Source organism: Mytilus galloprovincialis, chromosome 6, assembly GCF_965363235.1.
Source record: "Mytilus galloprovincialis chromosome 6, xbMytGall1.hap1.1, whole genome shotgun sequence".
In the NCBI taxonomy this organism is placed as follows: domain Eukaryota; kingdom Metazoa; phylum Mollusca; class Bivalvia; order Mytilida; family Mytilidae; genus Mytilus; species Mytilus galloprovincialis.
Genome location: NC_134843.1, coordinates 94,820,454 through 94,964,632, shown reverse-complemented (window position 1 = coordinate 94,964,632; position 144,179 = coordinate 94,820,454). Strand labels below are relative to the sequence as shown.

At 32.9% G+C, this 144,179-nt stretch overlaps 7 protein-coding genes across 10 annotated transcripts in view; 5 read left to right on the top strand and 2 right to left on the bottom strand.

Moving 5' to 3' along the window:
- Positions 1–2,202, top strand: part of LOC143080785 (uncharacterized) — a 3,405-nt gene extending 1,203 nt beyond the window's left edge. Inside the window, exon 2 of the mRNA XM_076256814.1 lies at positions 1–2,202. This exon is cut by the window's left edge and continues 338 nt beyond it. Coding sequence (XP_076112929.1) covers positions 1–1,224 — 1,224 coding nt within the window. The 3' untranslated portion in view covers positions 1,225–2,202.
- Positions 2,203–13,158: 10,956 nt separating this feature from the next.
- LOC143080784 (toll-like receptor 4) lies at positions 13,159–15,282 on the top strand. Its single transcript, XM_076256813.1, has one exon. It carries the CDS (start codon positions 13,163–13,165, stop codon positions 15,164–15,166), a length of 2,004 nt encoding a protein of 667 aa, XP_076112928.1. The 5' UTR covers positions 13,159–13,162; the 3' UTR covers positions 15,167–15,282.
- Positions 15,283–22,156: 6,874 nt separating this feature from the next.
- On the top strand, positions 22,157–35,016 carry LOC143080783 (NADH dehydrogenase [ubiquinone] iron-sulfur protein 3, mitochondrial-like). The gene is made up of 6 exons (XM_076256811.1): positions 22,157–22,269; positions 24,391–24,462; positions 30,490–30,737; positions 31,087–31,212; positions 31,680–31,799; positions 34,782–35,016. Exons 1-6 carry the CDS (start codon positions 22,206–22,208, stop codon positions 34,947–34,949), a joined length of 798 nt encoding a protein of 265 aa, XP_076112926.1. The 5' UTR covers positions 22,157–22,205; the 3' UTR covers positions 34,950–35,016.
- A 14,617-nt stretch (positions 35,017–49,633) lies between these two features.
- On the top strand, positions 49,634–64,414 carry LOC143080779 (docking protein 4-like). Of its 2 annotated transcripts, none has more exons than XM_076256807.1 (7): positions 49,634–49,840; positions 53,503–53,631; positions 54,581–54,809; positions 55,402–55,470; positions 56,246–56,441; positions 59,009–59,148; positions 60,189–64,414. In XM_076256807.1, exons 2-7 carry the CDS (start codon positions 53,554–53,556, stop codon positions 60,218–60,220), a joined length of 744 nt encoding a protein of 247 aa, XP_076112922.1. In that variant the 5' UTR covers positions 49,634–49,840; positions 53,503–53,553; the 3' UTR covers positions 60,221–64,414. The 2 variants fall into 2 exon arrangements, with proteins under 2 accessions (XP_076112922.1, XP_076112923.1); XM_076256808.1 differs by having other exon boundaries at positions 49,643–49,776.
- Positions 64,415–66,512: 2,098 nt separating this feature from the next.
- On the bottom strand, positions 66,513–79,468 carry LOC143080782 (E3 ubiquitin-protein ligase ZNRF2-like). 3 transcript variants are annotated; one of them, XR_012979796.1, is made up of 5 exons: positions 79,005–79,468; positions 73,788–73,883; positions 72,809–72,914; positions 70,454–71,531; positions 66,513–70,423 (listed from the first exon to the last, which is right to left on the bottom strand). XR_012979796.1 is itself a non-coding variant. In XM_076256810.1 (4 exons), the coding sequence occupies exons 1-4, from the start codon at positions 79,300–79,302 to the stop codon at positions 71,474–71,476; spliced, it is 558 nt and encodes a 185-aa protein (XP_076112925.1). In that variant the 5' UTR covers positions 79,303–79,468; the 3' UTR covers positions 66,513–71,473. The 3 variants fall into 3 exon arrangements, 1 of the variants encoding a protein (XP_076112925.1); XR_012979795.1 differs by having other exon boundaries at positions 66,513–70,476; positions 70,507–71,531; XM_076256810.1 differs by having other exon boundaries at positions 66,513–71,531.
- Positions 79,469–79,516: 48 nt separating this feature from the next.
- On the top strand, positions 79,517–106,338 carry LOC143080780 (uncharacterized). Its single transcript, XM_076256809.1, has 12 exons — positions 79,517–79,814; positions 84,970–85,019; positions 86,305–86,410; positions 86,983–87,103; positions 91,814–91,929; positions 92,497–92,566; positions 96,092–96,186; positions 100,817–100,863; positions 101,890–101,995; positions 103,101–103,236; positions 105,475–105,584; positions 106,122–106,338. The coding sequence occupies exons 1-12, from the start codon at positions 79,696–79,698 to the stop codon at positions 106,198–106,200; spliced, it is 1,155 nt and encodes a 384-aa protein (XP_076112924.1). The 5' UTR covers positions 79,517–79,695; the 3' UTR covers positions 106,201–106,338.
- A 6,307-nt stretch (positions 106,339–112,645) lies between these two features.
- LOC143080778 (sodium-coupled neutral amino acid transporter 7-like) lies at positions 112,646–137,196 on the bottom strand. The gene is made up of 9 exons (XM_076256806.1): positions 136,932–137,196; positions 134,311–134,432; positions 130,938–131,136; positions 129,627–129,768; positions 126,759–126,851; positions 119,713–119,770; positions 115,886–116,145; positions 115,004–115,203; positions 112,646–114,672 (listed from the first exon to the last, which is right to left on the bottom strand). The coding sequence occupies exons 1-9, from the start codon at positions 137,044–137,046 to the stop codon at positions 114,476–114,478; spliced, it is 1,386 nt and encodes a 461-aa protein (XP_076112921.1). The 5' UTR covers positions 137,047–137,196; the 3' UTR covers positions 112,646–114,475.
- Between the last annotated feature and the right edge of the window lie 6,983 nt (positions 137,197–144,179).

Below are 144,179 nucleotides of genomic sequence, written 5' to 3'. Positions count from 1 at the left end.
AATGAATTACCAAAACAAAACAAACCTGGTAAATACTATATCGAGATAATCTGCAATATCAACAACACTGTTTTAAACTTTCTTGATTTTCGTCGATTCACATCAAGAATACAAGAAAATATGTCATTCTCTGTTGACATAACGTGTGGCTATAATGGAAGCGTTTTCTTTCCATACCCTGGCAGAGCACGTCTGCTCCATTCATTACGAATATCAAACTGTGTTTTGAATGGATTTACATCCGAAGCAACATCTGATGTTATTGATACAATACCTGATAGTATGAAATATTTCACTTTGGTCAATTCAGTGATATATATGTCTCAATATGATTTTCAACAGTTTCAAGGAGCAAAACATTTGACTCAAGCTTTTCAGTGTGGTAATGTAAACGCAGTAAAGATAATTGAATACAACATATCTTGTTGGATTGGTAATATGAATAAACGTTCACGATTAGAAACCTTTCAAGCGCGACCTAATTTCCGTGAACGCACCTGTACCTATAAATATCTTCGACATTTGCAGAAAAGTTTTTCAATAATTCAACCATTCACTAGACGGATTGATAAATCTATGTATCCTAATATTGAAACCCTCAATTTTAGTGCCGCCAGTATAATAGAAACACCAAAACATGTTCAGGAATGGAGACTAGAATCAAAATATTTGAAATATTTAGATTTAAGTCACAACTTAATAGACGATTTATATCCTATAATTTGTCACGATAGCCACAACCGTTACGGTGATAGCCCCGAGGGATTTGTAGATTTACGTTATAATAACATATCGTCTCTCAGACTATTTGGATTCACGAAATTGATCAGTAGCATTTGTGATAAACTAACAGTTAATATTCGAAATAATCCATTTCGGTGTGATTGTGAAGTAAAGCATTTTCAAGACTTTTTACAAAAATACATTATAAATCGTACTGCATCTTCTTTTAGATATATGCATGGAGAGAAAACAATTTTAACTCGTTATAAATATCTGTATGATCTTAAATGCTACAATCCACCTTCACTACGGGGGAGAATTATATCTGAGCTATCACTTAGCGAAATCGGATGCAAGCCCAAACTACAAATTGTTTCATATGTTCCGACAGGGCCAATTATAGTAGTGATGCTTGTTAGTTTATTTCTTTGTGTGAGCCTTTTTGTTGGTTTCAGATATCGAGATCAAATGGCTGTTAGTTGTAGTAAATGGCTAAAGTAAGTTCTAACTGTCGATCGAGATACCATTTAACAGTTGCTAAGAATGCAAATGTGAATGATAAATTATCATATTTATAGACATGTTACGCAAAGATATAGTCAGTCAGGATCCTACTTCGTCAAAATTATCTCCCCATTACGCCAGTTCATTTTCACAATCGTAGAAACGGAAGCCATTGTAGGGATGACGCGCTACCAATTTTGCTCTTGGAAACCGATAAATTTATCCATATTGCACCATTACGATCCTTATATGTCAGTTGTATTTTTAAAGACAAATGTATCAACTAGCTAATGAGCATCAGTTAATAATCTTGTCTGCATTGATTCAACTTAAAACTATTGTCTGATCGGTTGTCAGGTGGAATTTTCGAAAATTCATAAACATTTAAAAAAATTCTAAATAAATATTTCGTGGAAGGGCAGACTAGATTTCTTTAGTGTATGAAGACTATAAACTCTAGTTATCACACACAAAAAATTGGAATTTTTCGAAGATATGCATTTTCATCATCCAACTTGAAAGACTGTCGTCAAGTATTTTCAGTAAAAAAATAGCTATTCGAACACACCTTCTCTGTTTTTGTGACTCATTAGATAGGTATTTCACTTGACCTATATATTTCATCTTTTAGTACTGTGATTTTTTTGTGTTATAACGTCAACCTGTAGCTTTAATGTATAAAAATGATAGAATTTGAAGCGAGACGATGTATGAAATATTCTTGCTTTGTACGATATCAAGACAAAATACTCAACTCAAACACGCCCTAACATAAAACGGTGCACTCGATTTTCTCTTTTCGATACAATTGTTACCCATTTTTGGAATTTTTTCTTCAGTCACACAATGGAAGGGCAGACACGAAAATTACTGAAGTAATAGATTGATATGGTTTCCGGCCGTGGTAATTTTTTTCAAAAAAATCGGAGGTTATGCATTTTTGTCATCCAACTTGAAAGATACCCATGTCGTCGACATGATATCTAATTGTTCTGCTAACTATGTACTAAATAAATTGAAAACTTATGCAAATGGTGTTTTTAAAATAAAACACCTCGTAATTGAGAAGAAAATTGCAATTTTGTTTGTTTCTATTAACTTTTAAAAAATTTGTCACTATAGTAAACAATACAGTAAACATTTATCGCCTTCTCTAACAAAGAGCTTCGATTCTTTTGTTCTATTTCAACCTGGTTTCCGACTGTAGTCACTACGCTGAGGTTGACAAATTACACTTTAAATATGGGGACTGTGTCGAAACACAAAAAGATTACCTGTGTATACATTGAATATTATTTAAAAACTGCATTTATCCTTTTAGAAGCAATTCCGTATGGAACGAATTTTCAATAACATTTGTACCGTAAGAAATAAATGTTAATAAAATCCATAATATTTTTAAGAAACTCTAATGCAAAAACCATGTGGGGGGGGGGGGGGGTCATGTAAATGCAGTAGATGAGTGTGTCAACGGAGACACGGAGTAAATAGATGTGTTAATTCTTCGGCGAACCTTCATAGACCTTGCAAATAATCTTAAGTATTATAATCTGTATTATACCTTCTCGTGAATATATATGTAATGGTCATTTTTATAAAGTTATGAAAAGCAAACAAAGGAGTGTATGTTTTTGGAATCAGTTATTTGCCACCTAAATTATTATCTACGGGGTCTTAAAACACCTAAATCACGATTTTATACAATTTCAACTTGAAAAACATAATGCATTATAGTTTTACTCCCGGTCATACAGCTTCAAAGGCATGTATTGTATTCCATTATTTCCTTCCTACTTTGTCTTAATTTTAAACAGTTTCAGCTCAATTTGTTTTTTTTTTCTTTATAAGGGGTTTGTGGTTGATTGGTCGTTGGTTTCTTAACATCCAGTGGCAAATATTCCATGCATGTTCAGAACAATAAGAGGTTTGTGAAACCATAAACATTATCGGAAATATTAGGCGTAATTCGACTTCCAATCAACAGTCTAATGATGGCATTTTTGTGTTTGAGAAGCTACCCTTGCTATGTATGCTATGTAATGCTGTCTTAAGTCTTTGACGTTTCTGTTTATGCTCTCAGTGCACCAATAAATGCCTTGATTCTCATTCTTTGGGAAATTATATATGCCCCGAATATATCTTGGCCATCCAAAGACAAATGGCGCCAACTACGCGATGGGTGGCATACATTATCACCAGCGTTAGCTGCAATCGATGGAACCTCTCATGCCATTTATACAGATCACAGACGGAGCCTCAAGAACAAATACTCCGGACACAGATACAGACATTGCATTCATATAAAAGTGATTGTGGACAACAGAAGCCATATAAGATTTATTCGAAGTGGTTTCCTAGGACACAAAAATGATGTCCAACAGAATAATATATTGCCTTTAATTGTACCAGAATTTTGTCATCGCCCGTCGGTACCCCCTACAGACGCCATCAACAAAGAGCTAAACCACGAACAGAAAGATAAAAATGTAGAAAAATGAATTTGCGTATATCAGAGTATTGGGTATAAGTCGAATACGTTATGAGGTTCTTAAAAACTTTCAGAGTCTTTGGAAGCTGATGGAGACACCCGAGAGACAAAACCAACCAGACTGTAGAGCTGTGTGGGGGATTAGTGGAGCGACAGATTGAATTTTTTCAGGAACTGTACCATAACAATAAAACTAATATCTAACTGCCTTACTATGTATTTATTATCAACCTAGAATCGAATGAACTTGTATAACTCTTAGCCCCCCTTTTTCTAGCCCACCCACTCCTGCACGCGTATACCTTTCATGTGTTGTGATGTTGCCAGGAATGATATCACAAAAGCAATTGTCATATAGGATGTTACATATTCTGTTCTAGATAAATGTTTACTGAATTTGTGCACATTTTTAGTTTGGAGCCAGCTCAAGCCCGCTACCGGTGCAGGATTTACTCGCTATGTTGAACACCCATTGTTGGCGTTGGGATGTTTTCTGTTTTTTGTTAGGGTTGTTCTCTTTGACACTTTCCCAATTCCATTCTCAATATTATATGTCAAAGGGTACTGATGAATATCATATGCAAATTTAGGACAATTGGCTGTCATTATTTTACTAGGCTAGCAGATTTTTATAAGCTAGTTCAATAGTTAACATGAAAAAATAACTTAGTATTTGTTTTTTTACAAAAACAATTTTATATATGAGAAGTCTCGCATCAGGCTTTGATCTTTGAACAAAAGGAGAACAAATCATATTTATTTTGACTAAAATCAATTTGGCTCCTTTAATTTTCATAATTTTTTCACAAAATATTTACTTAATGAAATATAAAAAGTCCAAAAATTTAACCACACACTTTAATGGAAAAATTTCATTGTACATCTAGAAAAGAGGGACGAAAGATACCAGGACAGTCAAACTCAAAAATCGAAAATAAACTGACAACGCCATGGATAAACAAGAGCCTTCTTTACTAATCATTGATATTATGTTGATAATCCTAAATATAAAGCTTTATTACAACTGTCACATAAACTTAACATTAACCCAGAAAACTAAACATTTATCAATGAACCATGAGGTCAAGGTCAGATGAACCATGTCAGGCAGACATGTACAGCTAACAATTCTTCCATACAACACATATAGTTGACCTATTGCTTATAGTTTAAGAAAAACAGACCAAAACATAAAAACTTAACACTGAGCAATGAACCATGAAAATGAGGTCAAAGTCAAATAAATCTGAGCGACTGAAATATAGATCATCAAATACTTCCATACACCAAAAATAGTTGTAGTATTGCAAATAGTGTTAGATAATAAGACCAAAACTCAAAAACTTAACTTTGACCACTGAAACCATGAAAATGAGGTCAAAGTTAGATGACACCTACCAGCTATACATGTACACCTTACAATAATTCCATACACCAAATATAGTAGACCTATTGCACACAATATATGATAAACAGACAAAAACACAAAATACTTAACTTTAACCACAGAACCATCAAAATGAGGTCAAGGTCAGATGACACCTGCCAGTTGGACTTGTACACCTTACAGCCCTTCTATACACCGAATATACTAGACCTATTGCTTAAAGTATCTGAGGTATGGACTTAACCAAAACTTAACCTTGTTCACTGATCCATGAAATGAGGTTGAGGTCAAGTTAAAACTGTCTGACGGGCATTAGGACCTTACAAGGTACGCACATACCATAAATAGGTATCCTATTACTTATAATTAGAGAAAATTTAACATTAAAAAAATCATAACTTTTTTTTAAGTAATCACTGAACCATGAAAATGAGGTCAAGGATATTGGACATGTGACTGACGGAAACTTTGTAACATGAGACATCTATAAACAAAGTATGAAGCATCCAGGTCTTCTACCTTCTAAAATATAAAGCTTTTAAGAAGTTAGCTAACACCCCCGCCGCCGCCGCCGTAGTCGCCTGATCACTATCCCTATGTCGAGCTTTCTGCAACAAAAGTTGCAGGCTAGACAAAACGAAAAAGACAAACAGACAAACAGACAAACAATAGTACATATGACATAATATAGAAAACTAAAGTATAAACAACACGAACCCCACCAAAAACTAGGGGTGATCGCAGGTGCTCCGGAAGGGTAAGCAGATCCTGTTCCACAAATAAGGATTTCTTGGAATTTAAGAAAACAGCAAAATTTATATTACATGAATGAGTATTTATTGATATTCAAGAAAAAATTCAAAAAATCATATCATTAATGGAAATATTGTAACTATGAATTAAAATGTATCAATACTAAAGTTAGTTGTTTCTAATATGGTGTATGGTCAACACATATCGGCTTCCAGCTCAGATAATCTCGGAGATTCCATACCCAGCAAGATGAACGTTCTGCTGCTTTTCCTGGCTGTATTACAGCTGTCTCCATAGCCTTTGGGACTATTCTCGTTGCCTGTAGCATCCTCCATACTGACTGTGCAGGGAATCCTCTACAGTCTACTTCTACATGGAACAGCCATGCTTTCCAACCTCTCTCTTGTCAAGTTGTCATCAGCGCATGGGTACTTTTCCTTCTTTAGCTGGTATGCCTCTTTGCCTCTCTCTTCCCAAGGAACTGTTAGACATATTGCTTTTATCATCTTTGACATCTGTGACTAAAATACAATGTCTGGTCGTAGGAATGTGTGTATGCATTTTGGAAACACAAGCTTCATGCCAATATCGGCCTTCATTTTCCATTAACTGCGCTTGTCCGAAATGAAGTGTTGTTACAACTTTGTTACATGACCAGTATATCCTTTCTGACTAATCTGACTTTGCATCTGTTGTGAATGGACTCTTCTTCTTTCACTCAGAACTAAGGAGCTACGCTTTATTACCTGTCTTGCCGCAATCGATAGTTTCCCCGTGTTAGTGCAACCTTACAAACTCTCTATGCTTGTGACGGCTTAGCTCAACTATTTTTGTCCTTCTTTTTCTTCTTTTACTTTCCTTATTTCTGACTGCACCATGCTGTTCTTTTCTTTATGTGTTGCCTAATGCTTTGGCCACTGTTGGAAATCTGTCATTCCTAAGCTCTGTCTACCAGTACAGGTGTTGCCCATTACGCCATGTGGTTAAGAATACTTTCTGTTTGATCTGCTGCAATTTTCGCTGACCATTTCTGCCCAGTATGTGTCTGGTTTCCAGCTTTACTGATCTTGTTTTCCTTTGTGTTTATAAGAGTCTGCTCTTTGCAAATTGATACTTTGTATAGCTCCAAAGCTGATGTTAAAGGTAGCTGGAGTTGTGATGATCTACTGTAAAATCCAATTGCTGTAAAACTTAATGGTGCTCCTAGTCAACTCCTGATGTGACTTTTAATCTTTCCTTCTATGGCTTCCACTGTTGTTGCTGTCATTTAATAGATCATGTGAAGCCATGTCAGTCTTGGTAGCAAACCAATTTGGTTTATCCAACAAGCCTTAAACTTCTCAGGCAATCAGCTCTTATCTACTTCAATACATTCTGCGACATGTCTTTGTACTATCTTCACATTGGTATAGTCTTTAAGGGTCTCATGAAACCATTTCCAAGGCACTTTATAGGGTTATCTACTATTGTTGGTATTTCGTCCCGTTGGATCTTAAGCTGGAACTTCTTTGTTATTGACCTTATCTCAGTATCTATCTCAGTATCATTGATCTTCACTTCTTTGGCTAAAATGTCATCACGGCCCAAGTGACTTCCTCTTTTAGTGCCAACAGTATCCATCTTGCTTGAATATGGGATGACGATGTTACTGCAAGGTTATCCATGAAACCTCTTGTTGCTGGAGAAAAAAAAACCGGAATCTGACCTTTTGTTTCTCTTTCTGCTGCCTTTCTGATGACGTTCATACTCATAATGAATAGTATCCTTGAGATGGTACAACACGTAAGTATTCCTTTCTCTTACTTCTGCGATGATGTTGTCTTGTTATCTACAGCAAATCGGAGCTGTATTCCACCAAAATACTTCAGGACTATCTTCTTGATGAGTTCTGGAATGTAGTAGTGATCCATGGCCATCTTTATCAATTTGTGTGGTACTAATCCAGATTTGTTTGCTGGACTAACCATACAACAAGATTTTTCCCTCTATGCTCAACAATGAAATTACCCTAAACTATGAAATTTCTTTTGAATCTTTTTACTTCGGTACAAAGCACCCTAAGCGCCTTCTGCTAGCTTTCAGCAATAGTCTAATTTTTTTTCATAGTGTTCATAATATATAGCTGCCACAGTTATCTTGCATGTGTATGGTACACCACTCTACTCAGTTTCTGATCCTTGTTTGCCACCTCACAAACTTCTTTATACGTTAGTTCCTTCGTTTCAAATTCTCTTGTTGTTTATTTTCCCTTTTCAGTTCTTGTGCAATATCCCAAAGGTGTCTCTCTTTTATTGTTTGAGAGTATTTCGTGCAGATACATTTCTACTTCCTCCTTACTAAAATGAAGATTCCCTGTTCTTTCTACACCCAACAGGGTTGTGTGTAGTTGAATTGATTCATGATGAAGTTCGCTCTATTTTTGCGTTCTTCTTATTTCTATTCTTGATTTCTTCTCAGTTCATCTCTAACACTGTCTGTAGGACATGCCTTTTCCAACTTATAAACTCATCATATATACCAGGATTAAATTTTGTATTTACACCAGACGCGCGTTACGTCTACAAAAGATTCATCAGTGACACTCGAATCCAATTCTAAAACGTTTTGCCAAATACAGCTAAGGTAATCTATTCCTGAGGAAGAAAAGCCTTAGTATTTCAAAAACTCAAAAGTTTTGTAAAAAGTTAATTTATAAATATGACCATCTCAATGATAATTCATGTCAGCACAGTAGTGCTGACTACTGGGCTGGTGATACCCTCGGGAAATTAAAACTCCACCAGCAGTGGCATCGACCCAGTGGTTGTAAATAAACTCATCATAGATACCAGGAATAAATTTTGTATTCACGCCAGACGCGAGTTTTGTCTACAAAAGACTCATTATTGACGCTCGAATCCAAAGAGGTTAAAAAGGCCAAATAAAGTAAGAAGTTGAAAAGCATTAAGGAACAAAATTTAAAAAAAAAATACAAAAAATACAGCTAAGGCAATCTATTTCTATCTTAGTGCGTCTCTTGTACCGCCTGTTTAGGTCTTTGAGTTCCTTCCTTATGTGTTTAATTTTCTGTTCTCTACTGTTTGGTGCCTGCTTGGTGTTTCTTCTTTCTTTCCTGTCCTCAACACCAAATCTTTTCTTCCCGGTGTCATTTGCTAGGATAGTCAGTGTTTTTATCCTCCTCGCAACACATCCTTGGAGTGATGTTTCTAGAATTACTCCTAAATCATCGTATAAAATCTCCATTGGGCTTCACTGTTCATCTTTGGCCATATTATTCTTTCTTTCTTTCTGATGTGATGTCTCTTGTTTTTGCTGTGTCATGTGCTCCTCATCATCCAAGCTTTGGCTTTTGTCGTGGGATCATACTGATGCTGAGAGATTCCTTGCGCTATAGTTTGTGTCCTGGTTATGATTCTCACCGGATAAATATGTGCGCTGCTTTGTAACAATTCCTCGACTGCATCCCGACCCTGACTGGTGAATCTTTAAGCATCTTTAGTTTTTGAAAATCTTTCAACATTGGAATTTAACTTCTGCTTTCTCCCCTGTCAAAGCTGTTTGTAACATCTGTGTCATTGTTCGTTTTCGTTTCCAAGTCATTGCCGTTTGATCTGTTTGGTTGTGCTCATCCTCTCTCCTCTCGGGTGACTCTGGGGGGTATACTTCTACATTCTGTGTAGTACTAGTAACTATCTTCGGTGTCCCCAAACGGAAACAACACTTAGGGTAGCTGCCTTCGAGTGTCCATACCAGTCTGTTTCAATTTGTCAGCTGTCTCTCCCGTTTCCATTCAGCAATTCCTGATGGTCACTGTTTTCTCAGAAGAAATGATAACTAGTATTACTACCAGAGGGTGGCATTCTGGTTTTTTTTTTTGCTGTCACATTCTCTTGACTGCTCATTCTACCTCATGAATCTCTACCGCTCTCTGTCGATGTTTTGATGACTTCAGATGGTTCCAACCTTCATCAGATTCAACCCTGTACCATAACATCCTTCGGTTCGCGGGTCAGTAGAGGTAGAGTAGAGCATATTCCCATTGCCTGTAGAATCCTCCACAGCTAAACAGTACAATCATAAAAATACCGAACTCTGATGAAAATTCCAATCGGAAAGTCCCTTTAAATGGCAAAATCAAAAGCGCAACCTTATCAAACAAATGGATGACAACTGTCATATTCCTCACCTGGTATTGGCATTTTCTATGTAGAAAATGGTGGATTAAACCTGGTTTTATAGCTAGCTAAATCTCTCACTTGTATGACAGTCACATATAATTCCATTATATTAAAGAAAAACGAATAAGGATACTTTGCTTAATACATTGATTAAAGATACAGTCTTTCTACTTACAATACTGCTATCAGGTACTACTACCTAACAATTAGCGGTGAATCTTCGGGAAAAGAGTGTACAGATTTGGATTTTATTATAGTAGAAACATTCGTAGTAAACTTCTGAGACATCAATAATGAGACTAACATATAAATCTGAAAATCGCGTGTATAGGATCTTTATAAAGTTTTTTAACGTGCAGATGAGCTTGCAACAAATAAGTACTCGTATAGCATGGCTTCTGAAACAATTTACTTGTTAAAATGTCCGGTATATACTGCCATTTAAGGACCTGTACCGTAAACAAAATCTAATTTATGATATATAAACTTTATCCTACTAATTCTTCTTTTTCATTAAAAATTTATTGAGTTATAATGATGTACGGAAGTCAGTCAGGGATTACTTGTCATCTTGATTTATTATGTGTAGATGCTTCCTTTACGATAAGATTCCGTGTTTATAAAAGATGATGAATGGTATCGTTTATATATACATGTTTGTAAATATGACACGGATTTTCCGTCGTTTCTTTGTCATTATCATCTGCTTGAATCTTACTTTTTGGCCACTTAGAGCAGTAACAAAATGTTGATTTATAACGCAAATCTGTTAGCTGACATTTTATCCGGTAATTCCGTGTGAAGAATACCATACTTGACGGACCAAAAAAGTTGTTGGGTGTAAAAAAGCTTACTTTGTATATATTATTAAATAACATAAGGATATTTCATAATATATATGTATAGACTAATTCAGTAGAGATGTACGACAAGGAAGAAATATGTAATAACTTTCAATGTTCTAATTCACAATAACTAATGCGACATTCTGGTCTCATTGTCAATCAATCCATATCTCCTTATTATTATTTTGAACAACTGGAAAACAATTATATTGTCTAATCAGCAAGTTACAGAAAATTTTGGACTTCACCACTTTTTTCGGTAACAAAACTCACCTTAAAATTCCCCAGTTGTTGACAGTCAGCTGAATTACCAAAGAATTTATAAAAAGATAAAAATGTACGTTTTGTTGTCATTAACAGCAAGATTCAAAATGGTGAACTGTAAGTAAATTATTATCCCATGAAATCTCATTTTATTCTGTTCATTTTATTCTGTTATTACATTTTACTTTAATTTCTGCACCTTTCCGCTTTATCTTTAGATTCTATGAAAAAATTGAGAGTTGAGGTTTAAATTAACGAGAGAGTTAACCAACGATAGAAATTATCAAACGACACCTAAAGGATATACATAGTTTTAACATTATACATAATAATTCAAAACAGTATATCAAGCTCCAGATAGTCCCCTGGTACATGTATATGAAATTGAAGACAACAATTGACCACGTCCCTGACTTGCTATTTAGGGTCTTTTATTACTTACGATACGTTATGACTTTGCTCCTTGTTAAAGGGAGTATCGTGACAATAAGTTGCTTATTCTTATGCCTGTGGGTCGTAGGTTTGTGGTGGATAGTTATCACATTGAGAATCATAACACTTTTCATTTGTATATAAAGATCAGTACAGGACAAGTATTTAAAACAGTAACATAGAAAGCACAAACATATTTACTAATCCCTAATAAGGTATGCTCGAAGTAACCTTAATAAAGAATTCTCGCAGTTACCGTAACAATGAATGTTCGGAGTAATCGTTATAAGAAATGGTCGGAGTTTCCGTAATAAGGAATGTTCGGAGCTTTCGAAGCTACTAAGGATTTTCCCCGGAGAATAAATTACCTTAACTCTATTTTGCAAAACCTTTCGGAATTTAGATTCTCAATGCTCTTCAACTATGTGCTTAATTTGGCCTTTTAAAACTTTTTTTTTCTCGAGCGGCACAATGAGTCTTTTGTAGTCAAAACGCGCGTCAGGCGTACACAAATTAATTATAGTCATGGTTTTATTGATTAAAAGAGTCATTTTATGCTAAAAGTCTTTTAGTTTAAACATATTTATTTATAGTTGATTGGGAAACAAGTTGCAACTTATATTAAACTCTTTTTCGAAATCTACAATGGTGTCTTTAACGTGCAAGAGATATGGCTCTCTCTTAACACGGGTCATCCATTTATCGTCCCCTTCCGACGGACTATCATCGTTTCCTCAAGACCATACTCGCAAATGGTGTCAAGGGAGAGCCGAAAATTCAGTCCCTGAAATTTTCATCCCAGACGGTAATCGAACCAGGAACCTTTGTGTTAGTAGTCTTTTGATGTCATAATGAAAAGTACAGGAAGATCTGATCTTGTGCAATGATCAAAACAATGGTATAATCTTATATAAAATGTTTGTCCCGATTCTACTGTAAACTTTATATATATTGCTGAAATAGTTGATCGCAAGTTATCATGATACGGATCGACAAAGAAAACGAATGGCGGAGCTACCTGTACCGTATCGTAATAACCATAAAATTACAAATCCTACTCCATAACGTTTATTATATCACCATTTTTTCCGGAAACTACACATATATATATATATATTTTAGGCTATCCTATTCTCGTTCAGTAGTAATTAAGCTAAAAATAAGGCCATTAAAAGGGAGATCACCTGATGCCTATTATTCCTTGCTTTAACACATATATTGTATATATCAGTGATCCCGGATTCTGAATACACAGGTAAACAAAGTAATGGTCATGTTAAGTTGGAAAACTTCATTATAAATGTAAGTGTTTGGTAGACAAGTACAAAATTTTAGAAATAATTTCTTAATTGTAAAAACTGAAAATGACCTCGAAGGTATCTGGAATAGAAGTCGATTTTCATGAATATGTTTAAAACAAAGAAAACAGCTTTATAATTATTATAATACAACGTATGAAAAATATATCTGACAAAAAAAAAGAATTGTTCAATTTACAAAAATATGATTTATATTTCAGAGAGACAATTCGTATAGTTACATTTGCAAAGTCGCTCATATTACTGCGTTAAGACTTAACAACGATATCATGTTCCATATGAATAATTGTCAACTATTTCCAAAAAGGATCTTTCTTGTTATGACATTTGTGACATTTATCCAATACATTAGTACTTACAAAAATAATACAAGCATTGTAAATGATTTTCAAGGACATGAGGGAAATAATGGAATGAACAAAACAGACGTGATTACTAAATCAATGGTAAATAATGCGAGCGTTTTCTCTTTGCCTAGTTCTTGGCAAGATATGTGCTATGTCCTTGAAGAAAAAATAAATAAAGATGATACATTCAGAAATCATATGAAAATCTTATGTGACGTTTCAGGAAATACCAGTATAAACTTTCTCGACTTTCGTAATTTGACATCCAACATTCAGGAAAATGTATTATTTTCTGTTACAATAAAATGTGTAAACGGCGGAGGTGTATTCTTCCCGTATCCTGGACGGGCACGTCTTCTCTATTCTTTACATATATCAGACTGCATTTTGTCTGGTTTCCGATCTGAAATCAGAGATTTTTCAATAGACTCAATATCAGATGACATAAGATACTTTAGTCTTAAAGATTCGATTGTCCTTAATTCCATTAGTGATCTTAACGCTTCTGTTGATCCAAGAGAAGTTACAAAAGCGTTTGAGTGCGGAACTTTAAACGCAATAGAAATAACGGAATCTAACCTGACGGATTATTTCACAGATTTGTTGTCAATACCATTCTCGCAGGATACAGTCATGGAAAAGAACGTTGACTATCACAGAAAAAATAGTGATACGTCTTTCAGATGTAAGTTTCCTAATCTTCGATATTTGGACAAAAGTTTTTCTATTGGATTTGATCGCCAACAGCTGAATAAACAGTTTCAAAACTTTCTTTACCCTGCTGTAGAGGTAATGAATTTTTCCCACTGTGGCATTTCTGAGATACCGGTACAAATTTATGACTGGGGACTTTTCAGTAAAAAACTGAAAATTGTAGATTTTACCCATAATAGAATATCAGATCTTGGTTCTTTTACGTGTCATAGTAATGATAACGCTACAGGAGACATTTTTGATTTGCGATTTAACAATATAACAACAGTGAAGGCGCGAAGTCTGATTACAATTTTTCGTGACATCTGTAGTCAGTTAACGATAAATATTCGGAATAATCCATACGTCTGTGATTGTGAAATTAAAGATTTGTTCGACGTTTTCCGTAGAGGCATTTATCCGAATATCTCCCGCTATAGATATTTATTAGATTTAACATGTTCAAACCCGCCGTCTGTTCGTGGACAGACAATTTCACACCTTTCTTTACCAGAAATCGGATGTGATGGAACAGTTTCTAAAACATATCTGAAAGGTCCTATTATCGGCCTTTGTTGTTTGGCTTTTGTTTTTAGTATTTGTATTATCATTGGTGTTAGATACAAAAAGGAAATAGTTATACTTGCATATACACGCCTACATATATTGCTGCCATGTCAACAATATGAAACAGACGACAACAAGAAATACGATGCATTTATTGCTTATAGTCAAGCAGACATTCACTGGGTTATTAATACCCTTGCAAAACGGCTTGAGACCCCCGAAACAGGCCCAAAGTTTTCTCTCTGTCTCCATCATCGTGATTTTATGGTAGGAGCTGCAATATCCGATAACATTGTCCGAAGTGTGGAAAACAGTCGACACACTATCATAGTTGTATCGAAAAGATTTCTGAAAAGTGAATGGTGTCTTCTTGAATTTAGAACAGCTTTGCATCAAAGTCTTCTCGAAAAGAAGCGCCATTTGATCATCCTGTTATTAGAAGAAATACCTACAAGTGATTTTGAACCGGAATTGAGAAGTTGTATGCAAACTTTAACGTACGTGAAATCAAGCGATTGTTGGTTTTGGGATAAACTTATTTATGCTTTATCTGATTGGTCAAGAAAGATGAAAAATGTAAAGGCCAATACCATCAAAAGAAAGATTATGAACGAAAATAATAATGTGTTTGAAGGAAAAATTAATGTGTCAACTGTACATGTTTAGTTATCGAGATTAATTCTAAAGAATGTATGCATTTATACATAGTATTGTAGAATATTTAAATATTGCCATTTATACAATAATTGTTTTGTTACCTTCACTCTTAAGTGTATCTTTAAACTAACATTTATGAGGTCACGAATAAAAAAAAGTTGAACATACCATCTTCAATGCTAATGAATTGTGAATACACCAAGGTAAATTTTAAAACCCGTTAAGATAAGAAAATAACAAAACAACAAGAAATGACACAAAAACACCACACACTCGCAACGTACGCTCGATACTAAAAGTTTGAAAACCAAAATTACTGTCCAACGTTTGTAAGGATAAGAATGAAAAGAGGCTTTAACAGAACAGTCAACAAAATCTGCGGCCAGTACTGCCTCGATAGAAGGGGACTGTCCATTATTTTTTAAAACAATTACGTCATAGAAAGCCTCTATGCTGTCAATATTTTTTATTCGGGTTGCAGAATAAAATATTTGCTAAGAAATAAAGGCAACAGTAGTATACCGCTGTTCGCAATTCATAAATCGATTGAGAAAAAATCCGGGTCTTAATCTAAAACTGAGGGAAGCACATCAAATATAAGAGGAGAACAACTACACAACAGAAACACAACACTAAAACGCAACACACACAGACACGAACTATAATATAACAACGGCTATTTTCCTGACTTGGTCAGGACATTTTAAGAAAAAATGGTAGTTGAACCTGGTTTTGTGGCTAACCAAACCTCCCGCTTTTATGGCAATGGTATATAAAACATTAAACTTACAACATTACATGACAGGACTACAATACAAATAAATGGAAGAACACACAGGACAGAGAAACACACAAATAATAGCTATCAAAAGGGTACCAGGCTTATAATTTAATACGCCAGACGCGCGTTTCGTCTACATAAGACTCATCAGTGACGCTCAAATCAAAAAAGTTCGAAAGCCAAAATAAGTACAAAGTTGAAGAGCATTGAGGACAAAAAGTTCCAAAAAGTTGTGCAAAATACGGCTAAGGTTATCTGCCTGGGATAAGAAAATCCTTGGTATTTAAAATAATTCATACTTTTGCAAAAAGTAAATTTATAAAAATTACTATATAATAGATATACATGTGAACACCGAAGTGGTGACTAACTACAGAATAAAAATGAATACGTAAAACAAACAAACCAAATCAGCACATAATAAAGGCACAGCCGAACAACGTATTATATGTTAGCCAAAGAGAGCATTTTCTGCGTTAGGAGCACACTCCTCTATATGAAGTCCGTATAGTGTGAACATGCACAATCATAACGTAAAAACTGATATATGTAAACACCATACGAAGGGGCAGAGCGTATGTTACTGCTGAGAAATGGGAAATTGATGATTGGGAAGTTGAAATCGTCCCGTTTATCATAGATTTTCGTGTGAAGTAGTCCATCTGTGTCAATATTGAGGAAAAGATCAAAGTATGAAGCAGTCCTTCTAGTATCAGTAGTATCCTTAATTTCAAGTTCACGGAGATATATGAGATGAAAGTATTGGCTGAAATATTGGTTATTCAATGATAGGATCATGAATAAAATTCTAAAATTAAAATTCAAGAATTTTGCAAGGTGCTTTTTCTTTTTGTCTTATAGAAGATTCTGAATGAATTCTGCTTCATACGAGTGCAAAAACAAATCGGCCAGTAGGGGGTGCACAATTAGTACCCATTGGAATATCAATCCTACAAACTCAACAAATATATTGTCGATCGAAAAGTCCAGCATTTTGATAAAATTATCTTCAGTATATTTTCTGGTAGATTCAGTGCGTTTTTCTCAAAATATGAATTATTGTAACCTAAAACAAGAAATCTGATCTACGATTCCCATTTTTATAGAAAAGGCTCTGTTTAATGAGATGGTGAAGTCGATCTTTCAACTGAGCATGGGGAATAGTAGTGTAAAGCGTAGAAAAATCAAAAGTCTTTATGTTGCTTCAAAATTGATAAAGATTGTGATCGAAGATTTAAAAGCAGCAGACAACCCTGGTAGAATATATATCATCACAATATTTTTGAAGCCCATTTTTAACTGTAGAATGAATAGTAGTCAGTACTTTAGAAAGATATTTAGTCGAACATTTTGATGATCCAGCTATGTATCGTTCTTTTTATGGAGTTTTGTGAAGTTTTGGTATCCAGTATAATGAAAAGATACCTAGTGATGCCATTATTATAGAACACTGAACAAAACATATATCGTATTAAATAGTCAGCTATTAAATACCCCATCCTGATTATTGTGAAACTATTCAATAGAAAAAGAAATCAACTAACGGTTTGATTTAGAGCCAAAACAAATACTCAAAAAAGCTATAACAGCTATAACACGCGACAGGAACCATCGACAATCAATGAATTCCAGTGTTCTTGTATTGGATAGGCCCATACTTTAACTTATATCTATGAAAGAATATAGTATGAATTTGAATAATTGAATAGTTGAACATAGATTAAGTTCATTTAAATCTGAAAAACCATTTCAGATAGGGCATAGCAAACAAGTTTGGAAAAGAACACAACGTAAGAAAGGTCAAAGGGAACTTCATGCCCATATTAAGCAATGATACATGTCAAGATGTGTCAATACCCATCTGATTGACGTAAAAAGTACTGACGATGATGAAAATAAACTCATCATAGATACCTAGATTGAAATGTTATATATAAGCCAGACGCGTCTACAAAAGACACACCAGTGACGCTCGATTCGAAAAATGTTAAAAAGGTCAAATTAAGTACGAAATTGAAGAGCATTGAGGACCAAAAATTCCTAAAAGTTTTGCCAAATACAGCTAAGGTAATCTATTCCTGAGGTAGGTGAACTTGGTAGTACGTAGACATTGCAAGGGTACCATATATACTAACAATCAAATATAGTTTAAAATACGCAATAGATATACCTTCTGTTTACAAGGTATGGACCATGCAGGTCATCTTGAATCGTCGGCGAGACAAAACGACCTGTCATGTGGTCTCTGGATTATATATGCGGTTGATGGACTATCAAACGAACTGTAGACAAATTAATACTACACCTTGCTTCTACCATATGTTTAACATTGTCTGCAAGCGTTTGTTAAAAATTATTGCTTTGCAGAACCCTCTTCATGTCGATGTTCCTTATATTAACTGCATTTCACGATTTCTTCTTCTCAAAAAATCATTCGTAGAAATTGATTAATATGCGGATTCAATTTAAAAAAAACTTGTTTTTAATCTACATTTTGCTTTATAACTTTGACCCTTCAGTAATCCCCTTTTTATTCATTTGTAGGACTTTTCATTTCTTCAAAGCAAACATATACTCAGAACTGCTATTTCAATCCATGCTGCTCTTCATTTTACCCGTCAAGTTATTGAACAAAAAGAACAAATTTCACGAAAAGATAATCAACCGTTTACTCAGACAATGACGAACACCTTCATCAAAATCAAAAGACGACAAAGACGGCATTTTTAGGGGCAACTTACAAATGAGTTTACCAATAAAAAGACAACATATACGTTTACTTGAATAACGTGTGTTATTTTGTTGACACTATCTTCTACTATTATCTACTACTGGGATTTTTTTTTGAATGACTTAAACTTCCTGAACAATTTATAGTTATTCCAAGGTAACAATAAGATTTGACAGTCTCAAGGTGTTCCTTTTCTACTTTAAAATAATTACAATGAGATTTTCCATTAGAATTGAATATTATAATTTTTGATTTTTATTTGTTTACATCAAGTTTCCATAGGGAACAAAATTTAGTTAACTCATTAAGTGCATTTTGTAGCCCTTCTTGGGTTTCAGACAATAGAATAATGTCATCTGCATATAATAATGATGTTAGTTTAACATCTCCTATAATAATTGGTTGAGTGTTTGCATGATCAAGGTCATTTACAAGGCCATTTTATTTTATATAAATATTAAACAAAGTGGGGCTAAGTACATCCCCTTGTTTTACTCTGCAGTTTGATATAAATTCATGGCTAATACCATTTTGAAATTTAATTCTGCATTTGTTTTCATTATACATTGATTATATAAATAGTTTAAAATTTTCTAAAACAAATGTGGACACAGATAAGTGTCGGTAGTAATAGTTTGCTTTGAATCCAGAAACTTTTTCATCTTGAATTTTTGCATGATACAAACAATAATATTATGGCAACATTGTCTCTTTATTTGTTTTCCTTTTTTACAGAAATTAAAGATATATGTTTATAGGAATTGCATACAATGTACATTAAGAAGAACCCAGTATGTCAAAGAACGTCTCGTCCTTTTTCTAAAAAAGTTCATCGGAAGGTACCAAGACCTTGTTGATAAATATTCCGTATCTACTTCACAAATAATACATGATAGTCTTGATGTATAGAATATGCGTACTGATTTTGTTTATCATCTTAACAACGTGTTATATTGTTCTTTAATTTGTCTTTGTTCTATTATTAATATTACTTTTACTGTTTTATGAGATATCCATTTAACGTGGCTCGGTACTTAAACATCCCGTCAATGTGTTTGTATTATCTTTCATTTTTTACTGGTGTGTTTTGTATATGCGGCTGTTTGTGTTTCTTTGGTTCTTATAACGTGACTCTGTACTTTAAAAGATCCCATCAGTATGTTATTAAATTTTCTGACGTCAGACACGCGAATCAATGAATGTGTTTGTAGATAGATGTGTTGTGTTCTGCTAAATTGTTCCTTTTAAAATTGTTATACGATGATGACTGCTGTACCCATATTTTGACTATTTTATTTATTATGTCGGTTTAGTTCACGCATCATTGTAAATATAACGGAATTTGATGAGACTGTCAACAAAGTGAGAGGTTTAGCGCTATAAAACCAGGTTTAATCCACCATTTTCTACATTTGAAAATGCCTATATCAAGTCAGGAATATGACAGTTCTTGTCCATTCGTTTTTGATGTGTTTTGTCATTTGATTTTGCTATGGGAATATGAACTTTCCGATTAGATTTTCCTCTGAGTTCAGTATTTTTTGTGATTTTACTTTTTACCACTTGTTGGAAATAATTCAATTCATGGTTGGTTTTTTTTCTATATGGATTTGTATCTTCAGAATGGATTTATGAGAAATTGAAATTAATATTGGTTAACTATTATTACTTCTACTCTTCTCTCCCTGATCACCTAAGTTCACCTCGGCTTTGGCAGGGTTTGTGTTGCCAAATCTTCACCAGTTTCTTGTGTAATATATATTTTTTTTGTTGTTTGTAATTTTGGCTCAAGTGCTGATAGTAGTTATTCGACTTATAGATTTTTTAATGTTAAAAGATAAACGCTTCAGACGCATTTGAAAAATAGCATGTTGTTTTCCAGTTTTACAGCACTCGGTCGATACCTCTGCTGATGGACTATCAGTCACGAGGGTATCATCATATTAACAGTCTGTACTGACATGATTTTAAACAAACCTTTTAAAAATTGTCCATTTACATATTTGAAATTTTAAAGAAACTGAGGTTACAACTGAGGTTACAACTGAGGTTACAACACCCTCAAGCAAAATTTACCTTGATGGATTTGGCTATATTTCTAGCCTCTTATTTGTGATAATATATCTCTTCAACTGTTTCAGTTCATATATATTATATACATCATTGGCTTTCAAATATTTGGCTTTGAGCATTACTGTTGAAAGCGAATCCAGAAAATAGTTTCGGACGTATAAGCCGGGAATAATCATTTTTTTGTCAGGGGGCGGGGTCAAAGTACAGGGGGTCAATTTTTTTTCAAGTGCCTGTGGGATAAATGATAAGATGAAAAGAAGAAACTCTACTATGCCGAATTACATGTTCAAACGGAAATGAACTATTGAAGGTCTTAGCTTAGTTAAGCAAACAAAAACTGATGTCAACGACTGTACATAGCCAATATGCGACCCCACGAGACATATATTCTTTTGTATATTTGTATATATCCAGGCCTTTACCAGTGTAAATAATATAGTGACGAGTTTGAACTTTTATAGGCGATTTCAATGAGTATGTAGCTAAAGGTAATATCTTAGGTTAGCGTGCTTGCTAACTGAACCATGAAGTCATTGTGAGGTTAGGTGAACTAACCTCCTTTAAGAGAAGAATAGTCGGCCGACAACCAATCTATCTGTCTGTTGGACTATATAGGTAGTATACCTTACCTAACAATGACTTCACGGTTCAGCTAGCAAGCAAGCTAACCAAAGATATTACCTGTAGCTACATACACACTGAAATCGGCCGTGTAATCACTTTTGAAGCAGTGGCAGATCCAGAACTTTTCCTAAGGGGGGGCGCGCTGACTGACCTAAAAGGGGGGGCCGCTCCAGTCATGGTTCAATGATTCCCTATATAATCAACCAAATTTTTCCCACGAAAGGGGGGCCCTTGACCCCCCCCCCCCCTTTGGATCCGCCTATGTGAAGTGAAGTCGGTTCCGTTGAAGGAGGAAGTTCCTTATACAGATACATATATTTTACTTTTTTTTGTTTCCGTATTAATAAACTTTATATCATATTCTTTTAATATATCGGCCTCATTACACTCAATGCCTCTTATCATAATTATATCCTACATTGCTCATATTATCAATTTATTATTTGTGTATTACTTATTGTGTATTTCACTAATGTGTATATAATCATTGTATTATGATGTTAACTTTTTGTATCTTGCCCGACAAGGGCCCATAATTGGTACTGAGACTACTATAACACATATAGTAGTCTCAGATTGGTATAATAAAATAATGTCTAATGTCTATGGCCATTGAAACATTCCCAATAAGACTGACATCAGTTTGCCTGGCCTTTATATATATATATATTCCTCATAAAAACTGAATTACTTTATAAACAACGAATAATAGCCGTACTAAAAATGACCGTTTGATTTCTTTATTGCAAACATTTTATATAGGTGCCTTGTCAGACCTTTACACGACACAATTTTTCTAGTTTCTCTCCCCGCATGTTTTATCCCCTAAGAAGGTCAAAATGGCGAGTCGATTTTGTCGACTTTTCCGACCTGCTGTAGTAACAAAATTGTACCGAACACACTGTATGTGAAAATGAATTTAATAACAATTGGTTTTATGAAATATTTTTGACGATTTGCGTACGCTAGACAGCGGAACTATAGCTCTTGGTTCCTTATAACATATCTTTAAAGGATATGTCAGAGTTGAAACTGTCAACTGCCCTGGTCAAGTTATATTTTTTGACAATTTTTGTAACAAAGATAAATTGTCATAAAATTTCATTTTTGGTCAGCAACTGCCAAAGTTTATCAAAAGGACCTAACAGCTATGGTTCCATAGCTATCTATGATGGGGTCTCATTTGGGGGTTCCGATCTGGGATTCGCTTACTGTTTTGTCAGATTTCCGTATCCCGCTTACACTATGTACGGAAGCAATTCTCATTTTTTTTGGTCATTTCCCTGGTCCTGCTAGACCTCATTTCCCGTTTTCACGACACAATAATCATGATAATTTGACTTTCACGTGTCACGTTTACAAAAACTCTGCGATCCAGTGTCACGCTTGGACCCCAATGAGACCCACTAATGCTCAGAAATATTGTCAAAAAGTAACATAATAATTACATTAGGACCACATATAGTCCCAGATAACTCTGACGTCCAACATCTGTTTTGCCAGACAGGCTGGGGCCGTGGGACGTCAGAGCTCATCCCATATCAAAAACTGGATATTTGCCCATCCAAAATAGATGCGCTGCTTTGTCGCTTCTGGTGACAACTAACGGCCTTGGAATTAATATAAAAATTAAAATGGGTATCAATTAAGTCATTTTTCATTTATCTCTTCATTTATGTAAGCTTCACCTACTGGTCACCCTTTATTTTTCCATATTTAAACAGTTTTCACAGTTACCCATCGATTCAGACATTTTTTATTTATTTTCAAAAGGATGTCAGATTATCATGTGACCACGAGAAAAAAGTGATGATTTATGCAAATGACCATAATCGAAATCCTCGTTCATTTACGATGCAAGTAATCTAAATGTTCGAGAGCTTCCGATTGTTATCGTGGTTGGCACTAAATGCTTAATACCGATCTCCTGTAAAGGAGGTGAAAAAATCGTGGTTTGCTACTGAATGTTAAACATTGATCTCCTCTAAAGGAGTTGAAAAAAGTATAAATATTTACATATTTGAGTCTCGAGGTCGCAAAATCTCTCGTAACTTGACGTCCTTTTGAAAATAAAAGTAAAAATATCTGAATTGATAGGTCAATGTGAAAACTTTCAATATGGAAAAATAAAGGGTTGCAGGTAGGTGAGGCTTACATTTTGTACATAAATGAAGAGATAAACAAAAAATGAACAAATTGATACCTGTTTTATATTATTTCAAGGCCGTTAGTTGGCACCAGAAGCAATGAAGCAGCGCATCTATTTTTGGATGGGCAAATATCCACTTTTTGATATGGGACGAGCAGTGATGTCCAACGGCCCCAGCTTGTCTGGCAAACATGGCAAAACAGCCGTTGGATGTCAGGGTAATCTCGGACTAGGCCTAACATAGACTGAATTCTTCTGTCATAGGATTAAACTTCTTCCCATTTCAGTGTTCCTCGTTAATACTATTCAAAAATATATTTACCATGTTTACAGATTTGCACTTACTGTTTCTTTTGACAGTCTATACGTAGAAACAGATGAAATACTCTGTCCACTTAGTTACACCCTTTAACTCAACTAGTTTTGTGTAGATTTTTTTGTCTATTGTCCTTTCTCAGCACAGTAGTGATATGAAAAATTATCGCTAAAAACTATGCTCAGCTCACATGCCCATGTCAATATAAACATCAACATCGTCATAGACAAAATAGCGATAAACGGATTATCATTGATCATCTCAACTAGTAAATAGGTTTTGTCACTTTACCTTTTAGAACCTTTTTACTTCACAAGTAATTGAATTTTTGAAAAATATAATCCAGTGAACAAAAATTTTCAAATTTTCAAATTAGTATGTTGTTAAGAATAAAATAGTATTATACAGTTATACTAAGAGCTATTTTAATACTTTGTTATCTGTTTTAAATTTTGTTTGACCTTGAACATCTGTTGAAATTTCACATTTTAGAAGCAAAAATTAACAAAATACACACACAAGAATTTTACTATATTGAACATTAATTTTTCTTTTTTAGTACTAAAAGCCAATCCAGTTGTTGCACAGTGTCAGAGATTACAGACAACAGATTCTACAAACCAAACATCTCGTAATTATTATTTTTACTGTTAAAGGGAAAAGTTTTTTTTGGGTTTTAATTTTGATTATTATGAGTAACATAATTTATGTAATATTTTTTATTATCTGCTAGTATTGTATTGAATGATGGCAATTTATCATATTCATTAATTAAACACATACTCTGATTTCTTTTTATACTGATTCCCCATTTGTTGGGTCATCATCAACCGTAAAATTTCGTTTCTGGGAGTCCGGCGTGTTCGACTCTGCGATTAGTATCCATTGTTGTTGATGTGATAAAGAATTCGCAAAGATGTCGATGTCAAAAACAAAACGTCAAAAGACCTTAAAATCGTATCAAGGTGTCTTGGACACCTTTTTTAAACAACCAAAACGGTAAGTAAATCAGTATAATACATGAATTTTGGTTGTTTTGTGTGACACTAACTTCGATTCCCCATAGCCATTCTAAATATACCGGGGGGGGGGGGGGTATATTACTATATATACGATACTGGGTATATTCTGACAAAAGGGGTTGTATTTTCAGCTAAATTGTCTAAAATGGGGTTATTTTTTTACGCGTTGCCTTGGAAGGGGTCACTCAGATTTGACTATGATATCCAGAACGGGGTTCAAACCTATGATTGCGTTGGATAAAAACCGCAATTTTTCTACGTGTGCATGCAAAACAAATTTCTTGGTAGAGTGGTATAAATACAGCACAAACAACATTTTCCGTCGGTCCGTCCATCCCGGTGGTTTTAATACAATAACTCGAGAACGGATACACGTTTTTAACATTTGCACAGTTCAATGTAGTTGTTTAGTGTTAATATTAAATCCATGTGTAGCAAAATCTACGAACCATTTTTGTGAGAAATTACAGTTTTATAGTACACTATTTGCCATCCCCTTATGCGTGGCGAGGTATCACTTGTATATGTTTTGTCAGTATACTATATAATTACCCTTTAAACCTTCTCAGTCTTTATATACGCAACTCCTGCTACATTAGAGACATTCAAGAATATCTCCCCTGCATTGTCTTCCATCAGCCACGCGTCAGAGGGGCATGGAAATGGTGGCCTCTGTTCGTCCGTCACACAGTGACTAATTGGACGGATTCGTTCATTTTTTGCAGGATTGTTTAACATGACATGTAGTTGATATCATTTCGCACCATCATTATAAATGTTTCATTTAATTCTGTATGAGTTATGGGACTTGATTTTTTCGGTTCGGGGGGGGGGGACATTTGGCTACATGTATAGCAATAACATGTACTTTAACAAGAATGAAAAAATGGGGAAGTTCCGTTACAAATGTGTTAAGTGTATCATACGTGTCCGTGTAATTCATATGTTAACAGATTTTGTTTTTGCATTCTAGGCTGGTTTGCAAAGGGTCAATGCATCAAGGTGATATAAACGGCGGTGGACGACAATGTACGTGCATTGCATTGGCTTTCATGTTGGATAATACTATTCCAAAGACTAGAGATGAAATAGATAATATTCTTCTAAGAGGTACTGACTTGTACCATAAAGTTTGTACTACCGATGGCTACATGCTAATAACAGAGTTTCCGGAGAATATTTTTATTGAAAACGAAAGTTTCTCTATTACAATGAAAGATCCGATGAGTGGACTTGTGGAACAGGAAAGTGACAATTCTGACGCTTTAACATTTACTTTAGAGTCTGCATTACACCAATCATTAGCACAGAGTGAAACTTCTTTCATTACACTTGGAAGTAACCCTGGTTCAACTATCGGCTTAAAAAAGGCTCAAGGGATACTTTATTGTATTGATTCACACAGTCGCAATGATATGGGACTATGTGTTCCATCTGGTAAAGCTGTTGTACTGTCATTTTCCTCGTGTTCAAGTTTGATATCACATATCAAAGATTTAAATAAATCGATCACAGACCGATTCGCTGAATCACAGTTTGAGATAACACCCCTGGTCAGTTCTAAACTAAGAGTGGTCGACTCTGACGTAGTTGGAGACGTCCAGGCGTCTAATTCACCGCGATCCACTGACTATGAGACTGACATACCAAATATAGAACATACTAGCCATGAGATGTCAATTGATGAAGAGTCTACGTTCCACTGTGACAACGGAAGCAACAATAAAACTTCGGGTAAAGAAGTGGATGAGTCTTTTGTCTCCATCAATGAAAATAACGTCGAAACTGCAGATACTCAAAATGATGAGTCATGTATGTCCTGTAATGACAATAACGATGAAACTTTCGGTACTGGAGATGATGAGTCACCTATCTTCAACAATGAACGCAACAAGGAAACTGCGGGAATTCCAGTTGACGATACCTTTGGATCGCAATTATCAGATGATATTGGAGTCATCGATGTACATACCCTATCGGATGATGTAAAATTCAGGATTTTGTCTAATCGGTGTCCGGAACCAGGCTTTAAATTTCCGTTTAAATTATGTCGTCGATGGAGTTCCAGTAGAACGCCTGCTAGAATTTATTTTGGCCGAGGAAACCACTGGCGAATCCCTTTGTAATCTTGTCGTTCAGTCCCTCGCTAGTAATGGTTTGGATATCCAGTTATGTAGATCGCAGACTATGGATGGGGCAGGAAATATGTCAGGGAAAAACGTTGGATGTGCCGCACGGTTAACACGAATCTCTCCACGCGCAATGTATCATTATTGCGCTAGTCACAATCTAAGTTTAGTGCTGTGTAAAAGTTGTAAGGTTACAGAAATCCATTTCATGCTAGATTCTCTCAAACAACTCGGGATATTTTTTAAATATTCCCCTAAAAGAAGCCGACGACTAGAAACGGCGGTAGAAGATATTAACAACAATCGACAAGAAAATAACAAAATTTCTAAATCAAAATTCAAAATCTTCTGTGACACTAGGTGGACAGAGAAACACGCCACACTCGACACATTCGCGACAATGTATGAGGCATTGGTAGCATGTTTAGAAGGCATAAGCTCCAATGAGGGACGTTCTTGGGACCGAAAGGCTATTACGGATGCTCATGGCCTTCTGTCCAAGATAACAGATAGTACATTTATTATTTGCTTCCAAACAGTACACAACTTTTTTGGTTATGTACGTGGAGTAAGTTCTAAGCTTCAAGGCTCATCTTTAGACATTGTTGAAGGTTATAAATGATCGGAGCTGTGAAACAGATCATCGAAGAAACCCGTAAAAATGAACAAGAGTTTGACTTGGTTTACAGTAATGCGTCTGACATGGCAGTAAAGGCCGGACTTGATGAGCTTAAAATGCCCCGTCGTTGTGCTAGACAGACACATTGTAACAATGTTCCCGCTTCATCAGATAAAGAATACTTTAAACGGGCAATCTACTTATCTTATCTTGATGAGCTAATTCAGCAACTTGATATGCGTTTTGGTCAAGAGGCTGTCTCTGTTGTTCGTGCCTTGTCAATTTTGCCTTTCCGAGTTCACCTCATCTCCGAAGAGATGTAGAAGGATGTTTATGATTATTACAATACTGATATGCCTTCGCCTGAAACATTCAGGCAAGAGATGAGACTCTGGAAGTCGTTTTGGGAAAATCAATCGGACAAACCAGAGTCAATAACATCAACCTTAACTGATGTAAGGGCATGCTCGACTTTATTTCCAAACATCATGAAAGTTCTCTTCTTACTTGCTTTGACGAGCGTCACGTCAAGTTCCACCGAAAGAGCTAACTCATCCCTTAAGTTGATCAAGAATGATTTGAGAAGCACCATGAAGGAGGATCGCCTAAATGCTCTGCTTCTTTTATATATTTACAGAGACATTAAACTTGATTTTGATAAAATTATTGACGATTACGCCATGAGAAATCCACGTAAAATGGTTCTTATGAATCCACTCTCCGTCAGTATTTTTCTGTGTTCATTTTAGGTTTTGCGTCAAGGTACATGTATACTAGAAATATGTATATTTCCACATTAAAGCAATACTCAGAACGAAAGAACTTTATTCTTCAGTGTTTATTTGTCTTGTATCATGTGTGTCGTTCAACGAAACCCGAACTTAATCAAAAATAGAGGGATTACTTCATAATTTGATGCTAAATTGTTGAAATTCAGGAGCTTCTGAGCTTCCCCATGGACCCTCAACCGTAATCACGCCTCTCGTTCATAAAATCCTGGCCTAGGTATTGAAATGTTAAGTTACTCCTTATACCCTTGAGTTTGGAATTTCTCGTTATTGGTCTACTGCTGTTAAGATCCATCCAATCATTTTAATATACCATAGACAATTAATGGAGAAAACTCGGCATAAAAAATGTCACACCCTGACACTTTAACTATAAAATATACATGCTCCAAGTCAGGAACCGTTACATTAGTGCAATTCTCTATTATTTTATGTTTTTAAGCCAAAAAAGGTCCAAAAAATTTTTCGCCTCGCTTCGCTCGGCGAAATATTTTATTCTACACCCCCCCTTTCAAATATCCCGGACACGCCCCTGGTTGACTAAATATATGACATATGAAAATAAAACCAGAAATAACTTTTGACTTAATTTTAAAAATATTACATTTATATAACCATGATTACCTACTGTAGACTGAGAAGTATTCCCTATGAAACCACACAAAAATAAACTTGATTATAGGAATTAAATGGGATTTGTGAAATATGTGAAATTAAAGAAAAAGATAATGGATAAGATAAGCTGGTTTAAATGTATTTTGAGATACAAATGTAGTATACAATAAAACATCACCAACATACATCATATATATATATAAGACCATAGGATTGTTGCATGTTTATATGGTATAGGTTTACCACAAACTCTCTTGTCAAGTTTTAAAAGAAAAGTTTTTTTTTATGTTTTCCATTTGCCATGATAACTGCAAAGATTTATATATATATTGTAAATATTACTACTGCTGTAACTGTTCATTTTCTTCTCACAATTTGTGTCTATTTGGTTATATTATGAACATTTCTAGTAAAAGCTAGAGAAAAAATAAATATTATTAAAGTGTATGGTCTTTTTTGATTCATTGGATATGAATAAGCAAGGATATTAGCACTGCCATTAGTTTCCAGACCTATGGCCATGATGGCCGATGATCAGGATATGAAAATATGGATAATCAAAAAGAAAGTAGCCCATTTATAAAACATGTCAAATAATCTTATAAAGTGACTGTGAAGGCAAAATTAGTCATCAGCTGTCTTGAAATGAATTTTATATGACAATAAAACTTTCATTTTTGAAAAATCCACAGCACCAAAAATGTGAAACTAAACTCCTAACTGTGTATTGCTACCCAAATATCTTTGCAAATTGTTAGGTTTATAAAAAAAGATGATTGGGTAAGATTTAACCAATTTTACATGTTTAATCATATTAACATGATTAACTTTTGAAATTGTTTAAAAAAAATGTGAAATGTAAAAAAAAAAAATCTTACATAGGTACACTGAACACCTCAGAGTCAAAACAGGCATTCAAATGAGAGATAAAGCACACACATACTCATTCAAATGAGATATACAGTACACACATACTCCTTCAAATGAGATATAAAGCACACACATACTCCTTCAAATGAGATATAAAGCACACACATACTCCTTCAAATGAGATATAAAGCACACACGTACTCATTCAAATGAGATGTAAAGCACACACGTACTCATTCAAATGAGATGTAAAGCACACACGTACTCATTTAAATGAGATATAAAGCACACACATACTCATTCAAATGAGATATAAAGTACACACTCATTCAAACAATATACATGTAGTAGTAGATTTAAAACACTTATGACAATATAAGAGAAGCATAAGATCCTATCAAACTTAAAATCCCCAATGGAAAAAGTTAGCAGATATGCATAATTAATCTGTTATTAATATTGAACTCAAATAATAATTGTAATTTACAAAAAAATGAAAATACTCTCATGTTCATGATAATATGTTGAAACAGTCTATAATAATATTTGACCCCTTGGATATATTTAGACCTGGTGAAATCAGAAGCATAATTTAAATAATCTTGTATATTTCAGCCACAGTGAGACCTCAGAACTTGCCCTACAGGCAGCAGTTGAAAGATTTTGGGCAATATGTAGCTGAATGTTTGCCTAAGTATGTACAACATGTAGTGGTAACTCATCACGAGGAGCTGGAAATACTAATTCACCCAGAAGGCATTGTACCAACTATATCCTTCCTCAAAGATCATCATAACACACAGTATTTAAACATAGTAGATATCGCTGGTGTTGATGTACCCACACGGGAAAAAAGGTTTGAGGTAATTAATACCAATCACATTGTTATAAATTACTGGTGAATTATAAGCTTCAACAACAGATCATGGAGTATTGGCACTGAAAAAATTGAAACTCGACAAACATGAAATCAAAACTGCAGATCTAAAAGCATCATATATATTCTATATAAGCTGTCTTCAACAAAAGTTGAAAGAAAATAGAGCAAATCAAATTTCTAATTTTGTGTTTGACATTAAGAATAAGATCATTACATATTCTTATCCCATTAAAATCTCTTCCTGCATGTAATATATGTTGCTGGAATCTAACCATATGTTGCTGGAATCTAACCAATCATACACAATATAATCTTTGATGGTTTACTTTCAGATTGTCTACATGTTGTTATCTCTACGATTTAACTCTCGTATTAAAGTGAAAACCTACACAGATGAATTGACTCCTATAGATTCCCTTTGTTCTGTTTTTGCTGGAGCAAACTGGTATGAAAGAGAGGTAAGTTATATTACCGATGTTTTATCTGTTTCTGGAATACAACCCCCATCCCCACCCTCCTGTTGTAAGACCCATCGTAAGTAGACACTACTGTAGTGTGTTCCATCAAATAAATACAACTTCAGTATGCAGGTTATGTACATGATGTAAAGGTGCACAAGTTAATTAACGAGTCATATTTTATTATCTGATATGGCACAGTTTTAAAAATCTCATGTTACTCCATGGGTATGTAGTTGAACAGAACTGACGCCCTAAATTGCTGACATGAACAAATCTATCTACATGTATATTATTCAAAAGAAATTTAACATAATCGTAATTCAATTTTTAAAAAAACATGCTTTTATTAACATAAATGTACAAATAATGTTTAAGAACTGCTTTAATTTATTTTAATAAAAAGATATTCTGTTGTACAAGTAAACAAAATATTGTATAAATATGTTATTATTTTGGCATTTCAGATCTGGGATATGTTTGGAGTATTCTTTGCAAACCATCCTGACTTGAGAAGAATTCTAACAGATTATGGATTTGAGGGACATCCATTTAGAAAGGATTTCCCACTTAGTGGATATGTAGAAGTAAGTTTATCAGATTGTAGACAAGGGACATAACTCTCAAGATATAACATATAAAACCTATCTTCTCACAATTTGTTTCAAAATTCTATCTCATAGATTTTTTTTTATGCACAAAAATGTGTTTTTGCATAATCATTCTAAGCAAATTTAGACAATTTTCCATGACTCATAGCTTGAAAAGTAGCACGGTGACCCCAGGGCTTCCAAAACGGTCATATATTCCGGTCATTTGTATTATGTCCAGTAAAAGTCCGGCTGGGCAAAGCATGAAACGGTCATCTACTTTTCAGTTCAAGGCATTTTCGGTCATTTTAACATAATTCACGATCTTTTTGACCCAACCTTTTGCCTTTAAAATCTACACATTTCCAGTCATAAAAGTCACATGATGATTAATTACTATCAAACAACCCATACTTTAATACTTTCTAATTTTAATCAAGGCTAATTAGTTGTTGGACAGCTGAAATCTACCTGTTCAGGTGACAGGTAAACTATTTTCAGTACCTGACATCGTATAAATTGATCGGTCTATTCACAATTATTTTCTTACATTTCAGCGGTTTGTATCTATTTGATTTAGTCCAAAAGATTAAAATTATAAGAAATTAGTTTATCAACATGATTTGATGAATAATTTAAAAAGGTTTTTGATGAAAAATCGTCAGAACTATATCAACTAGAACACGTGTGCGCATGTGCACAGGTGGGAAATTTAATTAAGCATCCTACATTTTTTCAAAAATGCTAAAATTATCATTGATACCTGTATCTAACCTTCATTTCAAGTATTTGGTTGAAGAAATAACATGGAAAGAGCTTTTTCACTCAAGTCATGCTTTGTTAACGTACACAGATTTTAGGTATCTGTTTATGGTCCATGTTTAACCATTGTCAAGTCAACATCCAGTTTCAGAAAAATGTGATTTTAAAACGAAAGTAAAGTTTTTGACAAAGTCATTTTGCACAAATAAAGAATCTAAGGCAGATATGAGCATGCTGATGTGCACACTTTGAATGATGCACTGTCAATTTAACAGTTTACATCCAAGCATCAAATTCATATCAAAGTAAAGTTTAAAATCGTTTTTTAGCTCACCTGGCCCAAAGGGTTGCTGCCCCTGAATTGGTAATTTTAAGGAAATTTTGCTGGTTTTGGTTATTATCTTGAATATTATTATAGATTGAGATAAACTGTAAACAGCAATATTGTTCAGCAAATTACGATCTACAAATAAGTCAACATGACCGAAATGGTCAGTTGACCCCTTTAGGTGTTATTGCCCTTTATAGTCAATTTTTAACCATTTTTCGTAAATCTTAGTAATCTTTTACAAAAATCTTCTCCTCTGAAACTACTGGGCCAAATTAATCCAAACTTGGCCACAATCATCTTTGGGGTATCTAGTTTAAAAAATGTGTCCGGTGACCAGGCCATCGAACCAAGATGGCCGCCACTGCAAAAAATAGAACATAGGGGTAAAATGCAGTTTTTGGCTCATAACTCAAAAACCAAAATATTTAGAGCAAATCTGACAAGGGATAAAATTGTTTATCAGGTCAAGATCTATCTGCCCTTAAAGAATCGGACAACCTGTTGTTGGGTTGCTGCCCCTGGATTGGTAGTTTTAAGGAAATTTTGCTGTTTTTGGTTATTATCTTGAATATTATTATAGATAGAGATAACCTGTAAACACCAATAATGTTCAGCAAAGTAAGATTTACAAATAAGTCAACATGACAGAAATGGTCAATTGACCCCTAAGGAGTTATTGTCCTTGATAGTCAATTTTTAACAATTTTCATAAAATTTGTAAATTTTAACTAACATTTTCCACTGAAACTACTGGGCCAAATTCATTATAGATAGAGATAATTGTAAGCAGCAAGAATGTTCAGTAAAGTAAGATGTACAAACACATCACCATCACCAAGACACAATTTTGTCATGAATCCATCTGCTTCCTTTGTTTAATATTCACATAGACCAAGGTGAGCGACACAGGCTCTTTAGAGCCTCTAGTTATTAATCTAATGTCAATCATTGGAATAGCCATCTAATTACCATAATTGCCTTTTGTGACCAAGTCTTAAGGGAATAAAATCGGGATCAGATATAAAATGTCCGGCTGGCTCAAATATTTTTTGGAAGCCCTGGGTGACCCATCTTTTTTATTATATTTTTGAAAAGAGCATAGAAAAATCTTCATTTTCGCAAAGTATCAAAAAATTCTATCTCGGGGAACCTACATGTATGACCTACCTTAAAGATATTTTTTTTTTTGGCTGTTAATTGTAACCATGATTGATTTAAAAAATATTTTCAAATTTAAAATATGTGTCTAAGTTTGTGATGAGATCATTATCAATTGAAATATTTATATTTTGCCAGGTTTAAGTATCACTGTATTGAATTCTAAAATCTTAGTACTGTTACCATGGTTACATAGACTACAGGGAAGATAAATACAGAACTTTAAATAGCTCAAACACTTCAAGGTCAATTTGATTGAATTTTCAAATGTTGCAACTATTATAAATGGCAAAAAAAATTTATATCATTTTGTGAAACATCCTGATTATAACTTATTTTGTCTGCAAGAAAACTGGTGAACAGTCAAACAATGACACACTCAAGTAAATTCTAATACAGGTGAAGTCATTCTGAAGATAGCGTCATTTGTTGCCTAAGTAAAAGCTGGTGACATCATTTAATTAAGTAAGATACTTCCAAAAAGGGAGAATAAGTAAAACATTCTTGTGTATAATTTGGAGTTTAGTATGACGTCCATTTCCACTGAACTAGTATATACCCGGTATATTTGTTTAGGGGCCAGCTGAAGGAAGCCTCAAGGTGCGGGAATTTCTCGCTGCATTGAAGACCTATTGGTGACCTTCTGCTGTTGTCTGTTCTATGGTCGGGTTGTTGTCTCTTTGACACATTCCCCATTTCCATTTTCAATTTTATTTATTGTTTTGTAGGTTAGATATGATGATGAGGTCAAACGAGTGGTCGTAGAACCCTTAGAATTAACACAAGAATTTAGAAAGTTTGAATATAACACACCATGGGAAGTGTTTCCTAAGTTCCGTGAAGTAGAGGAGGGTGGTGAGAGACCAGCTGAACCAGAGGAACAACCAAAACAATAATTACAATAGTTCTTATCATAGATGTTTGTGTATAAATTAAAATATAAAATTAAATGTGATGTTTTAACTGTGTTTGTTAAATTCATCAGTGTTGAAAATTAAATCATGAAAATCATCTTCTGTCAGTTTTTAAACTAAAAAATTATATCAGATGATTGCATATGGTATCACCTAAGACAGAATACATAACATGAGAACCAGATGTGTCATGGATGTATATCCCATATCATTATTTTTATATGACCTCAAAAAATTTTGCATCCTTTATTGGTATCACGTCAGCGTCGTTGGAAGACATGTAGTTTCTGGACAATAACTTTAGTATAAGTATATAGAAATCTATGAAATTTAAAAACAAGGTTTATAACAACATAAGGAAGGTTGCAATTGATTTTGGGGGTTATGGTCCTTATAGTTTAGGAATTTAGGCCCCAAAAGGGGCCCAAATAAGCATTTTTCTAGTTTCCAGACAATTACTTGTGGAACGGTGCATGGATCTCTCTGAAATTATACCACAAGTTTTCATACCTCAAGGGGATGGTTATGATTGACTTTGGGGTGTTATGGCTCACTGTTTATGAATTAGGGGCAACAAATGAGGAAAAAACACAACAGTGTACTTTAAGTACAATGTTATGTTTAGATTACCTCCCTTAAACTGCTTTTAAATTATGTGTAAATGAATGCTGGATTGTCTTGAGAAGATAAGCTGTCAATTTATTTTTTACAACTTACTATTAAAGGCTGATTAAGGAATATTAGTTTTTAGCTATGATCATGTATTTCCTTTTCTATTTAAAGACTTTTATGGTGTATTTGAATTGGTTAATATGGTTGTAATCTCCTTTGGAAATTTGAATTAAAATTATAACCATATCTTGAGGGAAAGAATTATATTTTGAAAAAGGAGGGTGAGAGGTGAAAAAAAAATCAGGAGGGGGGGGGGCAATTTTATTCACATTTCAGATTTTCATCAAATTTCTTCAAAGATTTTTTTTAAGGGTGCTCAGTACACAACAGCATAGAGTATTGCACAAGAGGAAAAAAGGGGGTATTTTTTTTTTGGGGGGGGGGGGGGGCAAAATGGACACAAAATTCGTCTGAATTTGGATTGAAATTAAATATATATGACACATAATAGGTTTCTGACATTGAATAACTATAGTGATAGAACTCAGAATTGGTTATATGATTTGAATTTATATTCAATGTTTTGCTTTTGTGCAATACACTACTGTTGCGAATTGACCACCTCCCCCTTCCCAAAAAAATACCCCCCTTTTTTTTTGCTTTTGTGCAATACACTATGCTGTTGTGTATTGACCCCCACCCCACCCAGGTTCATTATAGATAGAGATAAATGTCAGCAGCAAGAATCTTCAGTAAATTAAGATCTACAAACACCTCAACATCACCAAAACACAATTTTGTTTAATATGCACATAGACCAAGGTTAGCGAAACAGGCTCTTTAGAGCCTCTAGTTTGATGATGTGGACCAACCAACAAGTCACTACTGTGAATAGGTTACCAGGATGATTCAGCATTTTGAATCATTATATAAAAAAAAATTATGGAAGCAGTAAAAACGTTGTTTGAAGCTTTCTCCTTTTTTTAAGGGGATCTATGTCACCAACCCAGTATAAAAAAATAATCATGTCTTCATACACGAGAGCTGCTTAGAAGGTTAGTTTTAATTTGATTGCCCTACTCAAAATGGAATATCAAACCATTATGGGTTATAGTGTGCACATTGCACATGTTTTGATGTATAATTTTTTGAATGCATAAAGACAGCTCAAGTCCTTTTTTCGTCTAAAGGTTGTGTTTAGTGATCATCTTGACATGTCCATAGAACCTAGATAACAATAATTGTGATTGAAATAACTATTCATCTAGAACAAAAAAACATTGGTAGATACCAATGGGCAAACAAAACGTGAAAGATTTCATAGAGACTGAGATTGGTACTACGAAGAAACCAATTTACCATCAGGTGATATTGAAGCCAACACAATACCAAAACTTTTTAAAATCAGCAAATCAATTGTGCAGTAACGTTTTTCAACTTTTTTTCCTTCAAAATTTCGGATTAGAATAGTATTTGCTTTGTATTATCAGTTGTGGGTCATCTAACATTATTTGGAATAGCTTATAAGGATCAAAAACATAAAAATTCTTTTTGAATAGATGATGTTGGGTTATCCATAATATTACTCATCAGATGGCCGATACAACTAGAAATATATCTAACGAAACACAGAGTGGACGTGGCTAGGTACTTAATATTGTATATCACATTTTTGACATTATTCGACAATCGATTGATTCGACATATTTTATTTTGTAGTAGAATTATCTTGTCAACTGTACTCGATCATATCAGTTTGTCGATTCAATCAATTGTTCAACTTCTACCAAATTAACATACTTCATTCATGTCAAGATATATCAACTCAGTCAACTGTGCTATTACTATAATCAATAAAATTGAGAATGGAAATGGGGAATGTGCCAAAGAGACAACAACCCGACCATAGAAAAAAACAACAGCAGAAGGTCACCAACAGGTCTTCAATGTAGCGAGAAATTCCCGCACCCGGAGGCGTCCTTCAACTGGCCCCTAAACAAATATATACTAGTTCAGTGATAATGAACGCCATACTAATTTCCAAATTGTACACAAGAAACTAAAATTATAATAATACAAGACTAACAAAGGCCAGAGGCTCCTGACTTGGGACAGGCGCAAAAATGCGGCGGGGTTAAACATGTTTGTGAGATCTCAACCCTCCCCCTATACCTCTAGCCAATGTAGAAAAGTAAACGCATAACAATACGCACATTAAAATTCAGTTCAAGAGAAGTCCGAGTCTGATGTCAGAAGATGTAACCAAAGAAAATAAAAAAATGACAATCTATTCTTTTTTTCAAACGTTGCACGATAGTATCGATCGTAATCAATCGTTACGATTGTGCCACATTTGATCAATATAAGCAACTCAGTCAACTTTGTTTTCATCGTATTCAAACATTACGATTGTGCCACACTTGATCAATATAACCAACTCAGTCAACTCCTCATTAATATTATAAATTATCACGAAAGTATAAATCGTATTCAATCAATACGATTATGCCACGGTTGATAAATATGGTCAACTCAGTCATCTCTGTATTTTAATAGATATGCAAGCGTTGCGTGGAAGCCACAGTTAATAAACATGTGCAACTCAATCAACTTTTGCACGATGGTACCATTCAATTTTATAAATACACTTGTCCCAAGATTGATCAATACAATCAATATACTAGTAGCTACTGTATATTCGTTTTATACATGAAGCTCAATAGTATCGATTGTATTTAATGAGCGTATCGATTGTATTTAATGAGCGCTAGTGTGCCACTGTGAGTAATATAGTAAACTCAATCAACTGTATTCGATAGTATTCAATCGACACAATTGTGCCATGGTATATCCAAATTGTCAACCTAGTCAGCTGTATGGATATATTATTATAGCTCAACACCAGTTTGTGTGTACATATTTTGATAATAAAAAAGCAGTTGTTTACATTCTGGCTTCTTGTTTGAGAGGTGTCTAATTGGCAATCATATCACATCTTCGTATTTGTATAATAGTATAAATAACAAATATGCAATATAAAACCACAACATCATGTATATTTACAGTTATGCATATTTATTAGTCTTACTATTACCATAACTCTAACCCTAAACACAGTTAGATACAATAACATAGCCTACGGCGGTAGGCGGCATATTCACACAGCCTATGGCGCTAGAAGGCACATCAACACAGTCTACGGCGGTTGATTGTATATTTATTACAGTCTTCTGTTGCCTTAATTCAAACCCTAACCTTGGTCTGACAATGACACAATTACATAGCTTACCGCGCTAGGCGGCATATACACACAGCCTATGGCGTTATAAGGCACATCAACACAGTCTACGGCGCTAGATGACATATTCAATACAGTCTTTTCATTACCCCAACTCTAACCTAGCCTTAGTATGACAAAATAACATAGCCTGCCCTACGACGTAAGGCGGCATATTGACACAGCCTACGGCGCTAGGCGAAATATTGACAAAGCCTACGGCGCTATAAGGCATATTGACACAGCCTACGGCGCTATAAGGCATATTGACACAGCCTACGGTGCTAGAAGGCATATTTAATACAGTCTTACTTTTACTCTAACTTTAACCCTAACCTAAGTCTGATACAATAACATAGCCTACGGCGATAGGCGCCGGCATATTGATACAGCCTATGGCGCTAGAAGCCGTATTTATTACAGTCTTACTGTCACCCTAACTCTTACCCTAACCTTAGTCTGACACAATAACATAGACTTCGGTGCTAGGCGATAAATTGACACAGCCTACGGCGCTAGAAGGCACATCAACACAGTCTACGACGCTAGATGGCTTATATTTATTACAGCTATAAACAAAAATGTATAGGCGCAATTAAGCCGACATATATATCTTTACAGGGGCGTGTCCAGGATATTTGAAAGGGGGGCGTAGAATAAAAAATTTTGCCGAGCGAAGCGAGGCGAAAATTTTTTTGGACCTTTTTTGGCTTAAAAACATAAAATAATAGAGAATTGCACTAATGTAACGGTTCCTGACTTGGAGCATGTATATTTTATAGTTAAAGTGTCAGGGTGTGACATTTTTTATGCCGAGTTTTCTTCATTAATTGTCTATGGTATATTAAAATGATTGGATGGATCTTAACAGCAGTAGACGAGGCTTGTATAGGGTATATTGGGATACGGGATATTTGCCATTTTAATTTTAGGGATATGGGATATTTGTCCTTAAAGTAAATGGGATATGGGATATTGATGCATTTATAAGGATATTGAATTTTTAACATGAAAAGAAATAAGTAGAATTTAAAAGTTCAGTACAGAAATATTTACATCTCACTTGATAAAATTGCCCAAAAAAGTTTAATATTAAAGGTCATTTTAGTGCTTTGTTGATTTATTTGAGTTTATTGTTGTTTTATTTTAAAATTATCCTAACCCAAGTGAAAAGTATTGATCTATTTTCTATATTTATATGCTCATATGTACTGATAATATTAAAAGTATTTGTTTTGCTTTCCATACTTCGTTCCTTATTGTTAATTTTCCTTTTTTGGATGGTGATGTTCCTTTGGCACTATCTTATGGTGTTTGTATATCACAACTCCTCCGCTATGCCCTAGTCTGTTGTAACGTTTTGGATTTTAATGAACGAAATCTATGTATTCCTGGTAAATTATTAAGTCATGGATTTCGTTACCACAAATCACTTAAAATATTTACTAAATTATAGATTTGGTTTTGAAGTTTGGTTCTACCTGTAGAAAACTTATTTCAAACGGGATAGCACATCCTCATTTTTACGGAGATGTTGTTTACCGTGCCATTGGATGCTGGATGTGTAATGATTGATAATTTAGTCTCAGATGCATTACTTTTTATTAGTTGTAATTGGCTTTGAACTAGCTGTCAGTAACTGCGAGTACTCTCAGATCTGTACTTAGTGTCTTTTTGTTGATGGGATGTACAAGTACTCGGTCACGTCCACTCTCTGTTTTTGTTAGATGTATTTCTATTTGTATCCATCTGATGAGTTAAGCCTTTTTCAACTGATTTGTATAGTTCGTTCTTATGTTGTACTGTTACACCACTGTCCCAGGTTAAGGGGAGGGTTGGGATCCCGCTAGTTAACATGTTTAACCTCGCCACATTCTGTATGTATGTGCCTGTCCAAAGTCAGAAGTCTTTAATTCAGTGGTTGTCGTTTGTTGCTGTGTTACATATTTGTTTTTTGTTCATTTTTTTATACATAACTTAGGCCGTTAGTTTTCTCGTTTGAATTGTTCTACATTTGTCATTTCAGAACCTTTTATAGCTAACTATGAGGTATGAGCTTTACTTATTGTTGAAGGTCGTACGGTGACCTATAGTTGTTAATTTCTGTGTCACATGGTCTCTTGTGAAGAGTTGTCTCATTGGCAATCATACCACATCTTTTTTATAGTATATGCTCATATGCATTGATAATTTTCTTGAAATAATCATAGATTTTTGTTAGATGTACAAAATGTATCCATCTGATGAGTTTAGGAAGCAACCATTTGATTTTCTGGGTGGGGGCTATGGTTATTTTTTCTGGACAAATCTTCAGAGGTCTCCACGTTTCACAGATTGCTCTGATGTGCAACGGCTGTTTTGCCAGACAAGCTGGGGCCGAGGGACGTCAGAGCACGTCCCATATCAAAAAGTAGATATTTCGCGATATAAACTATGTTAATAACGAATAATTACTAAATAATCAATGTAAATTAATATATGTTCTTTCTATTACTGGTGTTGTGAGGAAGGAAATTAAAAAAAAGTAACAAAAATATTGGGATCTATGTAATTCATAAAGTTCAAGATCACAGAGTCAAATGTTGTGTTATTTCTTTGCAAAACAAGGGCTGTGCAAATTTTGCCTGCTGTAAAAATATTGCAACAGTTAAGTGTAATGTAGGTACATTAGCAGAAAGCTTTCTTGTGTTTATTTTGAGTTATTAAACTTGCATGCTAAATATCCACTTTTTGATATGGACGTGCTCTGACGTCCCACAGTCTCAGCTTGTCTGGCAAAACAGCCGTTGGATGTCAGAGCAATCTCGGACAAGAGACAGGTTTGAGTCCTTCTGTTCTTCCAACATAGGTTAACGTGTAGGATGAAGTTTCTTATCAATGAAAGAAGAATGCTATCAAAATGAAATTTTACAGTCATAAGCATCACGGTTTGAACAATTAAAAAAAAAAGTCTGAAATTAGACCCCTTACACTATTAAAATTTGTCGTTTAAGATCACATAAAAAGATATTGTTATACAAGGCTCTAAGATGGAACACTTCATCTTTTGGACACATATATTCTTATTTAACACAGGAAGTATGCACTGTAAATTTCCTTTAACACCATGAACACAGTTTGTTTTCCCAGTCAAAATTGTTGACGTTGTGATGATGAGGAAAAAAATGGGCTTGGGAATGAATTCATAATGATTTTTTGGGATATTTCAAAATAGTTTAAGGGATATGGGATATTTGTAAAAATTATTTATTGGGATATTAGGGGTAAACATTATAGGGATACGGGATATTGGGATAAAAACTTAATAGGATATGGGATATTGATACCCCCCCCCCCCCCCCTAAACAAGCCTCGTAGACCAATAACGAGAAATTCTAAACTCAAGGGTATAAGGAGTAACTTAACATTTCAATACCTAGGCCAGGATTTTATGAACGAGAGGCGTGATTACGGTTGAGGGTCCATGGGGAAGCTCAGAAGCTCCTGAATTTCAACAATTTAGCATCTAGTTTTGTTTTTGACATCGACATCTTTCCGAATTCTTTATCACATCAACAAAAATGGATACTAATCGCAGAGTCGAACACGCCGGACTCCGAGAAACGAAATTTTACGGTTGATGATGACCCATCATATTGGGGAATCCGTATAAAAAGAAATCAGAGTATGTGTTTAATTAATGAATATGATAAATTGCCATCATTCAATACAATACTAGCAGATTATAACGATAGTTTTTTTTTTTTTTTTTTTTTTTAAAGGGGGGGGGGGGGGGCGTACGCCCATTACGCCCTTACCTGGACCCGCCCCTGCTTTACATACTGTAGAACAAGCAGACACATTGAACTCTCTTACCTTTAATATTCTTTTGATAATAATTTTTGAAATATAAATTTTATGGTTTACTCATTTCAAATTATTCCTTTTAATGTTCTATATATACTACTGTCATAAACTGGCTACTACAATAAACATTTTTGCATGTCACATACATACTTTTCTCTCCTGAAACTGGTGCTATGAACCTTCTTCAAACTTGAATTAATGTTAAAAATGTTTAATCAGTGTTAACAGTCTTTGAAACAGCAAATTCCTAAGCTTGCACTTGTGTATTATATTTTTCAATTGTGTGTACATTTAATGTTCACTATACTAATATCTCCGTACCCATTCTGACATACATTATTTTCATAGAGTTTATCTCCATCTGTGGTGAAGTGGGAAATACAGTAATACAACTTATCTTGTTTAATCTGTATTAATAAAATTTATTAAATAGCTACTATTAACAAATTGAGTTGATTGATTCGATATATGACGTTCAATCTTTATCGATCGTTACGATCGAGTCTTCATCAAAACACATTGAGTTGATTGATTCGACATAAGTCGTTCAATCGTTATCGATCGTTACGATCGAGTCTTCATCAAAACACATTGAGTTGATTGATTCGACATATGACGTTCAATCGTTATCGATCGTTACGATCGAGTCTTCGTCATAACACATATGCATTGAGCATGTTAAGCTGATTTAATCGAAAAACAATGTTCAATCGTTATCGATCGTATCAATCGTTGCGATCGAGTCTCCATCTGATCAATAATTTTAAATTGAGTTGATCGAATCGACAAACACTGTTCAATCGTTATCGATCGTATCTATCATTAAAGATTTGTTGAATAAATTGATCATTAATGTGTCTTTTCAATTCATTCTTTTTAATTGAATTGAATTAAAACCTGAAAGAAAAATCTACTCTTGTCGAATCAATCGATTGTCGAATACTGTACCTTAATGCAAAAAGACACTAAGTACAGATCCGAAAGTACTTGCAGTGCACTGACACACGCCTGGTAAACCATCTAATCTCAACCAAATGTTGAGACGGAAAAAAGTATTCTGGCACTTCCTGTTGAGCTTTTCTGGTTCAAAATATTCAAAATAAACACAGGGTAGGTCGACTTTTCGTCAATTTACTGAAAATCAATGACTTTTTTGTAAAATCGGAGAATGTCATGCCATAGATATTGGATTTACGGTTTATCTCGTGTATAACACAAATGAATATGATTTAAAATGACATCGTAATGTCTTTTCTCCAGCAGGTAAATATGGCCAGCGCAGTCAGCTATTGACAAAATGACAGTGATATCATTGATAAACTAGCATATATATCAGTAAATTAGTATTTTTCTAAAACATTATAAACATAAAATTACAGTTTGTTCTTTTTCTTTACTAATATAATTGCATTAAGCTAAATATGTTATAAAGTATGTCATGTTGAGATTTTCTGGTATCGGTTGAGATATTCTGGAACAATGTTGAGATCTTCTGGTGAATGAAATTTTCAACTATAAAAAAGAAGATGTGGTATGACTGCCAATGGGACAACTGTCCACAAGAGACCAACATGACACAGTCACCGTACGGCCTTCAACAATGAACAAAGCCCATACCGCATAGTCAGCTATAAAAGGCCCCGATATGACAATGTAAAACAATTTAAACGACAAAACTAAAGGCCTTATTTATATATAAAAAAAATTAACGAAAAACAAATATGATTTAATATGTAACGCATAAACAAACGACAACCACTGAATTACAGGCTCCTGACTTGGGACAGGCACATACATAAATAATGTGGAGGGGTTAAACATGTTAGCGGGATCCCAACCCTCCCCCTAACCTGGGACAGTGGTATATATAACAGTACAACATAAGAACGAACTATAAAAATCAGTTGAAAAAGGTTTAACTCATCAGATGGACAAAAATACAATTGGACGTGGCCGAGTTCTTGAACATCCCGACAACAAAAAGACAGCTAGTTCAAAGCCACTAACAACTAATAAAAAAATCATGCATCTAAGACTAAACTATCAATCCGTACACATCCAACATCCAATGAATTTAGTGTAAAGACGTCATAAACAGTCAGAGAAAAACATGACCTTGTGTAGCTTAGTGTCAATTACATATACAACTGTCAAAATTCATAAACTTGCCGTATATAATTTGTTTGACATTTCAAGTCATTTTAATCTTGTCTGTAGTTATCACAGCAGCTTCTAAAGAGGCATTTGAGGTTGTAATAGAGTCTAAATAGTAAATAGCTGTGTTTTTTTTAAGTACTGGTATTAAAGTTCTAACGCTGGAGATTAAGTATAGCGTTTGAGATGCAGTTTTGCACAGAAGCTTTAACGTCAATAATGTTGTAATTGACATCTCCAGGGCTAGAATTTATTTATTTATTTATTTATGTGTAACATATTTGTTTTTCGTTCATTTTTTTTTTTATATATTAATAAGGCCGTTAGTTTTCTCGTTACAATTGTTTTACATTGTCATTTCGGGGCCTTTTATAGCTGTCTATGCAGTATTGGCTTTGCTTATATTTGAAGGCCGTACGGCGACCTCTAGTTGTTACTTTATGTGTCATTTTGGTCTCTTGTGGAGAGTTGTATCATTGGCAATCGTACCACAGAAAGAACATTGATAATAACACGGATACATACAAATTGAAAACAAATCGCGTAAGAAAAAGCAATTATTGGTATGTTAGTTTTCTTTAGTATCATGAATATTTTTGGCTCAACTTCTTAATCATAATCAGGCAAAATTATTGGCTTTTTATTCTGACATTTTTTTTTTATTCCTCTTCCATCCCATTTTTCGGCATATTACACGTCCGTTTTATTTGGTCATTCCATCGCGGACTCCTAACAGATGCAAATTTTGTAAATGAAAAACTTTTATTTATCCTTTCGGCGTTCGTTCGAGCTATCTGGTAAGGTGTGACCACAGTTTTTAGCAGATATCGCATGCTTAGCATAGACACACACATTTTTTTTTTAGAATTTAAGTTGACCAGGCTAGAGTTCAAACTAACTATCTTCCACAATTTAGCTACGTCGAATCCAGTTTTAAATATTTAAAAAGAAAACTGAATTAATATTCAGAAATGGATAATCATTAAATTCATTCATTTCATCAAAAGTTATTTTCATTTGAAATAGATAATTGCAAAGGAGATGTACAGCCTATACATACAATGGAGATTACCTCTAACTGTCATATAAATCTGAAGGAGAACTGTTCTAGCGGACAAATGTGGAACTATCTCCTGACACTTTTAAGACAGTTCTAGCTAGAACAGTTCTAACCAAGAACTGATTTGGTCATTGGTAAGTTCTACCTAGAACTGATTTACACAGTTCAACCTGGAACTGATCCTGACAGTTCCACGGCTCAAAAGATCTACGACTAGAACAGAACTGCAACCTGATTTCGCCACGAACGCATCACGATTGTTTTGAACATGTTTAAAGTTTGCTACTCTCAACACAATCACCAAGACCTCATCAAGACCGTAACACGACCATACTGCACTACGATCGTCAACAGCATTATTTATTTAGAGATCGTAGTGCGATCACGGCCTAGTGTGACGGGGCCCGGGTTATAATATAAATGTTGCTGAATACTACCAAATATTAAGGATGTGCCCTGAATGCAGTTGTGAACAAACATCTAAGTTTTAATTATTTCAATACAACACCTGTGATTACACTATTAAGTTGAACGTCACTTATAAGATCTTATAATACTTACAAAGCAATTTTAAAATCGAATCATATTTTTTTTGTGGTAAGTATTATAATGACAAAAATGACATCTTTTACTCACATTTAAATGATCACCACCTGAAGTAATGTGTACGAAAAAATAAACCTAGAAAAGGGGTCCTGTTCGATTGTTTAGTTTTTAACTATTTTATTTCTTTATAAATGTACGCATTTTCGGCATTAAATAATGTCTTAGGAATCGAATTCATCCAAGTCATATTAATAAATAACCATTGTAAAATAATCTTATTTATATTTGTAAGGCATGCATTTTTCTATCGGCAATGCTTAAAATTGTATCTGTATTTAGATTTTATGTTACCACAGACAGAAAACATGAATCAGGTTAACCGTAATAAAAGGTAAACTCGAATAGTACAACGCAACCAGAAAGTCTCAACATTGTGACAGAAAGACTCAACCACTACCTTTATATCTCAACCATTTATATTTTTTTATTTTTCTGCTCAGAGTAGGCTTGACAAACAAATATTTGTGCTATTTACAGACGTGGTTATCGTAAAGCCTAAAAAAAACCACAAATAATTGACATATTTTCTTGCTAAGTCATTAATATCATAGCAGTTCTATCGGATTTAAAGAATGTACACATTATAATCCGTAGGAGAAAAGTGATTGTGACTTCAATTGAAAATATATTAAACCCAGCAGGGCCGTAACTAGCCTCTTTTAAAAGTGAGGCAAAATGTTCGCCGAGCGTAGCGAGGCGAAAACATTTTGGCGAGGGGTCGGGGGTGGCGCTGAAGGCCCCCAGACGCTCTGAGAAAAATAATGCAAAAACGTGTATTCTGAGCAATATTTTGACAATATTCTGGTCTCATAGCAATAACAACCAGGTGCTCCGCAGGGCGCAGCTTTATACGACCCCAGTGGTTGAACCCTGAACAGTTCGGGAAATTTGGTCACAATATTCAAGCTTGATTCTGTCTGAATTTGGATTGTCATCTTTGACATAATAAAGGTTTTTGTCACAAAATTAATGTGGTCAAAGATTTAACAAATCTATTGCACAATACTGTGCAATTGAAGATTTCTTCTTGAAACTTTTCAAAATTCGAAATTTAAAAAAATTTGAAAAAAAGGAAGCTCTTCAAAAAATGGTAAACAAAAAATCCCCCCCCCCCCCCCCCCCGATTTTTGAAACCCCCTTGGAGCAATAACCCTTAAACTCAATCCCATGCTTTCCATTGCAGTATTGAACCTTGTAGTACAATTTCAGAGAGATCCATACACTTAAACACAAGTTATTGTCATGATTGTTTGGAAACTAGAAACATGCTTCTTTTTTTACCCTAATTCCTACATATTTTGGGCAATTAACCCAAAACTTAATCCCAGCCTCCCCTTTGTTATATGGTACATTGTGGTACAATTTCAGAGAGATCCATACAATTACACATAAGTTATTGTCTTGAAACTAGAAAAATGCTTGTTACGACCCAACCTTCCTTTTGTGGTATTGAAACTTCTGAAACAATTTCAAGAAGATCTATTCACTTAAACTAAAGTTATAATTATCCGGAAACAAATGTGTCTTCGGACGACGACGACGCAGACGACGCAGACGACGACATCATACCATTATACGATCCCAAAATATTTTTGGGGTCGTATAAAAATTCATTGTATTTTAAGATTTTTAGGTTTTAGGGATAACATTAAAAAAAGATCGATATATATATATGATGGATAAAGCAAAAATCGTAATTAATACCGAATCTGTCTGTCTGTTCTTGTCTTGTATTGTACTTAGACTTTGGTGATTTTTTTATGACTAGATTTAGATATAGTGACAGTGCAGTATTATACTTTAAGTACTAGTACTGTTAAAGTCGACACTAGGGACCATCTTGACCTTGTTTTACGATATTAATGATTCTTTTATTGTTGGAGACTATCAAGATGAAAAACAGGAATTAAACTTTAACAATTGATCATTCGTATTTTTCTATACATTGACTTTGTGTGCGATTAGGTTCCGTGCACGTGTACTCAATATTCCTTTTTTTCTGTTAAAAGAGTCTGAACATGACTTAATACAAGGGTAACCCTTCAATGTAAAAGGTCATATGGCAATACATTGTTGTTGGTTTTTTTCAGTTTCTTTTTTGATACGTGGAATTGGTGAACATATTTCAATTTAAACCATGTCAGCCTTCTAGTTTTATCTACGAAAAAAGCCAGTTTTGTTCTCTTTGATATCAAGTTCAAATCTCCATGCAGAAACGACGATTCATTTCTGTGTCTTGTAGCATCGTATATTGAATATTCTTAAAATATTTTCTCGCACATTGTCTGGGCATCGGTTGGCATGCAACATTGCAAAACCACACGTTTACAAATGAAAATCAACACTCAGACTATAGTCATTAAGTAGGACAAAATATTAACAAAAGACAAACCCGGGACATAGACGTACAAACAATAGACCATCAACTCTGATAACTAAAAGTAAAATAGAAACATGGATCACGAAAAACATGAAGGGGCTTTACCAGAGAGTGAAGAGAACTGGCTTCTTGCAAGACACTTTCCGTCAAAACAATTTGACAATCTTTTTGTTTCAGTTTTTTTTTTTTTTTGGAAATTTCTAACATGAGGCATTTGCCTCATTTGCCTCAATGTAGTTACGGCCCTGCCCAGAAGAGACATATAAGTTACAATTATTATTTATCTATGGCATGACATTCTCCGATTTTACAAAAAAGTCATTGATTTTCAGCAAATCGACGAAAATTCGACCTACCCTGTGTTTATTTTGAATATTTTGAACCAGAAAAGCTCAACAGGAAGTGCCAGAATACTTTTTTCCGTCTCAACCATTTGGTTGAGATTAGATGGTTTACCAGGCGTGTGACAGCTAGTTCAAAGCAACTGACAATCAATAAAAAAAATCATGCCGTATGATCTAAGACAAAATTATCAATCAGTACACATCCAACATCCAAAGGATTTAGTGTAAAGATGTGTTTTTTTTCTTTTTGTTAGGGACTTTTTGTCTGTAATTTTTTGATCTGCGACTTGAAGTTTCTCTCTCTCATTTGATCAAGATCCAAATATACCCAAGAAAATAAATCGGTAAAAAAAATCCGCATTTCCGAAATTGTTTTTAAAATTCGTCACACCGGAAGTAACAACCGGATTTTTTTTAACAAGTAAAAGTTTCAAACTCTCAAAATACATTGTATTTTATATAGTAGGGAAAGTAAAGATAATTTACAGTTCTCTTTTTTAAATCTCCAAGATACAGTATTGTAAGCTGAGGTACAGTAAACTTAATTTCATAGAATTGGACGGTTCATAATCACAATGAATCATTGGGACGAAGGTAAACTATCTTCTATTCTGTACTGTACATGTCATATTTTCTTCCGTTTTGGAACATAAAGGAATTTATTGTAGGACAATAAATTATTTACATGTGTACACTTTATAAAGGTTATCCATAAGTCCTCACATAAATAAAAAAACCCACTACCTTCTACTTTTACTTCTACCAGATAATGAGATAATGGTCACAATCAACAAATTGAATATTTTGGAATGACTTTAAAGTCTTTAGTGCACATACATGTACATGTAGGTGAATATTACAGTATCAGGTCTTTTCAAATTGTAAATCATGAAAAGGATTTACAATAAAATTGTGAATGGAAATGGGGAATGTGCCAAAGAGACAACAACCCGACCATAGAAAAAAACAACAGCAGAAGTTCACCAACAGGTCTTCAATGTAGCGAGAAATTCCTGCACCCAGAGGCGTCCTTCAACTGGCCCCTAAACAAATATATACTAGTTCAGTGATAATGAACGCCATACTAATTTCCAAATTGTACACAAGAAACTAAAATTAAAATAATACAAGACTAACAAAGGCCAGAGGCTCCTAAACATGTTTGTGAGATCTCAACCCTCCCCTATACCTCTAGCCAATGTAGAAAAGTAAATACATAACAATACGACAATAACAATTCAGTTCAAAAGAAGTCCGAGTCTGATGTCAGAAGATGTAACCAAAGAAAATAAACAAAATGACAATAATACATATAAAATAACAACAGACTATTAGCAGTTAACTGACATGCCAGCTCCAGACTTCAATTAAACTGACTGAAAGATTATGATTTCATCATATGAACATCAGGCACAATCCTTCCCGTTAGGGGTTTAGTATCATACCATCATAACATATATGAGAAGAACATAACCCGTGTCATGCCAACAACTGGTTTTTGAATAAATGTGTTTAGTTCCGATGCAAAGACCCTATAAGTGAATCAATATTAACGCCAAAATATGCAATCTTTAATGACCTGACAACAGTATCGTAACTATATCCCTTCTTAATAAGTTTATTCAAAGGTTTTGTTAGTTTTTGAGGTGAATACTGACACCTTTGTGCTTTATAAAGAATATTTCCATAAAAAATTGGATGTGAAATACCTGAACGTATAAGAAGTCTGCATGTTGAGCTATATTTACGAATGATGTCCTTATACCGATGATAAAATTTAGTAAATGTTTTGACTAGTTTGTGATATCGAAAACCCTGGTGTAATAATTTTTCAGTAATACATAAATTTCTCACGTTAAAATCTAAAACATTGTTACATACACGAGCGAATCGTACAAGTTGAGATATATAAACACCGTAAGATTGTGACAAGAGAACGTCACCATCTAAAAATGGATAATTAACGATAGGAAATGAAAAATCATCTCTTTTATCATAAATTTTAGTATTCAGCTTTCCGTTAGTGATATAGATATCAAGATCGAGGAAAGGGCAGTGGTCATTGTTAGTATTAGCTTTATTTACAGTAAGTTCAACAGGATAAATTTCTTTAATATACATACTGAAGTCGTCATTATTGAGAGCCAAGATATCATCCAAATATCTAAAAGTATTATTAAATTTGTTTATCAGATGTTGTTTCGATAAATTTATTTATTATCATACTCTGAGACTATTATAACACACATGTTATAGTACAGTCAGAGCTCAGACATAAACAAGTCCATTTTTTATGCCCCACCTACGATACCACCTACGATAGTAGAGGGGCATTATGTTTTCTGGTCTGTGCGTCCGTCTGTTCGTCCGTTCGTTCGTCCGTCTGTCCCGCTTCAGGTTAAAGTTTTTGGTCAAGGTAGTTTTTGATGAATTTGAAGTCCAATCAACTTGAAACTTAGTACACATGTTCCTTATGATATGATCTTTCTAATTTTAAAGCCAAATTAAACTATTGACCCCAATTTCACGGTCCACTGAACATAGAAAATGAAAGTGCATGTTTCAGGTTAAAGTTTTTGGTCAAGGTAGTTTTTGATGAAGTTTAAGTCCAATCAACTTGAAACTAAGTACACATGTTCCCTATGATATTATCTTTCTAATTTTAATGCCTAATTATATTTTTTATCCAATTTCACGGTCCATTGAACATGGAAAATGATAGTGGGAGTGGGGCATCCGTGTACTTTGGACACATTCTTGTTGTTTTTGACTTAAAGAAGTCAAAACATGTTTTTACTATAAAAATGTGTTTTCAATTTTAGACTTATTCAAGTCAGAAAATGGCAGGCTTGTTTATGTCTATTTATGTTGATGAAAAAACTTAATTTTACTTGTTGGCCAAAGAACACTACATTTTTTGTACCTATGCCAGCAAAAATCTGTCTGAGAGTTCACAAGGACTTGAGCTATCTATATTTAATCTATCTAATTGAATATCCTTACTAAACACAGATGTTTTACCTCATTAAGTGTGGTTCCAGGTGGTAGCATTGTAAGGTTAATTAACATTATCTCCGATTTTTTAGACTCTCATTCTTATTCATTTCTTTAGAAGACAAAGCATTTGTCTTTCAATGTTGTTATTACATGTATTTGATTTAGATGCATGACCTCTTTATAAATAAGCGTGGGTCTTGAAGTTAACCAATTTTGAGAACTTATCCACTTGCAGGAGTCGACATATGCAACTTTTTGATTCTGGACAATTATTTCTTGCTAAACAATATTTGACTTATTAAAGTCGTATTTTGTCTTGCATTAAAGGGAGACAAATCCTAAAACTTACAAATTTAGACCTCTATGAGTCAAAAGCAGATTCAGACTTATTTGTGTCTGAGCTCTGACTGTAGTAGTCTCTTATACCCCATGCATTGACTGAATAGAATTATTTGGTTTACACTAAACATCAATAAAGATAAATACATTGTTATTCACTATTCTTCAATGCAAATCAAAGGGACAATAATAAATTGGTTGCAGCAATACAAATATTCCGCGATCTTTTCAACAAACTGTTATAATAAACACTATATGCAAAATACATATTTGTACATGGACAGCATGCTGGCATGACTTTTTCAATTTTTTTACAATACATTGACTGTATAACAAAATGTCTGGTAAAATTGTCTTGACTGCAATCATTACAATGGTAATATAATTTGTAATAGTACATGTATAGTCATAATTATAATAGTATGCACAACTGATGCATTTTTAAAAGAACAAGACTAATTATCATATGATCATAATCATGAGTTAAATATTGGCATGATTGGTGGATTCGAATTCTGCAATTTCTGCTTAAAAATAAACACTTTCATTTAAACATATTATGATGTTTACATCTATCAAAAACTTTACTTTACATCAACATGATCAACTACCTGACACATAATTAGACACAAGAAGATCAAAATAACCAAGATAATGAACACAGAATTGAATGAAGAATGTATCATGTGTGTATATACATGTATATACAACAAAAATTGACATTGTATTTAAAATAAATGTTCTAGATAACTTTATTCTGACACAATAAATTGAATTATACATTGTACACATGTTATTATAATCGGGAGTTTTTTTTGTCAGATTTTGATTTGCATATTTTCACCACTGTTCATCATGTTCATTCTGTTTAACATGTTTACTTCAAATATAATTAGACAATTGTTTCTTTGCTTTTGTAGATATGTAGTTACATAAGTGTTGGGCATTCAGTAAACAGTATTGACTGGAAGATGGCAGATCCTCAATATGATAAAACTATGATCAAGAAAGGAAATGTCAGGGTTAAGGGACGAATACCTATAGGCAAGGTATGTCAGGGTAAAGGGACAAATAACTATAGGCAAGGTTTGTCATAGGCAAGGTATGTCAGGGTAAAGGGACAAATACCTATAGGCAAGGTGTGTCAGGGTAATAGGATGAATATGTATAGGCAATGTTTATTAGATTTAAGGGTTACCTTGTCTGAAGCCAAAGTACATGTATTTTGAAATGAAGTGAAGCATAACCTAGTGGCCAGATGTGTTAGGGTACATTTTGTAATTGGTATTTTTTCTAGAAGCAGGCTATTTGATCATAATGAGAGTGAACAGCTTTTTTTTAAAATATATATACACCTTGCCTATAGGTATTTGTCCCTTTACCCTGACATACCTTGCCTATGACAAACCTTGCCTATAGTTATTTGTCCCTTAATAATGCATTGTAATGCATTGGCTTTATGAAAATAAAGATATATATATATATATATATATATATATATATATATATATATATATATATATATATATATATCTTTATTTTCATAAAGCCAATGCATTACATGGATACAGAGATAACAAATACAACAATAAAAATTTACAATATGCACAAAACTTGTGAGAGAGTTTGTATAAGTTTATAAAGGTTAGTTTGGGTGAAGAAAAGCATTTTAGCTCAACTGATCAACCAAATAGTAATGTGACCTATTGTCATTACATGTTTGTACTGTGCAACTATTGTTTGTCATATTCTAACTAAAACAAAAGGACATAAATTCATGAATAAAGATTTAACAAGTACAGACATATTATATTGAGCATGGCCTTATTATGATTTCATCTCAGAATTATCTATTCATATTGTTTCAGTATTGCCACTGTTTTCATGCTGTTCTTGATCATATCTATAAAATGTCAGACACTTTTAATACTGCACTGTAATACACTTATAGTCTTAAATATATAACAAATTATTTTACTTTATTAATATATTTTTCAGTCCTGGAAGAAAAAAATGTTAGTGTTATATGGTCCTTCCAGTAATGGAGCTGCACGACTCGTCAAGTATTCAGGAGAGCAGGCATTTGCAGAGGATGAGCCTTCATCACAGATTCCACTCAAAGATGTTGGTAGTGCTCTGAGATGTAAAATGTCAGAAGGGTCCCATGGAGATGGCATTACTTTACATATGTCTGATCGAAGCATTAAACAGTTCCTTTGTGATACAGGTTATTATATACTCAGACTTCAGTTGTCATATGATAAAGATTTTTATAACTCACTGTATGATACTTAACTTTAAACAACCTATTTGATAATTAAAAGGTTATTGTGCAAATATGAATAAACTAAACGGTGAATTAAGAGGTATGATGGAGCCATTTTTAGGTCTTGATTTCTTACTGGTTTGCACATATTGAAAGGCCAAACTTGTGGTATTACTTTTTCTGTGTAGCACTTGAAACATCCTAAATCAGTTAATACGGAATGAAAAGAATTTTTAACATTTTTGTTTTGTCTAAACAAAATTTTATATCATTACAGAACTTAACATACTTATGATAACAGCTTTATACCAACATGAACAAGCTTAGTGTAGAGAGCATGAATCTATTTCATATTCCATAAAAAAAATAACGAAAACTGAGAAGTATTTAACATGTTACGTCACAGAACTTAACTTGCATTCATTTTGCAGAAATATTTCATGTTATCTTAAGAGACTAAACAATTTTTATTTACTAGTATATTTGCCATTATGCCATATCTTTTTGTTCAACATAGCTCAATATATTTACCTAAAGCTTTTATTGATTATAGAATTAGAATCTACAGAATGGTTAACCGCCATACAGACAGAATTGACCAGAAATGATAATCTGCCTTCAGGTCAGTATGTACATTAATGTTCACCGATTGTTTCTGTTATTTCTTCTGAAAATTAAAAAAAACACAGAAATGAAAGAAAAAAAAAGTACAATTAAACTTTCTAAAATAAAATGGTCTTTCAAATTTATTGTTCTGTTTTTCAGGCATTATTATTTTTGAAATAGTGGAAATGATTTTTTTCTTTCTGTATTTACACCACTCTCAGGAATTAAAAAGAAAAATGGGTATTCTTTCTTATTTTCTTGCTACTGTGGATTCAGTATTATTAGTTGGATACTATTTATTGTTGATTTTATGGGAATAAATCAACCATGAGATCAAATGTTTAACAAATCACATGTACAATTTTTGTCATGGACTATCAAAACAACAAAATCAAGAATCCACAATGTTTCTACATCCACAAAAATGAATGAATCCACACTTATGATTTTTCTGCCATCCACAAAAATAAATTAAATCACAGTATCTACAAAGTAAAGTAAAATGTTGTAAAATTCAGTTGATTTTCAAGTACAATGTAATTTCCAGCTTAATTATCTCCCCTGAATTGGTTGTGAATTGGCAAAAATATCAATCATGGCAAAATCCCATAATTTAAAAAACATTATAAATTGATACAGACTTAAAAGTAATACTTGAAGTATAATCTGAACTTAAAACATTTCAACTAACAAACCTGATTAAAATTTTGATTTGTTAGTAGATGAACAAACTTCAAAACATGAGATTGCAATACAATATTATCACATTAAAATATTTATCTACATTGCAGGCATGTTCCGAGTCTTTCTTTTACCGTGTGCCACATTGAATGACAGTGGAGAGTGTATATTATATGTGACTTCAGATTGTGTATATATTTATGATAATGAACAGAAAAATAAACAAATAACAGCCTGTGATATCACTCATATACGAAGATATGGTGCAGATAGCAAAAGGAAACAATTTCTTATAGAAGCTGGAAGGTAAACTATTTTATTTTAGAATGCTTAATGATTTCTTTGGGTTTAAACTGAACACCCGTATTTATAAGAATGATATTGTCACAAATTTTGATCTTTGTATCTATGATGAGTTTATTTACATTTTGTATACTTCAGTGTTTCGGGAAATGTAATTTTAAACAGATTCTTGGGTCAAGCGGCACAGATTTCCTAAAAAATTATTGGGTGTTTGTTTATGAGCTCCTTTTAGTGCATTATATCCCCTAATCTTGTGGCTTAGGAGATATAAAACACTGACGGGGAATATTTATCAATTATGGACTTTTAACGAGGTCAATACATGAACCTTATATATGTTATTGAGAATATCATTTTTTTATGCCCCACCTTCAATAGAAGAGGGGCATTATGTTTTCTGGTCTGTGTGTTGTCCATCTGTTCATTTGTCTGTTCGTCTGTCTGTTCATCTATTCGTCAGTCTTTCCCGCTCTAGGCTTAGGGCATTATGTTTTCTGGTCTGTGCATCCGTCTGTTCGTCTGTCCGTTCTTCCTCTTGATCTGTCTGTCCCGCTTTAGGTTAAGATTTTGGTCAAGGTAGTTTTTGATGAACCTGAAGTCCAATCAACTTGAAAATTAGTACACTTGTTGCTGATTATATGATTTTTCTAATTTCAGAGCCAAATTAGGCTTTTGACTCAAATTACACGATCCACTGAACATAGAAAATATAAGTGCAAGTTTCAGGTTAAAGTTTTTGGTCAAGGTAGTTTTTGTTAAAGCTGAAGTCCAATCAACTTAAAACTTAGTACACTTGTTGCTTATGATATTATCTTCCTAATTTTGAAGCCAAATTAGACTTTTGACCCCAATTTCACGGTCCACTGACCATAGAAAATGAAAGTGCAAGCTGCAGGTTAAAGTTTTTGGTCAAGGTAGTTTTTGAAGAAGCTGAAGTCCAATCAACTTGAAACTGAGTACACTTGTTGCTTATGATATGATCTTTCTATTTTCTAATTTTAAAGCCAAATTAGACTTTTGACCCCAATTTCACGGTCCACTGAACATAGAAAATGAAAGTGCAAGCTTCAGGTTAAAGTTTTTGGTCAAGGTAGTTTTTGATGAAGCTGAAGTCCAATCAACTTATAACTTAGTACACTTGTGGCTTATGATATGATCTTTTTAATTTTAAAGCCAAATTAGACTTTTGACCCCAAGTTCATGATCCACTTAACATAGAAAATGAAAGTGCAAGTTTCAGGTTAAAGTTTTTAGTCAAGGTAATTTTTGATGAAGTTAACTTTAAGTCCAATCAACTTGAAACTTAGTTCACATGTTCCTTATGGTATGATCTTTCTAGTTTTAATGCCAAATTATTTTTTTTTTAACCCAATTTCACAGTCCATTTAACATGGAAAATGATAGGGCGAGTGAGGCATCTGTGTACTTTAGACACATTCACCTTCAAAGCTTGTTGCTTTAGCATTCTTATATTTTTATGCCCCACCTACGATAGTAGAGGGGCATTATGTTTTCTGGTCTGTGCGTCCGTTCGTTCGTTCGTCCGTCTGTTCGTTCGTCCGTTCGTTCGTCCGTCTGTCCCGCTTCAGGTTAAAGTTTTTGGTCAAGGTAGTTTTTGATGAAGTTGAAGTCCAATCAACTTGAAACTTAGTACACATGTTCCTTATGATATGATCTTTCTAATTTTAAAGCCAAATTAAACTTTTGACCCCAATTTCACGGTCCACTGAACATAGAAAATGAAAGTGCATGTTTCAGGTTAAAGTTTTTGGTCAAGGTAGTTTTTGATGAAGTTGAAGTCCAATCAACTTGAAACTTAGTACAAATGTTTCCTATGATATTATCTTTCTAATTTTAATGCCTAATTATATTTTTTATCCAATTTCACGGTCCATTGAACATGGAAAATGATAGTGGGAGTGGGGCATCCGTGTACTTTGGACACATTCTTGTTATTGTCTGCATTTAACATAAAACTCTTAAGATCTCCTGATGAACTTGCAAATTTTCCTTTATGATGCAGCGCTTCCTCCGTGGTTGTTATGTGTGACGTCATAAATCTAAATTTAGGAACATTTACATATTGACCACCAATATACGTATTAATAGAAACATAGCCATGATAGCGTCAATTTATGCAAAAATAGAAACAAGGTGTCAGATAAGTAAAATAACATTTGAAACATATGATTGTCATATCCAATGAAAACAGTAGAATGCTACACCATATGTAATACATTTGTAATATAAGCCCATATCCCCTTGTGAAGATCCCGATTAACATATACAATAATATCCCCAGCCATTGTGCATCTCGGTTTTAATTTTGTTTGCATCTTTAATCTTGATAAGCTAAAATAGATAGAGTGAAACAGCAAATTATCAGCAAGACAAGACGAAACATAGATTCAACACGGTATTGATTGAATGTTACAAATATATGTTTCATATGTCATATTGATATTAATGTATGTGTGGTTATTAATTGAAGATTTCTTTTACAGTAAGAATCCTATATATATGTCATATTGATATTATTGTATGTTTGATGGTAATAATGACTTTTACAGTAAGAATCCTACTGGAGAGGGAATCTATTTATTCAGAACAGTTTTTAACCAAGAGATTCATGATCAAATAGAAGAGGCTGCTGAAAGAATAAAGAAAAAAGTAGCAGGACGACAAAGAAGTGTTCCCACTATACCTGCAAGTAAGTCTATTCATAACACATATATATTTCTGTGAGATATGTCTGTCATTTAGTATATATAAAAAGTTGTGATATGAGTGCCAATGAGACAACTCTCCATCCAAATTACAGTTTGTAAAAAGTAAACCAAAATAGGTCAAAGTATGGCTGTCAACATAAGAGCCTAGGTTTACATGGAATAGCAAGCTACAACGGGCTCTAAAAATGACTTGGAAACACGATGGGCGAAGCGGGTTCATGGTTGCAACATGCATTTTTTTTTAAAGTTGAGTTAGTCGAATTGAACCTTTGTTTTTTCAGAGACTCTATGGTAATTCAGTATGTTATTCAAATGAAGAAAATAAACCTCTTGTTTTAAAAACTAGATTACCTCTCCTGCTTGAAGTATATTTAAAGGCCATGGATTCTAGAAATTTTGACCAAGTGCATGTCAATTGTTAAGTTCTCCCATTTTATTGCCTCTTGCACAATCATGACAATGTAGTGCAGGGACAGAGAAATACGGATCGTCCGTCTGTTTGTTTATCCGACAACTATGTTTGTCAAACTTTTTGAACAGAATAACCATAACAATTTATATTTATTCAGATTTCCAACACTGTCAAGTCAAAAATTATTGCTTGCATTTATTATTGCGATTTTGTAATTTATGACTTAAATGCAAATTAAATTTTTACGATTTAAAAAAAAAACTGATTAATTCAAGTAATATATTTCAAAATGCAAGTTTGAATTATTGCGCTTACAGGTCTATCTCATTTTTCATAATAATAAAAACCTCACAATAATTTCTGAATTTACAGTACTTTGAATTTTTTCAATATACATGTATATGTTTATGTATTTCAAAAGAACATTCTTGGCTGAAGCCGTAGGTTATGTAGCAACTTTTCACAGGGTATTTCAAAATTTGTTTGGCACTTTCAGGTGCCAAAACACAATTCTTTTATTTTGGAAGAATGGAAAAACTCTACGGTTGTCAATATGATGCATAGAGAACATGTGAGCCTCTAGTTGATATATATTTTTTTTAATTTCAGAGCAGCCTATTTATATGAACCAGAAACCCTAAAGATACATCTGAAAATTAAAAATACCATTTTAGGCCTTCACAGACATTCCTATTGGGATTTGCTCAAGATATTGATGTGGTGATTTTGTTGTTAGGACTATTCCACTATTATGGACTATTCCAATAAATATAATAGAATAGCCCTTAGTCATGTTTACAAGCATTTTTAAAAGTCTATATTTTTATATTATTAAGTTATAAAAAATGATGTAATTAGTGCTTTAGCACAATCGGTATGACTTCATTAACTGTTCATGTACATGTGTTTAAGTTAATCTGTTTAAGTTAATCTGTTGTATGCAAAGGCTTATATTTGTACTGGAACTCAGGGTCCTTGTTCAAACTATTCTCTTATTTGTTATATTAGAATGTTATAATGTTGTGGTTCTAATGTTATTAATTATATTTTTGATACAACATAAGTCATGCAAAATAGTTATCAATTTTTCCAAGCTATATCACTACTTTTCAGATTAAAAAAAAAACTTAGTATATTTTGTACAACATTATACGCATATTATTCCTGAACATTTCAAGAAATTATCAATAAGATATTCAAGTTGCAAAATCTGTTCTAAAATTATATCACTCATTTCATTGTGTGAGTAATATTCAAAATTTGGGTTATCTTCCTTAGTCCATCATTGCAATGAAACCAACTACAACAGACCCCAATTAATAATATATTGCATTCCAATATTTAATACAATCGAATGTTTAATTTTTAGTTTGCACTGTAATCTTTACCCTTCACTACTTATGACAGACACTTTAATTATGTTCATATTTAAATATGTATGTATTGTAGTGTGATTCAGTTACATTTACTCTGACAATCTGCATTAACAAAATCGTAATTTAGATGTTAAGAATATTCAAAAAATTATACAGCCATGTTAATTATAAAGCTTACCATTAGGGTAGTATTGGAGCATAATAAAAAAGAAATATATAGAATATTTTATTGTTTGCTAAAATGTAGATTATGTAACTTGTGCTTCCACCACTAATAAATGGTGTCAAAATCTCAAAGGAGTAACTTCGGTAAGGGCCATATTTATTTGGCCCCAATTATTAAGTTAATAGTTACAAGACAATAAATGTTTAAAGTTGCCTTAAAGACCTGTGAGAAAGTTAAACAGAACTGTTTTTGTCAAAGTTTAATTCTAACACGTTGATTTTTACATCTTAAATAGGTCAAGATAAGTGATTTTGGTGAAATTTGACAAAATCAGCTGGATTTCAACCAATAAGGACCAGGGACCAGAGTGCAGGCGTCAACAAACTTAATATTCAAATAAGACATGTGAAATGTCTTCACAAACATTATTTTAAAAGATTTTTGTTGTCGACGTATGCGCTCTATGTTTCCTGTCCAATAATCTATGGAAATTTACCTGCTTTCATTGATTGGTTCGTGAAAAATCAATATGAGTACAACTTGTGACGTCATAATGAAACGCAGAAACATAAAATTTTCAACAAAATGGCATATTTCCTATCTAGTCACTGTATTAGCTATAATTTATTGTGATATTGGTCAATAAATCCGAATTCGAAATTTTATGCTGAAAAAGGGGGCCATTTTAGTACCTTACCGAGCATACTCCTTTAATCAATTAATCAATCAGAAAGTGGTTTAAAAGTTGAGGCTACTTTGTGTCCAATGGTCCGTACTATAGAGTAATTATCATGATAGTTTTATACTAACAGCAACTAAGATAAAAAATAGTCTTATATTTCTGCATCTCCAGCAAGCATGTGTTTCCATTCATTTAGTTAATTGTATCATGGGGGAAAATAATGGCCATTATTATTATTATTATAGTATTTTATATAAATGACTAATCATATACAACCAATGTATTTTTATGAGATATTTGCATGTTTTTTTCATCTAAGAATATATATATCTGCTATGTAAATTTTACATTTTTTTAAAGAAATTTTGCCTATTATCCAAGAACATATTTTTTTTGCTATTTGTAAATTGTGTATCTTTAAAAAAAAAAGTGAGCAATAGCTTGTTACTTCTTTATGGATCTTACAAAAAAAAACCCAACCATAACAACAAAAAAACACCCAGTATTGTACAGATTTGTTTTGGGGATATATTTGACAAGTATTAACAAAATAAAAAATTTAACCAAGAAAAGGGGGGGAGGGTTCCGATAGCTGCGAATCACAAGAAGAATGATTTCATGGTTGTTGTGTCCCCTTTTTAAGTATGTTGTTAAACAGTATGTTAATATGCATAATGTTATGTATATATATATTTTATATGAGATTTCACATGTTACAATCTATTGATGTGTGATGTTCTGTCGTGTGATCAATCATTCTGAAGTTTTTGTTGGTAATCTTTGTTTGATAATGTTACCATACTTTTAATGTTAGTGATTCATAATGGGGCATTTATAATACATTTAAATTATATAGGGTGAACTGTTATAAAAATAATCAAATTAAAATGCATATTATACTCTGTCATTAGAAATAAAGTACAATTTAGTTATAAAAATGTTACAAGTTAGTTCCTAAGGAGTAATCTTGTCATGGCTATAGCTAAGTCCTGAATTCAGGATAAGATGATGGGATGTTGCAAGAGATTTATTGTTAAGCCTTGTATATTTTATTTTAATCTTTAAAGAGGTGTTTATAACTTATTTGTTTGACATTTTTGAAAGGGAAATAATGATGAAAGCCTTTATGAAATACTGTGCATTCATTTATTTTCGTGGATTGAGGAAAACTTGCATGTTCGTGGATATTAGATTTCAGGGTTTTCGTAAAGTCTGCATACATTCCTCTCTAAAACTTGTAATTTGTTGAACATATAAATTCATGGTTCACCTGATCCCACTAAATCCACGAAAATTGGTACCCAACGAATCCACAGTACCACATTTGTATTAATAGAGTGGCAAGAAAAGTAAGTCATGTCATCCCCTATGTGATATTTAAGTGAAGATGTTATTTAAAGATTTTAAGAAAAGGGACCAAAAACATTTTCTAATTTAAAAGATACCTATGTGTAAACTATAGTTTGAATCTTGGTTTAAGGTTTTATAGTAACTAGAGCCTTTTGTTAATTCAAAAATGAATGCATTTTTATTATTGCAGATCTATCACTTATACTGGTACACAAGTCACAAAATATGTCTAATTGAAGCTTGTACTTCGATGATTCTTTGTAAAAAAGAAAGTTTATATGTTTGTAAAGCCAGAATTTCATTTGCTATTTGCAATCATTGTATATTTGTATTGTACTTTTGTTTACAAGTCTTCCTGAAGGTTTAAAAACACTATGCAAAAAAATATGTGATTTTATCTATTATTTTGCTTGCTTGCATGGTACAGATAAAGCTGTTGATATTTTATTTGCAACGTAACTCTTATCAGAAATAGAGAAATAGTTGAGGGATACAGTCTTCTTTTAGCCTTGGTTTTTTTTAGTTAGTTAATTTTTTACTTTTGTTTATTAATGACAGTTGGATTTAAGCAAATCTTAAATCAATATTTAGCCAAGTGTTTGCATATATAACACAACACAACTAAACAGTTTTATCCAACTTTGCAATCCTAATGTTATTAACTTTTACTTTTTATTTTGATATACATAGAAGAAAAATAATATTTTGGTAGAAAAGTTTTTTTACTTGCATATTTGAAACATTTTGCAACACATAGAACATTATAATTAAGAAGTTTTTTTGTGTGTTATAAAAAAACACATAAAATGATAATAATCAGATTCAATGACAATGATACATTACACAAACATGACAAATGGCCATGCTAGAATTCATGTAAAACAATTTATTCCATTGACCTATAGTATGTTTAGTATTGTATCTTTATTTCTTGGCGCTTTTTTTTTTATAAATTATTGAGATTTTAAAGATACCGTAAACTCAGAATTTTTTTTAAATGTTTTGAATATTGCAAAAATTGTCACATAAAGGGATTTAGAAAACATCAAAAACACATTTCTTTTTATTTATATAAAGAATTTCTAGAAATTGTAATAATAAATCTCACTTTTTTGTCATTTGTTTATCAATTGCAATTATAAATGCACATTAAAAATCTGAATTTACAGTATTTACCTTGGTGAACAATGAAATTATATGCTATGTTTTAAAATTATTAATCATGTTATATATCTTTTTGGAAATAAATTTATTCATGGAAGTTTTGTTGTTCAAATTCTTGTGGCTTATTGCTATTAGATGATGGTCATTCTGATCAGAATGTCTATGGTTTTTAATTTCAAACTAAATTTGGATTTATTTTGGTAGAATTATTAATGTTTTATGGATGGTCCAGTAAAATGAGGAAAAACTTTCAAACCAGAATGAGGATCAAGTTGTACCCCATTAATGTCCAATTAAATCTTATAATAATAGAAGTGCAGAACTGTGAGTTCACTGCCTTTCAGTACCAGTCTGCTTTTTCTGGTTCCTTTTGTGTTCTCTAAAAAAATTCTGGAAAGGTCATGATTGTCATTTAAGAGATCAATAAATAATATATCCGTCAAAGACTGAAGAGAAACAGTACAGAGATGTAACCATCTACAGGTCCAGCCTTCAGTAATGAGCAAAACCCATTCCTTAAAACGGTACATGTAGTAAGTTAAAATAGGCCTTGAGACAACAAAGTGTCAAACAATTCAAAAGAAAAAACCAAACAACTTTAGAAAGCAAATAACATTATATGAAAGTTTGGTTCACGATAGAGAAATGTAACCTTTTTCTGTAAAAATGAGGAGTTATAAAATTGTGTGATGAATGTCCAAATTTGAGTTTCGCACTCATCCCCATATGGAACTTACTGACCCCATGATAAATATTGTATTGGGTCACTTAGTATCAGCATTGGCACATCTCGTTTCCATAGAGATTGTTTGGCCCTGTACCTACAGTCATGGTTCATGGACTTTAAATATTATGCAAAACTTTACATGCTAAAATATTGCTACTTTTATTTCAACATTGGCATTTTACTTTTGAAATAACAAAAAAGGCAGACATATCTCTATATCAACAGTTTATTAGAAAAAGATATATTGCCCTCAGGGGCCTAGCAGTCTCCTGTACCACTAGCTTGTTTAACACTGGGGCTGTGAGTTTGATATCCTACACATGGTCAACAACACAAGATGGCAAAAAACACAAAGTTTAAATGTTTCCTTCTAATGTCTTAGAATAGTTGCAATTATAAGGTGACCTATAGTCACTGTAACAAGGTGAGCTAAAGATAGATGGAACGAAAAGACAATATAGTATAATCAACTATACATGATGACAAAGATACTACCAAACAGATCATTCTGTAACACAATCTCAGAGGAGTTGGTTTTACAAGGTACTTTTGTAACAATACTCCCACTACTGTTTACAGTCCTATTTCTGCCATAATTATGGTAAAATCAAAATGGTGGTAAAAAATGGTCAGCTATATGTGATAGCGAACAATAGTACTAAGTATCAAAGCCTTCTTACAAATGGTCTCAGAGTTCCATTCACAAGATCTAATTGTCTCAATACTCCCAAAATGTTATAAGTACATTGTACTACATGTATTAAACTCGTATAAATTGTCAAATCAACATTAAATGGCAGTACAATATGGCAAACTATCCCAAACAAGAATAAGAACCATGAGGAGTTGAATTCACAAGAGATCACTGTTACATAACTTTAAAAAAAAAAGGCCAAAATTCATTGACTTCCATAGAAATTGTCAAATCATACTGATGATACAGCATGTGCAAGAGAATATGATGCATAACAAGCATTCTGAGAGTATTGCATGTCAATACATAGTAAGTCCCCTACTGGTTAAAAATTCATTATACTGGAACAAAATGCAAACTTGATCCCTTAGTTGTCATTGTGTAATCTATATAACAAATATCAAGTCAATATCTTTAAGCATGATGAAAATAAGTGTGGAAGACCTATTATTTAATACTTTTTAGTCAAAGGATCATAACTCTGCACAAAATTATCAGACAGAAACAAAATTTGAACTAGATATGTAACGTGTCATGATGAAACACATATATATACAAAATATCAAATCAATATCGCCAAGCAGGAAGAAAAGTGTGGAAAACTGATTTGCCAGACAGACAGCTAGAGTACAAACATTAAGTAGGTAGGGGAAGAATAATCAAACCAAGTATGAAAGCTTTCTGTTGAATGGCCACTGACTATTGATATGTGTTTTTTGGTACTTCTTGGTGTCTATTTGTGATAGGTAAAAAATAATGCAACAAACAAAGAACTATTTGAAGTCAATCTGTATTTTCATTATAATAAGTAACAACAACTGAAGCATTATATAAATACTGTCAAATTACTTACATTATACATTTCATGATTTATTTTACAAATGGTGCACATTTCACTCTCAGGCCAGTTATAAATAAGTTTTAGTAGTATGACATTTAGTAGTCAGATTATATCTGATTATTATAGTAACATGTAGAGTATGAAATGTACCAAGGAGTCTGTTAAATTTATAACAGATATATCAAATTACAAAGGAATCAATCGTTTAAAGTAAATCAAATATACTCTACAACCTCCATATTCATATACTTATATTTAACCTCCTAAGGCTCCTTCAATTCATAATTTACTTTATTTTTTCATAATTTTTTTTATAGAAAAGTATATATTTTGAATTTATTCACAACTGGCCACTGATAGCTAACAAAAATTATTAGCCAAATTTCCAACCTGATTTTCAATAAAGTGAAAAAAAATGATCTATTATCTTATAAAAAGATTATATCGTATTGCTTTCAATGGAACTATCATTGATGATAAATGTAATACAAAATCACAGCTGGATATCAACAATGAAAAAAATATATAAAGCATTCCATATCAACCTGAACTATTGAAAACTTTTCTGTGTCAATATCATTTGAAATATCTCATCAATTTTACTGTTAAAGTTGCTATAAAAATCAATGTTTACTCTGAACACTTAGAAACCACCTTTATATTTTGCATAACAACATGGGCACTTAGTAATTTACTTGACATTATTTTTGTATACGTTACAAAATACAAATATTACTTTCACACAAGAAAAGCTTATATTCACCACATATTTATTTTCATGTTCGCCTAATCAAGCTTTTGTTTAAAAATGAAAAGTGATTTTTTGATAGAAATGTTGTTTTTGTGTGTGTAAGAAATGTTGTTTTTTCAAAAACTTAAAATTGAGAATGGAAATGGGGAATGTGTTAAAGAGACAACAACCCGACTAAAGTGCAAAAACAGCCTAAGGCCACCAATAAGTCTTGTTGATTATTCAGTTTAATACATTTTCTTTAGCAGTAACACGAAAAGACATCAATCAACATAAAAAATATAAAATTGAAGTGTTGGTGGTGAAACAAAGATTAAATCAGTAAATTTAATATGATAGAAAGGCACTAAATTTAACTTTTCCATGAGTGACAGTTATTTAAGTATCATTTCAAGATTTATATTTGCAAGGCAATTTCAATGAATTTGATGTTAATTCAATGTATTTAAGGGTAATAAATTTTAAACCTTATTAATTCAATGATAAAATGAATTAAGAAGTTTATGTTTATCCAAAATGGCTTTAGATAGTATAATTATCTTAAATGAGAAACCAAAAGTTGTAGTATGTGAATATAGGAGTTAAGTTTTAAATTTAACCTGGTAAACAGAGCTGATTTTCCTGATATTTCAACTTTCTTTACAGCAATTTCACACAACTTTACACAGGAGAGTTGTTTTATTTTTTTAATGCTGTAGATTTGTATTTGTATTGTAGACAGCAGATATGATAAAGAAACAAAATTCTTGTAAAACATACAGTGTGAAGATGCTCAACAAAAAAGACAAATCTAAAAACCATCTAAAAATGTAAGTATATAGGCTCTTATTACCCATAATCCTTCACTTCAATGTCAGAGTATTAATGATTTACATCTATAAATGATAAAAACATGCAACGTAATTTTTCAATTACTTTCTGTGAGAATCTTCAAAAAACAAAATGATATAAAATGAATTAAAATGCTTATTTGCTGCAAATGTCTTTTGCATTTTCTGTATACAAAATAATGAGACCTGAATCAAGTGAATGTCAACATTCATAAAACTAACATCTAAAATATCACAACATAAACATGAGAGCACTGTATACTGTTAATGTAGACATACATTGTACATCCTGTTAGAATAACATCTATAGATTTTCTTGGTACATCAGTTTTGAGGAACATAGACTAATAGTCATATCAAGCACATTTTTCATTTCAGTTTTAAAAGTAGACATTTATTGCAGATAATTAAGTATGTTATCTTCCATCTTAAGTTTTTTTTAATAAGTTTAAAACCAATTCCTGCCATGTTAATTTTCTATTAATTATATATATTGGGACTTAATACTTTACTTTCAAGATTTTCATCGAAATCCAAGGGGGTTTATTCAAAAAATCTAATTTTTAGCTTTTACCCTTTTTTGCAAATGTTTTGTGAAAACTTCCAGCAAACTGAAAAAAAAAAAAAAATAAAATAAGGTTTTCATTCTCTCTGAATAAAATTCATATAGCACTGTAAATTCTGAAAAAATATTCTCAAACTAAATTTTCATAATTATAAAAATTCTAGACCTACAAAATTTTCTTAAGAATGGAAAATGGAAAAATGTATATGGCAAAAATGTGTAGAAAAATAAATGTATGTACCCCTTTTCAGTTCTACCGATTCATACATATGACAATACAGCGATAAAAAAGAAGAAAATTTTGATTACAAAAAGTATACTGACTGCTTACAAATTATCATTAATTCCTTAAAAGTAAAATAATAAACAAAATACATGTAAACTTATACATGTCTTACAATGCATGATTAAAAAGTAAACATAATTTACATAATAAAATAAGATATCTGATAAAAACAAAATGGAAGATGTGTTTAGAGATAAAATAAATACTGCAAACAATGATCAGAATCAACAGAATTGTTTTCTAACTTAAATCAGTTCTTTGGCATGGGCGGATCCAGGGGGGCGCGGGCCCCCCTTTCGTGATAAAAATTTGGTTGATTATATAGGGAATCACTGATGCATGACGCGAGTGGCCCCCCCTTAGGTCAGTCAGCGGGCCCCCCTTAGGAAAAGTTCTGGATCAGCCACTGTTTGGTTTCTTTTTCAAATACTTGTTTTTAGTCAAGTAAAATATCAACTGACCTTTAAAAATATTGGGCCATATAAAAACCTATTTTCTGGTTCTAAGGTACTAAATTCTAAATTTATGTATTTCAATCTATGACTATATATTTATGTCAACTGGTTTTAAGCATCAGAGTTTTTGTGTCATTAAAAAAAAAAATATTTTCAAGTGTAATCTTTTTCTAAATATGTCATATTTCTGTTTTTAATCATTTGATTTAAGTTGAAGAGCCCTGATGAAGATGCATAAAACACTGAACATAGAAATAAAAGTAGATAAGTATACAGATCACTTTCATACAGCATTGATTTTACTCATTTAGCAAGCACTCATGAGTGCTATACAATAAATGTTAACCAACTGATTTTTCTCACTCAGGCCATTAGAAAAATTACATTAATACCAGAATTTTATCTTTGATTTATGTATTGTAACCTAACAGATCAAAACTAGATACATGAAAAAGAATGACAGAGAAATGTACACATCGATCCATCTACTATTCAATCAATTATACATGTAGTTGATATAAAACACAGTGAACTCATTTTAAACCTAAATACAGTGTATATAAACCATCCATTCTGACAACAGATTTATACAGTTTATACTTTCAAACTGTAGATTTATTATTATTCCAATGTTTTGTGGATTACTAGAGTGAAGGTGAACCATTAATCTAAATGTTCATTTTAAGGCTTCTATTCAGACTTTCACAAAACCCCAGTGTTCACGATGAACTGTTAAATCTACAGGCCCAGAGCTCCAGTCTTCACGATGAACAGTTAAATCTACAGGCCCAGAGCTCCAGTGTTCACGATGAACAGTTAAATCTACAGGCCAAGAGCTCCAGTCTTCACGATGAACTGTTAAATCTACAGGCCCAGAGCTCCAGTGTTCACGATGAACAGTTAAATCTACAGGCCCGGAGCTCAATTTTTGCAAATGTTTAGTTAGATGCTGTTGGCCTGTAAATATGATTTGTACAGGCCTGAGACATGTAAATATGATTTGTACAGGCCTGAGACATGTAAATATGATTTGTACATGCCCGAGAGAGCAATTTTACAAGCCTGGGCTGTCTGGGCTGTCTGGGCTGCCATTCAGCGTGAAGATCAAATATCCACACTATCCCTGTGAATTACATAAATATCAAATCTGCAACACTTTGACTAATTAAAACCAGACCCAGGTTTATTTGTAGACAATTGATACATTATATGAATAAAGCAAAATATTACATGCTTTTATTCAGATCGATTCAATTATAGCATACATTTAACTCCAGCAAGGCACTTTATATAGCAGATATAAGCTTTTAATTAAGTGTAATTTTTGTACACTGAAAAATCTGACACTAAATTCACTACATTTTTAACTCAAAAAATATTATTAGAATAAAATGCAATTGTCAAGACCCTTTTTAAATAGATTTTTCATCTCATAATGTACTTCAGCGATGAGTCACGCCATTTTGAACTGATATTTTAACCTTGTTTATTTTTTTATCATCCTGGGACCTGCTACTACTGTATGGTATAAATTTTGCTCTTTTTTGAAGGCTGTACATGATAAGTTGTTAACATCCTTGTCTGTTAATCTTTGTGGACATCACATCACATGTTCTCATTTTTATGTACAAATGTAGTAGATTTTGACTTGACAGTGAGTAGTGTCTTTGCTGGACTCAAATGTATGTTGCAACTGAAAAGTTCTGTCAATGTTACATAAATACATCTATCTGTTGTGACTCTGCAATTAAATATTTGTTAACAAAAATATAATCAATGAGATGCTTATTGTATCTATTTTTGTCTGATAGCTATCATGTGCTCTTCTTTATAAAATGCACCATCTCAGGAACGATAAGAATAGTGTTAAATGTTCAATATACACAATGTATATATCAGATCATTTCTGTTACCATAGTAACACACATCACACAAAATTCTCCTAATAGTCTGTAATGACTTGTGTATAAAAAATGAAAGCCCAAGTATACTGTTTTATTGTTTGTCTCAGTCTTGTGGATGTTCTGGACAGGATCTGTTTCTTTCAAACCATTTGTCTATACACCTACAATAAACACAATAAAACATTAAGACGGTGTGAGCATATGTTTACTAGGCATAGATACTCCATTGTTTACAACATAACCAAAATAAACTGTGGACACAGAGATATGTCATGTCTTTCTGATTGTAATTTTATTAGTCGAATTTGTATATTCACAAAAAAGGTATGTAATAGAAGATCATGCATTGAAAAAACGGATTTACATTAGTCAAGATTTTCATAAATATTGCCTTTTACATTTATACCCACGTCAGTTGATCTCTGGTGGATAGTTGTCTCATTGGCAACCATGCCACATCTCCTTATTTCTATAATTAGGAAACTTTATAAAATATGTTGACCGCAATAATACCAATCAAGTGAAAAATGAACAGAAATATCATACTATGTTTCAAACTTTAGCTGACTTGATGAACTTAAGTTTCAGGATATATACATAGGCATGGTAATCATGCTATAGATATATTATAAGTTACATGGGGATTCAAGCTTTGCTCATACAGCATACAGTATGAAAGGAGAAGGTTCACGAAGGGTTAAAATTGGCCCTAAATTTTTGAGTTTTTTAAATCAGGCCAAAAAATTAGAAATTTTACATAGAAATACTTGTGATAATAATATTAAAACAAGAATATATTTGTTTTGCACCTTCCTTTAAAACTTATATAGCTATGACCCCTTAAAGAAACATTATTTGTATTTTTGGTCAATTTTGGTATTTTTTTCCCATAATTTTAAGTTTTTGGCATGATTAACCTTGGCCGCCATCCATGATCCAAAAAGTTATTATATTGGTGAATTCTGTATCAAAATTGGAATCTTTTGGTTACACAACATTTCAGATCGTAGGTGGCGGCCAAGGTTTTCCTAAAGCTTTTAGGTCTGACAATTGCACAAAATTCTCATATTTTGACAAAATGTCCAAAATGGGCCTACTTTGAAGAATATTATGTACTTTTATAGAAAGAATTGATTATTTAGCATTAAGGCTTTTGAAATAGACTTTGAAGAATATTATGTACTTTTATAGAAAGAATTGATTATTTAGCATTAAGGCTTTTGAAATAGACCCATTTACGAATCAAATTACGACCTTTGTGGTGTTTTATGATAAAGTTGATATTTTAGGCCATTTTGTGCCATAAGTGAACCTTGTCCTTCACTGATTCCATATATATTGTATTAGGTCACTAACACACCACTTAACTAATAATATAGTGTCTCCTTGATTTAATCTTATACATTGTATCAGATTTTAGCTGACATGATGAACTTACGCTTTATGATATATACATAGGCATGGTAACCTTGCTATAGTGTCTCCTTGATTTAATTCATCAAAACATATCACACATTCCCCTTTATCTTCTGTAAGAACATCCTCTGCAAATAAATAAACATACATATGTAAAGTACATATTTTTTAATTTTGTCTCTTTTGACATCAATTTTATAACTTCTTAAACATAATTGTGTCATCAGGGCCTAGCTTATTTCCTAAGTAATAATACCATTTTTTTTCTTAATTCCTAGATAATTTACTGCCTAGGCCAAATATTCCCTAAAATGTAATTGCCTTTTAATCAATTTAAACTGTAATTTATTCTTCCACTAAAAATATTTGGATGTATTTTCATTAATAAGTTCTTGTGCTTGGTATGCAAAAACACCATGGATATTGAATAAAGATTACTCTCTTTCCAAAGGTAAACCAAGTCAGGAACCTGATGTTCAATAATTGTCGTTTGTTGATGTGGTTCATAAGTGTTTCTTGTTTCTCTTTTTTAAATAGATTAGACTGCTAGTTTTCCAGTTTGAATTGTTTTACATTAGTTATTTTCTGTTGCCTTTTATAGAATCTGTTTGGTGTGAGCCAAGGCTCCATGTTGAAGGCCATACTTTGACATATAATGGTTTATTTTTACAAATTTTAACAGAATTACACAATTAGTCATGACAACTAAACATGCTGAAAAGGAATAATGATTACATTAATGTTGAGAGTATAAACATATGGCGAGGCAACAGGGACCAATATTTAATATGACATTCTGGTATCTTTGCATGGTCAAACATGTTCATGGTCTGACAAGGCAGTGTTAAACATATGAAATTATAATCTGATAAAAAATGTTTCTTTCCAGTCCATAAAATCAATTACATTTACTGTTTACGTTGCATTACTTTAACACAATTCTTGAAAGTGGAAAGTTCTAACAATTTTTTCTTCTTGATATTTTGTTGAGTTTATCTTACCATTATAAGTAATCCGAGGTTTGGTTAAACATATGACTAGGTGACATTCCAAATCATCGGGGGGTACAAATTTGGAACACACAGGACACTTTATACCTAAAATAGAAATCAACAAAATGTCAGTGAATGGTGAAATTTTCAAGATGGAAACTCTGAAACACACAGGATAACTATCTTTCTTTTTAAAATAATTATAAAATAACTGTCTCCAGCTTATGACATACATAATATGAGATATAATTTTTGCTGAAGTTTGCAAGGTTGCAACTCCTGATTATTTTATCCAAGATTTTCCAGTAAAAGATAAAATCATTTTCATGTAAAGACATGTACATGTTTTTCATGATGCTTCCATAAATAGTACTTTAATATTTTATAAATTTTTAAGAGTAATAATTTTTTTAGCCATTAGTGTAACACATGTGTAATGTTTGTTTTATTAATGCATTCAACATGGTTAATCTACTGTAAGTTGATCTGCTTAAAAGTTGGTTGCCCTTTTCAGCTTTTTCAGAATTGTATTAACCCTCAAATAAATCATTAAGTCTTAAAACAGTTGTCAATGTGTACATTGTATGTTCAGTGCAGCTGATAGTACAGCTGCAGGACGCCTCTGCCTTGGGAGTTTCTCGCTGCATTAAAGACCCATTGGTGGCCGTCGGCTGTTGTCTGCTCTATGGTCGGGTTGTTGTCTCTTTGACACATTTCCTTTTTTTTTCCTCAATTTTATGTACATGTAGCTAATAATCAGATAATAGGTCACATGAGAAGCCCGAACAACTCCAGAGAAACAAATCATTGACAAGTTAATTTATACATGTAGGCTTCTATATTGCTAAAATCTTCCTTTTTATTCCTAAAAAACAGATATACATTTGGAAAGATGTAGTGTTCTCCCCAGAAATTTTGGATAGCATCACATTTGGCGTAAAAAATGTATTTTTTTCAATGTAATTTGTCGCGTCATGGCAATACTCTATTTCCATTATGATATATGGCTAAGTATTCAGTATAGTGTTGTTAGTGTGTGACAACATGTATGATTTTAAAAGTAGCTGTTTCAATCTTAATAACATGATTTTCTGAAAGGAGAATGATTCTAGTTTAGGGTTTTACATGTAAAAAGATAGTTATTTAGTCAGAAAATATAAAATTAGACATAAATAGCATGTTGGACAGAGGTTATGTTGGACGTAACAGGACATTGAAAAATTGAATATTTTCCTTTTATATGAAGGCCTAGTTAATAAATATATCAATTTTTCTCTGACAGTTCATAAGATCTTCAATTAAAGTATATCATTTTGTTAAATTTTTCAAAAACTAACTTATAAGTTGGAAAAATCTTAAAATATGTCGGACAAACGGGGACATTTTTGGATGAGAATTTGTTCCATTTGCATCATTGAAAGTCAAAAACAAAATCAAAACTATGCTGTTTATACTAATATCTACAGCTGGTGTTCCTCAGCAAGAGGTAAAATGGTTCATTATTAAATAAATGGATAAAACAAAACCATAAAAAACTGTAGGACAAACATAGGACAGATTATATTCCCTGTCGGACAAACATAGGACAGAATTCATTAATTTACTGATCCTAATGGGAATTTAAAAATGGGCACCTCTTAAGAAGAGACTAGGAAGGGTCTGAGAACTATTTTTTAGTTTATGTGGACTTGTTAGTTGTTAACAAGGTTCTTTTTACTTTTAAAAAGCTGTTATGTCCGACATTAGAAGATTTTGTCCTACGGTTCGTCCAACAGAAAATTAATGGACTCTTGTTACGTCCTAATTTTCAAAATTATGTCAAGTTTAGACTGTCAACAGTTTAAAACCTCTTTATTTTTCATTTATATGGTAGTATTTAAGGTTAAGTAATTGTCAAAGTAGAAGCGAAATTGATTCTGTGACTTGTGGTAGCCATTTTAGAGAATATCTTGGATGTTGGACGTAACATTTTTTTGGACAAATGTTGGATGTAACTTCCATCTCTTGGTTGGACAGAAAGAGTGTTCACCCCTTCAATGTCGTTGACCTCAAGTAAAAAGGAACAGTTGACAGCAATACCGTATGCACATCGCGATTGTAGTAAAATTTGTTGTCATAAACATTAAAAAGAACTTAAACTGAGTTGGCAACTTGCAAATGAAAATTGAAATGTTCGCCCGTAACGGTTGGACAGATTTTTCAAGAGTAAACTTTAATGACAATTCCTGAAAAAAATAAAACTTTCTGCTGTAACTTCATGATGAATTATCACATTTTAGTTAATAAGCTCAAGCCTCAAGATATTTTGTGCATTTAATTGCCCTCTATTGTTTCATAACTTATATTTCATTTTCACATAGGAAGAAGACAGAAAATGTTAGTCCAACAGCATGACCATTTAAAATTGTTTTTAATCTTTATTTTTCGATGATTTTTCATGTTTTAGTGTCCTTAACCTTGCCAACCCTATTGTTTTACCTGAAAATCCTTTTTACCTAGTTGCCATTCATACAAGAAGGTTAATAAAACAATTTTGATTTTGGGTCATTCGACCATGTCACAAAATAAGCATGCAAAAAATAGGGAATTCAACACTTCATTTATAAAATACTTTATTCAACAATAAACTTTTCAAATGAGACTGTTTATATTATCTCTTCATCATGCAGTGAATTGATTAGCTACCTGCATTAAAACTCAAAATAATTTAAAATATGAAAAAAATGCATTTTTCTGGGACACCCATTGAAACAGCACTTTACTGAATACTTAGCCATATGCGTTATAGTTTATTACATAATGTATTATATTTTTGTATGCTATAGGTCCTTATTTGGTGAATAAAATATTCTTTTTAACCCTATTCTTTGTGTCAATATTGTTGAATTCATGACTAAGAATACAATTAAACTATAACCATGATAACAGTATTCTCAGTTTATGTTTTCTATATTCATTTATAGTTCCAGAATTATTTTTTCCTCTTGGGCCAAATAAAAATATATGTGTGGTTTCAGTTACCATACCTACCCAGTTAAAAAAAATCTTTATCATGTCTATGAAATATATTGGTTCATGGTATTCAATGAATCAGTCTCAGTTGTTTCTTTTTATCAAAATGATATATATTCTTATCAAAGTGGTCTAACAAAAAGTCTGTTAATGCTTAGTTTTCTCTTTAGGCATCATTGTTTTCTGTCTACTGTGCCATTTGTGCAAATGTAGTTATTATCGTAAAATACGGATTTTTGTCATATCTGGTCCGGTTCCGACTAGTAGTTTACACTAAAATATTAAATGGCCGCCAAAAGCAATGAAAAATACGAAAATAAACAATGTTTGACAAGAGATTTGGAATGAATATGGCGTTTTTAATGCATTAAATGGATGAAACATAAACTAAAGCCAATTATGATCACTTTCTCAAGAAAGACCAAAACTTATTTAGCTCATAATCAAACTTTTCACTCTCCATTTACAAAAAGTGGTAGGAAGAGAAAGAAAGTAATACTCCTGTAATATTTTGCAGACCACGTGGTATTAATCATGTCACAAGTGACAGCTTGGGGTATTCCTATCCAAACAGTTATCCCCCAAAGGGCAATTAACACCTATTTGATCACTCTTAATTGTCTATTGTCCGACTTGAAGGTATTAAAGGTGATATATTTTTTATGATCATAAGCGGTAATTAGATGAAAGTTCAAAATTTAGGACATGGCTTTGTCATATAGAAACGAGAAAAATAACATCCCCAAAATAATTATAGCGTTGCGGAAATTATTATAGTGTCGCGGGAAGAAAATATCGTGTCGCTGTACCACAACGCTAAAACGGCCTGGGGAGAACACGGAGATGAAACCTGATTGATTTTTTTCAACTATAAATATAATCAGTATCATGATTATATTATTATTTGAACACTTTAACTTCTTTATGTCATATTGAGCAACACGATTCAGGGATGATCCCACTATATAGTTTAGGGCCGCTAAGCGGCCCTTAAATCGGCCAGCGGCCCCAAAAAAATGTACATGAAAATGAATTCCCAATTCAGGAAAATAAAATAAAAATCGATATTTCTGGAAAAGTGTCTGTCACCGATTAAAGCAACTATAATTTTTCATAGTTTGTTGTCAAAACGTTTTAAAATCCGGATAAGAATGCTAGATGTTTACGATCGCAATTTATAAACAACGATTTAATTATGTCAGTCAAAATGTGGCATAAAATTTTATCAGCCGAATTCAATTGATTAATATGTTATAGGAGTATTCGATCTTGTAAAAGCAGATCGCCCAGCAGGTTGATAAAAATGGGTGTCAAAGCAGACCTCGGCAGAGAGAAAATTCAAATTTTGATATAACATTGATGGATAAAGTTTAATGGGTGCCGATCTCGTAAAAGCAGATCGCCCAGCAGAGCCGGTTATATAATATGATGAAAACTTGTTTTGTAAAAGAAATTATTTCATCAAAGGACAAAAGTTTGAGCGTTTTTTGAAAATAATGTTGATGATAGACCATTCATGAAATACGATGTCATCATTTTTGGAACTATTTCAAAAGTTTTGAAGATGATTCAAAATAATTTTAAAGATCACTGGTCCAATATTGCTTTAAATATCTTATCAATTAAGTATACTTTTGTAATTGCTTTTCTGAATTCGACAATTGACCAGTCCAATTTGAAATCCATTTGAATCAAGGTAAATTTTTAGAGATGACCTGCTGTTGAAAAAATACCCGATGAATTATTTTTTCAGTGGTTTATGTTAGCTGAAATATATGTTTTTGTAATAGGCCTAGGTGACTATAGCTAAGATGATAGACTAGTGCATCATATTCAATGATATTTATGTCATAACAGTAGCCCATCCAGAATTATTCAAAATGTTACAATTTAAATGAACATCAGTGTACAGGTTAAACTTAATAATATACATTTTCCGTGTTTACAGGAAAATAATGTTATTTCGTCTTAGATTTTATGTTTATAAAATTCCCAATCAGAATAAAAATTCCCAATTTGATGTTCAAGGGACCGATTTGAAAACACCTGGAATCATCCCTGCGATTTGTTACAGGACCATGGATTTTTATTACTTTGCTTGCAAAATTGAGGTCAAAGACTTTAACCATGGTTATGTAAAAGTCAATTGAATACTTCCCACAAAACCATTATTTCTAATAGTCATTGTCTTGCAAACTTCATTTTAATACTCACCATGAAGGGCAAATAAATGTAATGGTAAAGAATGTGCTATGTTAGTTCTTCCAAAGATGGGGCCATCCTCAGGGGTACTAGAATCCGAGTCTGGAGAACCAGCTCCTCTCGCATCACCATTCCCATTTGGGATTCCCATCGAAGAACCTGCAACAAATGCACCTAAACTTCGTGCTCTCTGACGAGCGCCATTAGCTGTGCCAGACAACCCCATTTCAGAAGCACCATGACTTGTTCCAGGAGCACTTCCAGAAAAAGTTCGACCCCTTGGAGCGTTTGTACTTTGTTTTCCTCCCATTTTATTACGACATTTCTATTGAAATTATGGTATCTTTTCTTACAACTGTCAAATTAAGGTAAGGGACACACGTTTTCATTTTCATGATAAATTGTTTGTTTATGTGGAATCATTGTCTTCCGCCATGTTGTCTTCCCTGTTTGCGTCATGGAACCAACACAAAAAATGACGTCAGTCATGTGATCAAAGTAAACTGAAACAAACTAAATGATAATATGTAAACATTGGGTGTTTTCTTTGAAGTCCGCGTTTCAATTAGTTGTCGACACGTGCACTGGTGTTCTCATGGAGGTCCGCAATAAAAACCAAAATATCAACCAAAATTATCAGGGTTTAGGCAATGTTTTTTGCTGTTAAAGGGAAGCAACTGCACATTTCCCGCCTAAAGTGTGGATGAAAGTGAAACTAAGGTTGACAATCATGTCTCAAACCAAATCCACATTGAATTTAGTGGTAGCAGCTTGTAAAAGTAGAGGCATAGGTAAAAATGGACAACTTCCATGGAAAATAAGGTATATATATATATATATGCATGATATGAGACAACTCTCCACAAGAGAATGTACAGTATATAACTGCATTTATAAACTATAATGCAAATTATATGTAGACAGCTCTCTCACAAACCATATCACAGTAGAGCTTCTCTCGAAGGCTTTTAAGGGATAAACTTAGCTGTAATAACAATGCTTAAATATTAAAGGAATGTAACTTATTATATGAGACACTTGGGAAGCTTGCCAGAACCTCATTACATGCTTTGGTCATTATTTAAGAAATGATTGATGCAAGCTATACTTTATTGTAGTTTTAACATGGGTAGGCATTATATTCGTGATTATTTTTGCCCGAGCAAATGTGAGGGCTAAAATAACACAAATATAATGCCTACCCATGTTAAAACTACAATAAAGTATAGCTTGCATCAATTATTTCGATTCTGATTAGGACAATTAAGGTAATTTCTATGTTCGATGTGTATAAGGGTAAAACAATTTTGTAGGCTCTTCCATGAACCTCCCTTTTTTGTTTGTAAAGAAGCAAACAGCTGGCACTGTGATTTTTCAGAGGGAGGAGTTTTTGAACAGCCAGCATGAAGAGATGTCGTATCTAGGTCAAATATATGTCAATTTTGGAATGCAACACATTACAGTCATAATAGATAAATTAGCAACAACATGTGCATTATTTAAGAGTTTGGAAGTGTTTTGAAGTTACTGAAATATATTATTAAATGCATGCCAATTTGATAAAATTTATCATTCTGCAGTAGTCAATATATACGCATGTGCTAAAAATATTATTGGATTTAAAGCATTAGTTCATTCACAAAGCGAAAGAAGCACTCATATTAGAATTCTTACAATAAATTAAAATACATTGTAATTAAGCATGATGTATGTCTGAGTAAATGCTTTGGAGTGATATGGAGCAGCTGTGATAACACCCTTTTAAATAGTTATTACAGGCATAGTTATTTCTGTAATAACATATAGGAGTACTATGCAAAATTGACACACTATGAACTGTTATGTCTTTATATAGTTAATTCTATAGTTAAGCATGTTAAGTATACATAAAGTTATAATAGTAATATCAGTAGAACTTGTATACATTTTAACTAAACACGTGATGTATATTGTCCCTTTGATACATGCAACATACATACATTGACATATGTTATCACAGTTCTTTGATTTTTCAGTCCACAATAACAAATGTATATTATTTTTCTGTAGTAACCCTATAAAGTTATATCCTTGACTGACTACAGGTAACACTAAACAAGAGTGCACAGGCTGAAATGTCTTTACTTCTTTACTAACCATTGATATTATGTTGATATATGGTAGTCCTAAATATAAAGATGTAATTCAACTATCACATAAACTTAACATGATCTTAGAAATGAGGTCAAGGTCAGATAGACCAAACTAGAAATACACCTTACAATCATTCAATACACTAAATATAGTTGACCTTTTACTTATAGTTACTAAGAAACAAAGTTAACCAAGAAAACTAAACATTGACCAATGAACCATGCCAGACAGACATGAACACCTTGCAATCAATCTATGCATTAAATATAGTTGACCAATTGCTTATAGTATCTAAGAAACAAACTTAACCATGAAAACTTAACATTGACCAATGAACCACCAAAATGATGTCAAGGTCAGATGATACCTGGCAGACAGATATAGACAGCTTGCAATCCTTCCATACAACATATAAAGGTAACTTATTGCTCTTAAATTATAGTTTTACACTGAGCATTGAACTGTGAAAATGAGGTCAAGGTCAAATAAAACCTGCAAGACTGACATGTACATCATCAATTTTTCCATACACCAAATATAGTTTACCCATATTGCATATAGTATTAGAAAAAACAACCAAAATTCAAAAGCTTTACTTTGACCACTGAACCATGAAAATGAGGTCAAGGTCAGATGACACCTGCCACTTGGACATGTATACCTTACAGTTATTCCATACACCAAATATAGTAGACCTATTGCATACAGTATAGGAATAACAGACCAAAACAGAAAAACTTTACTATAACCACTGAACCATGAAAATGAGGTCAAGGTCACATGAGACCTGCCAGTTGGACAAGGACACCTTACAATCCTTCCATACACCAAATATACTAGACCTATTACTTATAATATCTGAGTTATGGACTTGACCACCAAAACTTAACCTTGTTCACTGATCTATGAAATGCAGTCGAGGTCTATTGAAAACTGTCTGATGGACATGAGGATATTCCAAGATACACACATACCAAATATAGTTATCATTTTACTCATTATAAGAGAGAAATTTAAATTACCAGACCAAATTTTTAACTTTTTTTTCAAGTAGTCACTGAACCATGAAAAAGAGTCAACAACAATGAACATGTGACATGTGTGACAGACAGATTAACTTAATAACGTTAGGCATCTATATACAAAGTATGAAGCATCTAAGTCTTCCACCCTCTAAAATGTCAACCTTTTAAGAAGTTAGTTTAGACCACCGCCCCTTCTGCAGCCAGATCACTTTCCCTATCGGCCTAGCCAAGATCAGATGTGCATTTTGTGTTTCACATGAAGTCAAAAATGAGTATCACCTCAGGGAAAAACTCTTTTGATATTTTGGTTCAAAAATGGTTTAAATTATGAAAAATTGCTATCGTTAGGCTAACACTGGAAGCATTTATATAATTACATGCAGTTTTTGGAAGAAATATTTAATAGACAAAGACAACAAAATATGTTTAGAATTATTGAGTATCAAACATTTTAATTGAAAAAAAAAATGACAAGAACATGTTTAACTCACAGTTATTTCAAACAACAGTAGCTTTCTTTGATCATTAATCTTATTTGATAAAACTGTATCTAAAATTATCTATAAATAACAAAACTTCCAAAAAAAACCTTTCTTTTGGTGTATAGAACATTAAAATAACTTGATGCATATTCCTACAATAAACAATCAAACTTAGCAATACAATTTATATGTTTTGTCTACGGACAAGACATTGTATTCATATTTAATGAAATGCATTATTAAAACCTAATTTTGATATAGCTGAAAATGTTCTCTTGTAAAAAAAAGTATACATTTTATCAGGTTTATCTATCAAATGATGCTTAACTTAGAGGAAAATGGAAATAAATACATTTTGATAATGTCTACAGACAAGACATTTTATTGATATTCAATTAAATGCTTTCAAAGATGATTGTTAAAGTTAAGATTAAAAGTTACTAATTAAATTTTAAGCTGTGTTTTTTAAATTTTGGAAAATATAAAAATGTACCCATAATTCTTTACATATCTCAATAATTTATTGATTAAGCCAAACTGAAGACACATTCTTTTAACTGAAATCCATATATCTGACTGCTTAAAACAATCAAACTATTATTAAAACTCAATTTTGACATAGTTGAATGTGTTCTCTTAAAAAAATAACATACATTTAACTATCAAATTAGATGAAATCAAGGAAATTGGATACAAATATATTGTGGTAATGTCTACGGACAAGACAATTTCAGTTAAAAAAAAAATCTGTTAGAATTAATTGTGACTATATTCATGTTGAAAATACTGAGTTTTAATTTGAATAGATAACTTTCATCACCTATAAATAAGATTTAAGTTCCATAGCAGACAAATAATTGAATTTAATACTTGTTATGTACAAGTGTCTTGTCCGTAGACACTTCCTCATCTGCTGTTAATACTGAAATGCAAAAGATAAAGTAAGAGAGAGAGAAATACTTTTTCTTCATTTGATTTAGTTAATCTTTTAAGGTATGCATCAACTGGAATAAACAATATTGAAGTAAAATAAGGTATGCTTTTTATGACTGATAATCTGACACTTTTTAAAATCCACTCCTGTAAAGTAATTTTACAAAAATTGAGAACACTTAAATTACCATTTATTTATTAAAAATAAGATATTTTTAAGTTTAAACAACACATAGGACTAATTAAGACCCATAAAGCCAAGCAATATTGATAAAAAGACATGTCTACGGACAAGACATGTGTCTACGGACAAGACATTCTGACATATTTTTGAATTTTTTCCTCTATTAATAGATGGTAGAAAAAAAATGTTAGTAGTGTTTTCATATCTACAAAAGAACAGGAACTTAGCAATGCAACATTAATGTAATTATGCTTCCAGTTTACTAGGGAATGCATGTCTACGGACAAGACATTTTTTCACTTTATTTGTATATCCAACTTTGATGGCATAATATCTCCAGCTAGGGTACTGCAATTTTGATAAATGAGGTAGTTTTTGATGATGTATATACTAGAAGAGAAAACAAAACACATAATAGCATAAATTTGATTTATTTTTCTCTTTTATGACTACACTGAGCAAGCTAAAAACAAAAGTACAAAATTTCATAACAAGCGCATAGTATTCAACTTTTTATCATAACTTTGTAACCACTGAAGATTTTTTGTTGCAACAACCAGTAAAAGAAAGAAGAATAAATTGTCTATAACAGAGAACCAATAATGTAGTTCAAATTAAGTTCACTAATTAACTATCAATTGATAAAAACAGGTAAATTTTAAATGAAACAACATAACGTGTAATTTTGCCCATTTTCAGCGTGTATTTTAGTGTTTTTCTTCAAAACGGTAACACCTATACATGATATTTGATATTCATTGTGAAACCCTACATTTTCTTCTTCAGTTCAAAGATGTATTACTTATGTAAAATTTATTTTCTTGTCTTTACAAGCCTATAACATAGACCCAATATGAAATGCACATCTGATCTTGGCTAGGCCGTATGTTGAACTTTCTGGGACAGAACCACAGGCTTGACAAAAAAGATATTGGAACCTGCAATTTCTGTTTGAAATTTGGTCGTCTCAGAAGTAACAAAAGATTATTTCTTATATTGTTTCATTATGTGGGTAATCCTAGCCAGTGCCTTGTAAAGTCAAATTTCTAATCGCAGAATATACATGACAATAAAAAGATAATTCCGCACATTAATGTATACTGAAAATGAATGGCAGAGTTTAATGAGTGAGTTATACACATGTATATCATTTTTAAACATTGAACTCGTCAAATTGCACAAACTTTTGTTTGACTTAACGTTTCAACATTTATTTTCAGGAAAGATATGGACTTTTTCAAAAAGATTACTATGGAAACAAAAGACCCAGGTAAACATATCAAGATTTAGGTCACTTTCATGTTTAGAATATGTATTGCATCACTAAGACTGTCATCTGGCACTGTATTAACACTTTTTTGGAAAGCTTTTTCTGATATTTTCCAACATCAGTCAAGATGGAGAACAGAAAGAAGTGGGTATCTTTCTTTCAGTTTATCTTAAATCTATACAGATTCAGATAGTAGATAGACTAAAAAAGTTTAAACATGCTTCAATGTAAATTAGTGTAGGAATATCATTGTTTTTCACTTTATATGAAGGGAAAGTGTTGACAAAAGATTTACTCTCCTGTATGAAATATTCATAAAATAAGTTTCATATCATCATTAAATCGAGGATGCAGGAGTACTTTAGCTATAGTCATGATAGCAGTCTGCACCAATAGCCACTAACTAGTCTGATGCCCCAGACTAGTAAATATTGATTCGGACTAGTGAAAATTTTCAAAATTTTCTAGTCATAAATGTATGATTTCAATGAAAATTGGAATTTAGTTTGAATACCTATTCCAAATTCTTTCTCATTTATAAAAGTCTTTTTTTGTGATTAATAAAATATGTGGTTATTTTAAATCTTTGTTTTTGTTTAAAAAAAGTGTAAGAAAATTCTTCTTTCTCAGTGGCAAATACATGTATACAGGTATGCAATGGTATTTAATATTGATTTCCCTTATAGCTGAAAAAACATCCGACATCCACCATATTTGAATTGGCTGCAAAAATACTTTAAAAAAAGTTTATAACATGGATTTTAATAGACATGATAAATCATATCCTGAATATTTCCTGAGGTAAAAATTTCCACAAATTGACCTTCACCAGCCCGAATTGATTTCAATGAAAGTGCATGTTTTTTGTTGTCATTTCTTAAACTGATGTTTTGATGCTTTACCTGGAGCTGGTGTGTGATATTGATTAGATATTGATAAGTGCATCTTATAATAACTTGTGACTCTTATTTTATTTTGATTATAAATGTAAAATGTAACCAATGCTTTTCATATTTTAATGTTGTTACAGATTACAATATTGAGGTTCCATATTGACAATTTTCACTTGCTGTTCAGGATTGATGAACCTATAGATATTTAAAATGTTTTAGGACTACCTATACCATGTATACCATTGTATTGTACAAAATCACTTAAAGCTTACTTTTGATTTATCTTTTTTTGCAGATGTAGCTAAAGACAAGAATTATGTAGAGCTCATTATTGAGTGTAGTAAGTTTGGCTGAAGAATGAATCTTGAATTTTTATCCTATTGTTTTTACAGACAAGAAGAATGTTGTGATAATGGGAAGGAAGACATGGGTTTCTATACCAGAGAAGTTCAGGCCCCTGCCTAAAAGAATCAACATTGTACTTAGCAGAGAAATGAAGTAAATATCACATCACTTTTTGTTAGAATAATTTACACTTAAACTAGCTGAAACTGTTAAAGACATTTTATTTGTACCAATTTTGTATATACTACATATCAATTTTCATAGATACTGGTATTGTATGAACTTGAGTAGATAAACATAATGGACTCTTGCAAATATAAGACAATTAAGCAGTTAATGTGTTTATAAATACATAGGAAGAATAAGAAGATATCAATTGCAATTGGCAATAAAATCATGTTAAAATAAAATAAGAAGATGTGGTATGATTGCCAATAACACAACTTTCAGCCAGAGATCATATGACATAAGAAGTTAGTAACAGTTTCATTGTACAGCTTTCAACAATGAACAAAACCCTTACTGCATAGCTATAGATTTATTCAAATTATTCAAAAATTAAAATATGAAAAAATATTGTACTAGTGACCTTAGCAACAGTAAATGTGCAGTCATGCATGATGGTTTCGAAAACTAATGAGTTGTTAAGTCCCTCATTGACTATTTTATGGTATTTGAATTCTTGAATTAGGTATTCTATAATTATTGTCAACCTTATATTACAGAGAAGCTCCACCTGGTGTGTACATAGCCAGAAGTTTTGATGAAGCTATCACCATGGTGAACAAAGACTTGTCAGACAAAGTAGAAGCTATTTATATCATTGGTGGAAGTTCTATATATAAGGTCAATAAACACATTGTATGCTGATATAATTGATAGTTTGATCTCAATATTTTGATTATAATCAAAGCTGTCAAAACTATTAACCGTATCATTATGAAATGTACTGTAAGCGCTGTTTGAAATGTATTTTGTTTAATGTTAACATAAAGCTTGAGTGAGAAACCAGTATTTTTTTTACATAAATTGCCATCCTTGACCTTTGGTCAAAACAATCAACTATAAGAATAGTATTGATAATTTTTGCTTATCAATTTAAGGCTTTTTAAGTCATAAAGCTGTTCATAGTATACTTATGCTGATTTTATGCCAATAGTTTACATTGTTTTATATATATTTTAAAACTTGTCAACCAAGTCTTAGCCAAGAAATACTAATGTTAAGAAACTACTATACCCAGATTTGTCATAAATGTTAATTATGGCCCTGCAACAAAGTTGTCAGGGCCATATAGTTTTACCCTTGTCTGTCATTCTGTCATTCCGCCATTCCATCATTCCTTCATTCTGTCATTCCGCAACAAACCGTTATACAGAGTTTTTTTCTAAAAGCCTGCAGATATTGGAGTGATTTTTGGTATGTGAGTTAACCATAATGAGTTACAGTTCAAGTTTATGCTGATTTTTAGCTCACCTGGCCTAAAAGGCCATGTGAGCTTTTCTCATCACTTGGCGTCCGTCGTCGTCGTCGTCGTCGTCGTTAACAATTTTTCAAACATCTTCTCCTCTGAAACTACTGAATGGATTTGAATGAAACTTAAAATGATTGTTCCTTAGATTATCCTTCACAAAGTGTGTGCTTCGATTTTTGATCCGTCAAAAAACATGGCCGCCGTTACTTAAAATAGAACATAGGGGTCAAATGCAGTTTTTGGCTTATATCTCAAAAACGGAAGCATTTAGAGCAAATCTGACATGGGGTAAAAATGTTCATTAGGTCAAGATCTATCAGCCCAGAAATTTTCAGATGAATCAAACAAACCATTGTTGGGTTGCTGCCACTTAATTGGTAATTTTAAGGAAATTTTGCAGTTTTTGGTCATTATCTTGAATATTATTATAGATGAAGATAAACTGTAAACAGCAAAAATGATCAGCAAAGTAAGATCTACAAATAGGTTAATATGACCAAAATTGTCAATTGACCCCTTAAGGGGTAAATGTCCTTTAATGACAATTTTTCACAATTTGTTCATCATATTTGCTAACTTTAAAAAATCTTCTCCTCTGAAACTGCTGAATGGATTTGGATGAAACTTAGCATGATAGTTCTTTAGATTATCCTGCACAAAGTGTGTGCTTCGATTTTTGATCCGTCAAAAAACATGGCCGCCCTTACTTTAAATAGAAAAAGAGGGACGAAAGATACCAAAGGGACAGTCAAACTCATAAATCTAAAACAAACTGACAACGCCATGGCTAAAAATAAAAAAGACAAACAGAAAAACAATAGTACACACGACACAACATAGAAAACTAAAGAATAAACAACACGAACCCCACCAAAAACTAGGGGTGATCTCAGGTGCTCCGGAAGGATAAGCAGATCCTGCTCCACATGTGGCACCCGTCGTGTTGCTTAAGTGATTACAAATCCGGTAAATAGTCTAATTCGGTAGGTCATATTCATGAAAGGGAAGGGGATTGTAGTTACGACGTAAGGAACATATCCGATATCATTTGTGAAACGGTTATTCCATAACGGTCAACCAACTCGTGATGGCGTCCGTAAAATTTACGAAGGGATGATTTCAACTTCACCATTTGGAACTCTTGGTTTAATAGCTTCCTTGTGAGCAGCAAACCTCTATCAAGAAAATCATGATAGGAAATGCAAGCACGGGAATATCGTATCAATTGGGAGATATATACCCCGTATGCAGGTGCTGCTGGAATGTTGCTACTTAGAAATGGAAAGTTCACAATTGGAAAGCTGAAATCATCTCTTTTGTCGTAAAGTTTTGTTTTCAACCGACCCTCATTGTCAATTTCTAGATGTAAGTCAAGATATGAAGCCGACTTAACTGTATCTGTAGTATCCTTTATCTCTAGTTCGATTGGATAGATGCGTTCCACATAGTCACCAAATTTTGAATTGTTTAGTGAAAGAACATCATCTATATAGCGGAAAGTAGAGTTAAAGGATATTGCTAACTTCTTATCTTTCTTCCTAAGAAGTTCCTGCATGAAGTCAGCCTCATAATAATAAAGAAACAAGTCGGCGAGTAGAGGGGCACAGTTTGTTCCCATTGGAATGCCGACAGTCTGTTGAAAAACACGTCCTCCGAACGTAACAAATATGTTGTCAATCAAGAAATCAAGCATCTTGATAATATCAGTTTCAGAGAATTTTTTGTTTGAATCAGAGTGATTCTTTACAAAGTAGGATTTATCCCTCCCTAAGACAAGATACTTGTATCTACGTTGGCCATTCTTTTTTATGAAGCAAAGTAATATCAACTCTTTTAATTTGTCTTTTAGTTTGGAATGTGGAATACTTGTGTACAGGGTAGAAAAGTCAAATGTTTTAATACTGTTACAAGATGAAAGAGAGTTAGATTGCATGTACTCTAAAAGATCTTTTGAATTTTTAAGTATCCACATCTGATTCACGCCACCTCTAGAATAGGCAGTTTCACAATAACTTTGAAGCCCGTCTTTGATTGCTGATAAAATAGATGTTAATAATTTAGAAAGAGGTTTCGTGGAGCACTTGGAAGACCCAGCAATATACCGTTGTTTGTAAGGACACTTATGTAGTTTAGGTATCCAATACAGTGATGGAAGATCCAGTTCTTCATCTTTGGTTGAAATTCCAAATAGAACATAGGGGTAAGTTTTTGTGTTTTGGTCTGTTTTTCTTATACTATATGCAATAGGTCTACTAAAATTGGTGTATAGAATGATTGTTAGGTGTACATGTCTAGCTGACAGGTGTCATCTAACCTTGACCTCATTTTCATAATTCAGTGGTCAAAGTTAACTTTTTTAGTTTTGGTCTATTTTTAGCTCACCTGGCCCGAAGGGCCAAGTGAGCTTTTCTCACCACTTGGCGTCCGTCGTCCGTCGTCGTCCGTCGTCGTCGTCCGTCGTCGTCGTCGTTAACAATTTACATTTTGAACTTCTTCTAGAGAACCACTGAATGGAATGGAACCAAACATGGCATGAATGTTCCTTATGAGGTGCTGACCAAGTGTTGTTACTTTGTAGCCGATCCATCATCCAAGATGGCCGCCAGCGGGGGACTTAGTTTAACATAGGACCCTATGGGAAATGCATACAAATGACTTCTTTTAGAGAACCACTGAATGGAATGAAACCAAACATGGCATGAATGTTCCTTATGAGGTACTGACCAAGTGTTGTTACTTTGTTGCCGATCCATCATCCAAGATGGCTGCTAGCCGGGGACTTAGTTTAACATAGGACCCTATGGGAAATGCATACAAATGACTTCTTTTAGAGAACCACTGAATTGAATGAAACCAAACATGGCATGAATGTTCCTTATGAGGTGCTGACCAAGTGTTGTTACTTTGTTGCCGATCCATCATCCAAGATGGCCGCCAGCAGGGACTTAGTTTAACATAGGACCCTATGGGAAATGCATACAAATGACTTCTTTTAGAGAACCACTGAATGGAATAAAACCAAACATGGCATGAATGTTCCTTATGAGGTGCTGACCAAGTGTTGTTACTTTGTTGCCGATCCATCATCCAAGATGGCCGCCAGCCGGGAACTTAGTTTAACATAGGACCCTATGGGAAATGCATATAAATGACTTCTTTTAGAGAACCACTGAATGGAATAAAACCAAACATAGCATGAATGTTCCTTATGGGGTGCTGACCAAGTGTTGTTACTTTGTAGCCGATCCATCATCCAAGATGGCCGCCAGTGGGGGACTTTTGAATGAAATTAAACATGTTCCTTTCCTTATCAATGAGGTTGTGTTGTCACTTTTAGCCAAATTTTATATTTTTTCATATGATTTCAAAAACCCAAGTAGAATCAGGTGAGCGATACAGGCTCTTGAGAGCCTCTAGTTTTAATACTTTATGCATTAGGTCAACTATATTTGGTGTATGAAAATATTTTATGATCTATATGTCGGTTACGCAGGTTTTATTTGAACTTGACCTCATTTTCACAGTCCATTGCTAAGTTTTAAGTGTTTGTGTTTTGGTCTCATTTTTTTTATTTATAAACAGTAAGTCATATATATTTGTAATATTGAAGAATTGTTAGCTGTACATGTTTGCCTGGCATGGTTCAATATGTTCAATAAGGCATTGTTTACCAGGTGAGCGATTCAGGCTCTTGAGAGCCTCTTGTTTATATGCTAGACTACCTTCATGTTTGTGTCCACATGTGTCGTTGAAACTGCAGATTTTTCAACTTTTTGAGACGGGGCCATTTGTGTTGTTTCGACACATCTAGTTTTAGTAACATTTTTGGTACTTTAAGATTGAAAAACAGAATGAAAAACAGAGGAGCAAACTTTTGACTTTTCAGTTGTATGACTAAGTTATATATTGAAATATAAGATTTACAAGAAAGATTTAAAAAAAAAAAATGGTATAGTCATGATCATGTAGTAAAAATGAACAAAAACAAATTGCAATGAAATTTAGCATCAACATTTTACATACATTTTAATCTCCTGGAAATTTAAATTTGTCTTAAAAACTTCACATGTTTATCTTTTTAGGCAGCAATGGATTCAGACTATAATATAAGAATATTCTTGACCAAGATTTTAGCAGATTATGATTGTGATACATTCCTTCCACAGTTTGATGAGAACCTATACAAGATTATAGAAAAGTGAGTAATTAAAGAATTATAATTGATGAAGGATTTTTAACATTTGTTTAAGGGATGATAACCTCTATGTGACTGGCAGTGGGGTCTTCTTTTCTATTGGTGCCTTATGAAAATGTATACAGAGCTTTTTGTTCTTGATAACCATAGAAAGCAATTAGTCACAAAGCTTCCTTGTATGGTATTACTATGGTTATTATTACCTTGGTGATAATTCGGCATCCAACAGTAAGCATTCAATATCTTTTTTGATATATGAACCTAATTACACTTGGAATAAATTGGTCTGCAAGAAATAAGCATTTTGTTAATATAACTTGGAACATGTACATAATCAAAATAACTAACTATGTCATTCAATGAAAAAATTAGAACACATGGTCAATGAAGCAAGATCATTGATATCTAGGTGTAATCTCATACAAACAGTTTAAAGGAGGTTAGTATCAGTATGTTGACAAACATTTCAAAAGTAAGATCCAAATATATTATAAATTCTTCCTCAAAACTAGAATGTTGAATTTTGTATGTATAAAAAAAATGAATATATCGTTTTGCTTATAATTACAGTTATGAAGGAGTCCCAACGGGAACACAGACTGAAAAGGATATAGACTTTATTTTTGAAGTTTATGAAAAGGTCAGCTAATTAAAACTATCTTCCATTGCTGTTGTTCATATTCATATCACCAATCTTCATTTCCACTTCATTGCATTGTATGGTGATAAGATTTTCCTCACAAAGGTGTTGCTATTATAGAACTATAAAGGACTGTTAATAACATTTAGCCATCTTTAGATATAAATATTGTATGTTGTTTATGATAAAGATTATTGTTTGTTATCATTGTTTGCCTTTTAATTTTATTTACATGCACCATATATTATTTCTTTACCTATAAATAGAAACACTAATTGCTGATTGTTATTGAAGCCTCTGTCTCACTCAATATGTCTATATGCTGTGTTTCTTTGTTACTTATGACATGGCTCTGTACTTATACATCCTATCATTGTGTTGTCATGGTTATTGTGCCATGGTAAATGTTTGTTTATATATTTGTTTGATTTTATAGTGATTAAAATAATAACACACTGTTGACAAGTGAGAGGTTTAGCTAGCTATAAAACCAGATTTAATCAAACATTTACTACATAAGAAAATGCCTGTACTAAGTCAAAAATATGACAGTTGTTATCCATTCGTTTGATGTGGTTAAGCTTTTGATTTTGCCAATTTCCTTGGAGTTCAGTATTTTTATGATTTTACTTTTTACAATCATTTTAATACAAGAGGCTTTTCACACTGAATCTTTTACACAGTACAAAGTGTTATTTCTTATTTGAACCACTTATTTCAGTTTCACCCGTTTCTTTAATTTGAAATATATGTTATAACAATTAAATTGTCAAAGACAACTTATTCCATAACTTATTACATAAATAAATAATACATTCCTATTCTAAATCAAATTCATACGGTTTAATACAAGGGCAGTATGTCAATAAACTCATCATAGATACCAGGACCAAATTTTGTAACTACACCAGACATACGTTTCGTCTACAAAAGACTCATCAGTGACGCTCGAATCAAAAAAAGTTAAAAAGGTCAAATAAAGTGTGAAGTTGAAGAGCATTGAGGACCAAAATTCCTAAAAGTTTTGCCAAATACAGCTAAGGTAATCTATTCCTGAGGTAGAAAAGCCTTAGTATTTCAAAATTCAAAAGTTTTGTAAACAGTTAATTTATGAATATGACCATATCAATGATAATTTATGTCAGCACAGAAGTACACATGCATTATAATTAAATATATATTTTGGAATGATTGGAACACCAATATGATGTGATCAGGGTAGCTTCTCAATCTGAATACAATTTAGGTCTCAATGCCTATCAAGTCTATATAAAAGAATGGAGAATGTGTCAAAAAGACAAAAAACCCTATCAAAAAGAGCAGAAAACAGCCAGAGGTCACCAAAGGGTCTTCAAAGCAGGGAGAAAATTCTGTACCAGGAGTCCCCCCTCCCCCTTTAAACAATTAAGTATTCTATTTCAGCAAAAGGGATGCCACACTATACTCCGAAACATACAAATATATAAACCAAAATGCAAAGAAAACATGAGATTAACAAAGGCTATATAAATATGCAGAAATGAACGTAAATAAGTTGGTTATAAAATCTTTAGAGAAGTTGGTTTTATGTGTTTACTGGCTAGTTTTTGTCTTATTAAATAAGTGTTTTAAATTTTTGTAGTTGAAAACCCTGCTTCTACATGATATCAAACTACTATGAATTCATATAACAGAATTATATGATACTTTGTAGCTAATAAGGACACTAGATGTAGATACTCTCAAGAAATTATGATTCCTTGACTTTTTATACAGTTATATGAGTTATGAGTTTTTGGACTTAGGAATTTTGACAAGGGACTGTAGGGGCCTGGGGGTATGTGAGTGTATGCACAAAGGTTCTTTTATTTCATATGAAAATTCCCCTATTCCTTCACACAAAACATTCATATTCAGTTATTTCAGTAACAAGCTGAGAAACTACAATGAAAATAGTTTCAGAAAGTAATTCCTATTCTTTATATATATTTTTTTAAAACTTTCTACTTCAAACTTTATGCAATTAACTAAAATATTTAAAAATTGCAATTTAAAAAAATAAATTTTACAAATGTAGTGAATAAACTCATCATAGATACCAGGACTAAATTTTATATATATGCCAGACGCGCATTTCGTCTACAAAAGACTCATCAGTGACGCTCAAATCCAAAAAAGTTAAAAAGGCCAAATAAAGTATGAAGTTGAAGAGCATTGAGGACCAAATTCCTTAAAATTTGCCAAATACAGCTAAAGTAATCTATGCCTGAGGTAGAAAAGCCTTAGTATTTCTAAAAATTCAACATTTTGTAAACAGTATATAACAATATCAATGATAATTCATGTCACCGTTAATTTATGAATATAACAATATCAATGATAATTCATGCCACCGTTTGCTCTATCAAGCCCATCTAAGTCTAACTACTGAGAAATTGCTCATCATTCTTGAAATCATACAGTTATGTGACTAACAAACCATTCAGTAGTGCTAGTATGTATGTATCATTATGTACCCATTGTGACTAACTTGCACCATAGTTCAGATGTAATTCTATTTCACAATATAATATTCTTCAATCAGTATTTTATTGGCTTTCTTTAACATTATGTCATTGGTTTTTAAAAGTCTCATCAGTGATATATATTCTTATACATAATGGCCATGTATGGAATTAACACCATTTTCTAGGGATCTACAAGCTAGAGCATCTTGACATTCGCTATAAAGCCTCTTTTGAGCATGCTTTACAAAGTGATATATTCTCATATTCATTGCTCCTCCGAATACTTACATTTCTCTACATACAAGAAAGATACATGTCCCCATATTTTACTACTGAACTACCTAACATAGCTCCCTGAAGTTTGGTATCAAGCTTTATGTGAGCAGTTCCTTATATAGAAAATGGTAGATTAGTCTTGGTTTATTAGTTAGCTATACCTCTCACTTGAATGACAGTCGCACAGAAATCCATTATATTGACAATAGTGTGTGAGCAGAACAAACATACCTACCGTAGCTCCCTGAAATTTGGTATCAAGCTTTATGTGAACAGTTCCTTATATAGAAAATGACAGATTAGTCGTGGTTTATTAGCTATACCTCTCACTTGTATGATAAGCGCACAGATTTGCATTATATTGACAATAGTGTGTGAGGAAAACAAACAGACATAATAGGCCTATATATATAATTTTGAATATATAAATTTGCTATGCAGTTCCTATGTAAATCAAAATTTATTGCTAGGAGATAATACTTTGTAACAAGAAATCTGGTAAACAATTCGGGGTAGGACTGTGGTAGGTTTACCACAGTGCTTTCATTCATAACATCGTTACATATTTCAACATACACAACATTCATATAGTATAAATATTTGTTTTTTTTAAACATCAAACTCCACTAAAAAAAGTGTGCACACAGTAATAATTTGATAGTTTTGCTTGATTGATTTCCTTGGGAGTCATTACTAAGACAAATCATTGCGTGATTCCACGAACAAATAAAAATGATCAGAAATGCATGTTTCTTTCCATTAGAAAGTGAACCAGGTGTGTGAATTTGCTATCATGGCAGCAATGTGTAGCAACAGAGGAATTGGAATGAACAACAAACTTCCCTGGCCATGTATAGCGTGAGTGTGTTGTCACCTGTTTTGTGTGCATGTTTTCTACACATAGCTAGCTCATACTCTTCTTATACTTTGTCACTTAGCTACGATGTAAAATCTTTCCTCTTCACCCTTTCTTAGCTATAAAGAGCTTATGGTTTCTTTAAAAGAGCAGTTTTGATGTCCCTATTTGATCAAATACACTCATTTTGATAGCAAATGTTTGATATTGGAAATTCCTTTGCCAACAACAACTCTAAAAATGATTAAAGAAGTTCTATGGGTATAAAACCTTTCAATGGGCACTAGCTACGAGATATAGATAAAAAATAAAACATGTATTTATTTTGTTCAATCATTAATGAAAGCGAAATAATGAAGAATTTAGCAGCTAATTTTATTCAGTTTGGTCAAAATAAACAAAAAAATTTGCTCATAAATTAATTTTTTTCAAGCAATTTTTGACCTCATTAAATCTGTATTGATGTGAACTTCAATTGAACCTCTTAGCTAGAGCTGGGTTACGCGTAACTAGGCTTACCAGTCGTCTTAACTACAATGCACTTGACATGCTGATACATAATTTCTGTTTTTTGCATCGGAAATAGTTCATTTAAGACTTTTTTATTTGGATGTTTAAGTATGTTATTAGTCGAATATGAGAATTTGAGTCAAATTGGTGAACAGAAATTTGACAGCTAGTGCCCCTGATAAATACGAATAATGGAATTCACATCTTCCTGGTTTGAAACTGAATGAAGTTTACAGAGGAGTAGCATTTTACAAGAAATTTATGTATGGTTTTTGAAACAATTTTTCAAACACTTCAGTTAATCATAGATTCAATGAAAACTACAGAAATAGACAAAAACTTGGGGTTTGTGCTTACATGAAATTAAACGCCGACTGTAACCTGTGAAGCAGGATCTTGCTTACACTTCTGAAACCCCCACCCGAGGTGTTTGGTGGGGTTTGTGTTGACTGGTTCTTAGTTGTTTTCTATGCCGTGTTTTGTAACCACCCGAGGTGTTTGGTGGGGTTTGTGTTGACTGGTTCTTAGTTGTTTTCTATGCCGTGTTTTGTAACCACCCGAGGTGTTTGGTGGGGTTTGTGTTGACTGGTTCTTAGTTGTTTTCTATGCCGTGTTTTGTAACCACCCGAGGTGTTTGGTGGGGTTTGTGTTGACTGGTTCTTAGTTGTTTTCTATGCCGTGTTTTGTAACCACCAGAGGTGTTTGGTGGGGTTTGTGTTGACTGGTTCTTAGTTGTTTTCTATGCCGTGTTTTGTAACCACCCGAGGTGTTTGGTGGGGTTTGTGTTGACTGGTTCGTAGTTGTTTTCTATGCCGTGTTTTGTAACCATCCGAGGTGTTTGGTGGGGTTTGTGTTGACTGGTTCTTAGTTGTTTTCTATGCCGTGTTTTGTAACCACCCGAGGTGTTTGGTGGGGTTTGTGTTGACTGGTTCTTAGTTGTTTTCTATGCCGTGTTTTGTAACCACCCGAGGTGTTTGGTTGGGTTTGTGTTGACTGGTTCTTAGTTGTTTTCTATGCCGTGTTTTGTAACCACCCGAGGTGTTTGGTTGGGTTTGTGTTGACTGGTTCTTAGTTATTTTCTATGCCGTGTTTTGTAACCACCCGAGGTGTTTGGTGGGGTTTGTGTTGACTGGTTCTTAGCTGTTTTCTATACCGTGTTTTGTAACCACCCGAGGTGTTTGGTAGGGTTTGTGTTGACTGGTTCTTAGCTGTTTTCTATACCGTGTTTTGTAACCACCCGAGGTGTTTGGTGGGGTTTGTGTTGACTGGTTCTTAGTTGTTTTCTATGCCGTGTTTTGTAACCACCCGAGGTGTTTGGTGGGGTTTGTGTTGACTGGTTCTTAGTTATTTTCTATGCCGTGTTTTGTAACCACCCGAGGTGTTTGGTGGGGTTTGTGTTGACTGGTTCTTAGCTGTTTTCTATGCCGTGTTTTGTAACCACCCGAGGTGTTTGGTGGGGTTTGTGTTGACTGGTTCTTAGTTGTTTTCTATGCCGTGTTTTGTAACCACCCGAGGTGTTTGGTGGGGTTTGTCTTGACTGGTTCTTAGTTGTTTTCTATGCCGTGTTTTGTGTACTGTTGTTTACTTTTGTACGTTTTTCCTTTTTTGCCATAACATTGTCAGTTTGTTTTTGACTTTCAAGTTCAAGATCCATTTGGTATCGTTTGCCCATAAGGGTATTATATTATTGGAAATGTACCAGAATAACTTTGCAAGCAGGACTCTTGTTTCTCGAATCCCTCAAAAAGTACAAAGTAGGCTTTTGGTTTTTTGTCGAGCCTGTGACCTCAATTTCATGGTTCAGTGGTTATAATTATGTTTATGTGTTTCGGACTGTTTTTTTTGTATACTATATTTTGGATATGGAATGATTGTAAGGTATACATGTCCAACTGGCAGGTGTTATCTGACCTTGACTTCATTTTCACGGGGGGAGGGGGGGGGGGGGTCTCTTCCACAGATCAGTAGTCAAAGTTAAGTTTTTTTCAATATGTCAATTATATTCGGTGTATAGAAATATCTTACGCTGTTCATGTCTGTCTGGCATGTTTTATCTGACCTTGACCTCATTTTCATATTGGTCAATGGTTAGTTTTCGTGGTTAACTCTAATTCTTAGCAATAGGTGAACTATATTTAGTGTATTAAATGAATGTAAGGTGTACATGGATGTCTATGAATTTGACCTCATTTTCTTGGATCATGTTAAGTTTATGTGATAGTTTAGTAAAGCTCTATATTTAGGACTATCAACATAATATCAATGATTAGTAAAGAAGGCGAGACATTTCAGCGTGTACCTTTGTTATTAAAAAGTTGCATGTTGCATGTACTTCCAGAAATACCGAACCAATATTATATTGTATTATATAACATGTCTTTAATGCTTCCAAGAAACATGGTAAGGACATTGTCTGTGTTCCTTGGTCTTATTTTCACGGTTCAATTATAAAAACAAACAAGAATGTGTCCATAGTACACGGATGCCCCACTCGCACTTTTATTTTACATGTTCAGTGGACCGGGAAATTGGGGTCAATATTTTATTTGGAAAGATCATATCATTGGGAACATGTGTACTAAGTTTCAAGTTGATTGGACTTCAAATTCATCAAAAACTACCTTGACCAAAAACTTTTAACCAAAACTTTAACCTGAGCTTCGCACTATCTTTTCTTTGTTCAGGAAACCGTGAAATTGGGGGTCAATATTTTAATTTAGCATTAGAATTAGCAAGATCATATCACAGGGAACATGTGTACTAAATTTCAAGTTGACTGGACTTCAACTTTATCAATAACTACCTTGACCAAAAACTTTAACCTAAAGTGTATGCATGCATGGGACGGACAAACGAACGAACGGAGGCACAGACCAGAAAACATAATGCCCCTCTACTATCGTAGGTGGGGCATAAAAATCATACTATCACTTGAAGTTTTTGGTGTTGTAATAGGACTTCCTTTAGTATATATGTATATTCATTTCAAGGTATGGTATACATGTCTATCAGGGTAAAGTTACAAGGGTCGTTTCTTAGTTATAAGTAATAGGTATAATTCATGCGTATTTTTTTCCCTGACAGGATTCGTCTGAATTTAAAAAGAGGGTGATATATTCCAAATGAATATACTCTAAATCAAATGTCGTAGACAAACTGACGAAAAGACAAACAAACAACAGTCTACAAAATAAAATACAACATATAGAATTGAAAACCGAGCTAGACGAACCCAACCAACAAAATGAACCTACAAAACTCATTATCGTTTAGTTTCCTTTATCACCGGATATGTTTCAAGTTACTTTGAGTAATACGTCAATTATATTTGGTGTCGAGAATGATTGTAAGGTGTTCATGACCGTCTGCCAGGTTTTGTGTGACCTAGAACTTTTTTTAATGCTTATTGATTATGTTACGTTTGTGTAATACATGTAGTTTGAACTCGATATAAGATACTCTTCCAGCATAAATTCAATCTTAATCAGTGAAGCTGGCGAGGCATTTCAAATTTGCACCCCGTTTCTATTCAGTTGTAAAGGAGTTCAATATAACAAGATATGTTTTGACACTAAATGTTTGTATTCTTTTTATGTGTTTGAGCTTTTGATTTTGCCATTTGATTAAGGACTTTACGTTTTGAATTTTCCTGAAAGTTCGGAATATTTTGTTTATTGTACTTTGTCTCCGGAGGAACTAGTTGACCTTGAAATGTGAAAAGTTCTCAAGGCTGGGCGGTTGGAAGCTAACTTTAAAATGCGGAAGATTGCAAAGAACTGGTTAGATAAATGCCTACTATGATAAACTTGAAGCTGGTTACTTTCAAGTATCATTGCTAAAGTCAAGCGGCAACAGTGAACCGTTGTTTGAAATCAGGTAATACGATTAGGAACAGAGAAATTAATCTAACGGAGGGAAACTGAGGAAATCAAATAAGCTCTAAAAAAAGAAAGACCCGATGCGACTTTTGTTATGCATGGTTTACACGCCATTGTAATTTACACACAGTAAAAATATCACAGACTGGAATAGGACACGTGCAAACGGTACAATAACATATCATGATACCATATTCCTTGATTTGTCATATAATGAACAATTGGTTGAAATACTTTTTTTCAGGAAAGACTACGAATATTATACACAGAAATGTAGTCCAACCATTAAAGGTAAGATATTCGGAAGAAATGTGAATTATTGCATCCTGTTGGTTGATGCAGATAATTTAGATAATTGATTTAAAGATTGATGTGTAACGATGTACATCATCATTAGTAAAAACAAACCCTGCAGCACAAAGTTTGGTTGCAGTTGCGTCTTTTGTATTAAAGAAATTATTCTGTTTTCTTTACTTGAAAGATCTTCAGAAACTGCTTCAAACGTTTGATTGATATTATGCTTCCATCATCATAGAATTGTCTTACTGAAAATGCTGTTTTTAAGCCGATCTAAAATTCAAGCTGGTGATCCTGACATTAGGTTCTTAAGGAGATACATGTAAAATAATGTTATAGAAAACTGCTTCATAGACTTGACTATTAAGCATGCTAAAACTTTCATTCGATGATGATTGAAAATCAAAACTGTATGTTACATTGGACATTGTCGAAATCACACGTATTTGCATCTTAGAAATTATCGCACAGATTGTAGAAAAACTATTAATTATTGATGCAGTCATTATCATGCCTCCGTGATTTCAGTTTAGGATGTCGAACCAAGTTCTAGAAGAGGCCTGACTGCGGAACACATTCTAAGATTCGGAACACATTCTAAGATTCGGAACACAATCTAAGATTCGGAACACGATCTAAGATTCAGTCATTACGCCATTTGTTTGCTGATGAATATTGCTTTATTTTTTCACAAATTAAATCAATACGATTCATTGTTACATCCCCTAATAATGGTTTTGGTTTTTGGATGATTTGATCCTCATCATGGTTGCCTTCACAAAACTTATAGTTTTAAATAGATTTCATTCAAAATACATACGTGAGTCAAATTTAAAACTTTACCAGTTTCAAATAAATCCAGACAGCCAATCACAAGTTATGAATGCTCACTATTCTCTTGTTTAATGCTTTTACGTGAATGATAACTAAACAAATGTCAGCATGCTGTAATCTGCATATATGCTCAATCGTAAATTGCATAAATGCAATCATTGACAAATAGTATCTAACATTTTACAGGAAAATACACAGTGGTGATAAAAGGGCGAATGACATGGGAAAGCACTAAAGGTTTGGAACGGACACACCCTGGCTATCTGAACGTCATTATTTCTCATTCCAAAAGGTAAGGATGTATGAACTTTAGGCTTGTTCAAGGTTAAAAATAATAAAATGGAATTAAAAAAATATAGAAAATTTTGAAAAACCTTTTTATTAAAGATAATTTTCAATTTCACATACTTTTCGAGTACACCAGATTTTCGATACTGACCTTTTGACTAAATAATTGGATTTTTTTCTCATTAAATTTAGCATTTAGATAGTGGGGAATTATGTTAATACATATCTGGGATAAAACGAACGGTTTAATGAGAAAATGTGAACAAAAAACTTTTGTTTTTACATAGTTAGACCGTGCTAATTTCAGGAGGATAAAATGAAACGAAAGGATTATAATTTTGACAATTTTATTGATTGATTGATTGTTGGTTGCTTACCGTCCAGTGGCAAATATTTCATGCATTTTCAGGACGAGAACAAGTTCACAATAAATACTATAGGTATATGGAAAATGAGGGTATATTGGATAGGGACAGAAATTTTGCCTTGCAACAGGCCACCTACGGACCCCTTAAAGAGTTGTTGCAAGGGTTCTTAACGTGCAAAGAGCGTGGCACACTCCTTACACGAGGCATCGGATTTAACGTCTCCAATCTGACTGGACGTGGCTGCGAACTTAATACATCCCGCACAGCCAAACGGACACCCAACTTCGGCAAGCGTTTTACTGCCATATTTCCATTCCCCAGTCACCATTAGTGACCATATTTCTATTCCCCAGTCACCATTGGGACAATTTTATCTATTATGTCTGTTTTGTTTATGCATCGTTGTAAATGTAATGGAATTTGATGCGACTGTCATACAAGTGAGAGCTTTATCTCTATAAAGCCGGGTTCAATCCATATTTTTCTACATTTGAAAATGCCTGTACCAAACCAGGAATATGACAGTTGTTATCCATTCGTTTGGTGTGTTTTATCATTTGATTTTGCCTTTTGATTAGGGACTTTCCGTTTTGAATTTTCCTCAGAGTTCAGTATTTTTTGTGTATTTACTTTTTACAATGAAACAAGAGTGAATATGGATTGTGATTGGCTAATGTTTTAGTATCGATTGATACAGGGACTGGGAGATACCGTAACATAGTTTTTTTTTACATTCAACAGGGATCAACTAGAATCCGATGAGTATGTAAATAAAGTTACAGACAACTTAGATACAGCCTTGATATATGCAAATACATTAAAACAAGAAGGAAAATGTGAACGAGTATGGGTGTTAGGTGGACAAAAAGTATATGATGTAAGTATAAACTTTGACAATTGGGTATTTTTTGGGGGCAAAAGTACATGATGAAAGTATAAACATCGACAAATGTTTTTTGTTTTTGTTTTGTTTTTGTTTTGTTTTTGTTTTTTTTTTTTTTGGGGGGGGGGGGTAGATGATGAAAGTATAAACATTGGAAAATTGGTGTTTTTTTTAGTGGAAACATATATCATATAAGTGAATTCACCGACAAAAGTATGTATTGTAAGTATAAACATTGAAAAAAGGGTGTGTGTGAGGGCGACAGTATATGATGTAAAAATAAAGATTGAGAAAGTTATTTGGTGTTATGTGTTATGTGGTCAAAAGGTATTTGATGTAAGTCTTATGAAATGGGAACGAGTATGCCAGGGTGTTTTGAAGATGGGAAAAACGTTTATGAGGTAGGTCTATACATTGACAAATAGTTGTTATACTTAAAAAAAAATATATGATATAAATATCAAAATAGACATACACGCTAAATGATAAAACATTTACTTTACAAAAAACTAAGTTAACATAAGGCAATATCTAGTCCTTTGTCTATGAATATTTGCTCAAGTCAAATCCTTGTTACCGTATGTAAAATATTAAGAACTTCCTACGCTGTTGGGTAGAGGATGATTTAGAGTTGGACATATCAGATCACTAATAATTGATCATTATTGAAGAAGAGATGTTGTTATTTACATATTATGTGGATTATTGTATGTCTGGATTAATTACTGTCTTGTTGATATTTACACCGCATCCATCGGATTTCTTTCAAACTCAAAACTGCATTGCTCATTACCGTAAACTTGACCTTTACAGTAAGATAACTTCGTTGATTATAATAAGTTTTTGATGATTTTGTATTCTTTTCAACGCAAATTGTGTTTTTCACTTACCCCATGTTTGAGACTTCTCTTTATGGTAGATATAGCTTCTTTTACGACCCTGCATCGCCATTTAAGACAATTTGAAACAATTCATGTAGTAATTATGCAAAAATTGTAGGTAACTTGTTACTGAAATCAAATGTTACCAAAAACAAAAATCGCTTTTTCTTGATTTACTTTAACCAAGAACCAAACAAGAATGTGTCCATAGTACACGGATGCCCCACTCGCACTATCATTTTCTGTGTTTAGTGGACAATGAAATTGGAGTAAAAACTCTTATTTGGCATTTAGATTAGAAAGATCATATCACAGGGAACATGTATACTAAGTTTCAAGTTGATTGGACTTCAACTTCATCAAAAACTACCATGACCAAAAACTTTAACCTGAAATTTGCACTATTGGGATCGAAACACTAATTTGGCATTAAAATTAGAAATATCATATCATAGGGCAATGTGTACTGAGTTTCAAGTTGATTGGATTTCAACTTCATCAAAAACTACCTTGACCAAAAACTTTAACCTGAAGCGGGACGAATGGACGGAAGGGCAGACGGTCGGACGAACGTACGGACGGACGCACAGACCAGAAAACATAATGCCCCTCTACTATCGTAGGTGTGGCATAAAAAGCCAAATACTTGATAGCCAGAATGTATGAATACCTAAACAGTTGAAGAGCTTTATGAAACAAAAGGTCCGAAAAATAGCCAAATCCATCTATTATCAACTTTGCCAGAGGGAGTTGAAATCTTAGTTTTTTTTTATAATTTCAAAATCTTGAAACGGACAGTTTCAGAAATTTTTGTTATAAACTATGTCAGTACCGAAGTTGTTTGGCTGATTTTTGGTATGTCAGTTACCCATGATAAGTTACAGATCAAGGTTAAGGTTGATTCCGCTCCGCTGATTTTGCCGAAAATAAGGTTTACGACTTGGAAAATTGTTTAAAATCACAGTTATCTATACGCCTTCAGATTTTGAGCTGATTTTTGATATGTGAGACTACCATCATGTTTGTGTCCACATGTGTTGGTGAAATTGCAGATTTCTCAACTTTTTGAAACGGTACCATTCGTTTCGTTTCGACACATCTAGTTAAATATATCTTCATAATGAACTCTCAGATCCGGATATATGAGAGCCAAACGAAACAGTTAAATAGTTATATAAGGTTCACAAATAATACAATTTTAGTCAAAAATGAGGGATTCCTTATAACTTTTATCTTGATATTAGTCAAATTTATAACACTTCAGTTTGTAAGCCTTTTTATTTTGGAATGCAAATGAAGGCATCATACTTGATTTCAAGGTCAAGGTCTAATGTGTCATTTAATATTTTAGGATGCAATACACCACCCATGTTGTAAGAAAATATACCTCACAGAAATATACAAGAACTTCCCAAGTGATACATCCTTTCCTCCAATACCAAGCTGTTTCAAGGAAACTGGGTATGTTTTTGAGGTTTTACATTTGCAGAATAAATAATATGTGCATAACAAGTGCGTTGGAAGTGAGGACACAAAGTTGTTTAGTCAGAACAATTATAAGCGGAACTCTGTTTACATACAACATTAGTTAACGTTTTAAAAAGGTAACAAGTAAAATCACAAAAAAAGACAAAAGATTCAATAAATTAATAACATAATAGTTGACTTGCATTGCCAATTCTGCTTTAAAGACTTCATTTGGTCAACTTGAAAATATTCATCTAAAAGAAGGGCGAAAGATACCAAAAGAACAATCAAACTCATACTAGTAATCGAAAATAAACTGACAACGATCGTCGACATGCATATGACTTAATGCAGTATTAGTGGTAGGGACAGTTATATTGAATGATTCTTGGTGAAATAAGGCACAGTTTATGAAAATAGACGTTACCATTTCTCCTTGTTAATTGCATGAATTTTCTAACTATGCTTTTAATGTTCTTATTAACATTTTCGCCTACTAATATCTTTATATCTATGAAATTTATGTTACAGGGAGTCAGGAGTTGACCCAGACATTCAGGAAGATAATGGATTACAATTCCAGTTTAAAGTGTTCACACGAACAGAATAGATTTATCATTTACTTTTAATATTGTCTTTTGATTTACTTGATTTATAGAAATGCTCACCTGGTTCATTAAAACTGGTACCTTTAATGTTATTGTATTATCCAGTCGTCTTACATGTGCAATAAAATAAATATGTATTACACAGTTCTTTTTAATTTCTGAATCTCACAGGTCCACGGTCAACTTGACATTATAATAGAATTAACTTGTTCCTGGCTTCGACATTAACTTTTGGAGGGTGGTTTTGGAATTACATGGCGGGTAAACGACATTGACCACCCATTACAGTCTTGCATAGTCGATAAATGTATATAACAAGTACATCGAGGAGACATCATCATAATACTGGATACCGGATTACATATCGACAGAATATTTGTTTAATTTGGTGTTCCATTGGTTACTTATTGTACACCACTATTTGCCGACTTGCTTTTATACTCATTTGAAACATGCATTATACAAAAGCATCTTGCAAAAAGTAAAATAACAAATATACCGAATTCCGAGGAAAATTCAAAACGGAATGTCCGTAATCAAATGTCAAAATAAAAAGCTCAAACACATCAAACAAATAGATAACAATTGTCACATTCCTAACTTGGTACAGGCATTATCGCATGTAGAAACTGGTGGAGTAAACCTGCTTTAAAGCTAGCTAAATCTCTCAATTGTTTAGTCGCATACCATTCCATTATATTGACAACAATGTGTGAACAAAACAAACAAACATAAAAGGTAAAAATGTTAAAAATTTGGGTACAGCAACCAACATTGTGTTATCATCTTAATCACTATAAAAACAAACAAATATGCAACAAAGAATCACAAAAGGACATATAGACAAAGCACAGTAGCAAATATGTTAGACAAGAATGAAAAAAAACAATAGTACAATGACGGGATGTATAAATATCGAGCAACGTCATATTATACAAACAAACACAAAATTCCATGTAGACAAAGCACATTTGAAAAATTAGACAATACAAAATTTTACCATAGCACAATAAAACAGTGACGGGAAGTATAAGTACAGAGCCAATTTTAATGGATATCAGCAAAAACAGACTAAACTGTAAAAGTATTATCAATGAGGGGAAAAAGGATAAGTAAATAAACTCATCATAGATACCAGGACTAAATTTTGTATATACGCCAGACGCGCGTTTCGTCTACAAAAGACTCATCAGTGACGCTCGAATCCAAAAAAGTTAAAAAGGTCAAATAAAGAACGAAATTGTAGAGCATTAAGGACTAAAGTTCCTAAAAGTTTTGCCAAATACAGCTAAGGTAATTTATGCCTGGGGTAGAAAAGCCTTAGTATTTCATAAATTCAAAACTTTGTAAACAGGTAATTTATAAATATAACAATATCAATGATAATTCTTGTCAGCACAAAAAAGTGCTGACTACTGGGCTGGTGATACACTCGGGGAAATAAATCTCCACCAGCAGTGGCATCGACCTAAAACACGCTATTTAAGATAATAAACAACGCCAGTACGAATGTCAAGACGCTCGTGTATTATTTTTGAAGTGGACCGAATATTCATCAACAAGGTCTGGTATGGTTCCTTCCGATATTTTTTTTTAGAAAAAAGGACGAGACATTCCTTAACATACTTCTGGTTCATCAACTTTTTACTCAGATACTGGTCTGAGTCTGAGTACAGCTTTAAGCTCTTCAATACCGAATAAGTTGGGGAATTTTATATCCCATATGCAGATGAAATTGGTATATTGCTATTTAGGTGGGGAAAATATTTTCAAAATTAAAACCGTTTCGTTTTTATAGATTCTGGTACTGAGATGACCGCGTATCTCAAATTCGAGATTGCAAATGAAAAGAACATCATCAATAAAGCTGAACGTGAAATTAAATGATCTGGCTTCTTTGATCTTCTTGTTTTTGACAAGTGTTATAAGGACTGAAATGAACATAATAAATTCTTAAATTCAAATTCAGATATACCAATGATGTTCCATCATTCACTATCAAACTTTTCCGTTATTACTTTGTATCTTATACATCTCAGGAAATTTGAAATCAAGACTACTACCGAAACTAGAGGGTCTGTGTTATGTCCTCATCTTTTTATCGGTACTCACATTGATAAAATGTATCAAACTAGAATCTATGACAAACGTGGTGATTTCATTTTTTTAATTGCCAACTTCCCAATCTAGCAATACATATCTCAATTGATTCGTTATGATTATGAATGTTTATACTATATGGTAGGGATATAATCCTTACACTCAAACATACGTCCAAAACTTTAATAACCTTACCCTGTCGAAGCACCCGATCTCGGTCCTTTGGGGGTAATGCTTTTGTCTAAGTTATCCTTTTATTAAAGTTTTGGACGTATGTTTGAGTGTAAGGATTATATCCCTACCATATAGTATAAACATTCATAATTATAACGAATTTTTTAATATTATTTTATTATTGTTACTTATTTGTCTGCTTATTCGATGTGCGAGATTTAGGCAATCTTTGCAAGATATTTAATGGTGACATGTTTGCTACCTTTACATTAGTCGCTGGTAAAATGACTAGTAGATCTACAATTCTTGCAATCAATTTACGCCCATATCCTCGTTTCAAAGTATTTAAAGCTATCTGAAAACGACGTGCCAATTTTGAAATAAAAATATGGTACATACATTATCCTTGTTGAGTCTCTAATTGATATGTTTTTAAAAATGTGAACAATAACAAATATGAGAAAAATCTTTACATGATCCAAATTGTAGAGCCATATTGGATCATAGCATGTATCAAATAATCTTGTCGGTCAACCTCTGAACAGAACTTCTAATTACTTAAGTTGACCATTCAGGCGAGGATGACATGATTCTAACTATGACAAAGACAGTATATTTGCAGTCGACTGTGGCAGAGATATCCAAACAAGTTCGATCAAATATAGATAGTGTCAGTAAATTTTTCGATGGAATGACCTTAGCTATACCATTTTGAACTTTTGGTTCAATAGTTTCCTTTTCACAGTTTCCGTTTATTAGATAGTTTTATAAAAAGACCATAAACCCACTTATTCATAGTATGGTATCAATATTTCTGACCTGACATTACAAACATTTGTGTTATTGTGCTTCAACTGGACATTAAGCAATTAAAAATCAATCAATCAATCAATCAATCAATCAATCAATGTTATTGTGCTACTGTAATTTTTGTATACTTGTCTTTTGTACTAGCTTATGTACTTTATAAAATTGAGAATGGAAATGGGGATTGTGCCAAAGAGACAACAACCCGACCATAGAAAAAAGGCACTGGCTACGGTTACATGGAAATGTAACAATAATAAAAATATTATTGTTACATTGGGGACCAAATGCCGGAATGCATGGTTGGATAAGGAACCAATTAATTACGAATGTAACAATAATTATTGAGGCTACGGTTACATTGCGTTATTGTTACATGAATAACAGCAATGTTCGATGGGACTAGTAATATGCACTAAATAATAAAAGTTGAAGACATTATCTTATATTTACAATACATACAAGTATAACATACAATTTTTTGATTTTTTTATAGTACGTCCTCCAGGGATTCTGAAATCGGACTCGGACATCTCTTAAACTGAGTTTTACTATGCGTAGTGTTGTGCGTTTGTTTTTTCTACATTGGCTAGAGGTATAGGGGAGGGTTGAGATCTCATAAACATGTTTAACCCCGCCGCAATTTAGCGCCTTTCTCAAGTACGGAGCCTTTGCATGACCTTTGTTAGTCTTGTATGATTTTTTAATGTTAGTTTCTTGTGTATAGTTCGGAGTTTAGTATGACGTCCATCATCACTGAGCTAGTATACATATTTGTTTAGGGGCTAGCTGAAGGACGCCTCCGATGGGTGCGGGAGTTTCTCGCTACATTGAAGACACATTGGTGACATTCGGCTGTTGTCTGCTCTATGTTCGGGTTGTTGTCGCTTTGACACATTCCCATTCCCATTCTCAATTTTATACATGTATACAGAAGTTCACAGTGTTAGTTCACAGTTAGCAAACTTTGCTTTTGATGTATCAATTTTTGGTAACTGCGTTTGTATAGCTGTATGAAATTTGTGTCTTGATATTGTTTCAGTTTCGTTTCAAACGCATCCCATGCAAGTTTTAAATTTTTCACCCAAACAAAATTGGTAATAGGAATCTCTTCATCTTTTGTTCAAAGTATAATGACAGTAATACGAGTAGGTGTGCAGTTAAATACTTAAAAGTGAACAGTTTTCTCAGCCCGGATTTTCAACAACAAACCATTGAACTATATTTTTCGCCTTTAGCACTACTAATTTGAAGTAGTATCTTTAAGAACATCAAATCCATTAATACCTAAAACTATTTAAACACCATTTGTTGAACATGTTGAATAATAATATTTATTATTTATTATTATAACAAGTATTATTTAGTAGACATAAATGAATTAAACAACAAAACTATATAGACGATTTAAGTTTAATGAATCTAGCATGCATTGCTGTTTTTCATGTAACAATAACGCAATGTAACCGTAGCCTCAATAATTATTGTTACATTCGTAATTAATCGGTTCCTTACCCAACTTTGCATTCCGGCAATTAGTCTCCAATGTAACAATAATATTTTTATTATTGTTACATTTCCATGTAACCGTAGCCAGTGCCAATCAAAACAACAGCAGAAGGTCACCAACAGGTCTTCAATGTAGCGAGAAATTCCCGCACCCAGAGGCGTCCTTCAACTGGCCCCTAAACAAATATATACTAGTTCAGTGATAATGAACGCCATACTAATTTCCAAATTGTACACAAGAAACTAAAATTTAAAAAATACAAGACTAACAAAGGCCAGAGGCTCCTGACTTGGGACAGGCGCAAAAATGCGGCGGGGTTAAACATGTTTGTGAGATCTCAACCCTCCCCCTATACCTCTAGCCAATGTAGAAAAGTAAACGCATAACAATACGCACATTAAAATTCAGTTCAATAGAAGTCCGAGTCAGATGTCAGAAGATGTAACCAAAGAAAATAAACAAAATGACAATAATACATAAATAACAACAGACTACTAGCAGTTAACTAACATGCCAGCTCCAGACTTCAATTAAACTGACTGAAAGTTAATGATTTCATCATATGAACATCAGGCACAATCCTTCCCGTTAGGGGTTTAGTTATCATACCATCATAACATATATGAGAAGGAAATAACCCGTGTCATGCCAACAACTGGTTTTTGAATAAATGTGTTTAGTTCCGATGCAAAGACCCTATAAGCGAATCAATATTAACGCCAAAATATGCAATCTTTAATGACCTGACAACAGTATCGTATCTATATCCCTTCTTAATAAGTCTATTCAAAGGTTTTGTTAGTTTTTGAGGTGAATACTGACACCTTTGTGCTTTATAAAGAATATTTCCATAAAAAATTGGATGTGAAATACCTGAACGTATAAGAAGTCTGCATGTTGAGCTATATTTACGAATGATGTCCTTATACCGACGATAAAATTTAGTAAATGTTTTGACTAGTTTGTGATATCGAAAACCCTGGTGTAATAATTTTTCAGTAATACATAAATTTCTCTCGTTAAAATCTAAAATATTGTTACATACACGAGCGAATCGTACAAGTTGAGATATATAAACACCGTAAGATGGTGACAAGGGAACGTCACCATCTAAAAATGGATAATTAACGATAGGAAATGAAAAATCATCTCTTTTATCATAAATTGTAGTATTCAGTTTTCCGTTAGTGATATAGATATCAAGATCGAGGAAAGGGCAGTGGTCATTGTTAGTATTAGCTTTATTTAAAGTAAGTTCAACAGGATAAATTTCTTTAATATACATACTGAAGTCGTCATTATTGAGAGCCAAAATATCATCCAAATATCTAAAAGTATTATTAAATTTGTTTATCAGATGTTGTTTCGATGGGTCTTTGCTTATTTTTGTCATAAATTGTAACTCATAGCAATACAAAAACAGGTCCGCAATAAGTGGTGCACAGTTAGTCCCCATTGGAATTCTGTCAATATGTCATTTTGTTTTTCTTTTTCAACATAGTTGCTGATATGTATTGTGATTAAAATTACAGCACATTGTATACTGTTGTTTCCAAAATTGTTGTCAATATAATGGAATTTTAGGTGACTGTCATACAAGTGAAATGTTTAGCTAGGTTCAAAACCAGGTTTTATCATACATTTTCTTCAACAGAAACTGCCTGTGCCAAGTTAGGAATGTGACAGTTTTTTTCCGTGCATTTGATTTGTTTGAGCTTTTGATTTTGCCATGTGATAAGGGACTTTCAGTTTTGAATTTTCCTTACAGTTCCTTTACAGTTCCTTATTTTTGATATTTAACTTTTCAATAAACATCTATATAGGTTAAAAACGACTGTGATATAAAGATCAAGACATCAAATTAAATTGTTTTTATATAAATTATATGTGCATAAACTAAAACTAAAATCATACATATTCAAATATCACAATTATTGAACAGTTATTGCATATCATTGTAAAGTTTGTGCTACATGCACAAAAATTAAACAGATTTCACTGTCTGTCAACTGACATTTAAAGTGCTTGGTTCCATAAATAAAAAGAACACAAAGTATATTGAAAGAAAAAGATAAAATAAAATTGCATTTAACAATGGTAACTACAACATTTACAACATTTAATTATTTTACTGGTCTCCAATCGTGAACCCCTTTGATGAATTAGATAGAATATACCCCTTCATCTGTTACAAATGGTAGAACTCACTAAACATGATTAAACTATTGTTTCATATGTTTACAAACATGTTAACTGGGGTATTAACAATTCTTTTAATATCACTACAGTCAACAATTAGCCTATTGTTGTGGCTCACTTAAAAAAAATAGAATTAGCACTAAAATCTCACTTTAAATGAATTAAAAATATAAATTGAGAACATAAACATGCAACATTGATCAGGATATTTTGATGCTTTACTCAAAATGTATGGTGGAAATTTGGAATGTAAATTTTTTGCACATTAAACTTATGCATCAAGTTAACCAAAATATGACTACCACCACAATTTATAGTACCTTGAAATAGATGGTCAAACTGTGAAATTAATATTTAAGAACCTTTTTACAAAACAATCACTATGGTTTATATAATAATGATTTAATCCACAATAAAAATTTGGAAATTTATAAAGGGTCTCATGGACTATCTCAGTACAATACAAATTTAGATGATACATTGCTTCTTTTTATGAAGTGAATGGCAAATCCTATGATAATAAGTTCTGTAACCATAAAACGATAATTTGTGGTATTTTACAGGAAAACTGAATTATCTAATATTTAATATGCAATGCAAAATAATATACTTTAAATAATAGTTACAGCCAGTTGGGTTTTAACATCTTTAAAGCTTAACTTACATCTTACTTATAATGTGTAACATTTCCAAGTACTAGTACATATTACCAAAAAACAATAATAAACTAAACAATAATAAACAATATCTCTTAGAAATACAATAGATCGATTGGCAGATGAAAACAGTTGAAATGCCCATTATTACATAAGACTAAATCATGACTTATAAAAAAATAGCTTGCACTAATATTACTGCCATATCAAACATTGTGTATATATTGTGAACCATATCAGTTTTTAATGCTGCATATGTCCAATACAAGACCATACAATATTTTGACTATGCATGTACGATAATGCCCATTAGAATATATATTCGTTTGATCATTAATGGGCTAGACAATATGATTATTTGACCAGAATGTGGGTTTTTTTTCAATAAAAAAAAAATTTCACTAGCAGGTTCACGAAGCTCATACTATAATAATTCTAATGGTAAACTTTGATAAGCATCAACATATGTCACAGTTAATGGCTGTAGTTCCGACATCTTACCAAACTTCTTGTTTAATTCAATTGACAAAAGATTGATTACCAAATGTTAATCATTTTCGTAGTTGGGAAATTGTGGTCAATATGGTGAGGTTGATTGAAAGTATTTATCTTAATATGAAAAAAATCCGATGAAAATTACATAATATTTCTATTATCTAATGCAGATGTTTGTCAGCCAGACAATAGAATGTTCTTTGTGCAAATCATTCATTCTGGCAGTTTTATGAAATAGATAGTGATAAAAATTAATGGCAGTAAAAAAATCACAGAAATGAACATTATAACTGTACACAATAAAGAGACATGAGTATTCCTTTTATAACAGACTAGTTACATGTTACATGTATACTTTGATTTATCTGCCTTGACACCATTCTTATCTGCTATAACAGACTGTGTAAGTGTCAAACCAAATATAAAAGCTCCTATTAAAATGAATGCACAGGCAAATATGGCTAACCCTTTTAATCTTCTCGTCCAGATTCCATCGTCTACTAGATTCTGTACTGCTGACATCATACACATTCCTGTTTAAAAAAAGACTGTATTAGTTTTAAAAAGTTAACTTTCAAAATAAAATGATAAAAAAAAAATCAATAGATTTAAGAAGATGTGGTATGACTGCAAATGAGACAACAAATGACACTTTCTAAAAGGAAACTGTTATAGGTCAAAGAGCCTTCAACACAGACCCTTACACAGTTCAATTACTCTTGTTTTAAATGAACACTTGTCTTCCAGTTGAAGTTTATATGTACACATCTAATTATTTAAAATTAAATTTCAGCTTTATCATTTTATTGGGTTGTTTTTGAATTGACAGGTGCCCTATAATTTATTTTATGTATACTTTCTTACCTGGGAAGATAAATATAAAGACAGCAGCAAATGCCCCGAGTATCTGTATAACTACACCTATATTAGGTATAAACACTGCTAGTAGTAATGTCAGTATGAACCAGACAATAGTAACTATAATACGTCTATTCCTCTCAGAGTCTTCTATCTCATGTAGGCTCATTTTCCTGATATCAACCCATAAACTGACTAAGGCAGCCCTGAAATAGGTATTATATAAAAGCATGTTTAATGATAAATAATAACAAAATTTCATACTTGCTTTTGATTACGATTAGAAATAAATACAGTAAACCAACTTATTTTCGCGAGCGATTTAGTTTCGCAACTTTCGCGAGTAGAAAAATGACGCGAATATAAATCGTCGCAAATATGTAAAACTTGAATCTTTCCTTATTAAACTACATCAAGTTTATCAGAAAATCGCCAAATTAAATAGCCGCGAAGTGGTCTAAAAAGGGTAAAACGCGAAATAAAGTATCCGCGAAAATTAGTTGGTTTACAGTAGTTTGCATGAAAGAAATAGGTTCATGCAGCACTATTGATATGTATTGCTGTTTTCCTGTCGAAATTAACATGCATTTCTTACAATCATAGTACCTTTGAATCCTACAAACTTAAGTGCATAAAAAATATACATAAGGATAACTTTGAATCCTGGTATCTAAGATGAGTTAACTTATTATTAAATAACTATAACCAGTCTTGTACCCAGGATCTTTTAAGTATTGCAAAAATTATGGCAGGATATATAGGTTTTTCTTAATTAAAAACTTGCATTTTAAAATTTGGTAGTATTATTAAATGCCAACAACCTATATCAGATCTTTGGCCATTGTTCAACAGTTGCAATAATAACTGAAGTTACAGTACTGTACATACCTTCCACAGAAAAGTAGAATGGGGTAGGTGGTATAAGTCTTGAATGCAATAAGTATCACAGCTATTATCACCCATATATCTGGATCATATGACAGTAAGATGTCTGATGTAATGTTCTCACCAAACGTCAAATACCCACATACAGCCGTACCTGTATAAGTCACTATACATAATAACATGGCACAGGATATTGTTTTGGAAAATTCCTTCAGATTTCTATTCTCCATACAGGAATATATAGGTATAATACTGACATGGCACTGAAAATATAAATCTTAAGAGCTTATAATGTTTTTTATTTTTTTATTTTTATGATATATAGACATACATGTTTGTTTCATGCTCATCCCAAATACACTTATCTTTAAAAAACGGTAGAAAAAATTAGCTACCATCAAAGGAAAAGGATCATAAGAAACAAAAGGCTCTCAAGAGCCTGAATCGCTCACATGGTTTTTTTCTTAAATTTTTCATCAATGCTTATTTTTGCTTTTCAATAATATATCAATGAATGGCTAAAACATTCCATTTAAATGTTCTTTGAATCTGTCATATTGTCTTCAAAAGCAAATATATGAATTTAACCCCTATGTTCCATTTTAGCCCTCGTGGCTATGTTCCTTGATGTACAAAAAAATAAAATATAAAATTTATATTATACACTCTGATACTCATTCGGCCTAAGTTTGGCTGAAACTTGATTCAGCAGTTTCAAAGGAGAAGATTTTTTAAAGAAGGCAAACTAGATGAACAAATATGTTTTTCAACGATAATAACTCATAGAAAGGTCAATGCAGTTTTGGTCATATAAACTTATTTGTAGATCTTACAGTTTATCTTTATCTTCAGTAATATGCAAGATAATAAACAAAAACTGTAACATACCTTAAAATTACCAATTTAGTGGCAGCAACCCAACAATTGATTTTTGAGATACGATTGCTTTTAAGCAATTGTAGACTTATACCATTGACTCAGGGCCATGCCCTCATGTCAACTGTTTTATTCTAAACATCAAGGAACATCTCAGATTCTTGAGATTGTCTTGCTTTAAATGGTATAAAAAACAAAAGGATTGAATTCAAACAACTGTCCTATAATGTTCTTCTCATAATCTTCATGTTTTGATATTTCCCTTGACTTGTATGAGTGTTTTTATCAACATGGGAAATCAGAATTAAGCAGTATTTATAGTTAGTGTTTTTAAGAAACACGTCAGGGGAATTCATCAGTTTTCATAACATGCAAGAGTTCTCTGAATTCCTATTGATAAATCTATTTCTGTCATATAAGAACTGAAGTGGAAGGTATGTTTAGGTAATTATGTGCATGAGTATAGTTTTCTTAACTTGAAGGGGTATCAGATTGATTGGTTGCCCTGGATTCCCCACTCCATTGATTAATTTGAAACTCACAAGATCCTTTCTATGTTTGTCTGCTATTGAGGGTTATTGTTGTTGCATAATTTTAAATCATATGCATCATTTAAATTAAAATAAATGTAGTCCAAAACGTAAAGGTGTAACTAGAACACCCCTTCAGCCAAAAATGGAGTCTTCCATATTATTGCTTCAAGTTGTCTCCCTTCCGTAAGTAACTTTCGTCAAACATATCGTTTGAAAAATTAATTTTCTCTGTCGATAGATGTCGTATTATATTAAAACCGATCGCAATTTAAACAGAGGAATGTGTACGGAAATGAGTCATGCCCACTGACCCAAAGAAAATTAAATATTTAAAGAGTTAGGAATGGGGTTCCACCTAGAATTCACGTAGAAAAATAGGTGATGAAGTACGAAGTGAAATACCTTCTCTCACTCTCAGTGACTGCTGTGGAAAGTAAACTTGGAATTGATAGTACAAAAATAAAACACAATACCCTAAGTACATTGTTCATACACTTGTATTGAGGAATGATTGGCTATTTTTAAAGTTGAATAACTATTCAGTTTAGGCCAATTAAAATTAATTGATAGATTTTCATCCCCGCCCGCCCCTCTGAAATCTTTCCGCCCCGATTTTTTTTATTTTTGAAAAAAAAAAAACGATTTCCGGATTTTGTTCATTTCCGTTACCGGTAACCGTCGATGATTTTGTTTCATGTAAAACTTCCTTTCTCAAATTTCGGTTTTCGTATTTCTCGTATTCTTACTGAATGATTAAGTCCATATATTCTGCTGATCTATGATGACAACATCATTTCCCGAGAATAGAGATTGATTACGAGAAGGGCGTGAAATATTCGGGTTACAAGTAATACGATGTGTCCAAGAACGCAAATCGCCGTACGGTCACAAATGACACAAATGTTTGTGAGTAAAACACCTTGGATTTATTTTATTTATGCAATGACTTTGTGTCAAGAAATCTGGCCTGTGAATGAAACCCAAAAGCGTTAGAATCGTGGAACACATTTGACATGAATAAAGAAATTAACACAAGCATGAACTTTTTAGATTGTTGACCGTATAATTATATATTGAGTTAAAAAAAATCGACAAACATACGCATTTTTAATTTATTAATTATAGCAAGGTCTTAGATTTAGATTTAGCCTTAATTTCGTTTTTTGTAGAAATAGAGAAAACAACCTCTGTCCAATACCCACGATAGAGTCATTAAACTTTATGTTCTACATTGTAATTGTATTTGCATCTTGATGATATTAAGGACCAACCCTATTATTTAAACACTGTTTGAGTTTTCATTTTATGCTGTACTTTTCGTACTTTTGTTGAATACCAATGCATTTGCTTCATTTTATAAGAACAACAAAACATTGCTTAGAAAGCAAAATACATTTGATGTAGGTAATCCAACTGAAGAAAGCATTTCTCCACATTTCTGCTGTTTACTATAAATTAGGTTTCTAAAGCGGCAATTACATGTAGCACAGTTGTTGCCAATCAGAGATATATATTTATGAATTTGAAAAAAACGGCACCAGCATATGGAGTATATGTGTCGCAATTGATACGTTACTTTAGAGATAGCTCAAAATACGTTGGTTTTGTTGAACGAGGAATACTGCTTTCTCAAAAGTTGCTAAGACAGGGCTATGAATCAATCAAATTAAGGTCATCACTCAAGAAATTTTATGGTCGCCATCATGACAAAAGTGTGTCAGAAATCATATCTCAGTGATATTCTTCCTCAGTCATAACAACCTTTCATCATTACCGAACTGAACAAAGAAATAACATGACGGGTGCCGTATACGGTGCAAGAAATGCTTACCCTTCTGGAGCACCTGATTTCACTCCTGGTTTTTAGTGGAGTTCGTGTTGTTTCGTACTTCTTATCTGTAACCGTTGATGTAAATGTCTTTGGTTTTATAAGTCTTTGGTTACTCCTTGGTTTTGATTGTTATTGTCTTATACACGATACCTTATGGATGTATTATATATGCTTATTCGATTACAATTGCATATATGAATAACACATGACAAGAAGGTTTCATATGAAATAAAATTTAAAAAATAAAATCCTCCCACCCGCCCCATTTTTTTCAAAAATTTGGATGAAAATCTACTAATTAATTTTAGTTGGCCTTACGTAAATTACATTTTACGAGCATTTTACACGTGCAGTTGAATTATTTTTGAAAATAATACTAATACATGTATCAAGGATTTGTATAGTTACTATACAAATCCTTGCATGTGTCAATGAAAACAATGGCAATCGTATCCCTCAGAGCAATCTGCTCTTTGATCTTACATCTTAATGATTGTGAAAGTAAAGTGTATAAGGAGGAAAATTAAGAAACTGAGGAGTATCAGTAGCCAAAAGGTCTTAAATAATGGTTTATTACTACAATAACTTACTTGGTAAGCAAAACATATAGTTGGCACAACTAAAAACACATCAATAAAGTGGTCTGGCCTAAAATGTAAATAACATAAATAATTAAAAGATGTGGTTTTTTTCTTAAATTAAATTATTAAATACATGGAGGTAAATTATATAAATAAATTATATACAGGTTAATAATAATACTAGACTATAACTTTGGAGTGGAACTCTAGAATACAAAAGGACATGATATAATGTTTATATCGTAATTATAAAGATTTTGTGATAGATCTAGTTATCACTATTTTGTTCATTTTTCTTTTGCAGTGTTCTAGGATTTTTTTGGCACCTTGACTTACCACGGGTAAGATCAATAAAAAAATTACTTACCCACATCTAAAAGTTAAATCCGCCAACCAATGCGGACGGCGCTTTGCGCCGTCCGCTGCGGTGAGCTTTAGGTCGCCGCCCTTATGGCCGGGGGTCTGGGGGCCGCTCAAGGCCCCCAGAAGCTCTGGGATAAATGATGCAAAATCCTGCATTCTAGCCATTTCCTGGCACCTTTTTCATGCTTCAGAAAGTACCCTTTTTAGCTCACCTGGCCCGAAGGGCCAAGTGAGCTTTTCTCATCACTTGGCGTCCGGCGTCCGTCGTCGTCGTCCGTCGTCGTCGTCCTGCGTCCGGCGTTAACTTTTACAAAAATCTTCTCCTCTGAAACTACTAGGCCAAATTTAACCAAACTTGGCCACAATCATCATTGGGGTATCTAGTTTAAAAATTGTGTCCGGTGACCCCGCCAACTAACCAAGATGGCCGCCATGGCTATAAATAGAACATAGGGGTAAAATGCAGTTTTTGGCTTATAACTCAAAAACCAAAGAATTTAGGGCAAATCTGACATGGGGTAATATTGTTAATCAAGTTTAGATCTATCTGCCCTGAAATTTTCAGATGAATCTGACATTCCGTTGTTAGGTTGCTGCCCCTGAATTGGTAATTTTAAGGAAATTTTGTTGTTTTTGGTTATTATCTTGAATATTATTTCAGATAGAGATAAACTGTAAAAAGCAATAATGTTCAGCAAAGTAAGATCTACAAATAAGTCAACATGACCAAAATGATCAGTTGACCACTTTAGGAGTTATTGCCCTTTATAGTCAATTTTTAACCATTTTTCGTAAATCTTAGTAATCTTTTAGAAAAATCTTCTCCTCTGAAACTGCTGGGCCAAATTATTTGAAACTTGGCCACAATCATCATTGGGGTATCTAGTTTAAAAATTGTGTCTGGTGACCCCGCCAACTAACCAAAATGACCGCCATGGCTATAAATAGAACATAGGGGTAAAATGCAGTTTTTGGCTTATAACTCAAAAACCAAAGCATTTAGAGCAAATCTGACATGGTTTAAATTGTTAATCAGGTGAAGATCTATCTACCCTGAAATTTTCAGATGAATTGGACAACCTGTTTTTGGGTTGCGGCCCCTGAATTGGTAATTTTAAGGAAATTTTGCTATTTTTGGTTATTATATTGAATATTATTATAGATATAGGTAAACTGTAAACAGCAATAATGTTCAGCAAGGTCAGATTTACAAATAAGTCAACATGACCAAAATGGTCAGTTGACCTCTTTAGGAGTTATTGCCCTTTAAAGTCAATTTTTAACCATTTTTTGTAAATTTTATATATCTTTTACTAAAATCTTCTTCTCTGAAACTGCTGTGCCAAATTGATCCAAACTTGGCCACAATCATCTTTGGGGTTTCTTGTTTAAAAAATGTGTCCGGTGACCTGGCCATCAAACCAAGATGGTCGCCACATCTAAAAATAGAACATAGGGGTAAAATGCAGTTTTTGGCTTATAACTCATAAACCAAATAATTTAGAGAAAATCTGACATGAAGTAAAATTGTTAATCAGGTCAAGATCTATCTGCCCTGAAATTTTCAGATGAATTGGACAACCTGTTTTTGGGTTGCGGCCCCTGAATTGGTAATTTTAAGGAAATTTTGCTGTTTTTGGTTATTATATTGAATATTATTATAGCTATAGGGGTGGAATCAGAAAAAATGAAGCAAAAGTGTGACATGGGGGGTCCAATTTCAAACTTAATATTTTGTATTTCTTTTTGTCTTGCCCTATTACCAATACTTTAAATTTTATAATTCCAAAGTTTCAGGCCGAACGAAACAGACACATTGAATAATCTTAAATTTTAATAGCATACATCTCAAAAATATTTAACAGAAACCATACTACTTAAAAACAAGTTTGGTAATAAAACAGTCAAGAAAACATTGCTCAGACCTTTTCCAAATGAAAGTCAATATAAAAAGGAAAATTTTAAAACCAAAATTTCCATCTTTTCTGCTAAATCATATAATAACAATCAAATTGAATAGCTTAATTTGAAAAAAATAATAGTAACTAGTGATTGAAGTTTTTGCCAATAAAAAGAATCTTAATATATTTCAGTTACAATAGTAAACTTTGAAAGCCCTGAGATTTTGTGATCATTTGCAAAAAACAAAATGTCATTTCATTGTACCGTTTTAATGTAATTGTATGTAGAAAAAGCCTTCTATTTTCAGTATTTTGTCACACTCCTGACATATTTTATAAAGATTGAAAAATGCTTTAAACTTTCACAAAAAATCACTAAACACATTGCTATATCATTGATTTCAATTTCTGATATCTTTACCCATAGAACAGGACTTTCTTTTTAGGACCATTTAAAAAAACACAAAGAGAGGCACCCCAAAATGTCAGGAGTGTGACAACTGTCTTTAAACATCTACCAAAGAATACAAAGGACTTAAATGTTTTATTTTTTTTATTTTTCAGAAGTGGCTATTCCAAAGAGAAGAAAAAAAATCATTACCACTGTGATATGTTTATATCATAGATGTGGGAGTGCATTATATATGTCAGGAGTGTGACGCTTTTTTAAGGCATTTTCTGTCAATTCATAATTTCACAAGAACAAGTTCCACAAGTTTCTTTGTGTAAGAAATGTTAAAACCAAGTAATATTCATATCATTTACCTCTTAAATGTGTTATTTATCATGATTGTTTTGGCACAATCAGTTTTAATTAGTCATTTTTCTATTTTTTGTGCACTGAGTAATGCAAATTTATCAAAGGAAATAAGTGTGTACAACTATAATATCATATAGGAAAGTGAGGAAATGAATTTTGTACAAAATAGAACAATTATTTTGATTTAAAATGGTATATTTAAAGATGTTTCAAGGATTAACCATTCAGATGTAATTCGTCACACTCCTGACATGAATTTAACAATTTAAGAAAAATATGAAAATTAGCTTTATTTTTAGGACAGATAATTGAAAGACAGCTAGTAAAATGAAGAAACTTTTGGTAAACCTTCCATTCCTTAAAACATCTACCAGATTTGCTGAAATAAGCAGGGCAAAATTTTCTAGAAGAAATGATTCAAAGAAAGAGACTTCGAATGAGAGAACTCACAAATACTGGCTGAATCTGAAATTAAAAATTGATCAGCGGAAGTTGGACCATCTTAAAATAAAAACCTATAAAACCAAGCTAACAAAAAAAAGCTTAAAGAAAGAAGAACTTCAAATTCCAAATTTTATAAACAATATAAAGAAAAACAAAGGCAGTGGCAGAGAAACAGTAGAAAAAAAGGAAGAAAGATAAAAAAGAAGTTGGGTTGAATAAGGACTTAGAATCGAACAAAAACAGCTCAAAAATTAAAATGAGAACAGATCTGTGACTGTGTCAGATTCCAGATCTACAGTGAGAAAACCTGCACAACAAACAAGAAAACAATTGCCACAAAACAAAAATGCTTATAAATGATCCCTTCTAGAAGGCCCTTCTGGGTGTAGCATTTTTTATGATGTGTTTCAAAGAACTCGTCCAAGCATTTGGGTTTTGTGGCAGTTGTTTTCTTGTGTGTTGTGCAGGTTTTCTCACTGTAGATCTGGAATCTGACACAGTTACAGATCTGTTCTCATTTGAATTTTTGAGCTGTTTTTGTTCGATTCTAAGTCCTTATTCAACCCAAATTCTTTTTCATCTTTCTTCCTTTTTTTCTACTGTTTTTCTGCTACTGCCTTTGTTTTTCTTTATATTGTTTATCAAATTTGGAATTCAAAGTTCTTCTTTCTTTAAGCCTTTTTTTGTTAGCATGGTTTTGTAGTTTTTTATTTTGTTTAAGATTGTCCAACTTCCTCTGATAATTTTTTAATTTTATATTCAGCCAATATTTGCGGGTTTTCTCTTTCCAAGTCTCTTTCTTTGAATCATTTCTTCCAGATAATTTTGCCTGGCTTATGTCAGCAAGTCTAGTGGATGTTTTAAGGAATGGAAGATTTACCAAAAGTTTCTAAATTACTAGCTGTCTTTCAACTATCTGTCCTAAAAATAAAGCTAATTTTCATATTTTTCTTAAATTGTTAAATTCATGTCAGGAGTGTGACGAATTACATCTGAATGGTTAATCCTTGAAACATCTTTAAATATACCATTTAAATTCAAAATGATTGTTCTATTTTGTACAAAATTCATTTCCTCACTTTCCTATATGATTTTATAGTTGTACACACTTATTTCCTTTGATAAATTTGCATTACTGTGCACAAAAAATAGAAAAATGACTAATTAAAACTTATTGTGTCAAAACAATCATGATAAATAACACATTTAAGAGGTAAATGATAGGAATATAACTTTGTTTTAACATTTCTAACACAAAGAAACCTGTTGAACTTGTCCTTGTGAAATTATGAATTGACAGAAAATGCCTTAAAAAAAGCGTCACACTCCTGACATATATAATGCACTCCCACATCTATGATATAAACATATCACAGTTGTAATAAATTTTTTTCTTCTCTTTGGAATAGCCACTACTGAAAAATAAAGAAGAAGAACATATTTAAGTCCTATGTATTCTTTGGTACATGTTTAAAGACAGTTGTCACACTCCTGACATTTTTGGGTGCTTGTATAGAAGTTAATCCAATATGTGAATTATGCACCTCAGGATGTCTGTATAGCCTTTTATGGATAGCTTATAAATGTATACAATAAATACTTACCAGTTTTACACACAAATACTCCTTTAAAATACAACCATAACACTTTAATTTAGAAATTATCAAATTTTGCCAATATTAATTTTTGGTACATACCTTTTCACAATGTATATTTATTTACATAATATTTGTGCAATGATAACACCAATCTATAATCTACAAAACCTAGTATTGAAGAATGATTATAAACCATCTTCATATACATGCATTCATCATAATAATTTTTACTCATCATGTAAATTATTAAAAAAAAATCCTGTCACACAAAAAGCGTCACACTCCTGACAAATTTGACATGTTTTTTTAATAAAACTTTTGGCTGGCACAAGATATCTAAATGAAATTTGGCTGCAAGTTAGCTGGTATTGAACTTGTTGGTTTGACATTTAATTTACTTTCCTAAATATAATGGGGGAAACAATATGCCCCAATATGTTAAAATCTTCATTTTTTCTGATTCCACCCATAGGTAAACTGTAAACAGCAATAATGTTCAGCAAAGTAAGATCTACAAATAAGTCAACATAAACGAAATGGTCAATTGACCCCTGTAGGAGTTATTGACCTTTGTAGTCAATTTTCAATCTGCTTCCTTTGTTTAATATTCACATAGACCAAGGTGAGCGACACAGGCTCTTTAGAGCCTCTAGTTTGTGATGTCAAATGATGTTTTGTATGAAGCAATGATGACTAAAGTGTATTGAAAAGTATTTGAAATATATGGCTTAATTGTAACTATATACCTATACCACCAGAAAAGTACATTGAACTATAACAGTACTTCACTGACTTTCATACCAATAATCCACTGTAAAAAAAATAAGGGACTTACATGCAACTCTTTTTAAAAATCAGACATGCTCTTTATAAAATACTGAATATTTTTCAGGCTGATTCACTGAACATTAATGATTAAGGATAAGTCATTTGTTGCACATAGATTTTAAATTTAAAAACTTTTATGACATGCTTTTAAATTATATGTTGTGAAGTTTGTCTGAACAAAGCTGGATTCGGATACGATTGAATTTTGTACAAAATTTAAAAAAAACGATTTCTTACTAAATTTGACAAATATGTTATAGTTATTACTATGTCATTTATTAAGAGCTATAATAAATGCAACTGTAAGTTTATTTTCCTCTGATGACAAGAAAAAAAATCGTTTATGTCCCGATTTAAGCACCAGTTATCAATCCGGATTTTCCGATTTTACCGACACCGTGACCGACTTTTAGAATGATAGAAGAATGAGGTCTCTTTTGCGCTTGATTACACCTAGTAAACGAGTGCTTGAATAAAAGCGCCGATAGACATCGACAAAATCTTCGATCTTTTATCAAAGTTTTTTCTCGTGATTTAATAAAAATAAAAAGCAGATATGGGAAAATTGAAGAGGACCGGGAAATTTCAAGAGTTTTTCGGCTTCCCCGAACTTGAAAATTGACTTACCACCGGGTGACAAAGGCTAAAAAAATGACTTACCCGTTGTCCTAATCCACTTACCCCGGGTAACGGGTAATGGGAATCCTAGAACACTGTTTTGATCTTTTTGGTGATAAATTTTCATATCATGATATTTGCTTGAGATGGAAAATTATCGCTAAAAACTAAGGAGCCATGTGGCTTTGCTAATGAAATTAACAACGTCGTCATAGGTAAAATAACGATAAACAGATTATCATTGGTCATCTCAACTAGATTGCTTTTCTCACTTTCGCTGTGACCTGCTCAAGCGAGAAATCAATCTCGTTGAGATAACCAACGATAATCTATAACTCTTTTAAGATAATTACTAGTCTTCAACCAATATACTAAATAAGTATACTTAGCAGAGAAATGTTATGTTTTGAGAGAAGACAATGTTTCAAATGAAAGTTATTCCTAAATGCTATAAATATGTGTTTAAATGCAGTTTAGTTTAACAAGTCAGGTCAGGATCTCAATATATGATAGAAGTGCTGAAATTAGAGATGCTTTACTTACTTTGTTTTTATAGGGCCTGGTGGTTGATGGTAAGTAAAATATTTGACAAAAACTAGAATCTCAACATACAATATGGCAACCACTCCAAACATACTGTCAAAAGAGAAAACCATAATGAATTATTTACATTTACAATATTATGTGTCAGTTCATTACAACTAATAGACTTCAAGATAATCAAAATATAATATGCTAAATCTAACATTCCAGGTATTGTTATAGATATGTGATGTTTCCATATATCTTGAGCACCATATTCCTTACCAAACATTCATGAAATAATTATTTTCAGATAATTTTTCATATCTATGACAAACTGTGCATCTTGTTTACACTGAAATCTACCAAACACTACCTAATGCATAAAAATGCCAATAATCACTTTGGATGATAATTTATGTATGTTTTATTAAGAACGTTGAAGAGTGTGTATATTTCCTTGGTATAGAAGGCTATGAAGCAATCTTCATTTTTGGCAATTCAAAAGTTGACACTGAAATCAGTTAATTTTATATTAAACTTCTTGCTTGAAACTAGAGGCTCTAAAGAGCCTGTGTCGCTCACCTTGGTCTATGTGAATATTAAACAATGGACACAGATGGATTCATGACAAAATTGTGTTTTGGTGATGGTGATGTGTTTGTAGATCTTACTTTACTAAACATTCTTGCTGCTTACAATTATCTCTATCTATAACAGTACTTTCTGTGGAAAATGTTATTGAAAATATTCAAATTTTAAGAAAAATTGTTAAAAATTGACTATGAAGGGCAATAACTCCTTAGGGGGTCAATTGACTATTTTGGTCATACTGACTTATTTTTAGTTCTTACTTTGCTGTACATTATTGCTGTTTACAGTTTATCTCTATCTATAATAATATTCAAGATAATAACAAAAAAACAGCAAAATTTCCTCAAAATTACCAATTCAGGGGCAGCAACCTAACAACCGATTATCCGATTCATCTGAAAATTCCAGGGCAGATAGATCGTGACCTGATCAACAATTTTACTTCCTGTCAGATTTGCTCTTAATGCTTTTGTTTTGAGTTATAAGCCAAAAACTGCATTTTACCCCCATGTTCTATTTTTAGCCATGGCGGCCATCTTGGTTTGTTGGCCGAGTTACCGGACACATTTTTTTTAACTAGATACCCCAATGATGATTATGGCTAAGTTTGGTTAAATTTGGCCCAGCAGTTTCAGAGAAAAAGATTTTTCTAAAAGATTACTAAGATTTACGAAAAATGGTTAAAAAATGACTATAAAGGGCAATAACTCCTAAAGTGGTCAACTGACCATTTTGGTCATGTTGACTTATTTGTAGATCTTACTTTGCTGAACATTATTGCTGTTTACAGTTTATCTCTATCTATAATAATATTCAAGATAATAACCAAAAACAGCAAAATTTCCTTAAAATTACCATTTCAGGGGCAGCAACCCAACAACGGAATGTCCGATTCATCTGAAAATTTCAGGGCAGATAGATCTTGACCTGATGAACAATTTTACCCCTGTCAGATTTGCTCTAAATGCTTTGGTTTTTGAGTTATAAGCCAAAAACTGCATTTTACCCCTATGTTCTATTTTTATCCATGGCGACCATCTTGGTTGGTTGGGCGGGGCACCGGACACATTTTTTAAACTAGATACCCCAATGATGATTATGGCCAAATTTGGTTAAATTTGGCCCTGTAGTTTCAGAGGAGAAGATTTTTCTAAAAGATTACTAAGATTTACGAAAAATGGTTAAAAATTGACTATAAAGGGCAATAACTCCTAAAGTGGTCAACTGACCATTTTGGTCATGTTGACTTATTTGTAGATCTTACTTTGCTGAACATTATTGCTGTTACAGTTTAACTCTATCTATAATAATATTCAAGATAATAACCAAAAACAGCAAAATTTCCTTAAATTACCATTTCAGGGGCAGCAACCCAACAACGAAATGTCCGATTCATCTGAAAATTTCAGGGCAGATAGATCTTGACCTGATGAACAATATTACCCCGTCAGATTTGCTCTAAATGCTTTGGTTTTTGAGTTATAAGCCAAAAACTGCATTTTACCCCTATGTTCTATTTTTAGCCATGGCTGCCATCTTGGTTGGTTGGGCGGGGCACCGGACACATTTTTTAAACTAGATACCCCAATGATGATTGTGGCCAAGTTTGGTTAAATTTGGCCCAGTAGTTTCAGAGGAGAAGATTTTTGTAAAAGTTAACGCAGGACGAAGACGGACGACGATGACGGACGACGGACGCCAAGTGATGAGAAAAGCTCACTTGGCCTTTCGGCCAGGTGAGCTAAAAATGTTATTGCTTCAATGCAATGTTCCCTCTTTGAAACAAATATGGTTGGGTTGTTGTCTTCTTGCCACATTCCCCATTTCCATTCTCAATTCTATTTTTTATCATCACTTTTAGGACTTTTCTCTTTGTGAGTTTTCTTGTACATTAAAATTGTATCAATGATCTTTAAGCATGTCAAAAAATGCTTAAACCCTGGGGGACTAAACATGCTAAAGAATTAAGTTCTTTAGTAGTGAATATACAGTTTGGATCTATGTCACCTGACATCACAGACATGGGGTATCATTCTGTTCACAATTTACATTAGTGTATTAATTGATTTTTATTTTAAAAGTCTAAATGATATATCAAAGGAAGTGCTAAACTAATAAATTATGATACATTCATTTTGAACGTGTTCTGTATATTGAAGACCCATTAGTGGCCTTCAACTGTTATCTGCTCTTTGATTGGGTTGTTGTCTCTTTGACATATATTCCCCATTTCCATTCTCAATTTTAAACTATACAAAACAATGTGTCCCTATAACATAATAAATATATTTATACCTTGGATATTTAAGAAAATCAATCCTTTTAGGAAAGCATATAGGTAGAATAAATAAGAATGATGTGACACATATAGTACTGATTCTGTCCAAATAAAAGGGATGCTCCTTACAGTAAACATCTTTGGCAATATACAGTAAAACTGAAATATACAAATAAAATATCTGCTATTGTTGTATTTTAATTCATATGATTTTTTTTTTATTTGGGTTGTCCTGGTATTTTATATTTTGTGTAATGTACAGATCAGCATTAATTAACTGTCATTTTAATATTAGCAGAATAAATTACATACTGATACAAGAAAAGCATTTCACTTGGAATGATATTTTTAGTGTACCAGTAAGTTTTCTTATGGATTTTTTAAAATGCTCTTATGATTGTAAAATAATGTTAAGATGTTCATCACTGCCAAACCAATTCTACAACAAGAATGTGTCCATAGTACACGGATGCCCCACTTGCACTATCATTTTACATGTTCACTGGACCGTGAAATTGGGGTCAATACTTTAATTTGGCATTAAAATTAGAAAGATCATATCATAGTTAACATGTGTACTAAGTTTCAAGTTGATTGGACTTCAACTTCATCAAAAACTACCTTGACCAAAAACTTTAACCTGAGCTTTACACTATCTTCTTCTTTGTTCAGTGGACCATGAAATTGGGGTCAATACTTTAATTTGACATTAAAATTAGAAAGATCATATCATAGGGAACATGTGTACTAAGTTTCAAATTGATTGGACTTCAACTTCATCAAAAACTACCTCGACCAAAAACTTTAACCTGAAGGGGGACAGATGGACGGACGAACGAATGGACTGACGAACGAACAGATGAACAAACGAACAGACAGACACACAGACCAGAAAACATGATGTCCATAAATAAGGCATAAAAATAGTATTCAATTCTTATAAATATATGTTTTTATGCTACAACCATGAAATTAATAGTTATATTGAAAATATCTTATTCATATTCCTTTGGATTTTTGTAATGTTTTTCTGAGAAGCATGTTCTATCATAAATGTTGCATTTGATTGGGAAAGTATAGATTCTTACGAAAAACATACATGTAAACTGTAAAGTCATTATTACAAATTGTTTGACGTATGCATTCACTCTTTCTTTCTGTCATAAAATATTCACACAAGCTTTTTTCTAATTTCTAGACTAACACAATCACATAATGCATGCAATCAATTACACTGATACTGCATAAAATTGAATGCCTCAAATATTTCATTCTAAAAAGAAGTGAAGCAATATCTTACATAAATTTTCAGATTTATTTTTACTTACATTCTTCCCACTGGTCTCCTATGATAATTAAGAATGTTATACAAGTTCCAAAACAGTAAGTCATTACCACGAAGGCACACAGTCTCTGGGCATTCCTACCACACACAGACAGGACGACATCCTGGTAGGTGTCTGTACTCTTAATGTCAGAACAATAGGCCAAGATCAGTATTGCAAATACCACAAATACCAAAAATATCTAAAATAAAATCATTTGCATTCTAAAATACTGTAATACATGTACCAGGAATACCAAAAATATCTAAAATAAAATCCCTGACATTATAAAATACTGTACATGTAATACATGAACCACAAACAACAAAGTTATCTGAAATAAATCACTAGCTAGCTATAAAACCAGGTTCAATACACCATTTTCAACAAAAGAATATGCCTGTAACAAGTCAGAAATTTGACAGTCGTTATCCATTTGTTTGATGTGTTTGAGCTTGTGATATTGCCATTTGATAAGGGACTTTCCTTTTTGAAATTTCCTCAGAGTTCAGTATCCTTTTTTATTTTACTTTTCCCTCGCATTCTATAGAATGCAGATCAAGAGCTAGAACACACTATTACTTTTGCAGTCTTGTAATTAACTGCTCCATAGACTTACAGGCAAAACAGCTGATCTTTGAAAATAAAAAAATAAAAAATGTTACATAGTAAAAAAATTTCATGTTCGTATCATGTATGTACTAATGTGAAATTGTGATTTAATCGAAAAAAAAAGTGGGTCATGCCACGAAGAATAAAAAGTAACGTAACCCTGTTTTTACTAGGCCGCACCACTTCCTGTAAACATGATATCCTTCCACTTTCCTGGATTGATATCCCCAAAAACATTCAAGATTTTTTTATAAATCTATATATATGTTTCAATTCAGCATAAACCTATAATCAAATAGGAAACTAGAGGCTCTAAAGAGCCTGTGTCGCTCACCTTGGTCAATGTGAATATTAAACAAAGGAAGCAGATGGATTCATGACAAAATTGTGTTTTGGTGATGGTGATGTGTTTGTAGATCTTACTTTACTGAACATTCTTGCTGCTTACAATTATCTCTATCTATAATGAACTTGACCAAGTAGTTTCAGTGGAAAATGTTAGTAAAAATTTACAAATTTTATGAAAATTGTTAAAAATTGACTATAAATGACAATAACTCCTTAGGGGGTCAATTGACCATTTCAGTCATGTTGACTTATTTGTAAATCTTACTTTGCTGTACATTATTGCTGTTTACAGTTTATCTCTATCTATAATAATATTCAAGATTATAACCCAAAACAGTAAAATTTCCTTAAAATTACCAATTTAGGGGGCAGCAACCCAACAACGGGTTGTCCGATTCATCTGAAAATTTCAGGGAAGATAGAACTTGACCTGATAAACAAATATACCCTGTGTCAGATTTGCTCTTAATGCTTTGGTTTTTGAGTCATAAACCAAAAACTGCATTTTACCCCTATGTTCTATTTTTAGCCATGGCGGCCATCTTGGTTGGAAGGCCAAGTCACCGGACACAATTTTTAAACTAGATACCCCAAAGATGATTGTGGCCAAGTTTGGATTAATTTGGCCCAGTAGTTTCAGAGGAGAAGATTTTTGTAAAAGATTACTAAGATTTACGAAACATGGGTTAAAAATTGACGATAAAGGGCAATAACTCCTAAAGGGGTCAACTGACCTTTTCGGTCATGTTGACTTATTTGTAAATCTTACTTTGCTGAACATTATTGCTGTTTACAGTTTATCTCTATCTATAATAATATTCAAGATTATAACCCAAAACAGTAAAATTTCCTTAAAATTACCAATTTAGGGGGCAGCAACCCAACAACGGGTTGTCCGATTCATCTGAAAATTTCAGGGAAGATAGAACTTGACCTGATAAACAAATATACCCTGTGTCAGATTTGCTCTTAATGCTTTGGTTTTTGAGTCATAAACCAAAAACTGCATTTTACCCCTATGTTCTATTTTTAGCCATGGCGGCCATCTTGGTTGGAAGGCCAAGTCACCGGACACAATTTTTAAACTAGATACCCCAAAGATGATTGTGGCCAAGTTTGGATTAATTTGGCCCAGTAGTTTCAGAGGAGAAGATTTTTGTAAAAGATTACTAAGATTTACGAAACATGGGTTAAAAATTGACGATAAAGGGCAATAACTCCTAAAGGGGTCAACTGACCTTTTCGGTCATGTTGACTTATTTGTAAATCTTACTTTGCTGAACATTATTGCTGTTTACAGTTTATCTCTATCTATAATAATATTCAAGATTATAACCCAAAACAGTAAAATTTCCTTAAAATTACCAATTTAGGGGGCAGCAACCCAACAACGGGTTGTCCGATTCATCTGAAAATTTCAGGGAAGATAGAACTTGACCTGATAAACAAATATATCCTGTGTCAGATTTGCTCTTAATGCTTTGGTTTTTGAGTCATAAACCAAAAACTGCATTTTACCCCTATGTTCTATTTTTAGCCATGGCGGCCATCTTGGTTGGAAGGCCAAGTCACCGGACACAATTTTTAAACTAGATACCCCAAAGATGATTGTGGCCAAGTTTGGATTAATTTGGCCCAGTAGTTTCAGAGGAGAAGATTTTTGTAAAAGATTACTAAGATTTACGAAACATGGGTTAAAAATTGACGATAAAGGGCAATAACTCCTAAAGGGGTCAACTGACCTTTTCGGTCATGTTGACTTATTTGTAAATCTTACTTTGCTGAACATTATTGCTGTTTACAGTTTATCTCTATCTATAATAATGTTCAAGATAATAACCAAAAACAGCAAAATTTCCTTAAAATTACCAATTCAGGGGGAGCAACCCAACAACGGGTTCTCCGATTCATCTGATAATTTCAGGGCAGATAGATCTTGACCTGATAAATAATTTTACCCCGTGTCAGATTTGCTCTAAATGCTTTGGTTTTTGAGTTATAAGCCAAAAACTGCATTTTACCCCTATGTTCTATTTTTAGATGTGGCAGCCATCTTGGTTGGTTGTCCGGGTCACCGGATACATTTTTTAAACTAGATACCCCAACGATGATTGTGGCCAAGTTTGGTTTAATTTGGCCGAGTAGTTTCAGAGGAGAAGATTTTTGTAAAAGTTAACGACGCAGGACGACGACGGACGACGGACGCAAAGTGATGGGAAAAGCTCACTTGGCCCTTCGGGCCAGGTGAGCTAAAAATGAGTACAGAAAAAAATTCAGAAAAAACTGGACTATTTTGTTCCCCTCCATGTTTTGACATGCACTGGAAACTAGAGTTGTAATACAAGACTAGTACCTATAAAATTTGTTTTGATGAGTGGGCCTTTTACAACTTTGACGACTGATGCAGAATACTTACTGCCTGTATAACTACTGCTATCATGACTCCTCCGGCTTGTCTGTAGGAGTCGGGGAAATTTAAAAGTCCAGCTCCTAATGCTGCATTCACTACCAAAAATACTGACGCATACCATGATGATCCTAAAATTAACAACATATTAAACATTAGACATTAGACATGCTAGACAGATAACATAATGAATTACCAAAAAATTAAAGGCAAAACAAGATTATCCTACAATGGTATTAAGTGAACTGGTGATTCAAATATGTAATTTAACAAGTAATTGAAAATGAGTAGAGTTCAACTGATAATCATTGATAATCCAATAAGAAAAGACAAAATTAGGAAGACGAACATTAAAAAGTGGTCAATACTAAACTCTGAATTATACACAAGCAACTAAAATTAAAAATTAAAAAAACAGCCAGAGGCTCCTGACTTGGAACAGGCGTAAAATTGCGGCGGGGTTAAACATGTTTATGAGATCTCAACCCTCCCCCTATACCTCTAGCCAATGTAGAAAAGTAAACGCATAACAATATGCACATTAAAATTCAGTTCAAGAGAAGTCAGAGTCCTATGTCAGAAGATGTAACAAAAGAAAATAAATAAAATGACAATAATACATAAATAATAAGAGACTACTAGCAGTTAACTGACATGCCAGTTCCAGACCTCAATTAAACTGATTGAAAGATTATGTCTACATCATATGAATATCAGGCACAATCCCTCCAGCTAGGGGTTTAGTATCATACTATCATAAAACATATGAGAAGAACATAACCTGTGTCAGGCCAACAACTGTTTTTTTTTTTAAATAAATGTGTTTAGTTTCAATGCAAAGACCCTTTAACATGTTTAAGTAAATCAATATCAAAGCCAAAATATGCAATCTTTAATGACCTGACAACAGTATGGTAACTACAATGTATATATCCCTTCTTAATAAGTCTGTTTAAAGGTTTTGTAAGCTTTTGAGGTGAATACTGACATTTTTGTGCTTTGTAAAGAATATTACCACAAAAGATTGGATGTGAAATACCTGAACCTATAAGATGTCTGCATGACAGCATGTTGAGTTATATTTACGAATTATTTCCTTATACCCATGATAAAATTTAGTAAATGTTTTGACTAGTTTGTGATATCTAAAACCCTGGTGTAATAATTTTTCAGTATTACAATAAAAGCTTTATGTACATATGTAACTTCTTTACACTGCTCTAACTTGACTTGGTACCAGGTTGTCCTATGTAGGTAACCCTTCGAAAAAATATAAAGTTCTGAGTCAAAAGTCGGTAACACGAACATAGTCTATTCTTTTAGAACAGAAAAACAGGATGTCCTATGTAGGTAACATAAAGTTCTGAGTCAAAAGTCGGTAACATGAAAATAGTCTATTCTTTTAGAGCAGAAAAACAAAAATGAATTCTTTACCAGTTATTAATTATTTTTATTGAGATAACTGTATAATAATATCCAAAACCACAAATTAAGATATATATTTATTATTCATTTGGAAAAATAGTTCTATTGAAAATGGGTGAGGGGTACAAGAAATGATTTTACAAGAAACATGTGCATACCATATAAATTTTTTCTTTACAAATTTCTAGGATATTTTTGTTCCCAATCATATATAGTAAGGAAGTTGACAGAATATGCTTTTTGTTCTAACATGTCTTTAAAAAAAATGAGAAAAATCCAATATTTACCAAATTATCAGTATGGTAAATTTGACACAAGAAAGCAAAAGAATTTAATAAAACTTTCTTATATTAACACCAACCTACATTTTTTAAGTGAAATTTATTCAGATTGGTCCACTTCATCTTGGTTCATGTAATGTACAAAATAAAATGTATATAAAAGAGTTTAATTCTGAAACTGTTCATGATTATTCATGATAATAGCCAACAAATGGGTAAAAGTTGATGAAAAATGGGAAAATCATCAACTCTCAAATGGCTGCAGTATAAAAGGAAGTGCACCACCATATGGTATTTTCTCAATGACTAAAGGTTAGGCAGCAACCATTTGATTTTCTGGGGGGGGGCTATGGTTTTTTTTGGAAAAAAAAGTTTGTTTCCAGTTTTTGCAGAAAAAAATAATTTGTTTTTGATTCAGAGAAAAAAAAATTGTTTGTTTCACCCTCAGCTGCCACTATATGTAATGCTAAAATTAAAAGAAAAAAATTGTTTTTGATTTGTCGCGAAAAAAATAGATTGTTTTTTGCCGCAGGCGAAAAAAAAAGTTTGTACAGAAAAAAAAACCATACCCCCCCAGAAAATCAAATGGTTGCTGCCTTACGAAAAAAAGTTCAATTGTCATGATTTTAGAAATGTTTGGCTCCTCAGAGGTGTACATCCTTAAATTAATTAAGTCAAAAAGGTTTGCTTAAAAGATTTGTCATTCTTAGCATTTTAGAAGTATAACTCAATTTTAGGATTGTTATTCATTTTGGGAACTATTCCCAATTTGGCACTTGTTCATCCTGAACATTCATGAAATATTTGCAACTGGACAATTAAAATACTTTGGTCAGTTGTCCTAAACCTATTGATTAATTATTAATTTTGGAAGTAATATAATATTTGCATGGTATAATGGTAATTTAATAAACGTAGACGTGCCTCTCACTGTTCTATTTCCCGAGTCTGATACGTATACTGTATCCAGCAACGAATTCAACTCCCCTTCATCTATACTTGCATTCACTGAATATTGTCTGTTTTGAACTGAAGTCATTTTGAATAAAACAATATTATTTTTCTGTTTTCCGAATTATGATGATTAAGTCATGCTATTAAAGATCTCTCCCTCTGGAACTATATTGTATACATTTTCAAACGATCAGGAGGCAGACATTTTGAACTATCACGTGATAATGACAAGAGGCGTACAGAGAAAGTAAATGATAACAGCATTCTTGTCACTTAATAATCCAGTATTCATAGCAACTCACTACGTTTGCTCGTATATCTTCGGTGATAACCTTTAAATATATACTGATTACAAGTTACATAAAATTATGTCCACTTGTTATATATTTGAGATAAAGTTATTTATTTATTTTTATATATTTACGTAACTTAGTTTTACAAAATACTCGACTCCATGCATGACTGAGATAAAGAAAATTGAAACTGACAAATGTCCCTTATCAAATGTCAGAGACAAATGTACTATATATGTCTCTGTCAAATGTCAAAATCAAAAGCTAAATGACATCAAACTTATGGAAAACATATTCCTGATTTAGTACCGGAATTTCTTTAAATTAAGAAAATGGTTCTTTAAACCCCATTTTTTAGCCCCTCGCTTGCTTGATAATCGTATAGAAGAATTGCTGTCACTACGGCATATGCATGTTTAAATCGGCATATAGCTGGACGATTCGACATCAGACATTTCCAATCCGGGTGTTGGTAGACGAAATAATTACGTACGGTTGACATGCGACGTTGACCTGCTACGAATGCCTGATTCCTAGAACAAAAGTAAGCGTATTGCACTCGGTGTAGATAAATCAATTTACATGAAGATTTACGACAGAACAAGTTTTATTGGGGTGGACTACCGAGAAATTGAAATATAACGGAATTTCGCGACCAGGTGACATTTAAAAAAAAAATGCGAGTTGGGGGGGGGGGGGGGGGGGGGGGTGTTCTGAAACAAATGCCTGTGTCTTTTTCCATTAATTTTATTTTAATTTTTTCACTCGTAATATCGATCTCTCGCACTAGAGACCGATAGAAATTTTGTTGTAAATAAGTCAACAGTAGTATACCGCTGTTCAAAATTCATAAATTGATAGAGAAAAAACCAATCCGGGTTACAAACTAAAAACTGAGGAAAACGTATCAAATATAAGAGAACTACGACACAACAGAGACACAGCAGCGTAATGTAACACACACAGAAACGAACTATGCGGGACGGTAACAATGGCCATTTTCCTGACTTGGTCACAGGGCATTTTATGAAAAAATGGTGGATTGAACCTGGTTTGGCATGCCAAACCTCCCGCTTAGTAAAAAGTGTCTTAATTAATATCCGCTATTCCCAGTTTACCAAATAAATAGGTACCGATTTGACTTGATGCCGATTTGACATGTACCAACCGTTATAGAATTCCATTATATTGACAACAATGTGTGGCAAAATAAACCGACATAATCATTTGATAATAGATAAAAATTCCAAAATTTAGACCCAAATTTAGATTCAGCAGTCAGTTATAATCACTATAAAACAAACAACTATGTCAACAAAGAAAAATAAAATGGCTTATAGATAAAGCACATAAGCAAAAATGAAAGACACGAAATACAAAAAATCATAGCAAAATAACAGAAATTGGTGTATGTATACCGAACTATATCAACAAAAAACAACAAAATGACATTTTTTTGTGATGGAAATAAATAAACTCATGATTATAACATAATTGATAACAAATCCTCGTTTATTTCTAATCAATTTCACGATTGTTTTTTTTTTTTAATTTGTATGGTAAAAAATGAACCAATCGACTTACAAAATGTAAACCTTTAAATCACAACTAAACATTTTTTAAGTAATATAACGATCGACATTCATGTTACATGTGTTATACCGATATGAACAAAAACCAAATGACAAACAACCACAAACAAAATAAAATCAAACCATTTAAAAGAAAATACTAGACAGTATGAATTTGCTAGAGAAAAAAATCTGAACAAAGGAACAAACACCATATTCTCTATAAAATGTTCATGGGAGACCTTAAAAATGCGTAGCTTTGAGCGTTTGAGCGTTCCTGGTGACATAGATCGAGAAAAACGCCACCAGTGTTTCAAGGCCGCCCTAGAACTGTTTATATTTAAACACACACTCATTTATTTCTAATCAAATACACGTTTTGGTTTCAATGTATAAAATGAACCAAACGACTTACAAATGTAAACTTATCAAATAACAATTGAAAAAGTAAAATTTTTAAAATAAAGATGTAATACTAGTATATGAGGGTCTGGATGGGGGAGTCTGTTATTCTGTAAACATTTAACTTTCACCCCTTTTTTCTCTAATCATTCAAAAATTAACCCCTTTTTTTCTAATCTTCAAAAATTAACCCCTTTTTTCTCTAATCTTCATTTTTTTGCCCGTTATTTTCTAATCTTCAAAAATTAACCCCTTTTTCTCTAATCTTCATTTTTTTTGCCCGTTATTCTCTAATCTTTATTTTTTAAGGGCATTATTCTTTAATTATTTAACCCCATCCAAACCCTCGTATATATACCTGTAATTCCAGAGCATGATATTGTGTATGAAGATATAACCACCAATCATATGACAAACAACCATAATCCAACTGTATAGAAGAGCAAAATGAGACAGCATAAAAGAAGATACTTAGATAGTATGATGAATAATGAGCTATGTAAACAAAGAAAACATAATGACAATTTTTTGGGTATGGAAATATTATAGAAGCGCATAAAGAGACAGCACCAAAGAAGATACTAGACAGTATGAATTTGCTCTAAAAGAAGAAAATCTGAACAAAGGATCAAAACTTCAGTACTCTCTGGCAAATGTTCAAGGGCGGCCTTGAAAAATGAAAGCTTCACTTTTATAAATTTCATGCATGCGTTCGAAACGTATTTCTGGAGCAAAATCACCAAATCAGAGCGCTGAAAGCCGAACATTTGAAAGATTAAAAGATAAACTTGGGCTAAGTGTGTTGGAACCTTAGCTTCTTAATTCTTAAAACGGACAATTGAGAAAAGTTTCTTTACAAAATATATAAAAAAGAAGATGTGGTATGATTGCTAATGAGACAACTATCCACAAAAGACCAAAATGAAGACTATTTAGCTGAACTTACATATACATTGTACCTTTAAAAACATGTAAAATAACAGATCAAAACCCATGGATAATTCAGGAAAGCATACAAGATTAATAGACAATAACTGTTTAGTGTCTTTAAATATCAGCTGTATTTGTACGAGGCTAGGAAACAAGGTGTATGCGAGCTTTTAGCGAGCTACTACACCTGTTTCGAGCCGAGTACAAATACAGCTGATATTTAAAGACACTAAACAGTTATTGTCTTTATCCTGCAATTAATTCTGTATATTGTTTTTGTTTTGAAAGACACAAAAACTAACATATTTAGCATTTATTTTCGATTTGTAATCCCTTGAGGCCCGCGTAGTAATATCAAAATCACACATTACGCTGAAGACGGGTTCGCAAAAAAATAATCTCGAATAGTCAACAATAATACATCGCTCAAGGTGAATAATTATCTATTTTAACATAACAACTAATTTCAACAGTAAAAACAAATAACAAAACATTGTCAAATTTAAAACAGAAGTGTACGAGTTGTCCTACGCTTCAGACTTGACATTCACTAAACATGCATGCTGAAATTGACATGGTTGGTTTTGTAACACAATCATACACATTCAAGTTTTGAAATCGACAATTGTCATCGTCATTGGAATGTAACTGGAATACACATTCTGAGGTCACAAAGGTTCAAACAATACTCAGTCCGGCAGTGGGCGGAGCTTTAAAGCGATATCTGTATAGTATACAGATACAGCATAGCGATATCTGTAGGGCTGTATCTGTATAGTAGGACACCCAATTGCAGGATAAAAGATTAAAACCCATGGATAATTCAGGGGAAAAAAACACGTATGAGACGGGAGACCGAGGCTGCAAAAAAAAAAAAAAAAACCTCACAAACAAACAATCTCCTGAAATCAAAAGATATAAGCAAACATAGCAAAAGATCAGAGACAAACTTATTGGACATATATACGAAAGACATAACAACTACCGGTACAGAAGACAAGTAGACATCCATCTAACGAAAAGTATCGGCCTACTTATTTGAACGTTCATTTTATTTTAATTGTATTTTATATTTTCAAGAAATCGATACCTTTTATACGCTGACCTAGAAGTTGCACTAATATATATTCCGAAGGCATACTGGATATTTTACTGAGGGGACTAACTTAACATGCATCGCATATGTCTTCTTCAAATTAGTAGCAGTGTCGAATTAATTGAAGTTTTTTCTTCTAAAACTACCTGCCAATAATTTCCGTTTCTTAAGCACAATATAACGAAAAGAAGTTGTGTGCATATGTTGCTCTCGATGTTGCTAGCCTCCGTTATCTTGTATGAATAAAAGTAAATAATAGGGAGATTTGACAACATTTCCGAAAGATATTATGATTACTTTATTAATTAGAGCAACGTCATTCAGACATAAAGGTGACAGTGTAGATCAGTGATGACTCTAAAGGTATCTTACTTAATCAATTACATGTGTTGCAGGAAGGCATTTAGGCTCATTAAACATGGTATCACTCACTAGTAACTACTTTCAATACTGAAACAGTAGTTTCTAGTTGTTTCTTTAGACCGCAACCAGAAATACAAATTACAACTGGAATTGCTATTGCAAGCAATAGCGTATGTCACCCTTCCCCCCATTGCCACTAAGCGGCAGCCATTTCAAAAACTTTTAACAGTGAATGCACATATTTGCATGGCTATACATTTTTCTGTAAATTTTCAGTACATTATTTTTTGGAATTTTGGGTCCTCAATGCTCTTCAACTTTGTATTAGTTTGGCTTTTTAACTATTCTGATCTGAGCGTCACTGATGAGTCGTATGTAGACGAAACGCGCGTCTGGCGTATAAAATTATAATCCTGGGACTTTTGATAACTATTTAGATCATTTTTAAAAACATGACATTTTTGCTGTTTCCATGGCAACGGCAGCCATTTTGAAATTTTCAAAGTCAAAAGTCTCATCTATACATGCCAGTTTACAATAATATTAAGTTTCATTTAAAAAAGTTTGGAGCATTTCGAAAATATTTGACATTTTTCCAGTTTCCATGGCAACGGTAGCCATTTTTGAAATTCGAACTTCAAAAGTCTCATACAGACTTGCCAGTCAACAATACTATTAAGTTTCATCAATTTTGGAGCATTTTGAAACTTTTGAAATTTTTTACATTTTGATTGGTTCCTATGGCAACAGAGACCATTCCCAAAAGTTAATGGCATATACCACATTGGTACATGGGAGGGACCATACCATCAAAGTTTCGATCAATTTGACCTACCATTTTAAGAAAGTAAATGCCACTTTAAGGTTTTTGAACCATTTTGACCTGTTTTGCATTGTTTCCATGGTAACGACAGACATTTTTGAAATTCTAACGCCAAATTCCACATCTACCAATGTTGCTCATCGTTACTGTAAAGTTTCGTTAAATTTGGAGCATTCTGATATTTTTGAAATTTTTGGTGTAGTTTCCATGGCAACATAGTAGTTCCAATGATTGCCAAAATCCTCCAAAACCAGTGTATAGTGGGCACCTACATTGTATCAAAATATAATGATTCTGAGTTTAAGCATATCCAAATAATTCGTTAAAACCAAAAACTGGATTTTTTCACAATTGTTCTGTTTCCATGGTAACGGCAGCCATTTTTTAGTTCCAAAGTTGCACTACAACTCGAAAGTCAGGGTTCCTTGTTATAGTGAACTATCATTTAGATTGGTTCCTTTGGTTCCGAGAAAGCGGTCGGACAAAATTAGGTGAAAGAAAAATAATTATAATACGGAAAAAGAAACAGAGGAATAGCAATATGTCACCCGACATTGTCGATCGGGTGACATAACAAGAGGTAAACATAGATTGTTGTGGTGTTATACTATTGTTTCTGAAAAGGGAGAAGGTTTGGTACCATTTAAAACGTATAATCTCGCTGCAAATGTTTGCACCTGTCCCAAGTCACAGAAGTACAGTAGTTGTCGTCTGTTTATGTAGTTCATACCAATCTAATTAGATTGAGTTCATACGTGTTTCTCCTTTCTCGTTTTTATATAGATTAAACCGTTGATTTTCTCGTTTCAAAGGTTTTACATTACTAATTTTTGGGGCCCTTTATAGCTTGCTGATCGGTGTGAGCTGAGGCTCCGTGTTGAAGGCCGTACCTTGACCTATAATGATTAACTTTTATAAATTGCTATTTGGATGGAGAGTTGTCTCATTGGCACTCATACCACATCTTCCTATATCTATATATAGGTCTTTAATGACTCACTAACGGACTAACATCAGCACCATACAACACAAATTTCTTATTATATTGTATTGTATTGTTACAGTATTGTATTGTATTGTATTTTTGTTTTGTATTGCATTGCATTGCATTGCATTGCATTGTATTGTTTCGTATCGTATCGTATCGTATCGTATCGTAAGACCTGGGTTGAGTTATCAATATCTAGTCTATAGCTACACGTTCAATAGTCAAAATCTACGTAGCACTACGTAGCAGCTACGATATTGAACCCGGCCCTGGTAAGCCATTAATTGTATTGTATTGTATCGTATCGTGTGTCATTGAATACTTAAAACCTTTATATTACTAGATATTAAAAAATGAAAGATAATTTTCATATCATACACATTCCTTTTAAATTCCTATGCATTTTAGATTCCGCAAATCATACCGTCCATACGATCCAACCAACGGTCTAAATATATATATTGCGGGGAAATTATGAAATAAATAGGACAGTCACTGCTTTGTACAGTCAAAGGATAAATAAGGTGGTAAAACATACTATAATCTAAATAGTAGTTCCATACTATTACCAATATCTTTAAATGTATAATGAAATATGATCGACACGTGTTGTATACGTTTCTTCGTGTTTTACATAATATACTGTATATCAATCAATATGACCAATGACGTCATGTTCTAGGTGAACATTAAACAACACCTTTTAAACCTGTATTCCGGATATAGTACTACGCAGTATTTACAATAGATGA

Bases quoted from the DNA above. Each gene is read 5' to 3' on its own strand.
- LOC143080784 (XM_076256813.1), top strand. From the start codon at position 13,163: ATGTTCCATATGAATAATTGTCAACTATTTCCAAAAAGGATCTTTCTT.
- LOC143080783 (XM_076256811.1), top strand. From the start codon at position 22,206: ATGGCGAGTCGATTTTGTCGACTTTTCCGACCTGCTGTAGTAACAAAA. The intron at 30,738-31,086 runs GTAATTAATACC...GTTTACTTTCAG, and splicing joins CACGGGAAAAAAGGTTTGAG to ATTGTCTACATGTTGTTATC. The intron at 31,800-34,781 runs GTAAGTTTATCA...ATTGTTTTGTAG, and splicing joins CACTTAGTGGATATGTAGAA to GTTAGATATGATGATGAGGT.
- LOC143080779 (XM_076256807.1), top strand. From the start codon at position 53,554: ATGGCAGATCCTCAATATGATAAAACTATGATCAAGAAAGGAAATGTC. The intron at 53,632-54,580 runs GTATGTCAGGGT...TATATTTTTCAG, and splicing joins GACGAATACCTATAGGCAAG to TCCTGGAAGAAAAAAATGTT. The intron at 59,149-60,188 runs GTAAGTCTATTC...TTTTAATTTCAG, and splicing joins TGTTCCCACTATACCTGCAA to AGCAGCCTATTTATATGAAC.
- LOC143080782 (XM_076256810.1), bottom strand. From the start codon at position 79,302: ATGGGAGGAAAACAAAGTACAAACGCTCCAAGGGGTCGAACTTTTTCT. The intron at 73,884-79,004 runs GTGAGTATTAAA...TTTCTATTTTAG, and splicing joins ACATTTATTTGCCCTTCATG to GTATAAAGTGTCCTGTGTGT. The intron at 72,915-73,787 runs GTAAGATAAACT...ATTTATTTGCAG, and splicing joins ACCTCGGATTACTTATAATG to AGGATGTTCTTACAGAAGAT.
- LOC143080780 (XM_076256809.1), top strand. From the start codon at position 79,696: ATGAAAGTGAAACTAAGGTTGACAATCATGTCTCAAACCAAATCCACA. The intron at 100,864-101,889 runs GTAAGATATTCG...AACATTTTACAG, and splicing joins ATGTAGTCCAACCATTAAAG to GAAAATACACAGTGGTGATA. The intron at 103,237-105,474 runs GTAAGTATAAAC...TTAATATTTTAG, and splicing joins GTGGACAAAAAGTATATGAT to GATGCAATACACCACCCATG.
- LOC143080778 (XM_076256806.1), bottom strand. From the start codon at position 137,046: ATGACTTCAGTTCAAAACAGACAATATTCAGTGAATGCAAGTATAGAT. The intron at 129,769-130,937 runs GTAAGTAAAAAT...TGTATATTTCAG, and splicing joins AGGAGACCAGTGGGAAGAAT to TTTTACTGTATATTGCCAAA. The intron at 126,852-129,626 runs GTATAAATATAT...CTCTTTTGACAG, and splicing joins GATTTTCTTAAATATCCAAG to TATGTTTGGAGTGGTTGCCA.